Here is a 121,752-nt window from a genome sequence, read left to right as displayed (position 1 = left end):
GCTTAACCAGACAAACTGTGTTGCTGCCCTTTGTTTGCAGCAAGTCTCCGCATACTGTTGTGGTCAGTTAGTGTGCACCCAAGCATTGTATTTACTACCCCTCTATTGCTGTATACAATAGGCAATCCTATTAACAGCAAAATGTCAGGCAGTACTAAAGGGAGAGGAAAAGGTTCTGAATGTGAAATTAGCAGAGTGCAGTTAGGTTCTGGAGGCCAAAATGGTGGAAGGGCTGCAGAATCCAGGGGCAGGACACATCTACCATTGTTTCTAGTGATGGTCGGAATTCTGAATTTATTGGAATTCAGACTTTTCCAACTTTCACAAAATCTAACTTTTTACATTTCAGGCAATTGGAAGATTGGAAATGTTGGTTAGAAAGAGATACAATTGCTGGAAATGTCTGGTGGACCAGTGAGACCAGTGAGAAAATGTCAAAATGATGGTCCTGGCCACTGTTGGCAAGCAGGGGTCTGTTTTTGGTCAAATGAGAATAGTCCTAAATGTTTTTGGCCCCGTTCTTTTTTAGGAAAACAAAATTTCAGAGGAACTTTTTATGGATAGACACTTGCTGTCCCCAGAAGGCCTATTAAAGGGTTCAGTTTTAAAAAATAAGTGTGGACCCATGCTGTTTTTTTTAATTTATTATTGTTGTGTTTTCTTGGCCTTTATCCAATTCAGCAAAGGTAGACCTGCCATTTTTTTCTAACTTTATGTTGCTCAGCAGCCAGCAGGGGGAGCAGCTACTGTACAATATACAATGTGCAAGAGCAAAAATAAAGCTCGGAATTCCGTCATTTTTGAGTTTCAAGTTTCATCTTGGAAGCTGAAAATTCCGAGCTGGAATTTGTGGAATGGATTTCCACAAGTGATCACCCCTACCTATACAATGTTGTTAAATATCTATGCAAACACAGGAGCTATATCTGTGCTTTGAAATCTGTTGATGGATGATGTTGGTTAATTTAGGCCTTATACTGCTTAATAAAACACAGGTATCTCAGCCATAAGTTCTTAAAAAGCTTTTTTTCAAAGTTAAAAATTGAACAAATTTAATTGGTGCTGTATGTAAGCCAAGCAAATTGCAATGGATCAGGAGTGATAAAAATCTTAATTTCCCAACATACAGGTTTAAGACACCCCTGGAGCATAGTATTTAAAGGATTTGTGTATTTTATTGTTGCCTTAGCATAAAAAAGCTATTTCCTTGCCAATCCTTTTTTTTTTTTTGTTTTGCATTGTTAAATGTCCCCTATAGTAAGAATAGTTTGATGATTACCCTTACAAATAAGGAGAATATAATACCAGAGTTTACCTTCCATAGATTATGGTTGGGTTTAAGTGTGTAAGTGTTTAATTTGCAAATGTTTGCTGGGCACAAGAAACATAACCCATGACTAGAGAAAGGGCAATAATAAAACTGAACTCTAGTTAACAATTAACAATACATCACCTTCTCTTACACAACATCCCAATGTAAACCACTTCATTTATTTGCAATAAAAATTAGTACTTAAATCCTAACTTTTTATCCTGATGATTAGCCACCCATCCTTGCAAAGTGAATTGTCAGCACAATCGCATAGCTAAGTGGTAGTTTTCTTGCCAATTGATAATTCACTTTTGATAACTGAACTACCTAATCTTTTTTAGTGAATCAACCCTCTATGTATCCAAAATATTTCCATTTGAAGCAGAAGTCTACCTTCATCACCTCCCCAATAGAGTTCTGATATGTGGTCAACTACCATTTCTCAAGGGAACATGTTTAGGATTAAAAAAGGGAATCACCACCAGTTTGCCCGGGTTGGTAAGCTCCATCAGGTGGTAGTTCACAAGCACCTAACTTTTGTTTCCCCTATGAAACTTCAATGAATTTATAAATTGATGAAATCATGTAAATGTTTCATTAACCCCCCCACCCCCCAAAAAAAAAGATCCAACATCCTTGGCCTGTCCTGTCACTCTAAATTGAGTGACAGGACAGGCCAACTGCACAGAAATGTTGCTTTCCATCATGCAATACCAATAAATAAGTGGACAATAGGCAATGTGCAATACATAACAATCAATCAAAATGAATTTATGAATTATCTGAGCTTAGTATATTGATCTTTGTACTGCTATATATAAAGAGCTGATCGAATTGGCATGCAAAGAGCAATGCTGATCCGAAAGTTTTTTTTCTTTGGATATACAGTATTTTACTTTCACTACTTTTACTTTTCTGTCTTAAAAGTCAGCCTATACATTACTAATCAAAATACATACTTTTTCACCCATTTTTTGTTCCATTACTTTGCATCAAAATCCCCTGAAGAGATTCTTCTATATATTTAATGGAATCATTCTCACACATCCTTGTTAAGGATTTGAACTTCCTCTGCAATGAATGGAGAAAACGGTTACGTATCATACTTTCCAGATGTGTTACAAAGCGTACTGATGATGGCACATGGAAAGAATTCCTTGAATTAAGTGATACTCCTAGAGCGCACACTCTGTGTATACTTGTCAATTTCTTTGTCTTCAAACAAAACGACTTACACATCTGCCTAACTTTCATTGCCATATATATGAAATCTCCGTAAATGTTACATTGTCACAGGCAGATCATTTTAGTGATAACAAAGATAACACTGTAAACGTGTATAATTTATACTTGTCTTTTGTAAGTGATCTCATGTTTGTAAAATAAAAGGTGTTAAGTCCATAGAAGTCTATTGCCAGTCCATGAACTGTTTGATGTCATTGTGATATATAATGTGGGACAAAAATATGTGCTTGTTAACTGAGCAAATGATTTTTTAGAATGAACTGAGAAATTTCAAATTAATTGATGTAGACATAGACTGTTATGTCCATAGTCAAAGTATATATTGTGCAGGTAAAGTAAGGCAGTCATGCAATTTGGGAGCTTCCATTGCTTTTTATTCTATTTCAGTGGCTATCATATTCCACACAGGTCAGAATCTCTGACAACACTTAATGCATGCTTGTTCAGGATCAGTGAATATGAAGTGATGCCTTAGAAAAAATATGATTTCTATTGAACTATAGAGGCGATTTTATGATATGTTAAATGGACAGAACACAGGGAACAAGCTTTAATGTCCTGGCCCCCAAGCTGCCATGCCAGGATAGCAGCACACATCACAACACACCAATGGTCTACTATTATTTTATATAGAAGATATGTATGTGTCTATGAATCTTTGTGTGTTTATAGTGGTATTGGTAATATATCTGTATAGACAAACTGTATGTCATGTATAATAATATTACTATCATTGCTGGTATATTACTATATCCCTCAGGCTAAACAGAGGCAAGCATGTCATATAGTACAGAATTCGATTATACCCTATGGCTGGAAAAAGGGCCTAGGTGGAAGGGGTGGAGAATATAAACCTAATGGGTTTGATTAATTAAGGAGAAGATAGACTAGCACTGCGTAATATGCTGGTGCTATATAAATCCTATTTATTATTAATAATAATAATAATAATAATAACAATAATAATAGATCATCATAGGAATACCTGGGCAGTCCAGCAAACCTGGAATGAATCTAGTCTAGGATTAAAAATATTTGACAACCAATATTTTTTTGCTGAATCACCCAGGTTCTCCTGTGATAGCCAATCTTTTCCAGTCTTGGAGAGCTATAATAAATCAGGCCCACTGTGTATAATGAAATATGGTGACCCTTTTTTTAATTTTTTTTTGTCTGAATGATTTTACTATCTCGATTGATTTTTTTCGTTCATGATTTTTTCTGTTTATTTTGCCACCTGACTGAGTGCTGTAAATAGGGATCGGGGACAAAGAGCCACTAATTTCTGAACATGTCTGGGTTCATTCACACCAATGAGAAGATGAATGAATATTAGACTTAGATTCATCAATCACCTGTCTGAAATTTTAGGCACAAAAACTGTTAATAAATCTTGAGGTTGGGAAAAAGGAAACCATGTGGGGGTTGTACAAGAAGCTCTCTGTTCACACACCTGCCCTGAACACATTTATAGATTTTATTTTCTTCTTAATCTTTATTTTTTTACCACATTGTGATGTATTGTAATTCATGTACATTATGAAGATGAATTGGATACCATCCCAAATTAATGCCACTACAGTATCATTGGTGTACCACATTGGTTTGCAATACCGTATATGTAAGAAAGGCATTGCAGCTCTGAGTGCACAGTGAAAACCCCTGGCTCAAGGGTGAATGTAATTATTCATTTCAATGGGCTGCACTAAGGAGGGTGGGAACATTCCTTAATGTAAACGCCAACAATAAACTATGAGCTCAGTTTAATCTGCTAAATTTACCATTAAATTGTTTTCAAAACCCTTTATTTCTGCAAGTGTGTTATAAAAATGGCTGCAAACAGTTTTTGTTTTGCCGATGGCAAAATATTACAGAGCAACACCAATAATAAATACCAGATCACCATGTTTGCTTGTTTTCATGCCCATTCTGATGTGTAACATACCAGTCATTGAGAACAGACAATGCTCTATGTTTATTTATTGAACTTTCATCTAATGATGTTAGGGTTCACACTAGGAGTAAGGTGAGAGGGCAGCTTGATGGCTTCAATATGGCAAACACCAGTGATAGATGTAAGGAGATCCCACTGAGATTCCAAAGGCATGGCCCCTGAGGTGAAGTATTTCCTGAGTCTGACAGGTCCAGCTGAAATACATATATGCTGCCTCCTGGAATGTCAACTATGTAAGGAACTGCATCAGCATACTTATCATCAGTGAACTCACAGGAAGAGATAAACTATGGCCGGGCCACACTGTTAGATTTTCAGATACCGGGAAGCTTAGGAGGTTGGCATCACAAAAATTGATATCCCTCTACTATTAGCCATGGTCTGCCCATATTTAGCAATATCGGTTAGAACATAGATAGATGATGTGATGATATGATAGATTTCATTAACTGTACCATTAAATGATCTTTAAATGATGATTGTGCTTCCAAAACAAAGCAGGTTTTCAAAACACAATACTTTTCAGCAGATCTCCTATTTTTCTTCTCTTTTATATGCTTTAGATTTTGGTCTTTACACTATAATTTAGAATCTGCAATAAGTGACTTATTGAGTTTTTTTTAGAAAACTCTGATCTGTAGAAATTTTCACACACAGCCATCACTAGGGATTTACAGGGAACAGTCTGAATAAGGCAAAATATCCAAAGAAAAGTAGTTATTTGGGTAAAATGCCTGGCTGATGCCTGAGGTCAGTGGAGAATGGCCAGACTGGTTTGAGCTGATAGAATGGCAACAGTAACTCAAATACCACAACAACCGAGATATACAGGTGAGCATCTCCGCACGACATGGTAAACTTGAAGGAGATGGCTACGGTAGCAAGTCCACACCGGGCACCACTTCTTTCTTCTACAAACAGACACATAAGGCAACAATTCAAATTCAATAAAATGGTTTAAATAAGATTTCAAAAAGGCATGAGCTGTTGAGTCTCAAGTTCTGCTGTGACTTTCCAATGGTAGGGTCAAAATTTGGCATCAAATGAAAGTAAGATCCATCCTGCCTTGTATTAGCATGTCAAACTAGTGGTAGTGTAATGGTTTGGGTCCTTAGTACCTAATAAGCAATGATTAAATGCCACAATCTACCTTAGAAATATTATTGATCATGTCCATCCCTTTTATGACAGCAGTGCACCGATCTCCTAATAGCTACTTTTAGCAAGCAAAGTGCCATGTTATGAAGCTCAAATCATTCAAAACTGGTTTCTTGACAATGAGTTCACTGTACTCAACAGAAAGCAGATCTGAATCCCAGATTTAGAATTTAATATTATTACACAGTATTTACATAGAGCCCTCATATTATGCAGCGCTGTACAAAGTCCATAGTCATGTCACTAGCTGTCCCTCAAAGGAGCTCACAATCTAATATCCCTACCGTAGTTATGTCTTTAATACAGTCTAAGGTCAGTTTTGGGGGGTAGCCAATTGACCTAACTGCATGTTTTTAGAATATGGGAGGAAACCCACGCAAACACAGGGGGAACATGCAAACTCCATGCAGAAAGTGTGCTGCCCATGTGTGGTGGAATGGGAGATTTGCTTCATGGATGTTAAGCTGACAAATCTGCAGCAATGCTATCTTCTCAATATGAAGCAAAATCCCTGAGGAATGTTTCCAATATGATGAATCTATGCTACAAAGAATTACAGCAGTCATTAAGGCAAATGGGGATCCAGTATGGTCCTATCAAATAAAGCATCCAGTGTGTATATGTTATTATTCAACTCCACTTGTTTCAAATACCAGATTCACTTTTTGGCTAGTGGGTGTTGGAAACAAATGTTATTTAAACCAGTTTCCTTATGGACCTTTCTTTTAAACATAAATTAAAAACATAAATTATTTTATTCACCTCATCTTTTAAGCAAAGTTCCATTTCCACCAGGACAATGGTTCCAGATGTGTGATTTTCCCATGCAGTTCTCTAATCATTCTCACAGTCTGTTCTATTCCCTCTTGTCTGTACAAAATACAAGTTATTTCAATCAAAATGGCCGAGAGAAGAGAGTTTCATAGACGCCAATAACTATTTGTTTCTAAATATTAAGATAACATCTTGGCTTGGATCATATTTTTTTCTCTTTTTTATTATATTCCCATACTTACAGAAAAAAGCATAACATGTCACAAAAGCAAAACATCCTATTAGAGTGTGTGTGAAGCATCATTTCACAACAAACTGTTTAAAGCATATCTCCATCCTTTTTAATTATGTAATATACAACAAAATAATGACATTTCAAAGAACATGTCAAATTAAAAAATGCAGTGCAAAACAGTATACTGCACACAGGGTACTACTCAAATACCATCATGAGGATTTCACTGACCTGGTCCAATACAAATTAAATGCAGCAAAACAACACCCATTACCGTACCCTATATAGGCTCTTATAGGTTTCTGGTTTCAGGTAAGAGAATAAAACCAGCAAATTTGGTTACCTGGAGTGACTTTCCTGTAATTCTAAAAAAATCTGTTATGTGTACCACACCATGTAATTAGGATTGAGCAAGAATTTGAGTTTTTATTCCCTAGTAAGTAATAATGTCAAGTTGGCAGATTTCCATGATATTTTGCCATATTGGAGAAATGAAAGTGCGTCAATGAAGAATAAAAATATAAGATTGAACTTTTGTAGTGTGTAAGGGTGCAATGGGCTTTATTTGGATCTTGACAGAAAAGCTCTAATAAACCATCTAGGACCTGTTCTTGGGCCAAGAATGGAGTATGACATTTTGCAACAAAATCATTTTACCAAATGATCTAGTTATCCCTACCTATAATTATGTTTTCATTTTAATCAGTCTGCATCTGAAAATCAAGTAGTAGCAAATTAACAATTTATTTAATCCTGTATCTAATCTGCAGAGATATTTGGCCAAACCTCAAATATTTTACAGTCTCACAATAACAGCATTTTTATAGATCTCTGTGGAAAGGTTATAACTTTCACATGACAAATAGTACGACTCTGTACATAGAAAATGTGATTTTGTTTAGATATTGGAGAGCAAATTTAGGGTTACATCATGAGAAGGTCCAATAGCTAGAGGGCTAAGTACTCCGCTATATTTGGTCCCTCCCATATTTTGCTAGCCCAAATCAGTCTGGCCATTTTCCTCCAAATTTCTGCTGCTCACTAGAGGTTTTCCCTGTAAACCTCATTCTCTGTAAACCCTAGAGATGGTCGTGTGTGAAAATCGTTGCATTTTTTGGGTAGTCAGTACTTCCACTCCTCATATTCTTAGCTTTTGTAATGGTTTTGATTGTAAGCAATATTGAACACCTGTTTTAACCAGTTATTTCTACATAACTTGTTTAAGCAGAGCAGTCACCATTGAGCTGGTTTTGCCTGTGCAGCTTCTAGAAAATGCACAGTTGTCAGTTGTACAAAGTATTCAGTGGTAACTGAAGGCTAACCTAATCTATGTTGGAATAAGAACTTTCACCAGTAAAATATTTATATATTACTTTTAACCAAAGTGTGAATGGCACTGGTGTCTAGCTTTTTCTGTTATGGGTTGCAGATTAAGAAACTGCCATTTAGGTACTACGAGGGGATGCCGAGAAGCTCCTGGCGTTGCCCTTTTCCAGATGAAATAGAAAAATAAGTGTGGGGGCATATGACAGCCTAATATCTTAGTATGTAACTGTGCAAATATAAGGTCTTTGCGATTCTTAAAACTGTTTTTTCTTTTAGTGAGAAGCTGTGATGACAGAGGCACAAGCAAGTTTCATGTCATTGGAGTTACGGGCTGTCATGAAGTTTTTGTTTCTCCAGGGAAAGTCAGCAAAGGACATTCACACTCAGATGTCACAAACACTGGGGGAGAAGTGTCCTTCCTACAGCACTGTCAAAACCTGGATATCTTGTTTCAAGACTGGGCATTTCACCGTTGAAGATGAGCGCCGCAGTGGGCGCCCCCCAGCCTCAACTGCTCGGCAACCTGCAATGCTGTCCATGAGCTGATTATTCAAAAAAAGATAGCCCTGATACTTGACATCTCACGGGTGCATTTTGGGTTTGTTACCACCACTATCCTATACATCCGCAAGCTTTCAGCAAAGTGGGTGCCAAAATGTTTGAACAGTAATCAGAAGAAGGAACGAGGTAAAGCATCCAAAGCCGTTTTGGACCATTTTGAAGCTGCACAGGACTTTTTGGCTAGATTAGTGACTGAGGATGAAACCTGGCTCCACATCTATGATCCTAAAACCAAGGGACAGTCAAAGGAATGGCGTCAAAGTGGGTCCCCACAACCAAAGAATTTCCGAACCCAGAAATCAGCCAAATAAGTAATAGCGTCTGTTTTCGGGGACAAAGACGGTATTCTGTCGGTGGACTACCTATATCAGGGCTCTAGTAATACTGGACAGTATTCTGCTAACCTCCTGGACCAGCTGGAGCAGGCAATTAAGATGAAACACAGTGGAAAGTTGATAAAAGGGATGCTTTTTTCGCAGGACAATGCATCTGTGCAAATGTCCAACGTTGTGGCTGCCAAATTGATCACCCTGAGTTACCAATTGGTTCACCATCCCCCCTACTCACCTGACCTGACCCCTGCGGACTATTATCTGTTTCCAAATTTAAAAAAACACCTGAAGGGGCAAAGTTTTGAGGACATTTCTGACGTTAAAGATGCTCCTGAGAGCTGGTTTGCGGCCCAACCAAAGGACTTTTTTTTGAACGGTCTAGAAAAGCTGCAACTACGCTGTACCAAGTGCATCAGTATCAGGGGGGAATATGTTGAATAAATGTGTTATTTCATAACTCTGGCTCTCTTCTTTCTGGGCAAAGCCAGGAACTTCTCAGCACCCCCTTGTATTTAGAACACCCTTTTTGTGTGGATACACCGACTGTAGGATTTAATTATTTTTTCATTTGGGATATGATAAAACCAGATTTGAAGTTCAGTACATGGGAAGGATGGATGTTTCTGTTATGGTTTATAAATTCTTCAAGATCGAGATTCCTTCATTTCAAACTGTCAAAGAGCAGTGTGCATATCTGATTTGCAGACAGTTTAAATGAGATTCAGACTTTTCAAGGTTGGCTGAATTTAGATTGTTGCAGTGGTAAAATATTCTGATTGATCGATTTAGTATTTTTAGATGTAAATAATGTCATTATTTTATTAGATTACATACTGCACACTATTTATTAAATCATTACAAGGGAATTATTTACAGATTAGTAGGTAAAAAGTTTGCCCCAGTAATAAATGTAAAAGATAAGTACTAGGAAAGCTGTGTGCCAGGCTACTTACCATAGCACAAACAAGGTATCTAAGTAAAACAGAAAAAAAACATTTTGGCTAGGGACTAAATCTCATTTATGTTACTGTTAGCCTTCAGGCTGATAAAGGGGGTAGCCTAACCTCTGCAATGATCCTTGCAGCTTTGTTACCGGCTTCAGTAAGCATCCTCAGGGGTAAACCATTTGAAATGCATAAAGTCATATTGCCAGTGATGGATGTTAACTTTTGATTGCCTTATATATAGGAAACAACTGAAAGCAAGATTGGCAGTTTAATTTTTTTAGGTTTATATGAAGGTTCGAGAAGAAGTATTTATTGTGGAATGCATGTCACCCAAATATCTTACAGGAACAGTAGGTATTTACTAATGGAATGCCTGGAATACCTCAAAAATACCTTGCTAATGGATTACGTATAGATTGGTATATATTTGGAATATATGTTTTATGTAGAGATAATAGTCTGCATATATTTCTCTCCAGTTTCACTGAAGTTGGAGTTTCTTGCGTGAGAATATTAGTCAGCTGGAATCAGGCATTATTCTCCTGTTCAATGTCTATTCAAAATAGCATAGCGATGCCTAGCTCCATGGTGTTGTACAAGCCCCAGCAAGCAGTGGTATTGCTATAGACATATAGGCCTTTATGGAGGATTTAGACCTGGGCAAAACCCAAACTTCTCTCCTTCAATCTACAACTATCCAGCTCATCTACTCACAGCTTATACTTCTCTGTGACAGACCCTCATTGACCAAACCCCTAGGGGCAGGCATCCCCCCCAGTGAAAGGTCCCTCATTGGCAGACACCCTCAGGGAGAGATTTCTTGATCCCTTAATGACAGACACTCCAGTGATAGACCCCTCAATGAAAGATCCCCCATCCTTTGTGACAGACCGCCACCCAAGTCAGTTACTAAAGTCTGCTTTCCCTCCTTCTTAGCAGTTGGCTAATTGATGGAGAAGACATGACACAGAAAATGGAGCAGGAAAACGGCGGCATCAGCAGGACAGCGGATGAAGGGGTATTTTTACTAATTTGTATATATGTCATAAAACAGAGTTTATGCATGCCTGTATTTTGTTTTTGAATGTGTTGTTTTGGAGCGAGAGATGAACTTGAGAAAACCATATTTGCTCTCATATGGTCATACAATTAGCAACTGGCTCTTGTACTTCTTCAAAAGTTTGCCTTCAACTTGAGGTAAGTTACAGGCAGCTTGTTACATGGAATTTATCACATTTTTACCTTAAATTAGTTCCTTGAAGTATAAAAAGGTACTGTAGGCTTGGACTGCAGTTTACCCTCAACTATTTAAATCAGGGGCCAGCAAACTTTGGCCGCTAGGCCAGATACGGCCTAGCCGGTAGTTCGTTCTGGCCTAACGCCCCCTGGCTGATCCGGCCTAATGCCGGCCAGGGGTGCGTTAGGAACTACCGGAGCCGCCTCCTTGCTGTTGCTTCCCTATTTACTGAGGCCGGCGTTGATACTTCTCCTGGCGTGGTAAATAGGGACGGCTCCCTGAAGGGAAATCCCTCTCCTCCGCAATGCATTTGGAGGACACGGATTTCAATTCAGGGGGCATTCCCTGGTGGTAGGCAGAGCCATTACAGCGGGAGTCTAGTATGCTCTAGTGTCTGGCCTAGTAAGCTCCCGCCCACCCCTGAAATGGCCCTGTGGCCATAAAAGTTTGCCGAGCCCTGATCTAAATAGTTAGAAGGTGGACATACTACAAATAGATCATTCAGCTCCATTCCCCTAAGAGGCTACAATACAGGACAAATAAGTAAATGGAGGTTGGCTGAATGAAACAGTAGTTCAGCAAATGAGAAGATTGACACTGGAAAGGTAATTTCTCAGCAGATTTCAGGAGCAATTGATCTTCAATAGAGAGATCCTGAAATAGTGTTTAGCAAAAGAGGTATGTATGATATATATATATATTTTTTTTTTTTTAATACTGCAAATGCACTAGTGTGATCCTTCTGAAACCAGATCTAGGTAAGGATTTGCAAACAGTTTGACAATATCCTTGAAATGCAGATACATGCATGTTAGTTAACCAAAGCAAACTTAATTTTTCTCTACAAAACTGGATTTTCACAACTAGCACTCAACAAAAATCAAAATCTTAATCTATTCTTTTTTTTTTTTTTTTTTTTTTTTTTTTTTTTATAACATCTGTTTTACTTGCAGTTCAGATTGTGCTTTATGTAGGCATTCTATACAGGCAGTAATACAAAACGAGAAAAACAAGTTCTGTAAACAGTATTAACATCTGGAAGTGATTTCATAAAAGTAGTTAGGATGGTGCCTTAAGGAGCACATGTTAAAAACAGAGCTTGTTTATTTAGGATAGATTTTCTTTCATCAAAAGCCAACACAAAGCAGTTGATGAGTGTGAAAAGTCAGAAATATATTACAATATTGTATTGGTCTCATTCTGCACAAGTCAACACACACACACACAAATACTAGTTCGCTTTGCATTATTGTTATTAAAACAGTATTAATATAGCGCCAACATATTACGCAGTGCTTTAATCATGTATACAGATTTCTCCACAGTACATAGTAAATAACATATTGACACGCAAAACAAAAGTAAAAACACAACTATGCTTTTATTTGTTAATTCCTTGCTTACAACATAAACACTAGATCAAAACTTTGTTAAAAAAAATGGACAATAAGACACATTTTTGTAAGTGCTACAAATCATTTTAAAAATTAAGCTAAAATATAAATTAATTTTAAATGAAAGACTACTTTGCAACAGTTGCAAATAATAGAAAGGTGACAATCTTTGACAATTTCTTTATACTACTAGACAACATTTTCCACCTTCAAATAGCTTTCACCTAAGGCAATATACTCTTAAATATAGTTCTTCATTAAGGCCAAAGCACTGAAATACAACTTTGTGTATATAAAAGAGCAAATAGTAATATAATTTAAAGAACATATTTGAACTGGCCATAGTTCCATTTTGTGGCAAGATATGTTCCTTCAAACTGGTATTCTCTCCAGAAATCCCAAACTGAAATCCCAAACTGAAAAAGACTTTGGCAAGGCATACCAAGCCTAAAATGGCAGACAAAGAACCATGGAATGAACTCTACATCTCAGCAAAATCAAATATCTCAAATGTTTTACAAACATGGATCTTTTACTTATGTGTTTGGTAATAGTCGATAGCTCTTTTACATTTACAATGTACAATGATTTACAAGGCTAAAGTTTGGGTTTACTGGTCCAATCAAACAAGCATGTGCTTAAAAGCATGAAACCAAAACGAGGAGTGACAAAAAAATATGCTCAGAATCAGAATAGTGCTCAGAATAGTGCTCAGAATCACTGAAATGAGGTTTTCCTTGAGAACATTATATGTTACCAAAAAAAATGCATCACAGCTGATAATACAAACCATCAAAAACAAAGTTGGAATGGTTGTTTCTTTGCCCTATATTTGGTTTCAATAAATTAGCCACTGTGTTTGTCTTACATTTAAACATTAATACTGCATATGCATAATCTGTGCAAAGTTCCATAAAATCTTGTGTGTGTGAAATGTTCAACACAAGCCTGTTAGGGTAGCTTGAAGTTAACAGAACAATAATTAAAGAGACAATTCATAAAAAAAAAAAAGAGGAAATAAAAAAAAAAAAAAAAAAAAAAAAAAAAAAGGAGGGTTACATTTTTGTTTTTATTGTGTACTTTTCACTTTTTGTCTTTATTTTACTAGCAAAGAAATTGATGGGGCGTTTCCCAAGTTTTAGACTGTTACAGTTGCCATTGGACTTATGTCAGGTCTCAACTGAACTTTCAGTCCTTCCAATGGTTGGCATCAGACCTAACCCGGTGTATGATCAATGCACAGAACTATGGTAACTGCAGGTCTAAAAAGAAGCTTAGATGGCACCGTCCTCAGTAGATAGGAGGGTCTAGTTCTGCTTTAAGCTTTATTTAGCTAAGAAATTGCATTACTTTTGCAGACTTGTAACAGTTATGTCAAAATTGTTCCCTTACTGCATATTCTGTGCCAGTGGTCTCGAGCTGAAGTTGCAATCAAATTGCTGAAAGTAAAATTAAAAAAAAAATTCAATAAACTTTAAATAACTTTCATTGCTCAAAACTTTAAATCATAAGCTAGTACATTTTTTGTTCTTACCTCTTCTTACAACTTAAAAGGGGAGGGTAGTTACAACTAAAGCCTATAAAAAGAAAAAGTTAACCAAATGTTTCAAATTAAACCCACTAGGTGTAAAACTAGTCCAGCTGTAACCTCCGCTTTGATTTTTAAAAGGGAGGAGGAATGCACTTAATTGTCTCACATTCTTCAATGGTTACTGATATAAAATTCCCCAATTTGTACTTGCTTCAGACACTATGAAATCCTAAAAAACGACAGGGTTTTCCCAATAAATTAGAAAAGACAATCTAATTAAAAAGGTAACTGGTCCAGACCTATTATTACAACATTTTTTTGATAGGATAGCATATTTTGCAAAGCTTTAGGATGAAAAATATTAACTACAGAGCGGCTCTTGCATTGCTCACTGATAAATGTCAGGTCTATATAAACTACTCTTATACTTTTACAAGGCTTAAGACAAAACAGACGCCTTTTGAGCTATTTGATAGGGGACACTTATAAGACCAAAAGTGCTTTATAAAATAAAACACACTGCATAAAATATGCACTTTGAAAAGGAATATGTTAAAAAGTCTTTTGGTGTTAGTTTTATAGGCACTCTCATTTTGTTTTACAACAGTAATCACCAGCATCACATTTTGTACTGAATTGCTCCTGAAATTATGAGTTGCCTTATTTTAGAATGTAATTAGTTATACTACTGGTCTGAAAAATATAACTCTGTTTAAGAAGGCTGTGAATTATAAACCCTGCTTTTTAGTTACTAATTTATGGCCATAAATAGCCAAAGATAAAAGCAGCTACATTTACTTCTTTGGTCCAGCAATGTTTCTTTGAATAGATCAGCCATTTAGATAGCAAACATTAACCACTTGCCTAAATATATCCTAAGCTATAATGACTACCCTCAGGAGCAATACCTTTTTTCAGTATTTGCTACAAGTATTCAAAATACAATCAGTTCATAGATCAACTCTATTCATCTACATACCAAGCTGTTCTTTTGCTCCCTTTAACCTTCTATCAGCCCTCAAACAACTTTCTTGGAACATTCTTTATGATAAGCAATGTTATTCGTATTTTCATTCCACTAGTTGATAATACTGAAAGCACATCTAAATCCTTCCCAGAAATGTAATTTATTGGCACTTACCAGATCAGTGCATTAGCTTTTTATTTTAGTAGACTTTTACTTTCATGTTCACCTAGTGATTGCACCAATAAAGTACTGCCAGTCCAAATGTGACAATGCTTCACTACACTTATCAAGGGTGGTTTAGTTTTGTCACCCTAATTTTAAACTAGGAAAGCCGATAGCATTATTTAAGACTTCAGTACAGGATTCCATGTAAGAACTATTCAATAACCTTTGTAAGATTAGCCCCCCTCCCCCTCCCTGTTGGACTTTCAGTTTTGGGTACAGAATGCCAACAATTTGTGTACTTTGTGCATATATTATATACTATATATACCGACACCAAGAGGTTGGCAGCTGGGGGTGTCAAGCCCATTGTTGTACAAAAGAATTGTCAATTACAATTGTCTATTGTCAATTACTTCCTAAAGTTATAATAAAAAGGATGTAAACTATACAAGCAAGATGCTTCATGATGTTATATATAGATCATAATTGACTTATTGTTACAGATGACCTATGTGAATTAATAAATGTATAAAGAACGTCAACCACATGTTATAGGGTGGGAGGGAAAAGACGTGGATGAAGATACAAAAGTATTAACAATTTCTATTAAAGAAAATCCATTATTTTCAGGCTTGTGTTAAGCTCCTGTGACATTAGCTTTTTCTGAATAGTTAGTGGTTTAATTTTCCATTATTGCTTGAATAGGGAGACCTTCCATCTAATTAACCAAAAACAGGGCAACTTAACATGAGATCCCCTTTGGATCCATTTAGTGGTACACTACATACAGAAAAACAAACCAGCTGTGTCTCCTCATTCAGAGTTAAACCTCCAATTAAGAACTTAAAACAACAATCCTTAATTGCAGATTTTCAGACCATCCCTTTCTTCTGCCTAGATCTTCTGTAGATGAACTCCTGAGCAACAGAAGTGTCTAATACACGTTCCACTCTTTTACGTACGTAAAAAAAAAATGTTGGATGCTGTACACTGTATAGTATGCACCTTTCTTCTCCAATAGTCACTTAGGAGGAAACTTTAACCCTCATTTCAACTTTGATTCAATCAGTGTGCATGATTTATGAGTTGCAGCTTGTGAAATACATTATAAGATTACAAACTGGGGGTATAAGAGGACATTCAACAGAGCTTGCAAAACAAAAGTAAACTGAAAACCAGCTCTGTAATACATACTTTTTAAATAAACACATGGGATATATTTCATAGGAAAATGTAACCTAAAAATGGTAGTCATTAAACGGATTCTGCTTCTAGAGGTTCCAACACACAAGTTCCATGGTAGACTAGTGCGGAGTTGTGCCAATAACGACTACGTTGCTCTGTTATGCTGTATGTGTTGGAAGTGTTGGTTGGGGCAAAAAAAATTGCAATACATTTCTGCATCAATGTGCATTTTCTTGTTTTATCAAACAAAGATACCCGTTGACCTGCCAGAAATACTCAGCAACTAAGTCTTGTTGTAAAATGACGATGTCTGCTCTGCCCAATATTCTTTTGTTAAACTACTTAAACACACCTTTTCTTTGATCTTCAGAACATAAGAACTAATCAGTTGTAGCAGTACCTAAAAGAAAAAAAAAGCTTCAAATAATAGAGGAAATAGGCACCAGAAACAGGAGGCCTCTAAAGTTCTGATTTCTTCAACAGATATTTTTGCACTTTGAATGATCCTTTTAACAAACTAAAAGGGAGTCAATACGAGAAGTTCACTACATACACTTGGAGAAAAGTGACAATGTGTAGAGAACAGTTTCAGGCCCATAATGAATTTATACCAAGTGTAGGTTAGAACAAATTCCCAGCAAAATTTGGGAATAGAAAAATAAAATGTCAAGTTCCTAATTTTCTTCAACCTTTGTTAAATATATCACAAGTAAAAATGGCCACATATATCGAAATTTCAGGATCACAATTTCGGTAGAGTTTTTTTTTGACCTTTTATAAACAGGACACAATAATAAAAGCTAATGTCTTCTATTAAACTCACAGTTGTGCATACCATCAATGTTTATATGTTTCAAAGTCCCATTTAATTCTAATTTTGCCTTCAAAAGTACGGACAACAAATATTAAACACATTAGGAATAAAATAATGTTTAATCTTTTTTTCCCTTTTGCATAACAAATAATGCCAATAAATTGTAACCTGATGCAAACACTAAGATAATAATTGTAACCAGACTAGGGCATGTTAGACAAAGTAGAAGGTTAACTGTGCTACTGAAACCATGTTTTAAATATTCTTTTTTTATTTTTTACTTCTCAGAGAAGGCCTAAATACTAACACAGGTGCCACTCGCCATTATACAACCTTAGGGTTGCCATTCAATGAATAGATACATAATAACAAACAGTACCATTTGTTTACATTCCTTAGAGTTAGTGCATATTAAAGTGTTCCTCACTGTATTCAATTTTAATGTAACACTTCGAAGACCCATTCAAGCATATCCAGGAAGGCAATGTAAAGAACAATGGTGATGTAAGCAATGAATGTCTCATGGAAAACAATTTATAGTGGTAACGTTAGTAATCCACTTTTTGCACATTATGGCTGCTCATTTCTCTTTTCAGTGCCTTACTGAATATACTATATGCAAAAATATTATTCTCATGTTGCTCCAAACTTAAAAAAAAAAAAAAAAAAAAAAAAAAAAAAAAAACAGTGATGACATAAACAGGGGATGTCAAACTTTGGCTACTGCAGAGTTCATTTAGAAGGCTGCAATACTAAATCCAATACAGAGGTATCAGGTAAAAGTAAAGGAGGTGTTGCCAGCACTTTAGCAATTTCAAATGAAAATATGTAGGCAGGCAAGCAATTTGTTGCTTAGGGCAAGACCTCCAATTTGGTAAAGCACGCTATTCAGTCAGCAACAATGTTTTATAAATAGTATGTTACATAGTTTTTATTCCTTTTATAATGTGTTAGCCATATCTCATTTTAACACTATGTATTTTACTGGCCATTTTTCAGACATTAATCTTTGTCTACTGACATAAAGTGGTTATAAAAAAAAAAAACACCCCGAATATAGCTTATAATCCAATTTTAGTGTACACTTTGTATTTGTTTCTGCAGATAGGAATGTGTTTCACAAGTATTCATTGTATAAATATGTAGTTTATTAGGTTTCCCTTGATCAAATAACAAGCTTATTTAGCAGTTTTTGCCTGCACGCTTAAATTATGTTTGCTTTAAATCATTTTAAACACAAAAGGTTAAGGTGAAATATAAAATATGAATGAGTGAACAGGAGAACTTGTTTTTACAGAAAACATGGACATACTATGTCTATTGTGCATTAAGGGGTTCTTACTCTCCTGTTCTCAATCTCCTTGACAATGTTTGTACATTGCAGTAAACAGTTTTGACATTCAGTGAACTCTCACGTGTGGAGAAGATAAGTCAGCTCGACAAGGCCAATCACAATGGGCAAAGACCGTAAGCCCGGAAGATGATTGGGCAAGGATGCCAAACCAGTAGAGTTTACAGTAAAGACAACATGTTGCCTAACGCAAGATATATACATCTGCTTTAAAAAAATGAATACTAAATATTTTATCTACTCTACTGAAATAAAAGGGTTGTGCCAACAAAGGGTCCCCATCCAAAAGACAATCTTGTCAGCATTTCAGTTTTGAAGCCAAGTATATTTGCCAACACGTTGTTTTTACTGACCCTTTGCCTCAGTTGCCCAAGAGTTGATTTGGGTGGGTTTAATAGATAAAATGTTTTTATTTTACATCTTATTTGTAACAGTCCCATGCTTCTAGTGAGATTCTTGTGTTCATGAGTTGAAATTTGATGAAGGCAACCAGGAGTTGGTCTGTTGGAAGTGGAAATCTGTTAACAATTCAACAATGTGTCTCAATAATTAAAAATTTTGTTTCAGGAATGTTTTCAAGTATAAAATGTAAAAGACAATGTATGATGTCCTAGTAAATTTCAACAGTCATATTAAAAAGGATCTAATGCTAGCCCTTCTCCAAAACATACAGTGGGAATAGCTGTGTGATTTACCAAGATCTAAGACCAGTTATTTATAATCTAGAATACAAAACTTCAGCATTACACTTCTTTGTTACTGAATTGAGTAAACTTTATTTTCACTGTACAATCAGGGTTTTATGTGTGAACAGACCCCTTAGTATAACAAAAACTTTGATTGGGACTGAAAGAAACTGGCAGTCCACCATTAGATGTTTAGGATGCTGTGCAACATGCTTGGAAAATTAGAACACTTGGTAGACTTTAAACATCCTCCTCAATCAGCCACTAGATCTAAAGGTGTACTAAATAATGTGATCTGTGCACACCTTTACCTTTAGGTGCATTGTATCACATCATGCTCATCATACAGAATATGATCGGGGCAAAACCCAAGCACAAGGGCTGAGTTTTCTTTTACATCCAGCACACATGTGAACCTAGGGCTTTGACTCTTAGTGAGCACAATCTGTGCCGACAACTACACTGCCCATAGTTTCACGACTATTTCTGTTATCATGACAGTTTCATGTGTTAGTTAAAGAATGGCTATAAAAAAACATGGCAACAACAGAGCAAATAATTATATGCAGTGCCTAGTTAAACACATTTCTAATGTGCTATTGTGTAGCTTATAGGTATTCTTTAACTTTTACAACAACCAATAAAACTGCCACATTAATTAATAACTGAACACTGAATACTAAAACACATCATTGATCAATATTACACCGTTGATGGCATATGCCCATGTTTGTTTTCTTGTTAGACTCCAACATCAATACTGCTGCTTGGCATCCATATGGTCCTTATGGTTAAACAAACTTAGCTGTTATCAAGTCTTGTTGAACATGAGCCCACATACTGCCAATGGTACACATTACAAAATAACCTTTGCTACTTGTTATCCCTTTATTGGTCTACAGGCTTTGTGCATTTCTTTGAAATCATACAAATGCCTCATCTAAAAAAAAAAAAAAAAAATTATATATATTTATAAAATAAAAACTTCATGTAACGGAGAGACTACACACAAAACTAGCACAATGCTTCAGTTTATATTAGAAAAATATCTTTTTTTTTTTCCTTTAAGGCAGTGCAGCTATACAAATGTTACCAAACCACTCAAAAACACTGTCCATCACAGGCATGCTGATGGGCTACAAAATGTATGTTTGTTTGAATGGAATATATAAAAAAAATAAAAAAGTTTTGAAAGTGGCAAGTTCATAAGGATGCTTTATGTACGTGAACCAATGTTTATTCTAGGATTATAAATTCATGTGTTAAACAGGGTTTAGTAACACTGGAATTGCCTGTTAGTGTCCAGGAATAGTAATGTGGTTGCCAGCCCAATTCCTCGCATGATGCCAACACGGCAGCATAAAGCAGTTAGGCATGTGCTCCAATTTGGCCTAGGCATATGTATTTTCTGACCTGCCCCTGCTTAGTTCAAACAACAGAATGGTCATTGCTGTGAACACCAGCTAAGATGGTGTGGTTGAGCGAAGAGGCTGAGCGGTCAGACCCCTCCTGAGGACCATTTGCATTTTCCGTTCGCTGGCAGCACAAAATTTGTTTGAAGGTAGCACTCATTTCCTTGTCTCGATAGGAGTAGATGATGGGGTTCATAGCAGAGTTGAATTCAGCCAGAAGTAAGAAGAACTTCTCATAGTCTAGGATGTTGCACTGTGGACAACACACATCAAGTAGCAACAAAACCAGGCCTGGTGTCCAACAGATAATAAAAGCTCCTGGAAAAAAAAAAGGGAACATGATTCAAACGTAAATACAATATCTAAATGAGAATTAGTCCTATAGTTAGAAGATAAATAGAGGATAATTTGAGGCATAGATATTTAGGTTGGAATAGAACGATAATGAAAATACTTCAAATGAAACACCGGGCAGACAGCAAACTACGTAATTTAAATAGGCAAATAATTTGCAATTTTGGCAGTGCACACAACTAGTCAGGAAGTTGATTTCGCTACCGACGGGTTCATTACTACTGCTTCCTGGGTCAGTGACCTACTTCCTGGACAGAGCTGATAATGCAGATGTCCAATAGAAGACAAAAGTTAAATGTAGTGAAATAGGAAGCCAAACTGCTGATCCAGGAATAGAGGTCACCTGGCCAGCTGTGCAGTGATCTGCAGAGACCTGTAAATACAAAATGGATTTACAAATTCATTGTTAGTTAAACAATAAACTTCAAATATTATGTAGCTACTTGTCTATTGGATGGATTTACAGAAACTAGTTGGGCTAGTCATTTACGGACAGACCCATAAGTGTGTAGCCACTTAAGTATAACTCGAAAAACAAGACCGTAATGAGGTCAGCCTCAGATTTTTCACATTCAAAGGCCAATGGGCAAAAGCTGCATTTATATTTCCCTCCTGATTAATTTCCTTTGAGGTTTTGAATTTTCCATGGCTTTTTGCTCTTTACATAAATCACTGCTTTATCTTAGCATTGGTATTGGGGTATGTGGACCTTAAAAAGGCTTTTGTATAGAATATAGTAAAATAGGTATACTGCTTCTCATTTCATTCATGTTGTCTAAAAGTTCTAATGTCTAGGTACTGTGGGTCCGCTGTGCTTTGCACCAGTTTCAGTAAGGAGTACTATTCAAACCTAGCCTACTGGTTTGATCTACAGCAACATGGCCATTTTTAGGGACAAGCTGTGAGCATCTGAACATTAAGCAGCACCTTGTGTCAAACAAGGAAAACAGCCAGTCTGGATCATTTTCAAGGAAAGCTACAGTAAAAAAGGGAGACTCATAGATGTGAAATATAAAAAAAAGTTTCTTGTAAATACCATTTCCTAAGTTTCTCTGGCTAAGAAGAATTTGACAGCTGAAAACTTCCCCTCAAGTCACCCCATGTAATAGAAAATAATAGAGAGCGTGGGTCTTGAATGCACCGATTAATAAAACATTTCATTTAGCACTATACAAGAAATGAATAGGTTCGCTAAGCATTGGTCATAAAGGTTTTAAAAACTTTTTGTGTATAGTTTGTCATGTTCTAGGTAAAAAGGGAATTCATATGAGCATTACATAAGTAGGCTTTCCTCTAATCCACTCTGAGGTCTATCCAGTTTACAAATAAAAAAAAATATTTAAACAGGTTGATAATTGAAAATCCAGCCATCGATAATCGGGATCCTTCAGTTTCCCGGCATGAATTTCGGATCACATTTTCAATACAGGGACTGCAGTACACTGTTTGGCCACTAATGTTTTGGCACTGTTCTGCAGAAACACTTGCTTGCTAAACTAAACACACGCTAAGACATCCCTGCTGCCTGCTCCCTGGAACTGTGCCAGATGTCAGCGGTGCTGGGAGAGAAAGGCTGGCCTTCTGGAATTTTCAAAAATCCGACACTCCTCAGGTCATGAGGTTGCTGGATTTTTGAATGTCAACCTGTATATATTTTTCTCTTGTAAAGTCAAAAACTATATACCTGTTAGACCCAGATTGTGTCTACTTTGTCTAAGATGCAAGTTATATCATTATGTGCAGAGATGTTTTTTTTTGCAAATAGCAAAAAGAGGCACTTCATTATTTTAGAATATATTTACAAAACTAGAATATAAAACTTATTGAACAAAACAGACATGTTCCCTATGCAGTCAGTTTTACCTTCTACAGGATCTAGACATAAGACGAAATCCACACAGGGCAAAGCAAGAATATTTGATATTTTCCCCTACACTTTTTAATTGTAAAACTGCGTTTTGCAAAGGGGTCTCCATTATTATAAGCATACCTTAAATATTTACACCAAATTTAGGAAAAAAAAAAAAAAAGTTTGAATTTTAAAAGAAAAATGTTTAATTTTTATAGTTTCCATTTATTTCCTCAAATTTAACTGCTAGCTGAAATCCACACTTTAACGGCAGCAAACTAGTGACCTAAGCTGCATAGGCTGGAGGTTTTAGAACATATTTTTCCATTCATTAAAGAAAAGGCCTTTTTTTTTGAGAATTTGATGTGATTTGATAAAACTGCCATGTGCTCTTTTAAGTCTTTTTAAATGTACATTCCTAGGATAAGTAATCTCATTATCCAATTACATTTTAACCGATCACTGAATATCAGTTCTTGTATTAGACAGGAAAACTTTACCTTAGGAAGGAAAACATGGCAATCAACTATCAGGAATGTTAAATATCTGTACAAATGTGTGAAATAATCCAGGCTACAACTATCAATATGCAAACACTTGTTTTACATTATTCACACAGCATAAAGGTTTGTATGTTTATCTGGGCATGTGAATCATATCTGAAATATGCTGGCTTCGTCTCCTTTAGTGGTTGTAAAAAAAAAAAAATCCTCAGGATCTCCAGCATAGAGTGTACGTGAGGATACGACACACGAGCCGCTGGAAGCAGACCCTACTTGGCAGAAAACATAGTTGGGATGAAAGGGTTTAGGCAGAATAAGTTTGGCATTGCTGAATGAATATTTTGTGTCTTAAGATACGTAGGTAGACTTACTGAGTTTGCGTCTGGCAGCTGAAAGCTCTCATAAAATCCCCATGTGTCTTGTTCAAAGAGCCCGTCAAGCCACCGTGGGCTGTGTAGTGGCTACAAGGTTAGCACACTATTCCCATCGGATAACTATCTGCATAGAGTCTTGCCCTCCCTGGGTTCTCCACTTTCCTCCCACGGCCCAAAAACCAGGTTAGCTGGCAAATGATTATATTGGCTCCACATTGTTTTACTGTATAAATAGTGCAAGGACTGTAGATTATATACTGTACTTCTCTGGGGAAATGAGAAGAGAATGGATGCAGGCTCTAATGTTATCCCCTACAATGCAAGGTCCAGGCCATAGCACTGGACAACAGAAGAGAGAAAGGGCAAGTACGTGAAAAAAAGTCAGTGTCCTCTTTATTGATTTCCTAGACAAAATTGGGGGTAGCCCGACCCCTAAGGGAATTTTTTTTTTGTTTTTTTAATTCATAGAGTTTAGCTTTAAAGCATAAAAAAGCTATCATCTATGGTAGCCTTTCACACATCAAACATTGGCATCCATCTATGAAGGATAAGAAGCTCTATTTTAATGGCCCCGGCGGATATTACAGGTATGATGTAATACATGGACGCCTAATGGAAACTGAAAACAGCTGAAGTGGGAAGACATTTCCTTCCTGTGCTGAGCAATCATTTCCAGAAATGTATCAGGACACAGACTATACAAAATATCAGACATAGTGACAGGATCACTAATAGTGTCCAGGATATGTTACATTATATACATGCTAGTTATTATTCATTCCTATTTGCAGCTGTGTTAGAAATCTATATAGGCTGAAAATATTAAAAGGATGTTTGGGTAAAAGCAACATTTATCATTTCAATTTAAATATTTTAAAATTACTGCTTTATTATTACTGTGGGAGAGACAAAATCCTCTAATTAAAATAAAATCAATGTTTTATTGATACTGAAAAATGCTCTACTTTATTTGAACTTTAAATATACCAATTATTGCTTACGTTCAGGAATACCAATTTTTTTACTCCTTATACCCTTGGGCATATGGTGTGAGTTTGACACTTTAAAGATTGTTTCATTGTATACTGCTGAGCTGTAACTACAGATCAAATAGCAAAACCTTAAGTTGGATAGCACACACATACACACACCTAAATAATTCAGCTAAAAGGCTAAAGAAGTTTATTACTGCTCGAAACTGGTGTAAGTGGTTAATTTTGGCTGCCAATATTAGGAGGGGATGCTGTACAGACATACTAGTGATCGGCTGTGTTCAGCAATAACTGACCAGACTACATCACGATCACTTCGTTTTCCCAAATAATCATCATTAGCAGCACAAATCTAACATACAGATAGTTGGAATCTGCAGAAACAGTTAATAAGGGTAAGATCATAGCATGTGCTAATGGCCAGTGTTAAATATTTGAAAAAAAAAATAAAATTTATATATATATATATATATATATATATATATATATATTTTTTTTTTTTTCTTTTACAAATAATAAAAAAATAAAAAAAGAATCTAGATTAGGGAAAGCAAAATAAAGAAAATAAAACTAACCTAAACACACTACCTTATATAGTACATCAGAATCCCACCTTTTCAAAGACAAAACAAGAGTTTTTTGGAATCATGGGGCCCTCCCATGTATAAATTTTTTCCTTTGCTTTCACCACTTAGCAGCAGAAGCCCAAAGAACTACCGCATACTTCTGGGTATGAAAAAGCATGCGACTCGCTCCCTATGAACAATGCCAAGGTTGGATAGGCAGTCCATAGTCCTGCCTTAAAGATACAAATTCTGCAACAGAACACATAAAAGTGGGGGGGGGGGGGGAGAAGGTACATATGTGAGGAAAACCATGGTTTTAACTTGCATGTGCAAAGCACATGTTTATTGTACGATGATTAAAGTTTATGCCCTTTTTCCAGATAGCTATATACGGTATGTATACATGGAAGTCACCGACAGCCACAAGAATCTTATAGCTCTCAGAGTGTCTTTGGAGTGGACTTATTTTACTGTGAGGGCAATAGAACCTGGTAATGACCCTTCTCAGCTTGTGATTGGACATTCCAACTCCCTCATCCCTGTATTTTTTCATTTAAGAAGTAATTATATGTAATGCAGAATACAACTAAATCTGTTGTAGTTACAGTAGAGATTCACATTATCCATCATAAGCAGTAATTACTGCTGCAGAAGTATTCTGGTAAAACAAAAACAAGCAAACATAGCTTCATACAGTAAAATCCTGAATGTGGAGTGACAGAAGTCAAAACAGTTGTTTATGTCAGGAAGGAGACATACATGACCCATCAATCTGATAACCCATCTCAGAAGTGCCTTTTGTTATCTCTCTGGTGACTGTATGGCCATTCTGGCAGATTAAGAAAAAAAAAAAAGATGTTTTACTAAGGAAACGTCATATTTATCGTCTAGAACTACCAAAATTGACAATCCTTATCTAAAAGACATTTTAGTACAAATACCAAAAAAACAGAAGTCAAAAATAGTTAAACAGTAAACAGTGTTTTGTTGCGGCAACGTGGCCTTAATACATACAGGATACACGTTTCCTGCAAAATCATTAGGAAATCAAGTTAAGAGACCAAGTTTAAGTAGACAATAGAGCAATAGTAATTAATGGATCAGCAGTGAAGTACTATTCCATAAAACAACGTGACCAGAGGAGCTCTTTGAGATTGAGGGCAGGGTCCTCTCCTCCTGTATCACTGTCTGTATTAGTCTGTCATTTGCAATCCCTATTGAAAAGGCGTTGCTCTATACTGTATCACTCACACCCTATTATATAGACTATCCAATATTGCCAGCTTGTACTTTAATATATAAAAGAATTCTATTTAAATATATCTGAAATGTGTAGCACATCATCAAAACTTCATTGCATTTTGAATCAGAATTCTTTAAAAACATTACAAACAAATTTCCATCCTTCGCATGTCCTTGTGTGACCATCAGGTGTGTCATTAAAATGTATCTAGACCTTAATGTTTTTGGGATCTTGTATGAAATACAGATTTTTTCCCCCCGTCTGTGCCCTATTAAGAAGATTTTGGTTTACTTTTTCCTGTATGCATCATCGGAAGAGGGAGGAAATCCCAGATGTCACTGGAACTATTAGAATATTTTCCCTCCAATCCCACTTTAGCGACAACAATATTGTGGACACTTACAAATTTTTTTTTTTTTTTTTTTTATCTAGGCAAAAGATTATGGCTTTAATGTTTTGGGCGTTTGGTACATAAGATAGTGTAACATGCTGAAAGGTATATCTTAATGTATGGCTTTTTGTTTAAGCTTTTGTTCTCCCTTTTTTTTCACTTGGTGATGCAAAGTTCATGTCCTTGGATAGTTACATTCAGCCACTGTTGAAGGCAATAGAAGTGGCTGGCTGCTCAATAGAGAAGTAACCCGTTGCGTTTACCAATCACTACCACAATCCACCGCAATGGCATTGCCTGCACAAAGTGGTTCCTAACTGCTCTAAATAAATAATAAATATACATATAAATAGGATAAATGGGAGCAGCTGGGACAGTGGGCAAGCCCCTCACTGGTCAACTGCATGTCGGAAATCAGCCCTAGAATCATTCTTGAATTCCAAAAATCGGAAATGAAATGACTTTCTCTTGTGGCCGTGATAGTTTAAATGTAACCTCTAGGTAATTTAAATAAGATTAGAATTGATAGTAGTAGGTACGTTAATGCAATTTATATTTGCATAAGGTACTGTGGGTCAGTATCCATGTAGTAAATAAACAGACTTTTGTACAGACACATACTACTGTATCACATTAAAGGCCAAGACATTCCATCATGGGGAACTCTAATCCTCTGGAACCCATGTCAATACTGTAAAATACAACACTTTACTTCATATCTATTCATTTCTTTCTTGTGATGTACATACCAAGGTCAAATCCTAATGGGAGACTTCTTTCACTCAGACGCACAAGGATTTAGTACTAGACATTTCCATCCATATTTCATCTAACCTGTAACTTAAGATTCAGCAATGTTTCCAAATGGAAAAGGGGGGATCCCTAGAGTTTCCATCCAGCAGTTCTCATGAAAGGTTCTTTACAAGAACAAACACCAAGGAATTCAGAGAGAAATCTTATAGAATATATTCCCTTCACGGGTATTAAGATCAGAGAAGCAAAAAAAATACTTCTTATGTCAGTGTTTTCCCATCTTAACGTAATCTGCTACCCAACTTTCCACTTTTGTAAAGACATCTGAATGAACAGAAAGCAAATGTGTTGTGTTGAAACAGCAAAACACAATCCACCTACTGTGTTTTACTACAAATGTTTGCTTTAAAAGGTGATTCATTTACAGTAGTCCTAGCAAAATAAAGTTACTTCCAGCTCTAAGAAACAGTTTGTTCAAAGTTCATTGCATGGGAACAACAAGCAGAAATGGACCCCTGGGGCCTGCAGTCTATGCGAGATAGCATTCTTTGCACTAGTGGAGCTTTTATTGGTAGTGATAAGCAATTCAAATTGAAGAGCACATGAGAAAAGCTTTTGGCTGTGCAGGATATATGGGTATTTAAAAATTTAAGTAGTTTTGGCTAAAGATTGTTGACAGGATTATGCTTCAGGAATACCAGACCTATTGGGGTACATTACAGACCACTTACCTCTAACCACTAATTCAGCAATTTTAAATATGACAACACTAGATGCTGCTCATCTTTGACAACCATTAACGAGTGGGATAGGGTGCTTTTACGGCCACTTTTAACTGATGCTTCAAGGCACCGTGAAGTCTAGTTATGATCCTAATTATCAGTATCTTAAAACAAATCATTTTACCAGTAGAGGAGAAATATGTAGAGTCGATATTTAGTTACATTTAGTTTAAATTGCAAGCTCAACTTATTTATGTTTGACATTAATAGCTATTAAGTGTATTTTGGTATTCCCTAAACCCAAGATAGATTGTTGATGAAAAAATGTATATAGTGGGCTCCAGGACCACTCAAATATTCACAAAAATGTGAACAGTGACTGTGGCATCTACAATAAAAAACACTGTATTGAGTTCATATGGGAAGATCTGGGAGAGAGATTAGTAGGACAGGCCAAATATTTTATTTTGACTACAAAGCAGGGTTCCTAAGCCTTTTTTATCTGGGGGTCAAAATGCATATTTTCCAATACCTAGAAAACCAAACCCATGCAGTGCACATACTGGCAAATGGTGGGAATTTCATTGTGCACTTATGATATAGTCCTTGTACCCACATGACAAGTTTAAACTACTTTTCAGAGGTCAGGAGTAAGTAATGTTTGATGCTCAAGCATTAGGAGCTCATAACACACAAAGTATAGGTGTCAGGAGTAAGCAATGCACAGAGCATCCCTATCTGACCCTTCTTCCAGCACTCATGTATATTCATTTGACGTCTGATGTCACTGCAGGAGACTTGCCAGACCCAGATTCCAGCAGCCAAAACCCAACTAGGTCTTTGACTGTCCAAAGTGCGGTCAATCAGTTCCCTAATTTCACGTGAAAAGAAAGGGAGGAGCTGTCAGCGAATGTGTGAATGTTATCAGAGGACTCAGAGCAGCAGTGCCTTGCTGTAAAGAGCACCTTCAACAGGTGCTGCAGAGGCACCAAACTGCTTTATTAGCCCAACTAGTCCATCACTGGCACGTGAGAAATAGCAAAAGGCAAATACAATGGACCTGATTGGGTTTGCTGGATCATCCAGACTCACTGATGAAAGTGTACCATCTCCAGCCTTGGAGAGCATTAATAAATCAGACCAAATGACTAATTGGGTCCCAAGCAAATTGGCTACATTCCGGTCCATGAGCAATGTGTTGGATTTAACTATAAACAAAATACTGAAAATAAGTATTTGCAGCTTTTGGGTTGTTTGTGAGAAGTATATATTTGTTTTCTGTAAACAGTTAAAAGTGAAATATTTTTCTTTTACCACACAGGGTTGCATTGTAGATTCTACACAGTGGGACAGAGGCAGCACAAGGAGGCACAGCGTAGTGTTTGTATCTGCATCATCCCAAAAAAATTCTAATACAGGATTTAAAAACTATATTCATCTGTTACAAATATGGTTGTGCTAGCAAATCAGAGTTGTTCTTTAAGCAGTCTTATGTCAGTCTTGGAACAGCTAAATAGATGACGCCTGGTGCCTAATCCCGGTTTCTCTGCTAGTTATCTCACGCACCAGTACAACAATCCTCCCAGTGAATAATCATTCTCTTCTGACATCTGAACAAAGGATGACATATAATAGTTTTTTTTTTCCCTCATCCATGACTGAATGCAAAATAAGCAGACAATACTATGTATTTACAGAAAACTTTGCAAAGAAAAGAAAAGCATTGACTTAAATACACTTTTCTCTCCATGGGATGTCCTATCAGTTTAAAAGATAAGCAGACTTCAAAGCGGAAGCAACTGTATGCAGCTCAAGTAGCTAAAGAAATCTATAGTGGCAGGAATGTAGCCAGTATTCTCTTAATATGAACCCTTACAGATTATGGTTTATAAGTCATAGAGAAAGCTTTAAAATAAGCCATCCCTGACCTCTCTAGCCGCATGTACTGTGAAGTAATCTATCCTTACAACAAAAAAATCTGAACTTGGGTTCAAGTTGATTTCTAGCAGTACACCACATTAAAAAAACTGTTTTTTAATTGTTAAAACTGCTAGACTGACAGGCTGCTGTTGTAAACTTAGAATATGTAAATGAGGGCATGTACTGTGCAATTGTTGAGTGGGAGCATAGGGCAGCATACAGCTATTTTACATCAGTTTGGCTATTAGTACAGGTAAACTGATAAGAGATCCCTTTGGGAAGCATGATTTATTTATATGTCAATACTACACATATAATTTACCCTTAAATTTGAAAAGAAATCTTGATGCCAGGGTTAAAAGAGGGACATTTGAGGAAGAATACTGGATAGAAGCAGTAGGTTACAACAGAGGAACAATTTGGAGCAATGTTGTGGTCATTAGGGGGTCCTGTATTAGATCCTACTGATCAGCCTACATAACATTACTTTTTTGCTCTTAGTTTAGTAAAGATTACTCCATACTGTGCTGTCCCTCCTCAACCAGGAAGGTGATGACTGATGCACTTTAAAATGCTTGAGGTCTTTCTAGGACAGAAGATATCCTTCCAGAACCCCTGCTGATTATTTTGAGCCTGGAACATTTCAGTAGTAATCGGTTTTGGGTTTAGCAATTACAGGAGATCAATAAATGTATTTAGTTCCAATTCTCCTATGTTTTTTATCCTGATCATACACTGTAAAACACTAACAACTACATATGGTTATATACATTACAAATGATTCTGATCTGAAAAAAAAGTATATATCTGTACAATTCCATTCTACATTTCATCGCCCCTGGTCTGCTCTCTGGATGTTCTAGTTTACCAAACCCCCATTCTGTCTTTGATGCATTCCTTTTTTGCCACCATAAATGGGCCAGTAGGTGTAAACTGGGGTAGGGGGTGCTCCTACAAAACTAGAAGTGTCTGAGCTTTGGCTGACCATAATGATTGGTATAGGTAGATAGAAGACCTGAATACTGCTACCTGAGCCACTGTCAGAGAATTGAACCTTTAGAGTATCAATCACAGTTTGAATATATACTTTTTTTTTATCATGTGCATTCATTTTAGGAAAAGTTATTTTGGAAACATAAAAAGGCACTCACCTAATACAATGACAACAGTTTTCAGAAGACTCATCATTGTGTCACGGTTTCTCCTAGGTCCAGAACTGTGTCTTGACATTCTCATAGTCCTTTGTCGAACATACACAAATATATGTGCATAGAGAACAACCATCACCACAAATGTAACCAGGTTGAAAATGGCCCAGAACACCAAGTAGGAATCGCTGTAGAGTGGAGCCATGTTGGAGCAGTGCTCAAGATCACAGATACAATTCCATCCAACGCTGGGTATTGCTCCCATCACAATAGCCATGGTCCAGATTACCACAATGACAACGACCACTCTTCTGTTGCTCATCCGGGTGTGCAGTTGCATTCTGAATACTGTAATGTGTCTTTCTATGGCAATCGCCAGCAAATTGGCTACAGAAGCTGTCAAGCTAGTGTCGATCAGACCCTGCCGAAGCAGCCAAGTGCTCACAGTTAATCTTCTAGTGTTAGGACCCGTGTTAAACATTAAGTAAAAATAAGCTAGTCCTGCAAAAAAGTCTGCAGCAGCCAAATTCGCCATTAGATAATAAATAGGAAAGTGAAATCTGCGGTTGACGTAAATAGCCACCATAACCAGTAAATTGGCTAACATGATGAATATACATACAGTGATACCAAGTCCCATCACAAGTTTGTTGACAGTATGCCATTCTGTGGCTAAAGGTTTTCCACTCCGGTTATAGAAAAAGGCTATGGTTTCATTGTAGTAACACTGGTGTTCACTCACTGAAGAAGTCTGGTTAAAAAAAAAGAAAGAAAGATACTGTAAGTAAACATCTTAGCTAACCAGAACATAACATCTACATTTAAAAGGATACACAGATGCAGTATTACACCTAGATCTAGGATCTAAAATCTCCCACTGTTTTGTCACCAAACATCTAAAGAATCTGACAATCTGAGGATGCCCAGAATAAGGACTGGAGTTGGCTAGATTGCAAAACCTATTTCTTTAGGCACATTTAAAGAGAATGTAAACTTTTTCTTTTATTAAAAATGTAACACATGTTACAATCTCTTATTTCTTAACTGCTTTCTGCATCTCCATTGGAGAGATTCATTCTCCTTCTTTTGATGGCCACTGTCACTGAAATGTCTTGTAACAGAATTGTGTTTTGAACAGTATAACATTGTATGGGTATAAAAAGCTTCTAGAAGAAAGAAAACTATATAAAAACAAACATCATGTTCATATCACCACTATATACTAATGACCTCATTGATGTAAATGCCCACAAAACATTGTTCCTCTGTAACAAATAGGCAGAAAAAATAATTGAAATACAATTAGTAAAATGGGTATTTAACTTACATTTTTAGATATTACACTTTCTATCTTTGTAAAATTACCATTCAGATCTGGCGTTTTTAATATTTTGAAAAGCCAGGCAAAAATTTTAAACTCCCTATATTTTGTAATGGGACCGAATTAGGAGATCCATGTTCTGGAACCTTTTATTCCATTTGGTCCAGTAATAATGTTCATATCCCATATATATCATGCTAATACTTAGTATACTACCTGTAACATTTATGTAATTGTGATTTCATTTTTGATGACAAAAAAAATGCCTGATTTTCAGCATTAGAAAGTTTTATAAGTACCTCCCAAATTTTTTTAACTGCAGCTCAGTGACTATATATTAGGTATTATGGCCATCAGATTATTATAAACTCATGTTAACTATAAAAATTCTATTATAAGAAAGCATTTATAAAATGTCTTTTATTGGCAATATGATAGTTTATTATGTTCTTTGTTAGTGACTACAGAATAGAAATATGCATGCTTAGTTTTTTTTCAGGTTTGTGATCTTGTTAACTGTACGCAGCAAACAGATGAACATTCTAATTCAGCTTTAAATGCCCTTTGTGATCAAACAAAATCCATGGGGCATGCTAAAAAAAAGTCCTTGTAATGAAAGGCTAACAGGCAGAAAATACACTAACTATACATGCAGAAACTAAAAATACACAGACAAGGAAGGTAAAAACCAGGAAACATTTATTTATGTAGCCACAAACCTTCCAAAAAGAAGAAATAAAAAAAGTACTGAGGTTTTTATTTTTAACTCCTTTCAGGCAGAGTCTTTTATCTATATTTAATGTATTTAATGACTGGGTCAAACTAGTAAGTTGCTGCATAGTAAAAATGTGTTATGTGCAGTAGTATATGAATGACAATGCTGTGTGTTGTATGGTCTTTTATTTTAAAAAGGAAGTACAGGCTGGCCTAGCATTTAATAAAACCTCCTTAATGCCAAAATAGTTATCCTACATGCCCTTGTCCCAAAATATTGATATACACACACACACATATATACACACACACACACATATATACACACACACACACACATATACACACAACAATGCTAGGATAGCCCATAATAAGAAATATAGCATAATATATATTTCTTAAAATTCTTCTTCTTCTTCTTAAAATTCTGTTTCTAAAATAACAAATGCAGATAGACGCTTGCTACGTAGTGTAGCTCAACACATGGTTACTACAATGCACTGATGTGAATAAAGCTACGTACACACGTCAGATTTTTATCGCCCGATAATCGGCATCGGCCAATTATCGGGCGAAAATCTGCCATGTGTACAGTCGGTGTCGTCCATCGTCCGGACGACCGACCTGCCGGATCCACGGACGATGGACGACAGCCGATCCTAATGAAAGGGAAGGGGAGAGCGTGCAGCAGGGTGCCGCTCCGTCGCTCTCCCCCTCCCCTCTCCATAGAGCATGAACGGTGCTGTATGTACAGCACCGTTCATGCATCGTGCACTCCCTTGTCGTTGGAAAGGATCGTGAAAGATCCTTTCCAACGACAAAAATTGGAAGTGTGTACGCAGCTTAAGACTGCAGGTATAAAGCCTAACTGAAAGTAAGATTTTACCATATGTATACAATGTTTAATTTAAAAACAACACACTTACATGTAAAAGGAACAAAACTACAGAATATTAAACACGTGTAGATTCTAGGGCATGGTCAGTTAAAGTACCTAAACAAAAGGATAATATAATGCCGCCTACTAGCGAACATAAGTTTTCATTTTTCGGCAAGTACAGAAAAAGAAAACCCTTGCTCTTGTCAGCAATGTACCGTCCTTGTCACTTCCTGTGAATTTAAACACAAACACCTTTATCTTTGTTGGGTAAACTACTAGTCTCATTAGGTCACTATGTAATGGAAATGAACAAAGTCAGGCCTGTATGACATCCAGTCTGTAAGACAATGATGGCTCTCTCCACATATTACAATAGGGGGAAAAAAATGAACGCCATAAAAGAAAAGGAGTGGTAATTGCAGAACTTGTAGGTGACAAAAAACATTAAAAGAAGAAAACTAATTCAGCTACCACAGCAATATATGACATTTCTGTTTTGGGGATCATTACACACAAGTCGGATGTTTTAGTGTTTTGAAGATGTTGGCAAGCTAATAAACATTATTTAAAATATCTCTCTGAAATTCCATCAGCAAGACCTTTATTCTTAGGTCTAATTCCTAGGTTGTTTTCCTGGAGCTACAACTCTACCTATAAATATTTAATTTTAACTTGGGATATTGAATGAAACAGAGAAATACCACGAACACCTCCAAAGTAGGGAAAATGGACTACAGTAGAGTTTAAAGGTTCCCATATGGTAACAGTCATGGGTAGTAAATATGGACATAGCCTTTAATAATTGTTATTTTGACCTACAGAAATACTACTGGGGCTTCCTCTGTATTACTCAGCTACTGATCTTTCTCCTTTACTACACACCCCGTGGTTTGGGGGGTGGCTGAACCTACTGTGCTAACTTCAAAGTCTGTCGAGCCCAGCATGTCTGCTATAAGACCTTTAGTCAAAAAGTAAACAAGAGACAACTTGGGTTTTCTTCTCTCTGCATAATCTGAAAGACATTTCCAGGCCCCTTTAATAAATTCCTGATCAAGCAAATTGTAGGACAGTACAGGATCATCTAAAAAGCACATCCAGGAGAAAACAGATGTCTACCATTATTTAAGGAAACACCTGGCTTTTGTGAAAACATCCTGGAATCTAAAGAACACCAGTTTGCCCATTTTAAATTCTATTGTAATGACCAGTTTCACTTAGGTATAAAAATCAACAGCTAAACCATAAATACCAAGCCCCAATGGACAATATGGAAGATCAAAGAGTGCAAGAAAAAAAAGTCTTACAATTTATTTCTAGGGGAAATGCACACATTTTTAAGAGTACACTATGCATCAGTATACATATTATTAGCATTAAATAAAAAAGGCTATAGCATACTATATACATTTTAATATTTACTTTATACTAGCCAGTATGAGACAACCTGCTACTGATATATCTAAGATATTAGATAATATATTATTTTTTTTAACATTATGGCCATGCTCATTAACTGCTTAAAACACATGGAGTTCATAAATGTAATGCTGGCCATACACAGGTCAGGTTTCCTGCTCAGCCTATTATTTCATTAAATAGCCAATACTTTACAAATAATTTATGGATTGGATTGATCGTGGTTGTTTTCAACACAGAATTGAAAAAAACCTTGGCCGTTTACTTTGTTGGTCAAGTATCTGGTTTTTGAGACTTTTTTTTTTTTTACTTAGGTTACATTTTGGAGGTCATGTGATGAATTGCCAACATTTATATCTAATATCAATTAACTTAATTGATCAAAGTAAAGTCAATTTGTGTAAGGCTACCCTAATCAGGCAGTTGTTTCTTTTGATTGAGCTATTAAAGCTCTGTATACATATACATGCTTTGGCAAGGATTCTGTATACTTTTAAGCACATGCAATAGTACGCTATACTGAAAATATACAACTAAAACAAAAAGTCATTAAACAGATGTCCTGGGCTGACAAGTAAATAACATAGGTGTCCACTTATCTGCATCCAGGTCTCCAAGTCTGTTTGGTTATCTTTAGGTCTTTGATGTTTACTGTACTTTTTAGTTATATTACTTAATGATTGACAAAGATAGCTCAAAATTCCCATTTAGATAGTGAGATCTAATACAAGATCTTTGTTCCTTTTGTCTTCCTGTTTAGCACTGTTAACAATGAATGTATGCTTACAGTAAATTACACTGAAAAGCAAAACACAGGCCAAATTCTCTTTTACAGTCTTGTTTTAAATATAATGTCTACAACCTTTACAAATGGATATTTTAACATTTTCTCACCAGTGAAAAAAACCTCTGCGTATTAATGTTTCCATGTTATTCTAAGAATGGATTACTCAAGTATACTACAGAATTTTTATTTTAGAATTGAAGTAAACCTGAGCTTTGTCCATGCACAGCAAACAGGATTGCCTAAATATCCCATTTCCAGCAACACATACTCAAACTTTCTTTGGCAAAAGCCACTCTATATAAGCTTTTAATAGGTAATGGTATTTCACAAAAGCGTATGGAAACTTCCTCTTTGAAAGCACTTGTATTTGGCAATTGACCCAATGTAATTGCAAATATAGCCAAATAAAGAATATATTAAAAAAAAATGTGTTAAAATATATGTTTTTAGAGCTTTATATGGTGATTAAAAATAGCATATCTCAATACATTAAAACATGTCTATTAAATATGTAATAGTTTAGTTTTATTTACCAATTTGTCAGCCCATTTTAACTAGCCCTTAAACTTAATCAAACCTGAAAAGCTTCAACCCCCTCCCCCCCTATCTCCAATTGTATGTTTTTTTGTTGCATCTGGCCCCTCAACTGTTTATTTTCACTGGCCCCAAATTAGGTCTGGAACTTACTGTGCAGTGACTATTCCTTGATTTGTAAAGGGCTGTACTTTTATAGTGTGATAATGATAGGATTATGTCTCTAAAGTTTATGTGGAGTTACTGCGGACAAAGTCAAAACTAAAGTAGATTTAGGGTTGGGGGATTTATATACCAGAAGAGGTCACCAATGTTCAATTTCTGAGAGTAACGATCTCCTATGTAATAACATTATCTTACCCCTTTAGCATTGCTTTAGGAAAAAAAAAAACAAAAAAAAAACACCCTTCTTTTAGTTTTATTTATTCTCTGTCTTTACTCTAAGGCTAAATCTAGCTTTCATAAACATCTAAAGTGATGTTTGCAGTCAGCTATGATTCCTTTTAATACCCCAGTAATAAATATACATGTGGTATTCATCAACTGTTGACTTTGTAATAGACTCTTCATAAACACAGGAGGACAGAGCCAGAGAGACCCTGAAAGCTCAATTACAAAACCATCTTGTATGTCACTCTAGGCTGTGTTCAAGACTCTTTCCTGTAGTTTGCAATCACAGCAGCCCCATGTATAGATTGCACTGAAACTGTAACTAAAACAGCCATTGAGATGATATTACTACAATTCCGTTATCAGTCATTACAGGCTCCAAAACGTATAATACAATTCACTCCATGGGGTCTGCTACTCTGTACAATCAGGAGATTAAAGAAAGCCTTAACTCCCAAAATTTTTGAAAACTAAAATATACAAGTAAGCTGCAGAGGGTTATAGACAATAGTTTACAACTTTGTTGGTATATTGTGCATCTTTGTGTCCCAATGTTCAGCTAAAACACACTTAATATTTACATAATGTTCACAGAAAAGAACTAAGGCTGTCTAGGTCTCTTTCTAGGCCAGGGGTCGGCAACCTTTACTATCAAAGGAGCCATTTTGCCCCCTCTTCCACCAAAGAAAAATAGTCTGGAGCCGCAAAACATAACACAGCTTATAAACTTTTAGTTTATATTCTTTTATAAGAATAAAAAGAATAAAAGAATAAGTTTTATTTTTTTTTAATTTTACCTGTTACAACAGAATACCACAAACTGAAGTGCAATGTGCATGTGTAGGCCTACTTTGAAATAAATTAAACACTGAACTATGCCCCTAGAAGCCTCCAGCTTCTAACGTATCATCCCGTTACGTTAGATGGAGGCTTCTAACATAACAGGGTAGATTTTTTTGATGGTGGAGTATTTTATGTTCTGATTTTAGGGGGTGTTAGCCACAGGTGTCCCTCATTTGCAACTCTAATTTTGTTCGCCTGTTCCCCCTCGTTCCAGAGAAATTGTGGTTCAGGACTAGATGCCTCCAGAAATGTGTAACAGGGTGGATTTTCTTAATGGGCAGAGATCTTTATGTTCTGACGATGTCCTAATAATGAAATTTTAGGGGGTATTATCTACAGATGTCCCCAACTTTCACCTACATTTTGGGTTTTGTACATTCCCCCTTTCCAGAGGAATTGGGGTTCAAAGTAGGGAAGGGGACAGGGTAGAAATGTCATACTACACTACTTTTGTAACAGGTAGGTATAAATTTGGGGTTTGCACCTCCTTGGTATGTAAGTCGCACCGGGGGTCCATAATTTGTATGTTTAATTTCTGGCATCTAGACACACTTATTTTTAAAACAGCAACCCTGATGTTCAATTTTCACTATTTTTTTTTACTCATTACCCTTATATTTGAAAAGTGGTTAAAGGTTGGAAAATTAAATTTGAAATTTGGGGTACTTCTAGCTATGAAGGTCCTCTGTGTACCCTAAACATTTCAGGCTCATATGACATACTGTTAAGGAGATATAGGGGTTTTGTACTGGGAGAAATGTAAGGCTGCAGAACATGACATGCTGCTTTCATACATAAACACAGCTGTGAAACCTTCCTACCAATGACGTCATCGTACGCAGCCATTTGTACAAACCCCCTGGGTAGATTTATTTCACAGGTAGAATCCCCCACCTCTGCAGTGTCTATTCGAGGAAGAGATCTCCCGTTGGCGGCTGAAGGAAGCCACAACAAGGAGACTGAAGAGCCGCAGGTTGCCAAACCCTGGTCTAGGCAGCAAGATCATGAACTAGGTTGGTCACAGTTTATGATGAAATTTTACTTTAGTTTTAAAAGATGCTGCTATTTTCTGAAAACTGAAAATATATATTATATTAAAAGTGGATATGGTTTTTTTACTAAAATACCATTATATACTTTAACCCTCTGTTGCACTTATGTAAATTTGCCCATCCACATACCAAGACAGAGAAGGATTTCAAGGTACATGTACATGTGTGTAACTCCTTCTCTCTCCTAACTAAACAAGCATTTAGGCCTGCAGCGTGGAGAGCAGGCACTGCATGTACTGAAAAAGTGGGGCTGGAATGTTGCATTATTGCAACAGTTTAAAAGTTATTTCTCTTTACTGTAAAATTACACTTCTGAAATAGATAAATGTTGATTTTGTAAACACCACCTCTATGAGGCTACCTACACACATGTAATTATTGTAGTTGGAAAATAAACGAATAATGACCAATCGTTTGATAATTGTTAACAAGAAAAGTGCACAAAGACAGGCCAGCGAGGCCAATGAACGAGGAATGACGCTGGAAACGAACGACTGTCCTGGTGGATCTGTTTGGACGACAATCATTCACAATCTATTGTGTGTACGATCATTCAGTGATGGTGGATTGTTCTGCGGTACACGTCACTTCTTGCATCGTTCAAAGGATTATATCTAGTGTGTGTACATTATTGGTGGATTTGAATGAATATAATCCACCAATAATGTACACACATATACAAAGTAATCGTGAATAATCGTTGATGTGTCGTTAGTTGTTCGTTTCCCAACGACAATTATTGCACGTGTGTACCTAGCCCAAGAGATTCATATTATTCTGTAAGTAAAAGTTTTTTATTTTATGCTATCTAAGAAATATGGAGCTTAAAGTAAAATTGTCCCATAACCACAAAACTCAATAAATATTGAAAAACAAAATACCATTATTCATGTTTACCTCCAGTGAAAACTTTGTGGATCCAGAGATATAAGCAGCTGAAATTATAGGCAAATCTTTCTCCAGTAACTTTAGCTGCTTATGTAAGAATACTGGGAAGGCTGTTAGATTGTTTGGGACAAACAGCTTTTATTAAGAGACATTCATTTGTTCTGAAAACACTTAAAGCATTTCTTTGCCATGGAGGCCAGCATGCGGCTTTGCTGTAGTAATGTTTAGTTTTAGTTTTGGACAGGAATATGTTTAGGCAATTAAAATAGCAGAAAACTCTTCGAAGCATTTTCAAGAACTCAGAAAAAAAACTAAAGGGCAAGTTTACACAATAACAAACAATTGTTCTTGATAAGTTTGGAGCAACAAAACTATTTTATACGAATGTCTTACGTGGCTTCTTCGAGTGCCAGATGGGAATGTGTGGGGGAGACGAAAAGCCAATGATAAAGCTAAAAGCAATGAAGTCTGTTAGTAAATAAACAGTTTTTCAGGGATGTCAAATCTGAGCAGGAGAGCTTATAGTAACAGACAAGAAGGGGATGTAAGCATTTACCACCAGCAGAGTATCCCCCCTCCCTAAGACCAGAGGGGGAAAAAAAAAAAAAACTTTAGGTCTGGATCTTGTCAAAAATTCCAAGTAATGTGCCCTTAACCATTTGAAGATGTAAGACAGAGAAAAACCAATGACTACATTGTTCATGATTGCAACATAATAATTATAGCCAGTGAACTCCTAATAAAGAGAAATTACAAAATATAAAATAGATGGTTTATTATTGCTCAGATAGGTGCTGGATGCAGGAAATATTCTAGACCTTGTGTTCTCTAGAACTCATGGGGGTATATGTTAATATGTAGGCAACACCTAAACATTACACTCAACATTTGGCCTGGTGACGCAAGCTAGGGCTTGCTGCCCTGGACCTGAGTTGCTCGAAAGTACAAGATCTTAATGAAAACCTATTAAAGAGAGACAATCATTTAGGTTTCTGATTTCAGATGGCAGTACCTTGTTAAAAAAACCTGATTGGAAATATTGCAATGAAGGATGCTGTCCTGCCAACCCATTTTATTACTACAAGAACAGAATAGTGTCAGCTTTCAATCATTTGGACATGGAATAGATGAGACTAGTCAACTTGTCATAGCCCAGACAAAGGAAAGCGATCAGCTCTTGCACAGTCTATTTTTGGATTGTCATGGATTGTAGACATGGTTATATATCATTTTAAAAAGTATTTTATTTGGGTACACTTATCAAATTATATTTAATAGACAAGTCAAGAACTTGGCACAAAAAACAGAAAGTTTTTTTGGTTGGAAAGTTGACTTATCTACCATCTTGGTGGAAAGATTCCTGCACATGATTTTTTTTTTAGTTACTCACCAGTCACAACAACAAATTTAAACATGATGAAACATCCAGTCTGGCCATAGGAAGACTAGTTGCCCTCTCAAAAAAATACCCAAAGTATAGCAGCACATAGAGCACAGATATGAAGGTCTAGCCAAATCATCATAAAAAGGAGGAGAAACATTCCTGCAGCACAAACCGCAAGAAGTCCCCAGGCGGGGAGGTGAGGTGAGGAACAGAAAAAGAAGTAGGAAGGCAATTCCAACTTGTAGGCAACTTTCAAAAAACTAATAAAAGTAATTATTTAATCCACCCCTTCCTGTGCAAAGGTTACCTGCTTGTATAGTCTAGGTGTTTGGAATATAATGAAGTATTTCATTATTCCACTCTATAACAGGCTTCATCACCCATCTAATGTGTGGCCAGTCTCACCAAGCATCTCCTTTTCACAGGGCTCCTGGTCTTTTCGATATCGCCATGCATAAGGAAGGCCATCAGAAGTAGGGTAGCGATCTGGAATGCGTATTTGTTTTTCTCTATTCCTTACCTCTAGACCAGAGGTGTCAAACTCAAATACACAGAGGGCCAAAGTTAAAAACTTAAACAAAGTCATGGGCAAACCTTGAAATTTATTGAAAAAATTGATGAAAATATTTCCTTACCATTAGATATAAACCCTTTTCATATGGAAACAAAGAGGTTTTGCTTCACATTCACTCCAGAACAAGCATATAATAGAGAAAGAGGCATATATATATTTTTTTTTTTTTTTTTTTTAGGAAAAAATCTAATGCCGCTTTTTCTATTTGTAGCCTTGCGAGTTAAATTTCAATGGTAACCTTTTTGCACAGGCTAACAATAATAATATTCTTCTAGGAAAATCCAACCATTCAAGTCCATGCCTTGGAGTAGCAAGGAAAAATACAGCTAAGGGGGAGTGCTGGAAATGCCAGGCACGGCCAATGCAGAGCTAAATCTTATAAGTGGCCCGCCACTGAATCTCCCTCTTTATTGAATAGCGCCGCTACTAAAATTCCCAGCATTATCTGTGTCTATAAAACAGTCCATTGTGGGGCCACGCATAGGCAGAGAGCCTGCTGGTCTATAGACGCAAGTGATACTGGGAATTGTAGTAGCAGCGCTATTTCAATGCAGGGGGGTGGGCCAGCTGCAGTTCAGATTTAGGATTCATTTGGGGGCCAAAAAAAGGATGTCGGGGGCTAGATTTGGCCCCCGGGCCAGAGTTTGACACCCCCTGCTCTAGACTAAAAAAGCAGTTACCTTTTATGGGGGGAGGCAGTTATATAGTAACTTGTGCCACTAATTGGAAATAAGTTTTAAGATTTAGACCGGATATTTTTATGGCTGCAGATTAATGTGGTTTTAAGATAATTAAAACTTAACAAATCAAAGAACAAATATATATTTGTAGCCCCTTCACTAGAAATAGGGACAACACTGGATTTCAGAGGTCCTGTGAAATGTATTTGCTTTCATCCTAAAAAGCTTACATGTTTTTCTATTTATGACCCTGACTGCTTATTGAATTTATTCAACATATAAACCTCATTATATGAAAAAACTGCTATATGGCAATTGCACAATACAGTGTTCCACATAAAATGCAGTGACTCTAGAAACGATAATATGTAATTGTATTATTAATATATTTATTGTATGTAAAGTGAAAAGGTGAAAGAATATTTTGCAATATAGACCAATCAATGCTGCTCTCTCCTTGCACAGGCTGACTGGTCTTGTATCCTCCCTCATCTATATTATACATAATGTAATATTTGGTGGGTGGGCCTGCTGGGTCCCTCCTATGGCTTTGTCTGAGCAATGTATGGCATGGTGATGTCATCATTGCCATGTCATAGATGGGTTTGCAAAGGTAATGTGTGCACACAGTGTGCAAAGATTTATATTCTATATTATATTTATATTCTTTTGTGGCTATTGAAGAATAACTGCTTGGAGGTCAGTTTAACAATAAAATTGGGACATTTGACATTTTCTAATATATCACTAATAATATTTGACTATTAAATGAAGCTCTGCATAATGACTGCACTTCCTGCACTGTTTTCATATTCTTGTTCAGTTATCCTCCAAGTGTTCCTTCACACTAGTCCTATTTATTGGATCTTCTGCAGAAATATATATTTGTATGACTGGAACATATGACATATATGAATTCCTATAATTGCAGAAAGAGTGAATAGCCCTAGCTGCAGGTAATATTAAGAACTAAAATAAAATTATTTTTCATCACTAACTGAATACTAAATTGTAGCCAGTGCCATAACTGTAAAGTATTAATCGGTATTAATGGTGATTGTTTTATTATATTTAAAATTTACCTAGAAAAGCCCAATATAAAACTTGTGTTTGTGTATACAATGCTCACGTCACCTTTAGTTTGTTTCTGCTTCCTAGTCAAAAAGAAAGCAAAAAAAAGCATGCTCATGCACGAATGGAGCTATGTGGTTTATCTTGAATATGTACAAAACAAAATAAACGAAAAGCCTCACACACTTCATCCTTGATTACTAGGAGGTTTTGTTACCTTTTCCAGAAAACATTTCTTTGCAATTGTTTGCAGCAGAATGAATATAGGAGCTAAGCTTTTGTCTGTGTGTGACTTGTGAAAAATAACCCTTACCGTACAAGACAAGGAAGGTCACATGGGCCTTGACTCATAAAAAGGTGACCATATGATGAGCAGGTCTAATCTGTACAAATTTGATGTTCTACAATGCATTGAACAGAAACAAGAAACTGATTGTTAGGGGGGGGACTATGGTAGATGAATGCATACAGTGCATGCTGCATATTGCCTACCTTCCACCGTACTGCCTGACCAATCTCTTCAGACACTGGCTACAATGGTTAAAACAAAATCAGTAGTACAAATCTCACCAAGTGTACCACACATACTAAAGCTAAGTACACACATCAGATGATTCTCACCCTAGACCAGGGGAGTCAAAATTTGGCCCGCTGGGCACATCTGGCCCGCAACGTCCTGTTTTTTGGCCATTTCCTAAATATGAATTGCAGCTGGCCCGCCACCGCATTGAAATAGCGCTGCTACTACAATTCCCGGCATCACTTGCGTCTATAGACCAGCAGCCTCTCTGCCTATGGGTGGCCCCGCATTGGACTGTTTTATAGACGTAGGGAATTGTTGTAGCGGTGCTATTTCAGTGAAGAGGGAGTTTCAGACACTCATAACATTAAGTATAGTAGCAGTGCTATAACAATTTCAAGTTTGGCCCACAACTTTGTCTATTTTTAATTTTGGCCCACTGCGTTTTGAGTTTGACACCCCTGCCCTAGACGAACAGATATGCTCATCTGGGGTGACAATCTGAGGGGCACAGCCATCCACCAATGATCATGAACGATCCTTGTGCACTCCTATGGAGGGGGTCACAGCAGGGTGCTGCTTCCTTATCCTTCCCCCTCACCTCTCCTGGGCTGGGTGTACAGCACTCATTCCTTCATTTATCACTGGAAAAAAATCATTAAAGATTTTGTTGACAAAAACCATCTGACATTTGTACAAGTTTACATATGTAAACCTTTATATATATAAACCTTCATATAGATATAGAGTCTGATTATACAGCTTTCTTTTTCACCTTCCTCTATTATGCTGCACTATTGATAGGCCCTACAATATCAGAAAAGTTCCCTGTATTTGCAAGTTTTCGGTTTGCTTTACCCAATTGAGTCTATAAGTCAACTAAACTGCATAATGCCTGGACAACGATGGTGCTGCTCTTTTTAAAGATTAAAATACAAGGCAGTAGTACTCGTTCATTCTAGTGTTGATGTAAATTATCACAAAAGATTGTTTCCAGTAACAGAAACCTATGTATGTGGTTTCACACAACACATGCATGCAATACCATTCAATATATATGTTGCTAGATTTACTTTTTGAAATATACAATTACCAGAATGTTAAAGGATGTATTACAATAGAGAATGATACTTAAAACTATTGGTTAGATGTTTAAGTTAGGTATATCACTGTTATTTATTATCAGGGCTACATCATGAAAAAAATTACAAACTCAGTTTATGTAATGGCAACTTCTAAAGTGTGTAAAAAATTCTATAGTGTGTAGTCACAAGAAAGTGACCTAAGAGACTTTGTTTAGTCTACTACAACCACAGCCATTAACATAGGAAGGAATAAAACCCAAGAAGGAAACAAAACTGCCTTGTACCCATTAACACAAATGATTTATTTGCATATCATGTGCATTGTGTTGAATACAATGGCCATCACATCATTCTCCTAAAAGTACCAGTAACTGGTAAATGTGAACTAGATCAGGCTAGGAAATTCAATTCACAGGACACTTGAATAAATGTAACATCTTAACTATAAGCAGACAAAAGAAAAGGCGTTTAAATGACTCTGCAATCTTCACCTATTATCAAATGGAGAGGAATGTTTGATTTAACACCAGCTACAGAAAAGGTTGTAACAGTTAAATGATACTTTAGAAGGCTGCAAGGAAAACAAGGAACAAATTGAAACAGAAATCTTATTTAATCATTTTAGAACTTCTTATCTCTTATAAGCTAGATATGAGCCAATTCAGTTTACCTATGGGCCAATATTTTGGGACAAACAATGTTTTCCCTTGGTTGTATAGTCTTCCAGTATTTATTATTTAAATTACAAATGTGAAAAGTTTTTGGTGCTTACATTTTTAGAGGAAAAAATGTGCAGATTTATCTCCCAAGACTGGACATGATAGACTACCATAGGTGAAACAGCTGACCTGGTATGGATCTGGTCCAGGATTGAAAACATTTTCCACATATAACAAATAATTTTTTTAGAAATCCATTCCACGTTTGCTAGATCAACCAAATTCTTCCATAATACAAGGTTACAGGTACTTTTTGTTAGACAATATTCCATCTTCTCCTAACTGTGCTCCCATGTGTTGTCACAAGTGTTCACTAAGGCTACGTACACAAGTGCGTGCAAAAATTGTCAGTGGAAAGGATCTCTCATGATCCTTTCCAACAGCAACGACTGCACTAGGCATGAATGAGTGCTGTCCATAAAGTGGTGTTCTGCTCTATGGAGAGGTGAGGAGGAGAACGACGGAGCGGGACCCCTTCACGTTCATTACGATTGTTCCTCGTCTATGGATCCATCAGGACAGTAAACACTGTACACACGCCAGATTCTCATTCGATGTCAGCCCTGAGCCGATTATCAGAACCATCTGACGTGTGTACTTAGCCAAAGACTAAGTAGTTGTTTCAACACACAACATGGGCATGGACCACTGTTATGATAAGGGATCAAAGTTTAATATTTAGTTAAGGCAGTATTTTTGAGAACTCAGTAATCTCACACAGTTCAGCACACCTTTATTTGGGATTAAAATGTCTATGATATAGCCTCTCTTTTAACTAGTTTAGGTTCATTTGTTTTAGCTTCCTAAATGCGGGAGGTAACACGTGGGTGGCCAATTTGTAAAGTAATGAAAAGACAGACAAGTCAGAGGTCATGTTTTGAACTTGATGGCTAAATCCTTCTGCATGCCACAGTCCTACAAACATCACTGGAGCTTTATGTACAAGCAGAAGACTTCACACAATGCTTCCTTACCTCCTCAAAACAAAACAAGACTTCTCAGTATTTGGAATTTTTCTAGGAAATCCAACACAAACATCAGCAGTTAGCATAGCTAAAGTGATTTAGCTGTGTAACCGTTTTTAAGAATTATCATTGGTCACAATGACAAGAAGGACGTAAGGTCTTTATAGAAAACTTATACTAAAATTATTGTAGAAGATGCCACTGCTGACCTCCTTCTGAAATGTTTGTTGTCTGGCTATTATGCTGATCTAAAGACTAAATCAATTAAATTTAGTCTTAGAACAATTAGAATAAATCACAGCCCTGTACAAGAATGCAAATGACAAAAATCTAGGTAAAGCTCCTAATTGGAGCGCATATTCAAAGCTACTGGATCAGCATGGCAGCCAGATAGTAATATTTTTAAAAAGGAAGGTCATCAGTGACAGCTTTTATATTACACTTCCATATTAGTGTATTTTATTATTAGTTTCTAGGAAATCTACAAAAGACATACTACATACCACAAACTGTTTAAGAAAACAATTAGAAAAACGTGAAGCCTCACAGTGCTACCACATTGGTCACTTATTCAGTGTTCTCCAATGACAACCATTTTACCTTCAATTGTTATCTGCAATAGCAACAGTCCTTTCACCATTATATATATATATATTTTCCCCGAAAATAGTACAGGGTCCTATAATAATTTTACCTCCGAAAATCACATTAGGGTTTATTTTCAGGGGATGACTTATTTTTCTCATGTACAAAGATCTACAGCATGCCCACATATATGAACACACATATAGCAATGTGGGGGCACTATATTATATGGGAAATGCATTCTCCCTATTGTGCCCCACATATATAGTGCCCCCAAAGAATACAAAGCACCATTTGCCCCCTAACATTTACAATATTTCCCCAAAAATCATTGGTGTCAGTGGGATCAGCATTTGGTTAAAAAAAAAGTTCTCACCACTACTAATACTGTACTCTGATTCCGGGTACCAGGTGACTGCACTCTCCGAAGTCTGCTGCAATGGCTGCTCTGTTGCACAAAGAAGCTGCTGATAGGGCTTATTTTCATGGTGGGGCTTACATTTCCCCCTTGCTTGATTAGCAATCTAGGGTTTATTTTCAGTATAGGTCTTTTTTTCGGGGAAACACAGTATATATATATATATATATATATATATATATATATATATATATATATATAATATATATATATATAGGCAAGTATAGGACTTCATAGAGAGGTAATGTTCCCTGCCTAAAATGACCAGCTGTACACACAACGCTTGTGTGAAAATGGACTACAGAGAAGAATCTAAGTGTTTTTTTATTGAATACAAAAAATAAGCTTAACCAAACAAAGGAACAAATGAGCCGAGCAAGCAGAAACTTACACTGCCCATAGACACTGGAGAGATCTAATGCAAAGGTGTGCACAGCTCTTGACACCCTAATTTTACCAGCCAGCCAACCATAACGTACAGTCACTACAACAACGTAGCCTATGAAGAAGATTATTACAGATACCACCTATGGTAAACATGAGCAACAAGTAAAGGTTTTCTAACTTATACAGTCACCATTTTCCCCAAGAAGGTTTGTTACATGGTGTCTCCAGTTGCCCAATCAAGCCACAGGAACCAAAATCTGGTGCTACTAACCTGTGTCTATAGGTATCTTTATGCTAACATCTGACCTCATACCTTGCAATCTGATCAAACAATGTTCTTTAGATGTACCATCAGTTTTGTGAAGTATTCTCCCCAGAAATGTTTTTAATCTAGTTGCGAGGAATCTGTAGGCGAGTAGTGGCCACTGTATTGTGACCCAACTTTTTTAATAACCACTCAAAAACAGCCGGGTGGTGCAACCAACTAAAAATGGTTGGGGAGAATACTGATGTGGTACAAATACCTACCTGACTAGATATAACTTGAGTGTATTATTTAAGCAAGGCTTCTGTTAAATGTGGGTTGAAATAAAGAGATTAAATATTTAGATTACAAGGTGTGTAGTCAGGGTATTGGAAAAAGTAAAATAATAGAAATTTAAAGAATGATTTCTGAAACTATGTACTTTGCAACATTTTAGAAATCTTTTCTACAAATGTATCATGACTGCTTGAACACATGATGCGGTCATGGCATGACCTACCAAATGCAATAAAGTCCTCCATGTTTGGAAATCATTGTATCCAAACATGGATACAATGATTATGTAACAAATACATTTCCAAAACCACACCCTTACTAAAAGCATAAAAGTTACCTGTGACTGGGACATCATGCCAATGGGCTGGGTAACAAATTCAGATAATGTAGCCATTTTTGATTAGTAGACGTCAACTTGTTTCAAACAGATCCAGCTTCAGTCAAATCACTGTCATACTGGCGAGGAAATCTGCAAAACATAAAATACAACACATTATGTGGTGCTCTGCTTTGTAAAAGTGATATACTTATTTTATGTACCAAGATAAATATCATATGGACTGAAACAGAAAAAAAAAAGTTTCAAATGCAATATAAAAGCTATGTTATAGGAGGACCACATCAAATCCTCTTGGTCTTATTCATTCAATTTCACAAGAATGGTGACATTGCTTTCATTTAACATTTCACCGTAGGTTGAAATGCCATTGTTGCTATCTAAGCAGATGGAACAAACGGCTTCCTATAGCCACACATTAGAATACAGTAGCAATTAATCTTTCTCACTTGAAGCCATTTGTGACAATGCAATTAGAGGGATCACTAATACATGTTACTTTTGTAGTTTACACAATAGTTAGCCATTTGTTCCAAGTCTTTGACAATCACTGTTTAAAGCTACGTACACATGTGCAATAATTGCCGTTAGAAAACGAACGACTAACGACAGATCAACGATTACTTTGAACGATCGTATTGTGCACAATTCTGTACATGCTGTAACGATACGATCGTTCAAATATAATCCACCAATAATGTACACACGCTAGATACGATCGTTTGATTGATGCAGGAAGTGACAAGTTAAGGAGAAAGTGTACTGCGAGACCATCCACGATCACTAAACGACCGTACACACAATAGATTGCAAACAATCATCGCCCAATGCGATCCGCCAGGACAGTCGTTCGTTTCCAGCAACAATCCTCGTTCATCGGAGTCGTTGTGCACTTTATTTGTTAGCGATTATCAGACGAACGGTCGTTAGTTTCCAACGATACTTATTGCACGTGTGTACGCAGCTTAACAATTATTGGATAATGAGAGAGCTTGTGAAATCCCTTTTCTAGCAAGTATGTATGAAGCCAAATTCTGCTCTATATATGTTTTATATGGAGTAGAATTGGGTTTAACCTGTCATTTTTCTGTTTTGCTGTGGAATAATCTTCCTGTTTGAAGAGGATACAACATGAAGAAGCAATCTACAAAATAAGTTGTCATTGGAGTCTCGACTGGAAGAGCTACCCTTCATTCCAAATCTGGGGACTAAAAATAAAAGGGGTTTTCTTCAGTCCCAATCAAAGGATCACCAGGACACAGAGTTACTCTGATAAAATGTGAAAAGTATTTAGATGCCTCTGAGTATGTATATAATATGACCACATCCCCAATTAGAAACAAGAACAAAAAACAGACAGACAAAAGACAGCAATAAAAACCTGATAGAGGTTCTAATGCTTGCTTACTACATGCAGAAGAAAATGTACTTACCTATCAGACCAACTATGAAACCAAAGTAATAAAGGACTGACCCAAGAACAATCTATATTTCAGTTTTGGTAAACACTGGAAAGGTAGTCTGGGTTCTGACAAGTGATATTTTACCAATTTCCTCCTACACATACTGTCAAATTCTAAGTGCCCCGGAGTGGTAAAGGGGTGTTTGCCAATACCTAGAAGAGTTCCTTGCTTCAATTCTTTTTATATTAAAACTACTTGTAAAAGCGGCTTGCAAGTGTCTAGAAAAATGGCACCAATTCCTATCTTTGGAGGTGGCACACTGACCCTGGATGCTACCTGTGGCATTCCAAAGGAAATACACAAGGCAACAGAAATCTGCAGAGGACATGTTTGATTGGCATATAAAATAGCAAATATCCTATTGGGATAAGAGATTCCAAGGGTTGTCAGATTACAGGGATAGAAGACTGGGTTGGACTGGTCCTTTGTTGCATATCATTGCTGATCTCCTGCAGCTTCCTTTATAGATGTATGTAATGTTTAGATTATTTTGAATATGTTAAAATGTTTTATGATATTAGAGACTGGTTTTATACTAATTTAACACCCACCAAATAATGTGTCCTTCTTGTAAGAATGTCGGACATTTGCGTGGACATTTAAACTACAACTTTCAATTCCAGTTTAATTAGTGTGTAAATGCCATGATAATAAGTCAGTTTTTTTATATAGTAACCATGAAAGTAACTAGCCCGGGTGGAGTATTAGAGAAAGTCGGGGTAAGGGAAGACAAGGCAGGTGCACAGAACACAAAGATGGCTTCCATGAGTCCTGTCCACACACATTCCTGATCCCTGGAACTGTGAAAACACATATAGGGGGCCCTTTAAGCACTCCATGAGATCACTTCCTAGAATGCACAGCCTATATTTTTGTGTGGCAAGCTCTAAATTTGAACATCTAAAAAAAGTATATTAAACGTTGCATGAATCCAGCCAAAAACACATATTGGAAAGTCCATAAAATCCACAAAGATATTTTCTAGTTCCAAAAGGAATATTACTAAACACAAAACTGCTCAGCATTTTCCATTTTGGAACTAACCTGATCCTCATCACTTGGTTAATGTTATTTGAGCATATCTGGTGCACTTTCCCTGAATCATAAATGAGGGATATAGAAATAGAAACATGAAAACAGTTATGTTTCTGATAAACCCACTGTAGTCAGTGCAAATCACTGATTGCCACTTAAATTGATTCCATCATGAGGACACCTTTGCCTTACCTGTTGACTCCTTACATATACTTGGCACTTGTCACAGTCCCTGACTTTGCTTCTGCTCAAGTTTGGATGGTCCCCATGCACAATATAAATAAAATATTAAGTCCAAATGCCAGAGTGGAACTTGACAAAAATGAAGTGAATGCCACTCTAAAACTTTCTTTTGAAAATGCTCATTGCCTGGCTTTAAATTACCTTCCAATGCAAATAATGTGATCAGAAATAAGAACAAAGTAATAAACTGGATGGAGTGATACTTTAGCAGCAGACATAATGCACACACAATAAAAATATACACACACATTGTATTTTCCCTAGATTTTTTTTAAGTTGGAGGCGGGTGGTGACCCTGTATTGTCTACTTTTCAGTAACCACCCCCACAGTCACTGAAAGTTGCACCCAGCTAAAACAAGGGCTAGGGGGAACACACACACACACACACACATATATATATATATATTTATTGGTGAAATGACTGTTGCTATTGCAGATAACAATTGAAGGTAAAATGGTTGTCATTGGTGAACACTGAATAAGTGACCAATGTGGTAGCACTGTGAGGCTTCACACTTTTTCTAATTGTTTGCTTAAACAGTTTGTGGTATGTCTTTTGTAGATTTCCTAGAAACTAATAATAATATACACTAATATGAAAATGTAATATAAAAGCTGTCATTGATGACCTCCCTTTTTCAAATATTACTATCTGGCTGCCATGCTGATCCAGTAGCTTTGAATATGCGCTACAATTAGGAGCTTTTGTCTAGATTTTTATATATATATATATATATTTAATTCTAGATATATATATATTTAATTACACACACATTACTGTAGGTTGTAGTGCTGACTAAAGTCTGGGTACAAAAACTGGTTTAGTTTGTAAAAGTTTCAGGTAGACCATAATCATTCACCAGCATGAGGATATACATTACAGCAAATTGTTTCTGCAAAGCACACTAATTGTCCACGTCACTGCTCCTGTTTTTACACTGGAATTGGCCACCCACTGCACTAATTCCACTCACTTGACAGGAGCAGACTAAATCCAGAAGTAGACTAAATGTCTACTTAGTATTCTTCAATTCACAGCTGTTTCCTTCCCTCTGATGCATGTTGTCTTCATTACTCATGTAATAACACATTTATAATATTACAGTCTCAATTCTCTATGCATTACTAGCTGGTATTTACACATGAACTTATATTTTCAGCAGCAATAACAGAACCGAAGGGTTAATATACACAAGTGGAGCCACTGCCAATTTTGTGCTTAGCTGATCCATCCAACTAATATCCTGATCAGAAATCAGTTAGAAGCCTCCAAACACTGCACACGTGTGCACTATTCTGCCCTGCTGATCATTCTTCTCACATAGAAAGTGTAACTGACTAATTGTACTTTATCACACAAGACAATTTGTGTGCACAAGAACACACTACTTGTTCTGAGATGACGGCATTGCTCCCACATACATACAGTACTTGGTGTTGTCACCTTAGGATAGGAAGTGTTACTGTCTGGATCACCAGGTGAAAAGTAAAAAACAAAACAAAAACTAAAAGGTATGTTATGCCACAATATATTTCACTTATTGAAGCAGCTTCTGCGATCATCCAAAATCTATTGTCAGATACAGATGATCTGCAGTTCACCGTCATCAAGCAGGTTTTGCATCCTATAGTATAAGAATACAACACAACATACATCAAATAAAGAAAAAAGAAAGCTCACCAACACCAGCCTGAACCACACCATTACTGGGAAGAATTGAACCAGAGAAGCAGAAATGTTTATGTAGCCAGCCTCAAGAGTTGAACTCCTGGGAACCAATATGGGTCACCAAAAACAAATCCCAACTATTTCCCCCTTCTAGACATATGTTCATTTCCTGATATCATCTTCTGTTCATATCTCTGTTGCCCTTTGCTATCTTATCTTATGTCTGTTCTATGTACCAATGCTATACCATTGGAGAGCAATATTGATCTGTGTCTGCTTCTCAAACACTGGAGGACAGGTCTTACCTATTATCTCTGATTACCACTTGTTAGTTCCCACCATTGCCATTATCCAGTAACCTCGGAAGACGCATTCCATACCAGCCCACATCCAAGTTTCAAACATGCCTATAAATAGGTAATTATAATGTAGAGTAAAAAATAGTCCTGACCTTTACACAAGTTGTTTAGCACAAGTGCATATTACAGGCACCGCACACACCTTACTTGCCAGACAGTTTTTTGTGCTCTTAAAGCAGCTATGCATCTAAGCACAAGCCCTGCTACACCCACCCAGTGTATAGCAAGCAGCTGTCTCCATCAGCACCCTGCACAATAGTGTGACCATGAGATCCTTCTTCCCACAGACATCAATGGGATGGGGTGGTCTGAACAAACACTGCAAGGATTCCCTCTAATCGGATTATTCCACCGTAATCCAATCTAGTCTCACAGGCTGATCCCCTAAATGTGTGTTAATCTGAAAAAACACACAAAGACACCCAGATTTTCATTTCTCTGAACTTGAAAAATTTAGCCAGTTCTGTTAAATGCATTGGAGGCAACTAGAAAGGTGAACCAGTTGGTTTTATATTGCCTTTGCATATTCAGATATTTTTGTTGCATGTGACAAATATTTATTGCATTGGAATTCTCTAACTTTATTCCAGATTCTGCTCTGATGTTATTTTCCTGCACATGTATCAATCTATAGAAGTCACGTTTTAGATTGAATGATGAAAAGCAGCTTTGCCAGAACTAATTTTAATGCAGAGATTGCAAATCAGTTTGTTATTCTTGGTATATGAGCCATTGAATGCACATGTGCAAATTGTGTGCCCTAAAATGATAAGACTTTGTAATGTGAGGAGGATATCTTCATTAAATTGCATATACTAGCAGATGGGAGAAGTACACAGGACCAGCTAACTTTCTCTTTAACAGTGACTAGCAAACTTTTCTTTTTACAAAAGAAAAAATTAAAGTGGCAATAAACAAATAACAGCAAACAAACAAAAACATTAAACACAACTAAAGGAAACAAAAAAATCCATCTTCCAAAACAATCACAAAAAAGTTTTGAAAAGCAAATTGTGCCTAAAAAGTAGTTGTTTTTTTTTTAAGGGTTGCATCAACAGATCCCCAACAATCCTAGACCCGAGTAGTAACTAATGGTCAGAACTGACCACAGGAATCACATGTAACACCAATCCTGCAAATAATTCCATAGATGCATCATTTATACTAAAACTTACCAGACACAAGTCAAGGCAATGATGGATATAGAGCTGTGTAATCCAAGGCATGGTATAGGTTTAGTATGTCCAGTGTACATGAGATCTGTGTGTCAGTCCTAGAACAGCAGCATCCTATCACCCATACAGAGCAAACACTGCATGACCCTGCACACAGCCTGCCTGTATCTGACTACTCACACTGCATGCTAGGGCAGGGGCGTGGCTCTAGGCGAGCCCCCACTCTGATGACCAATGAGGAGAAGAGCTGCCAGCACGGGGCGTGTCCAAGTGTATAGACTCCTACATAGTATAAAGAGGTGAGAGCAGCTCAGGGATCAGCTGTGATCTGCAGCTCAGGGTGAGCTCATCACTGGGGAACAGCTCAATCCCTACTCACAAATGAAATATATATCTTTATATATATATATATATATATATATATATATATATAAATATATGTATGTGTGTGTATATATATATTAATATATATGTGTGTGTATGTATGTATAAATATATATATGTATTTGTATGTGTGTGTATATATATGTATGTAGGGATTGGCACTGCAGCACACTATATTGTGTTACCATGTGTTCTTCTTCTTGAATCATGGAAAGGTGGCTGGCTACACCCTAAACCCAAGGTTACATTGGAACAGATTTAGGAATTGTGGCTATAAAAGAATAAAAGACATTTAGGAAGGTAGAGGCTGACTCAGCCCATCAGGCTCCAGCTATTACTAAAATATCACTCCATTAAATTTAGAACCTGAATACAGAACTGAACATACTGCCCAAAACTTAGCAAAGTCAAAAACTGGTCAAAGTTTTTTTTTGGTCTGCTGAAACTTTTCAGATAGGGAGTGTGTACACTTCTTATTTAAAATAGGGGGTGTGCATATGTGCAATTAATTTTTTAAATACATTTATATTTTGGATATACTTCAGGACTGGAGATAGTTTGCCTAGGCACTCCCCATGCCCGCTAAAGTGCAAAGTCTTACAAATACCTGTTGATTTTGCCTCCACCTAATGCAGCTTCCTGTGATGGCGTGCAAAAAATGTTGCACAGCTGCTGAATTTAGTTGTCACTCTCATGTAGGCTGTGTCTGATTACACTACAAGGAGAATAGCTGTTAGAATTGTCACTGTTAATTCCCCAGTCTGTGGCGTGTCAATCAGTACTTGGTTACACTCAGCCACTGCCTTCTGGATTGGCTGCATTGTCTCTGTTACTGAAACCTTCCCACTGTGAGCTGCAATGACTGGTAGGGCTGTCAGTGAGACATAAATGAAGAAGGATTTTGCTCAGTCAGGGAAAATAAATGAGGTTTTTGGTTTAATTTATAGGGCCCGTGCAATGCATAGTACCTGGAAAGGCTGGAGCCTTTAATTGGACTTTGTACATAACTCCATTGTGGTGCCTTAGGAAAGAGCCCCATGCAGCAGTCTGGCCAGTACTACTAGTTCCAACAACTGTGACACAGACTATACAGCTACTTGTCCATCAGAATAACATTTTCTTCAATGTAAACATCTAAAATGTTTGTCTATATTAGCAATTTGTTTGTGGAACCCATTGAAATCATGCATCGATCAGACAATAATAGACAATCCTTGTTAAAACGGACATTAAGCAATGAAATAGGCAACTCTGTGCACTTACAAATGTTTGCACTGGATTTAATCAGAAACCATACAAATCAATATATTCTAATTGAATCCAATGTAAAACAATGTGTACATTTTGTAAGACTATGTAGTGTTTGTTTTTATATCTGGATAAATATATTAGAATTTAAAATCAGGTGCAGATTTCCTCTAAAGTATTATTTTACAAAAGACCAGACATGGTTCAGGTCCATAGAATGTGACTAGACTACGAAGCAATCCGTCTTGCAGTGAGACATAAATGAAGAGGTTATTTCTAGGTGTGAAAATGAGTAAGTAGGCATGCAGTCTTATTTTAACATTGTAAGAAGTACACAGGAAAGGAACACTAAATATACAGCAATATTTAGAGTTTAGAAAGCAATAAGTGTAAAAACCAGTGTTGTAAATGGAATATCCAATGTATCATTAACACTGTTTGTTGTATGTTTTATTTATGAAGGGTTTCACTCTTTTTTATAGAGTGTGAATGACATCATATGTGTTTGCTGCAAGTTTGGCACCTAGTAACCATGAGACCTTACATCAACTTGTGAAAAGTGAGAAAAGGAGTTTGTTAAATGATAAATCCAAGGACACTTTTTTAATTACAAATGAGTAATAGCTTAAGAAAATAATTGAGCCATATAATGTATAGTCACCAAGGGTTGTGGTGTTGGATCGCAGGGTTTCCAGGGGCAGAAGACAACCACCCACATACATCACAATCACATTGCTAACTCACTTCCAAGTTTAAGAAAAAGGTTTTACTGTTCTGCCCTTGTAGGTCCTGATTGTTACTGTCCCATCAAAGTTTATTTTTCCTGGTGGAATAGTGTATTGAGTGCCTAAAATCGAACTATCCATTAACTAGTTTGTAGCTAGCCAAAAAGAAGAACAGTACACGACTCTTTCAGTTTTGGCTGTTCTAGGGTGATATTTCCATTGGCCAGTTGACTAGTGTGCCAGGTGGTTTATGAGCAGCACAAGACAATTGGCCCAAGGTGGCAGAAAGGTAAAATCTAGCCCCAGGTAGAGTTGTAGTAAATGGGTGGGTATAGAAAATTTTTGATTTTTGAAGATCTGGGTTTTCTTTTTTGGTTAATGAGAGTTACTACAAACTTAAGTTTACACAAACCATGTTTGGTTTCACTTGCTCCTAACCCAGCAGGTTATGATCCAGCATCAGAGCTTACCAGCTGGTAAAGATACATGATTTTATTGTAATGTATTGCTTATTTGTGCTTTTTAAAGCTATAAACTGAACTGCTGAATTTTAGAGAAGAATTATTTTATTATAGCATGTTACGTGTTTATTATATTTAAACATATCACACACATTGTTGAAGGTAGAGATGCATTGTTTTAGTATGTTGTATTGTTTCTTTATGTTTTTTTATATCACATAAACTGTTGAAGGAAATATCAGTGATGACAATTCTAGTGTCTCTTTCTAATTTGTTAATGTAAGATGTAATTCTCCTGCTTCTTACTCATTCACACTTCTCATTACTTAAAAATATACAGACTTAGTTACTAAAAGGTTCCAAGATATATGAAACGTTCAGATTTTCTCTAAGGCCATTCGATTGACAGCATTTTAAACCCGTTAAGTTTGGAGACAAAATGATCACACACAGAGGTAAGATGGAAACGTTAACAACAAACAAAAACTGTAATCTTTTATAACATCTGGTAACGAATCAGATGAAATCGGCCACTTGGACCACCCACGCTGTGTCTGGCTCCAGTTAAGCGAAGTTTGGTATTGAAACAGATTCACTGGGATCTTATATAATGTGGTTGGAGTCATTAGATAAAGTTAACAGAATTTTGCTGTGTCAGTTACTTTTATTTATTTTTTCGGGTGTTGTCTTTTTTCCACAGCTGTTCTGATTGCATTAATTCCAAAAAATGATGTAAGAAAACCAAAATCAAGCATCAAGTTAATAACTTAAAAAAACAGTTTACTGTTGCATACACGGGTTAAATAATTATTTATTTTAGGTTTTAAATATTATGTTTGGGGCTGTAACTGTAAAATGTTGTTGGAAAAAGATTTGACTTGCTGAGAACAGTATTTTAAAGAGCTTGATGTGGTAAACGGGGTCTAAAATAGATAGTAAAGCATCGGATTGCCCATGTGTGAAAGCACCTATTCGGCTTGCTCCTACTTTCTGCTCATTTAAAAGAGCACTCAAAACCTATTTTTTCAAATTTGCCTATTCATCTTCTTCTGTCATTTGAAACCCTCACATTTCTCACCACTACTTGTCTCCCATCCTATTGTGTTTTACTTCTCCCCAAGATTGTAAGCTCTTCGGGTCAGGGTCCTCTCTTCCTGTGTCACTGTCTGTATTTATCTGTCATTTGCAACCACTATTTAATGTACAGCGCTGCATAATATGTTGGCGCTATATAAATCCTGTTTATTAATAATAATAATAAAAATAACATGGGATGAGAAATACCACCTACTGGTCTGTAAAGGTGTGCTCTGAAAAACTACAATAAAGCAAACAGCTCAGGATAAAAACAAAGCTTTGATAATCTGTGTGAAAGAGTAGTATAAAATGGCAAGATACAAGGATCCAATTATACCATATGAGGACTGAATTTTACAAGAATGTTTAAATGAGGATGTCATTTGGTTTCCCATTCATACACAGTGTTCTCCCCAGTCCCTTTTAGCTGGGTGCAACACCCGGCAATTTTCAGCAACCACTCGGCTGTTTTTGGATAGTTACTGATAAGTTCGGTCACAATTCAGGGGCTTTCACCCATCTACAATTTCTTCCCACCCAAAAATTTCTTCCCAAAAAAACTGGGTTAAGCACTGCATACATATTCTTGTGATGTGAATAAAGTTTTCTCTTGATCTTGGAAATACAAGCTTGCTGATTATGGCATAGGCTCACCATTAAGGTATATTTCTATATTAATTAGCACTGCAGCTAGTCACCATTGCAAAAGGTGGGGCATTACCAACAATACAACTCACACCATTACAGCTAAAAATGAGCAGACCAAAAAATTATAATGTTAAAACTTTTTGGGGGATACGGAATATAAGAAATTAAAACAACTTTTTTTCTTCCATTTGAGATATTTATGTTCACTTCTTGTCCACCAAGCATAGTAGGTAGTCAAAGGGCAAGCGACGTAAATTCCTTTTGTAGACAATTGTCAACCAAACAAGTTTTCTTACTGAAGGATTCCCCTCTATTCTTGATGGCAACACAAAAATTTCTCCTTGCTTTTGAACCCGGTGCACACCAGAAAAAATACAAACCAGGTACACCGAGCACCACAAATACTGGCAGAGGATTTCACCTTTTATCACTCAAAACTAAAGGAAAGTTTTGACTTTATATACACTTTAACATTTCTTTCTATCCTCTGTATTGGATGTTGAAGTAACCAGGTCTTTATTTTACAGTATACATCGATTTTAATGTTAGTTGAGTCAACCAGCATTTTTAAAACATTCTCTTTTTATGGGAAGTTTAACTGTTAAGAGCAAACAGTAGTTGGTAGACCTAACAGCTGTTAACAATATTTTAACTAGCTATGTTTAATCTTTTACGACTGTCACCATTTATCTCACCCCAGCTTATTTTCCCAGGATAGGGCTGGAATGTTGTACAGAACCTTTTTTGTTTGGAGACAAGCTCACCTCTTCAGGAAATGTGCTTTTAGTAAATCACGTTTTCAACAAGTTGGCTATGGAATGGTGTGGATTGATTGTTTTCAGTTACCCTTAACTTAATGCGTGAACCAAATCTACATTGAAACACTCATTTCACACACTAAATTAGAATATTTTTTTTTTTAGCTTTCACTTTTCCACAAAGAATATCACAAAAGCACAGTGTGGAAACTTTTCTGTCAAAAATCTCTGTAGACGGTCATTTCAATAACCTTTGCAAGTGAAAGAAAAAGGTTTTTTCCCCCAGAATGCTTGGTTTCATTGTTTCAGATCTCAAAGCTCAGTTCATGATCTGGATGTTAACTAAGAAGTCTGAATGTGGTAGGCTAACACATATCTAAGTTGTTCACACCCAGACACAAAAGTAAAGGATTCTAACAAACTTTTCAAAGGCCACATCAAAGTATTTCTCAGTTCAAGCTAAAAAGAATTCAAGACAAATCCAGACAAATAAAATGGTGCACCAGTGACAAAGAACTTCGTCAAAGTTAGAAGCAAATCAACATCTACAGGACAAATCCTCTGCCACTATGCTGTCTTTACAAATTAAAATCATCTGCCAATGTTCCTTCATGGACACACAAAATATTCTATAATGTGCATTGTTAATGTTTGGCCTTTGAGTATCAAAAATAGAACTTGTGAAATTGTTTTTGTTTCCCAGAAAAAAGTTTTATGTGGTACACATGTACTCATTTATGTTGAAGCAGTAATGACCTTGTGGTTAAAATGGTTGCATTTTCACAGAATCTTCCTTCCTCCTTTTCAGTTAGTTTCTTGATGTACACTTAAACTGAGTGTTAAAAAAATAGTTATTTCATTAAAAAGAATATCCATCACAGTGTAGTAGACATTAGGGGATCTATGATCATTTTCATCCAAGATTCACCCATTTTAACTACCACTTACACATCTCTAATGCTGGATTCATTTGGAAAATATTTAAATCAACTTTTACCATCATTCACATTATTCATCATGTAAAAGATGTGTAAATTCCGGGTAAAAGTTTGGTGAATCTTGTAGGAAAACATTTATAAATAGACCCCTAAGAGTTTCTAGTAGCTAATGTAATAAAAATAACTACTGAGTTAAATATAAGGCAACAGTTGTGTATCATATTTTATGTTTTTCTAAGTCCAGCCTAACTAAATTACCCCACAGTGCCTGCAGCTACAGAGGTCAGTGAGGATTTTTTTCTTTAAACCTTTATTACTGCCTGCTAAAGAATCACTGTAATACTGGCCATGCAGAAAAAAATTTAGGAAATCTACAATCAGCCTCAACCTGTCTACCTTAAATTTTTCTTTGCAGTTCCTACAGCCTACACCAAAACTGAATGTGTAAACAACCCAGGGGAGTGGAGACATCACTCCCTGAGTCATTGTAAAGTGCTCAGGCCTAGCGAATGACTGCAAAGATGGAGACTCGTCACAGGTGAACAGGTCACATGTCAGATGCCATCACCTTTTCTCTGCAAGGCAAAGTGGCATTGGGCTTGATTTATTAAAGCTCTCCAAGACCGGAGAGGATACACCTTCATCAGTAAACCTGTGTGATCCACCTGATATAGATCAGGTCCATGATTGAAAACAAATATCAAATTACTTTTAGGAAATTGATTCCAGGTTTGCTGGATCACCCAGGTTCACGGATGAAAGTGTATCTTCTCCAGCCTTGGAGAGCTTTAATTAATCAGGCCCATTGTCTCTGCAGTGTCTCTTTAGGATGTTGCTATAGGAAAATAATAATACTTTAATGCCCCCATAGACTGGACATAAGTGAACCTGAACAGAAAGAGGAGAAGGGTTATAACCTCTGTCATGTTTATATTGGTATATGTGTCCCTATTTTGTCTTCCAGCGATGTTTTGCAGAAATGTTTTCTTTTTACTTCCACATTGTCATTGGGACAGGAAGTGACCAGAAATCCCCATAAGCAGACACATAGTATTCTCTGTATAAACTTTTTTTATGCAGTGGACAGAGAAGTAGCTGGGTGGTTAAAAAAGTATTATAAAATTGAAGTATAATATATACAAAGTAATAAAACATTTTACCTAATATATAAATATGAATAACACGTATAAAAATCCTCTTTAGAATATGGGTAATGAACAATATAAAACAAAACACAAATCAAGCTGGAGACAACTTACCAGCTGTGTGACAGTCAGACTGCTGACAACCTGTGGACATGATGTGTTAGACAAGCGGGCACCATAGGCACTGATAGAAGTCCTTTTATAAGTTACTGACACCTACATTTGATGTTCCCCATATCTTATCTTACCTTGTTCCCAGCCCCCACACCAAGCACACAACACCATTACTGCTCACTCCAACAACATTAAAGTAATAAAAAAGTCAGTGGACAGATCTGGTCAAATACACAATTGTGTGTAGCAGTTAAGCATAGACAGCTTCTCTGGGGCTTTAAGGTGTCCTGCTTATTGGCTTGCAAGCATTCCTGGCAGTGGAATGTGACCGGGGCTCATAGGCAGAACACTGGAAATAAATTGCTGGGGAGTACAGCAGATAGTGGCTGTAGAGATATAGCTTTTTGGGATAAGAGAGATACCAATCAGCATAGGAAATCTTACTACTTGAATTTGTATAGTAAGCAAGTCAGCTTAAAATTGAAAAGTGTGTCCTATATATGACCCATAGTGACACCCTGTAATCATTTTGTTCTGGGTATGACCAAACCTATTTCCACATTTAAAAACAGAAGAAGACAGAAATATTCTGTCAGCTACCCTATGTCATATTTATTTTTTGAAAAGTTAACCGTAGAGAGATGAAAGCACACACGGATGACTTTAATATCTATTCATAACACACTGCCAATACGGGATGGCATTGAAAATTCCTCACACCTTCAAGAAAATGATGGGAACTATAGAAAACACAGAATATCAAAACTGTAGACTAAGGCTATGTATACACGTGCCATGGTTCCCATTCGATAATGGCCTCAGGGCTGATACTAGACAAGAATCTGGCATGTGTATAGTGCTCGTCATTCATCGTCCTGGCAGATCCAAGGAAAATAAATGATTGTAATGCAAGTGAAGAGGACAGAGCGCAGTTTCCCCCCCTTCCCACTCCATAGAGCAGAACGCTGCTCTATGTACATCGCTCGTTCATGCATTGACAGTCATTTGTCGTTGGAAAGGATCGTGAAAGATCCTTTCCAATGACAATTTTTGCACGTGTGTACTTAAACTGTATCCACAGTCATGTTCAATCTGCTCTACATACTGCCCATGCACATGTTTAGGTATTATTATAGTGCCATATGGCTTTATGTCTGAGAGCTAACAAGTACTCCCAGGTGTCTGATGTGTATCATTTAGACGGTGGAAAATCTCTGTCACTGCTCTCTGTCAAACGCTTCCTTTTCTCTGTGGAACAATTAAAGCCCAACTAAACCCAAATCTGTACCATGCAAATTGTCAAAGCAAACATGTTTATTAGTGTAAATGTATTGTTTTATCTTTAGAAATGAACACATTTAGGAAACCCATTGTGTAGCTGTTCACTTGTCTGACGTCTCCTGCCTTTTAATTTCCTGTTAACTGATTGTGGTCATCCATTCCAACTACATACTTCTTGTAGTTTATACAATTAAGTCCTGCCTCCTCATTTTGACAAATGATTCCACTATCAATGCAAAGATGCAAACAAATGTAGTCTGACATCTCTTCTTGCTATGTTTCATGCCACTTGGTTACATAGGATTGACCCTCTCTTGGGCTGAATTCAGAAATGATATATACTGGGATGTTGTGCAGTGTGTAAGCTTATTTGGGCCATAAACCCGGTATTCTGTCATACACTTTGCTTCACTACACTGTTTATCTTCCCTTATCAAGCTGACTGCTATTGCATTTTACTTTGCTCAATGTTTGGTTTAGTTGGGCTTTATGTATTCCTCTGCCTCCGTGTGCTGCACCCAAACTTTGGAAGACTCAGGGAAGAAGGATAGCAGTTAGGTAACTGAAAGGAGCATATGTAGATGTCTTAACATACATTTGCCTCTCTAAAGAAGTCTGCCTGACTGTTTTAACTATGCATTTGCAGCCACATCACTAATAGACTTCTTCCATTGTTTGCAAAACATCTGGAATAAATGAAGTAGTAGAACAACAAACCAAACAAGCTACGGTTGTAATAGTTCCTGCAAGTCAGACTGCATAGTTTGCTCTGAAGCAATTCTCCCAGGCAGTTCTAAAAGGCCAACAGTCTGTGTTGTAGGTCTCAGAATTGTGTATTTCCATGCCTTAACCAAGGAAATGGGTGGCATAGTCCAAGCTTCTGCCCTGGATCTCTAGTTGGATCCTTTCGTCTGTCTTTGGAAACGGTTCTTCTTTAAAATATTCCCTTTTTGCATAAAAGTGTCTTCATATAGCAGGGACAAAACTTTTGACTTCTTTTCTAATGTTTATTTGTAGGCACAGTTCCCATGTGCAAGGACAGGAGTGTATTATGTGCCACTTTTGTACTCTACTACATGAGGTCTGAACATGGGAAGATGATTGATTTTTTTCAATATAGTTTAGTAATATAATGTCAGCTTCTCACAATGTGCATTAGAACCTGAAGCAAGTCAGATACTGATAGTCATCCATCATAATTTAGCCCCTTCCTCCCCTGCAAAACTGTCCCTGGCCCACTCCTTTTATAGATTGACCCCTTGTACCAGCAATGATCTGCCTGTATTGCAAAGACATTGTGATGTAACTGGATCTAAAATCAGTATGTAAAGAATTAGGAAAGGTTTTAGTTGGGATTTATATTTATAGGATTTAATTATATTGTATTTTTATTGATAAAAAGGCACCGCTTACAGAGTAGCTTTGATTCTGCCATCTCATGGCTTTTTCTTATTGCATTTGTTTGCATTTGTATCAGCAGGACTGCATGTTGCAAATGAAAAGTATTGCATCTGTAATGAATCCCAGTTGTTTATAGCTTTAATGTATAAAAACCATAAGAAGAAATACATCCATTGTAAACCACAATGGTGAACTTTTAACTGCTTCAAGTTGGCAAATCAGTCAATTATTGTAATCATTCTGGAAGTCACGTTGTGTCAAGTAAGCAGAAACGTGTTCCAAATTTCCACTAGTGGAATGAATTGTGTGTATTCAATACTGTTCTGTAAAAGAAAAGGGAATTCTTTCCAGCTTAGAGAAACTCATCAACACAACATAAAAGCATCATGTCTTTTCTCACCGATTCTGTGCAGAAGCTGTGCTACAGACAGGAAAATACATGTTTTGTATTTCTCTTCATTATTTAGGTTTGAATTTGATACGTATTTGAAACTTCTATAACTGACTTCCATTCAGTATTGATTTGTTGGTGTATGTTACTGTTTAGGATTTTTGGATTATGTTTAAGCAAGTAAAAAAAAGTGTTAAAGTGTTGGTAGGTCAGTGGTCAGCAGTGCTACATTGAAACACTGGGACCCACAATGTAAATCCCAAGTTAAACATTCAGTTACAATGCAATAAGTACAATACTGGTGTATCACAACAGAAGGTGTTACAATCTTACATTTTTTAAAGCACATTTTGAAAAGTCTGTTCCATGCCAGTATGCTTTACCGTTTTTTTCTAGGGAGAAGTAGTGATCTTATTGCAGAAATCTGACACTCCCTCTGCAAAACCAGAACTCTTTAATGGGAAGAAGAAACTTTTCTGATTGCAGAGCTATAGGTCTGACTCAATAGGCATGTCAGACCTTAACATTATGACCACAGTCAACAGAACAACTTTGCACACATTTTGATTTGATGTGTCTAAAATATATTTAGCTGATTTAAACTTCAAATTTAATAAGGCATTATTTCAGCTCAGGCACTTATCTCTGCTTTGGTTGGCAATTTCCCTTTCACAAATATAGGTAATCAACATGTGCAATAATCTAGGTATAGCCTGGTTTTAATAAACCTTAAAGCGCAACTAAAAAAAAGAAACATACTTACCATTATTTCTGCAGATCCTTTGATCCCTGTGGAGGTTTACTGGATTGGGTCCCATGCTGTCCCGTTATCTGTCTTCCTGCAGGTCCAGAGGATGATTGGATGGTCTAGTTCAGTGTTTCTTAAAACATGAGGGAACCCTTGAAGAAACTTTCAGGTCTTCAGGGAACCCCTGCTATAATTACTATATCACCAGCTCACAGTACATTAGCATGGTGGTAAGTAGGAAAAATCTTACATTGCTGGCCAGTGGGAAGAATGTCACTCTTATGAACCTATGCATTTTAAACTTTTAAAAGTACATTTTTTCCTGAAAGCACTTTTATTAATGAAGAAATCCTCTTTTGTTCCCCTGTTGTTTAACTTTATTAGTGTATATGTTATACCAGACTTTCTCGGACTTCAAAGTTAAGCATCACCATTCTTCCTGGCCACTAAGAATGTTTGCTAGGAATGTCTTATTGAAGTTACCAGGTTCTAGCTTAAAGTCTGTATGAAGAAGTGATAATATACTATAATTTATTATTATTAATATTATACAGTATTTATATAGCGCCATCAAATTATGCAGCGCTGTACAAAGTCCATAGTCATGTCACTAACTGTCCCTCAAAGGAGCTCACAATCTAATGTCCCTACTATATGTCATTAATGTAGTCTAAGGTCAATTTAGGGGGAAGACAATTAACCTAACTGCATGTTTTTGGGATGTGGGAGGAAACCGGAGTACCCGGAGAAAACCCACGCAGACACGGGGAGAACCTGCAAACTCCATGCAGATAGTGTCCTGGCTGGGATTCGAACCTAGGACCTAGCGCTGCAAAGCATGGGCAGCATGGTGGCTCAGGAGTTAGCACTCCGGCCTTTGCAGCGCTAGGTCCCAGGTTCGATTCCCCAGCCAGGACATTATCTGCATGGAGTTTGCAGGTTCTCCCCGTGTCTGCGTGGGTTTCCTCCGGGTACTCTGGTTTCCTCCCACATCCCAAAAACATGCAGTTAGGTTAATTGGCTTCCCCCTAACAATTGGCCTTAGACTACATTAATCACATATGACTATGGTAGGGACATTAGATTGTGAGCTCCTTTGAGGGACAGTTAGTGACATGACTATGGACTTTGTACAGCGCTGCGTAATATGATGGCGCTATATAAATACTGTTTAATAATAATATAAAAATAATAATATGATAGAACTGGGAAAAAAACATGAGCTGCTTTGCTGACCTGCTAAGAAAATAAGTTGTCTCACTCTCTCTGGCTTCAGTAATGAAAGACTCTAATGCAGAACAAACATGTAGAATTTAAAGTCAGAACACTTGACTTAACTGCATACTTACACTTATGGGTCAATGTCTTAGCATGTATTGATGACACTAAAGAAGGATGATGCCCAAAAACTCAGGTAAAAGAGAAAGATTTCCCTAAACCCACCTACTGACACCTTCCCCTACCAATTCAGCAATTTGCCTTTTGGATCCCAATACTTCCTGATAAGAAGGGTGCACATGACCTTTTCTGGGTGTTTTGCTAAAGCCTGAGCAGCCAATAGTCTAACCCGAACTCCATCACATTAAGGTCATTAACCATGTATAAGCACTGACACCCAACTTACATAATAGATTTATCCCTTGTGCAGATGAACACAGTGTGAAGGTGGTGTGAAGAAGGTAAGTATCAGTGGGTTGGGGGGTCTATATTAGAATACCATAAGTAAGCGAAGTGACAAAATTATCTTTAAATTAAAAAAAATCTATTCACCCTCTGACAGATACATTTTTTTCTACCTGTACTTGAAGTTTGTCATAAATAAACATGTGTAACTTTTTCCTATTAGTCTTCTTTTAAAGAAAATACTACAATGCGCTATACGTGCATTTCAGTGCAATAATACCTATGAGGACGCAATGTACGACTTTACATTCCAATATGCAGTGGGGGGGATTCGATAAAAAAAAAGCAGATTTCTATGTAATCGTGTCAACTATAATAATTCACTTTGATGAAAATACAGTTTAGTACGGGATTCTGAATGAGCCATAAAAGGCACATATTAATTTGATGAAGTGGGATTCACTAGATTCCTTTCCCAAGAAGAATTTTTCACCCGGTCTAGAGCTGCTATTAGAGCATTCTTTTGTTTTCTTTTTTTTAGTGGGAGCTGTTTGAACACCTAAGCAAACATTTTGACTGAAACATGTTAAATGTAATACAAGCAGAATACTCACAAAACATTGGAGGGAGATAAAATTAGAACTAGTTACTGATTGGGTAAAAAGTCTAAATACACATACATGTACATCTGAACATATCCCAATTTAGAAAAAAAACTAGATTGAAGTAATGGCAAATTCCTCCGTAAATATTTTCTAATTTGAGTGGGCACCAATGGGTTACACTCTAGCAATCCACAATTAATATGACTATAGTGTATTTTTTAATTGTTTTGGCAGTTCAATATGATTAGCCCTATTTAATGTACAGTGCTGCGTAAAATGTTGGCGCTATAAAAATGCTGTTTATTAATATAATTATTATTATTATTATTAATAATAATAATAATAATAATAACTAGGCATTCTGTCAGGAATCACTTGGCCTAATTTATTAAAGCTCTCCAAGGCTGGAGAGAATACATTTTCATCAGTGAAGTTGGGTGATTCAGCAAACCTGGAATGGATCTGGTCCAGGATTGAAAACATTTGCTAACAAACAGCAAATGACATAAGAAAACAATTCCAGGTTTGCTGGATTACCCAGCTTCACTGTTAAAAAGTATACTCTCCAGCCTTGGAGAGCTTTAATAAATCAGGCCCAATCTGAGGAGAGTTTAAGTGTACCTACAACCCAAGCCACTCGTTTTTAGTTTAATTAGAATAAGAAAGGGTACAGCTTCTGTCAGTTAATTTTCTTTGCTCCTTGGGTGATTTTGAAATTTTACATCATTTCCTGTCCCAGACACACAACAAAAAAAACAGAGAAAATCCATAAATAAGCAGAGAGTTCCCATCTAATAAACTGGCCAATAAGAAATTTTATTAACTCTAATCATCAGAAAAAAAGATGATTTGGCTATGTGTACAAGAAATCTGTGATTGTTTGCTAGCAAGTGTGCAAAGGTAACATTGGGTGAGGATAACCTTTAGAAATACACCCTAATGTTTTAGGGAGTTGGAAAGTATAATACTACACCACTAAAGGGGCATGTTACAAGTTTTATATCAGTACTGCTCACCTTCATGTCCCTGATCAGATGGTTTAAATTCCCATTCCGTTCACAACTTGTATGCCTCCTCCTTCTCGTGACTCTACTGGGCTAGGATCCAACTCAGGTCTATGAAGGATCTTCAACACTTCTCAGGAGGAAGAAGCTGTCTGGCGAGTCCTGGAAATATACAAGAATTAGAATCCTTGAAATAGAACACATTCCAGAAATTTATAAAGCTGAATAATGCGGAACAAAACAGTGGCACAGCTTACCAACTAAGGCTTACTATGGTTAATAAAACTGTAACTCTAACATAAAGGAAATTTTTCTCAATCAGTGTAAAATCATTTGTTTTTGAAGCCCAAAATCCCGTCACCCCCCCAATACATGATGCATACAATACATAAATAAAGGTCTTACATGACAATCTTGCTAGTCAAAAGTCAGGCAGTAACATAAAATATTTTGCACTATTTAGGAGGTCTGATAACCATAACGTACTTGCATGCCCTAATTTGTCATGTATTCTGTCTAATAAAACTGCATATGCTTAGCTTTAATTGTATTTGTAATGAAAAATGTACTGTTACTACTGTAGGCATGTACCAAATTGTAAAAATGTATGAGAGTAAAACAAATGTTTTGGTGCCAATAATTGCATGTCCCACTCTCTTTTACAAAGCACTATATTTAAAAATACAAATAAAAAATGGCCAACATCTTAAAAGTATGAAATTACTTAAAACTCAAAATATGTACATAAGCACTATATTTTCCTTCTAAGGAATTCCATACAAAGTTTTTTAAAGCAAGCTTCCTCTGTCATGGCAAAGCAGGCATACTATGTTACCCGCTAAAACCTAGCAGCACTACCAGGGCCACCACCAGAAGTTTTTGGTTTCCCATACTAGGTACACTTCCTGGGCCCCCATCCCCCATGTCTAAAAGTTTCAGCATTGCAAAAGTCAAACTCTTTTGATTGAAGACGGGTACAGATGTGCCCCCTGTCCACCCCTCATTATGCGGCCTTAAACTTTAACTCATTCTGTCTACTGCTCCAGCAATTCTGAAAAGCTTAGGCATTTGCACATACCCCTGATCTTTCACAAAATAGTGCCCTTTTTACCAGTACCAAGCATTGTCATGTAGAAGGTGGAAGTACTCTATGATACATTTTAACTTTATGTATTTATATATGGTTTTATATTGAAGCAGCGGATCAGGAGTTAATGTGCTTGCTAAATATTTTTAGCGTACCTGTTTTTTGTAAATAGGCCATTTTTGGTCCAACAGTATCTGTTGAATCCAGAATCTCCCATCTCCTATTTATTACAATAGAGCTTTGTTGTATTTTTATCATACATAACGGAAAATGTGGTAGATGCTTTCAGACGTTTGTTGCTCTGATTCTAGTTTTATAGTGGAAACTGAAAAACTCACATGTATCTACATAGTGCTATATTTTAACCATGGCCTTCACCCTTTTCAAACAAAGTGTTTTTTAGGGGAACCTAACATTTATACTGAACTTCTGCCTACTTTTCTAACTTTGGAAGCAAGGAGTTTTTAGTGCAGTGATGTAGAAACACGAGAACAGCTCCATGAGTCGTACACTGATTATACAATCCACATACCGCTCTCTACTACTTCCAGCAGTATAACTAAGACAAGCTGACATGCGAGATGATGAGACCAGGCCATCTGCTAAGCACTATTATCTCAGATGGATAGCTATAATATATATTTAATCATATGGTGGATTTTGTTCTCAAACACAAAGCCAGCGTTCTTGATTGCAACCTGTGGCAAACATTCTCAAATGTTTCCTGCACTTTCATAAAGGCATAAATACTATCAGACCCACTACATATGGAATGAAAACAGGAAAAGCTAATTGTTTCAAGACCAGGGCTATTAGTTGTTGAATAAAAAACTATTACTTTCCGTTCTTTGTTCTGATTACACAATGAACATGGATGGGAGGATAGGCAGAGGAAGTATTCATTGAAATGTGTACTACAATGATTAGGGGGAATGAATTACACAAAGTAAGCTTCCTAAGACTACATAGAGCTGATTTTAACAAATAGAATGAATGAACTTTGTTTAATAAAAGGGAGTGTGTGTTTTTTTTAAACTAACACTACAAGTATAAGACAGTATTTTGATATTAGGAAGTGATTTAACCACTGAAGAATTGTTTCACCCACCCCACAAAAAATGCACATAGGGACGCCATGGCTATGTCTGCAGCTCTGTGATCGATTTCTACCTACAACAAAGACTACATGCAATATGTATATATTCTAATTGCTTATGTAACCCTGGGGTCTCTAGTTGATGGTCATGATTTAAATGGCTGGCAGGTTGACCAGGCCCAAAGGCAGCAGTTCTTAAACAATCACAGCCCCCAATAATTCTTCAGTATGTCTGACTCGCAACATCTTCATCACTACCAGCCCTATTAGATTTTACCTTATGCATCATTATTAGATTTTAGTATATTAGGAATCCTGCTTTTTTAAATTATTCCAGTCTCATACAACCTTAATTTGGTCCCCATACCTCAAAGGGGTATGGAATACCCCCAAATAAGTGTCCATGCTCTAGGGTGTTTTTCATGATCGTGGCAGGAACATTAGATTAAAGGCAGCTACAGGGCTGACAACTGATGTGAATGATCCATATACTCTATAATTTACGTCTGTGATAGAAAATCAAAATCAAGGGTTAACAATAGGTTAATAAATATTAAAATGCAACCAGAAGGGAAAACACTGCCACCCCACCCCCCCTACAAAAAATGGTAGAGATTTAAAGAGTAGATGATGTCTGAAAAAAATAATCAGATGCATGCATCAGTTTTCTATTGAGTTCTAGAATGACAGCCGCTAAAATCTGGTTGCCAAGATTAACATTTTCATTTTCATTCCAGTTATTGTGATTCAGATTCCAAAAGTGTAACAGTAACAGGGTCTCAGTAAAAACGTGCAAAATATTCATGCAGTCTTATGAAACCATTAAAGGAAACATATACCCAAAAATATACAGGGGCTGACATAGGGTCCTCTTTCTATAAGTATACATTGCCAGACTGTCTCTGGCTTCATAAGTAAGAAGAAAGAATATTCAGCTTGTCATGGATGACCTCCCCTTCAAATAATACTAATTGCCTGGCTGCCATTCTGATCCAACAACTTCAGCACTTTGTGAGCCACTAACTCAGAAAGTATGCAGGTCAGAAGATCTCACTTTGGTTTGACTTCATTGACCTATTTGTCAATGTCCACAACTAAAGCCACTGGATCAGCATGACAACAAAGAAACTTCTCTTTAAAAAAAGAAAATGCAGTATCCATGTTTGTGTTCTTTGTATTCTATTCTATGTATAGTTCTATGTATATATTTTTTTCTGTCAAGGTAAGTAGGAAAGCCATTGACAACCTTCTCTTCTTATTATATTTTTGGTACTTTGAGTATGGTTGCTGCTGTTGGTTGGTTGAATAGGTTGAGGGTTAGTGTTTAAGCTTGGCTTTGCATTGTCTGAATGACTATTCCAGAATGGGAAAATCTGAACTATTCAGCTACATAGTCCTAGCAGGGACCTAACCAAATTCATTAGATGACCATGACAGCAAGAATTTTGGACAGCAATGGTCACCTCTTTTTGCTCTTCAATAAAGTTTGGCTTTTTGTGAAAGATAGTAACTTACATAAACGATGACTTTTCATTCTGATTAACAAATACTATTAATCATTAGTATAAAGTTCCTTTTTTCAAAATCAGACTAACGTTTAGGTAATCATTTCTTTTTTTAAATTCTAAAAAAGGACATTTTCACATGCAACAGCATTTCCTGTTGGCAATCACAATTAAATAGCGTTTTCTTTTTATTGATCTTCTGGGATGGCGTCACATAGAAATGCCTTGGTTTATCACAAATCTTATGAGGATGTTCTGGTAAATCACAGACTGTCAGATCTGAATTTTGCTGTCACAGTTAAAATATGTTGCTGATGTAAGAAATGTTAATGAAACATCTACAGAAAAAAACACACTCCTCATCAAACTGTTATAATAAACAATGAAACATAGCAAATGACACATAGCTGGATAGCTGAGATAAACATATGAATAGGAAGCCACAGATGATACTCTGACCATTACTGTATTCAGTAAGTATAATTGTATAGGGCAAGGAGCAATGTGAGCAATGGGTCTGATTTATTAAAACTCTCCAAGACTGGAGAAGACAGACTATCATGGGTGAACATAGGTGATCCAGCAAACCTGGAATGGATTTCTTAAAATAATTTGCTATTAATTGGCAAATGCTTACAATCTTGGACTAGATCCATTCTGGGTTTGTGGATGAAAGTGTATCTTCTCCAGCCTTGGAAAGCTTTAATAAATCTGTCCCAATGAGTAAAACCCAGCATCTTCTGCCACCTTCTTCTGGTACTCTGTATCCTTTTGAATACACATACCGGTAGTAGCGTTTTGTATCCTGTTAACCATTGATCAATGAAGAACATTTTGACGGTACCTTTTCTTGGATAACCGAGGTTGTGGTGCAGTAAACGCACCACAACCTCACCATCAGTGTGAAGACTAAAGCTTTGTATGGGTGCAGTACAGAGTTTGCCCGAGCCCTTGTGTGCTCCTAATGGACCGACAATAATACATTGTTTTATTGTATTTTTCAATCTAATTTATATATAAGTCATACGAACACAATTTCTTCCAAAAAAACAATATTATATTAGATAATGAGAAAGGCAACCTCCAAAAGCATTCACCATTGCAGCCTCCTCCATAGACTTGAATTGGAACTGCTTGAAAAACAACAAATAAACCGCTTTGTTAAGCTTTGTTTCCAAATACCACCAGAACCCCTAAAAAAGCCTAACGCTTACCACCTGTTAGGGCCCCTAGGTGCCCTGCAGTGGCCAATAGGCATCTGGTAGGAGTAAACTCTATTGTTTTTAGTGGTATTGCCATATGGTATGTGTTTGCTAGTTCAAGTACAGAAAATGTGTTTAATGATTGGTAAAATAATCTGTAAAAGGGTCTATCTAAGAAAAATAATAAATAATATGTTTAATATTAACAAAATAAACTAAAAATAGCACATATCAGTGGCAAAAACTATTTAGATAGAAAGAATGGTAGATGTACTGATGTCCTGCAGGGCATCTGACAGCACTTGTAACCTAATTTCAGCAAAGGCATAATGCATGCTGTTACTGCTAACTTCTCCTCTAGAGAATGCTAGTTGCCTGGCTGTTGTGACATGTTCCAGGTCAGTGGTCCATATTAAAGCCATGACAGCAATGACAGGTTTACTGTACCCCCCAGACCTCCAATATTCGGCCTAATTAATCGGCACCATGCTAACACCTGGAGTCAAGGGAATGAAAAAGTGAATCTCTCTATCTGGCCTGTCATATCCCATTTAAGAAAACTACAATATAAAATGTGCACTTTGCTAAACAACTGCTGTTTTTCTTGGTCTAGTGAGAGTTTTGCTGTGGTATAGCTTGAGGTGTGTGGTTCATACAGTCTCATGCATTTTGAGTCTGGAGAGGGATCTAAGGAGTTTTATGAAAACACTGAAGCTAATGTGGAGAGAAATCTGTCAGAATAGAGGCAAAGCTTATGTCAGAAGCTAAAACAATGTTGAATTGTAACCACATTCCCATCCAGGACATGCATTTTGTTCAGGAATGTACCATTGTGAGATGCAGTGAATGATAGGAATATAATACTTGATTGTCACCAGCTGCAGTCAGGTTTGCATATCTCCACAGGAAGATGTTATCGCAAAAATTCTATAAAATGTCTATACCCCCAAGCAGCCCACATGTACACCAACCTGTGTTCTTCACCATGTATCCCTCAGTAATCTATGAAGTTTTTACATTCCATAGGTCTAGCATATAATAATGATCCTAAACATACTGGTATTGCTGCACACTGCAACACCTGATAGTTTAGATGTTTACCTTATTAAGATTACAATGTGCTGCAGAAAGGTGTTACAGAAATGTGCTATAAAGTTAAAGGAAATAGAATATTCTGCTCACCGAAAACCAAAAATCCAAGTGTAAGGTTTTCAATTAGAGGCTTGTTCACAATGGTATTTGATGAAAGTCATTGCAGCATAACACGACATGAAAAAGGAACCACTGATCGCTACACACAAGAGCCAAACCAAAGAAAAACAAAAGTTGTGGTATTTTTCATGCTGGTGGCTTGTACACGTTTCACCTTGACCTGCCCAGGAAGCCTTGGGAAAAATCCATATAGGAAAAGTTGACTTAAGCTTTGAATTGTAACAACCAAACAAAATGTACTTGGACTATTATTTTCCCATACCACAAAGTATGGTAGTGCATTACCGCGCGTTGTGGTGCACTTCAGTACTGCTACACCAGGGATGTGCACCTTTAGTGGGTATGGGATGGTGCCTTACTATACAAGAACATTATGCACTACTACTGTGAAGCAGAATTGCAAGGAGGATTCGAGTTAAAGTTACAGAGATGGTTGGTTTAGGGTTACAAGCATGGTTAGTGGTAAATTACAGTTACAGCGTGTAGAGGAGTCAGTAGTATGAAGCCAGGCTTAGATAGTACTTGGCAGCATTTTTCGTTCAAGAGAGGGTAAAGGTAATGGTTATGTGCAGATTTAACGCCCTTTATTTGGGATCAAGGTTTGGAGTGTCTTAGAAGTAGGCCAAACACGCCATCATTTTGCCAAGTCAGAAATTGTACGTCGCTCTGAAGAAGGATTCTTTGCGAGTTAAAAACTGGGATAGAGCCTAAGGCCAGGTGTGCCAAATCTGAGTGCCACTGGGTGACCACTAGTGTAAGAACCATAGTTCAAAAGGTGGGTTTAGAAGTGTTTGACGAAGGCCTACAAATCAAGGAAACTGGTGTGAGCCTAGTGCTGTCCCTTTCACATGGATGGATGTGAGTTAAGATAATTTTAGGTGCAAGATGAAGCCTGAAGCTATAGTACAATTGCTAGCAACTCTTGTATCCTGATATAGTGCTGTGAACTTTATTTTGTTTCTTAAAATAAATACAATATTTAACCTTTCTTTTTTTAAGGCCAGTTGAGTATGATTGTTTGTCAGCTGATTGAACCTCATCTATTGAGATAATTTTCCCTCAGCATTTTCCAAGAGTTACTGAAAAGATTATTGTAAGTGAGATTTAGGATAGGCCATTGCTCTTTGAAGGATAAACTCTAAGCTAAACTGCTTGGGCTAATGTTGGAAATATAAAGAGCTGTAGAATGTTGCAAGCTGTTCATTGAAATAGTTCCATTCAGCTGTTTCCAAACATATTAAGTCTTTCAGCATTTAATAGTTTATAAATATGGCACATAATTATTTCAGAAACACATTTAGGTCCCAAAACAAATATGTTTACATAACCTAATTATGACATATCGGTCCTAGCTCGCTCCGTTGTTTATATGGGACACCTGTTCTCCTGTTTGATATCTTCTGTATGGTGTGGGAGGCTGGATGACAGTTTCTTTTTAATGACAGTGGGATTGCTTTAATCCAAGTTTAAATTTTATAATTGTAAATTCGTGATCTTGATATTTATTTTATGAAGAAGAAAACATACATGTTATGTAGTATAAATATCTGCCTAATATATTTACCAACATATATTTGAAATATTTACGTATGTAACTTTCTGTTGATGAACTCACCAGGCCCAGAGATGGACCACAAGAAGTCTCGAGATACATAAGAATAGTATGTAATCCAATGTAATCCAATATGCCACCCCTCCCTATTCATTTGAGATCTATCCCAATCCCTGGACATGAGATGAGATAATCCAAAATAATAAGGAACAGACGGGAAGGGGTGGAGATCCTGTTCATGTGCACACCTCTGATTTGTATATATTATATTTATGTCATTCCCATTAGATATACATGTGTAATGGTATATCTAAAGGAATTGTAAATTATTCTAAAACATGTAATTGTCCTCTTACATGCAAGTCCATAATTTTTCAGGGAACTTGAGCTTTAGCTATAAATTTTGCGCACATTCTAATCATCTATTCATTTTTAATGGTATAGGATGGCTAACATTATCCATGTAGGATTGGCCCTCTGTCTTGTTCCAGGAGGGCTCAATCATTTAATGGTATTTTTCTAGCCATGCCAATTAAGTACAAAAATATGTTGTATATAACTAGGGAAGAGGTTTGGGCTTACTTTAGGTTCAACTCAAATTTTGTGTGTTTGAGGTTCAGCCACAGAACAGTATATACCCCCATGGAAGTGTCCAGCTTCTCATTCCTATTAGCCCTAAAAAAAGACTACAACCAATTGGCAAGGTTGTCTCCCATGGACTTAAATGGGGCCTAGTGAACGTTAAGAGGTCACATCAAAACCTTTCCCGAATTAAACCTAGACAGTTTCACTTATCCCTATATATGACATATGTAACACAGGCTGTAATAAACTGTCTGACTGATTTTTGGAGCCAACGTACAGTATAAGTGGACCAAAAGTGTTTTATAATTCTCTTTTTTTTTGTAATCATGGCATGCTGAAGGAAAAATAAAAACGATGTAAAAAATAAGTGAAAACAGCTGGAAACTAGAGTGCTTTGTCAACTTTTTGGCATTCCATGAAAAAGCAAATCTATTTGGCGTAATTTAATTTAAAACTGTTTTAAGTTAACTGTCCAAGTGAAAAAGAATTTGCTGGAATAACTATTGTAACATGTTAATGAGTTTTCATATGGGATAGAATACATTTTTATAAGTATACTTAAAGAGTATCTTAACCCAAACTAAGAATGTAATATTATGCAGGTTATCTGTCCTTACATTAGGTAGTTTTGTTCATTTTCTCTTTTTTTGGCTATTTTGTTAATGGAGCACTGAAATGTTATCAGCATTGCAGGTTATTTTATTTTTTTAAAGTGCACGATCATTCATCTGAATGAAATAGACATCTGGCAAAGGGAAGATGTTTCTAGTCCTGATCAGGAGCAGAGCATAGGATGCTTGATTTTCCCCCATAGGTACTGTAAGTGTTGTAACCCTAGGATTGAGATCAAGCTGGAAAAACAGGTGATAAAAAGGAAACTGATGTTAGTCAAATTTAACTACTGTTAAGATGAAATATACTACATATTTTTTTTTTTGGATTTAGATATACCCTAACTTATCATGCACTCAACTTATCATGACTACATGTCCAGGCAAAAGTTTTTTGGGATAGAGTTGGGGCACTTAGGACTCTCTGTCAAATTTCATTGCAGTCTTCGCTCCTCCTTATAGTTGTACTAGTGACTAGTGATTTCACCAAGAAAAACAATCCAAAAGTTTAGAGTTGCCCCCATAACAAGAGGCTAAAGGGTATTGTCCAATAGGGAAACCTGTGCCATGGAAATTATGTTGGAGGGAAATTCTTCTAACTTTGAGAAATTACTTTGGTATAGGAAAATAGGGGGATTTACCCCAATGGCACATAGACAGCAAAAAAATTACCTGCCAGGGGTTTTAACAATTTTCCTAAAAATGTTGCATCACAACTATAATGTTCCAGCAGAATTTTTTATTCGCAGTGCATCTCAACGCACTAAAACACAGTTGTGAAGTAGCAGTTCTTCTCCTATGTCTTTATTGTGCGGCCTGAATATGGCTATACTGAGGCTGTTTAAATATATTCCTGGAATTACAGTATGGTATGTGATTGCTATTCATTCATGTATTGGCAAAGCCTTACACAAGCTACTGAATTCCCACATTTGTGTCTGTTACTACCTCTCTGGTATATAGCACCAAGGTGTGAACGCAGATAATAAATTGGGAAAACCCTAACAGAGGAAGTACAAAAGGTCAACCTATTGTTTTATTATACGCATCAATCAGCTTCTAAATTTCTAAATAGGAAATCAGTTATGGAGAACATTTTAGTGTATCCTAATGCTATTAAGTTGTACGGCTGAAAAACTACAGGCAACTTTTCAAACCTTACTCTAATAGCTTAGATAAATATTTGTAGATGTGAAATATGTGTGTATGAAAAATCAATAAATTAATAGGATGCCAACTTCAACAAAATTAAAGGTAATAAGTATGAAAGGTGGCAAACATTATTCCTACATTATCACATTCCTATCAGAATTTTTATTGTTATTAATTATTTATATAGCGCCAACATAATACACAGCGCTGTAATATTTATATTTTCAAAATACTGGTAAATAAACTGTTCACAAACCTGGGTAGTTCAAGTTAAAATGATTAGTGGATGATAAAGAGATAAAGGTTTCTAACATTATATGCAGATCTCTGACATCAAGCCTTTTAATGCTAGAGTAACTCTTTAATCTGATGGATACCCTTAATGACCAATACTGAGGCTCTGTCTCTCCACAGGTTATGGTGAATGAATATTTTCAGACTAGGGCAGGAAATATAATATAGACATCTAAAGGACATTCCTAAATTTGCAAGCAAAGCCCACCTATTGCAAGCCACTCAATGTTTATGAATAGGCAAATCACTAACTCACTGGTTAGGGACTTCTTTGGCGAGTACCAACCATGGGGCAAACTGATGTTCTGCATTAGGATGTAATATAGATGGTAACATGGGAGTTCTTAGTGGGGGTGCCACAGCTAATTTGCAAATGTGGAGGTGAGAGGTGGGGGGGTTGTAGAGGTGCAAAAGAGAAGTAACAAGAAAAGGAGGAGTTGCAGGTGGAGCAGTGAACAATGGTGGAGAGAGGGTTGCAGGATTTTGCAGAGATGATCAGTGGTAAAGGAGAAATTGCAAGGGTAGTAGGGGTGATCAGTGGTAGAAGGGAGATTGTAGAGGTATTTAGTGGTGTCGGGGCTTTCAGGGTAGGAGAGGTGAGCAGTGATAAATGGGATGCAAGGGGAACATGGGTGATTAGTTAGGTAGGGGGGTTTGCAGAAGTGAACAGTGGAGGAGGTGAACAGTGATGGAGGGAGGGGGTAGGAGGTGAACAGTGATGGAGGGGGTTTGTAGGGGGTAGCATTCTCCTAATGTTTGTCAGAAAAAAAAATCAAAACCAGCCCAGATCAAAACCTCTGAAAATAAATACCAAGAACCAATGAATAGTAGACCCAAAGACAAAAAGAAAAAGCAAACGCTAGTATTCATGTATAATATGTTTTTGTTTTTACCTTTAGATATATTTCAACTATATCTATGAGTATGCCTCACTAATTGAAAAACTGTGTGTTTTTTTCATTTTTTAAAACGTGCCATTCCAAGGTTTAAACAAACGTTTTTGTGTATACTTCAAGGGGGGGATTTTAAATCAGAGCCCTGTGGTTTTTTTTTATATATGCCTCCGTTCAGCAAACCATTATAGAGAGGAAGTACAAAACCTACTTACAATGGGAACAAAAGTCTAACATTTTATAAAGCACTTAAATGTTTAATAGCCAATAAATAGCCAAATCAAGGATTTCAGCTAGCATTCTAATTAATCTCAGGGCTACACTCAGAAAGCTTAGCATGAAGTCACTCAAGTATAGAATAGTTTAGCTTTGTAAGAAAAAAATATGCTCTTTTATGACCTTGTTTGCAGTACGTAGTGTCCCAGTGAGATGATTAGCTGAGAGAGCTCAAACATGACGTATAAAAGTCTTCCAAATGCCTGGATGAGGACATTACTTATGGGCAAATGTTGGATTGTTGACAAGAGGCATTGCGGGGTCTGTGCATTAGTCTGGGGAAAATAGTATTTAAGGACAATTAACAAGAAGATGTAGTTAAGAAATCTTACAGTGATTTAGGAGGAGGACTAACTGACGCCATGAAATCTGGAAAAAATGACAGACTGGAAGAGATTGTGATAATGGTGATTGACCAATAAGTTATGGAAATTTTCATAAGGGTCAGTAGTACTTTCTATGCCATATCCCTCTAAGCATATATCAACACTTTCAGAGGGACTGTGAACTTGTAAGCTGGAAACTTGTAAGTAATGTTTAGTTAGTGTGCCTTGGTGATGAGAACTGTACATGTCATCAATTGTTAAACTCTGTGGAAGTTATGTAACTTGCATTTCCTCCTTTCTAATAACAAGTACGTTGTCTAATTACAAAAGCCCCTAGAATAGTACAATATAAATATATATTTCGCCTTGACAGTTACTTTTGCCTGGCTTTTACTTTGGCTATAGAGTTACTAAATATCAAATATTTAAATATCAATAGGGTAAAAAATTATACAATGGATGACCAAAACTGCCAACAAACATTTTAAGCACTTCAGCTCTCATACCGTAAATAAAACAGAAGAGTTTATAAATAATAACAAGTCTTGAAAAAAAGTGAAGTTATGTTGACCCTCAAATCAAATTTGCTTTGTTTGTTAGTATTGGACACTGATATATGGAATCATTAACAAAATGATTTGGCGCTCCTTTCTTTATCTAATTTATTTTCCTTGATTTACCATAAACTCACAATATTGTTCATAGCAGAATATTGTAGAAAGTAATGCAGTCCTCTGTTTCTTGATGTCCTAAACAATACCAACTTGATTACAATGTCATTCTGACCAGAAACTGCATGTACTCCTGAGTATGCTTTGATAATAAATTTAGATATGGTAAAGCAATCATTCACTGAGAACAAAGTAAGCAAAAATGAAATTCAACATGTTTCTCCAATCTTTTCTGTCCTGTTTTTTAACCTGATCTACCACCAGAACCCTGTAAAAAAAGTAACCAAAAAAATTACTTTTCACTTAGGGGTAGTTAGGCTCACCTAGTAGTACATTTAACATTTAATGTACTGTTGTTGTCTTTTTTTTTTCTATGTGCTGCATTTTTGCAAGAGAATATCACCAAAAAGTCTCCTAAAAAAGAAATATGAATTTCTTTAATTTTAATAAAGACAGTTATTGCCAAACAGTCAGGTCCAAAGCAGAAATGAAATAAATGCTATGGTCAATTGGGAATGCACAGCTGTGGTAGATGGTTAAAAATGGACAATTATAGGGGGGTTGATTGTACAAAAGTATCACACCCTTAGATGACTTCATCTGACATACATATCCACTATTCAGTTTAAATAAGTCAGAGCCCATGAGGTTTAGTGGGAAATAAAAGGTATTATAATTTTAATACAATGAACAAAATAACACCAATCTAATAAACTGCTTTACTCCATGAACAGGCACTAAATCCAAGAATGACTGCTACTCTGTGAAATGATAACCTCCTCATATTTAAGGATAACAATATGGTCAGTCAAATAATGCCAGCACAAAATTCTCTACAATATTCTCGTATGTACTTGGAATGTATATATCGTAATACAAATATTTTTGTAAACTTTAGCCTGGATATAAATAGGTTCTCCTTACAACATTTTTGGTTACTTACATAAATTGAAAGATAAGAGATGAGCTGATGCTATTTGTGTCATTTATGTAGTGTTGGTGACTCACGCTTTATGAAAATATAACTTTTTGCTATAATTAGCAGTACTCCCTTAAAACACATCTTGGCCAAAATGTTCAGTTTTGTCTCCATCCAAGTTATGATTTATTTAAACTTTCTTGAGTATCCGGTACAACAAGTATTAAGTTGACTTCCCCTAGGATATGTACTTTAGATGATATCTTGAAGATACCTACATCCTACCCATTTCCAATAGGAAGCATCAGACTCGAGAAACATTTCCTGTTGCTGTTATCTTCCCACTATAAACTGTGTTCTTTTTTTTGTATGTGGTCAGTTATTGTACCAGCAGTGGGTGCTGCTGTTTTTCTGTACACCCTGGGGTTACGTTTTGCAGTTGGAAATTTACAAGTGAATTTTGGACTTATTATCATGTCCACATCATCATATTTAGTTAATGCACTACATATCTAAAGTCAAGAAATGTTTAGTTTAAAAGTGTGTGTGTAAGGTTTACAACTCCACCATTTTTTGTGCTGCGTCCTTGCTAAGGACATTGACCCTGTTTATTTTATCCTGCTAAAAACTGCCACTGGGACATAAAGACTTGTATTTGAAAACCATACTGTTTGCCACTCTGAGCTGCCCCTCTTTAACTACTACATTATCGACTGCAGTGTTTAACAACTGGGAGGAAAAGCAAACACATGGCCAATCACCATAATCCACTGCAGTTAAACAAAATGGTTGCCAACTGAATGGGAGTGATTTAGTTAATGATTGTGCATAGAATTTTCTCATTTTATTTTTTTCATATGATACTTGTAAAGATTTTCTTTCAATGTACAGAGACCTCCAGTTATGCCTGTAGAACATGACCCCCTATCCTATTTAATACAAATTGGTTTTGCTATTACATACAATGTGCATTGATACCTATGTAATTGATAAATGTAACCAAGCATTACCAATTTAAAGTTCTCAAAAGCATCATAAAACAGGTACTTGGAACTAGTGTTGGTGTTCGAATTCAGGTTGTCCTTATATTCGACCCGAAAAAGGCTGTTCAAATTCGGGTAGACCCAACCCAAAAAAAACGAGTTTCGAAGGTAAAAATTTGGATAAAATTTGGATAAAACAGTGTTAAAGAAAGTGTTAAAAAAATTAATGTTAAAATAATTTATTGAGTGTCTGTGTTTATTCGACTATTTTTTTTTTTTTCCTAAATCCTACAATGACATATTTCTAACTCTGTAACACACTTTCCAGCACAGTTATATTATAATACATTTGTTACATTTTTCTTTTATCCATAGTGTATCTGTGCAGAGTCTGCAATTAACCTGTAGTGCCCCAAGGCTGCAATCATTGAGAAGAGTGTGCAATCCCTGGGACACTACAGGTTAATTAACCTGTAGTGCCCCGGGGATGGTAGTGGAACTGCAGAGTTCATCTGCAGCTCAGTTCCAACGGTCACATGACCATGGGAACTTTGCTGTCACAGCTGTGACTGCAGGTGATCCCCGGGGCACTAGAGGTTGAATAGGGACAAATTTCCCTATTCATCACATCTAGTGCCCTGTGTTCTTGGATAGAGAAACTCTTTCCAAGAACACATACAACTAGTAAAGGGCTGCAAGAGCAACCTGATTGCTCTTGCAGCCCTTAATAATCCCTAAAAAAAAATTAATTCTCCCACCATTGATTTCAATGGTGTTCAAATTCAGCATTCGATCACCCGAATAAAATCTCACTCTTCGATCGAATAGCTGTCGAATTGAATAGTGAGATATTCGACCAACACTACTTGGCACTGATCATCTTAGCACCTCTGCCTTTTCAATAAGTGATTGGTAATGGTTATCGAGGCATAAAGTTTGTTACATGTGTTAAGGGCACATTAACCTTAAAGTTCCACAGATTGATAATGCATCTCTCAAGAACACCATATTTTTATGTGATGGTTGACTTTTTTATTACTAATGTTAGAACATGTGAGAACTAGCGAGAGGATACAAAAAAAAGAGGCTCAAGACTAACACTACATTTTATTATTCCTTATTACCACTCTTTAAAGAAAACAGTTGGTTATGTATAAGGCTCTGAAAGAATTCCGGCATCAGCATACCTAGGCTTGGATTTACCGTCATAAAAGCTGGAGTAGTCAACTCAAATCCTCTAAAAACTAAATCTGAATGGAGGATAAAATTGGATTTCTAGCTAATGAAACTCAACTCTGGAATGTTAGGGGTAAATAGGCAGCCAGCCAATTCTTTGAACTACATTTAATATGTTAACAGGATATTCAGTTTCCATTGATGGGTGTTATGAGAATTAAAGTATAACTATAATGAATAAGGTGAGTATAAGTAAGGTCTAAGGGGTGCAGGTTCTCATGTTAATATACCATGTATTGCCTCTCTGTTGACATTATTTAAAGCTAAACTCTATCCCGGCTCAAAAAATGTAAATATAGTGCCCTCAACTAGCGATTGTGGTAGATATCTTAGAGAGAGGAATATTTGCCTAGTGCCCCATTAGTGTTTGCCACACCTCGGGTTCCTATCCCCTGTTCATCAGTGCTGGAATGTGAGGAGGCCCTTAATGGTATTACATTCAATGCCCGAAATAAGAGGGGCAACAATGCCAATGCCACAAGAGGACAGTGACTAAAAGCAACCAGTTGTCACAACTGGTTTTTGCCAGCCAGAAAATTGATGTTAAACTAGTATTCTATAACTACGAATTATGTTTATACTAACTTTACTGAGTTAAAAGCAAAACTTTTTGGAACTACAAGTAGCAACAACCACAAGCAATTTAAGTTACCTAAAAACAACAATTATCAGTAGGTGCCAATATATAGAAAGGTGTTTTCCACTTTTTTTATGGTAAACTGAGCCCACTGCCACCCATCTTTTGAGCTCCTCTGTTGAGTCAATTAGGCTAAGTACCACATTAAAAAACCAATTGTGAACATTTTAAATGCTAGATGGCTCTTTTTAGAACAATATATTTTAATATCCTTTGAATGTGAGTGTTCTTGGTAAAGCAGTAACAAATAACAATGAATACCAAATGTGCTTTTATAATAAATTGTTCTTTTCTTTAAAAAGATTATACCACTGGGCATTCTCATTGGAAAAAGTTAAAACCCAGCACTCATTATTGCTTGCTTAATATTTTGTCTAGTATTACCTAAGCTTATGAGATTGGCTAGAATGGCTAGCAATACTTTGGATTACATCATGGGAAGTTGTGTGAGCTTATACTTGAAATGGCAGTACAAATTTTCACATGTAAATTCTAGCCAAGAAAAATGAATATTCATAGTGTGTAATGAAATTACAAATGAAAGCCAAATCATTATGTGAAAGCCAAATCATAAAGAGCTGCATGTGTAGTCTGGGTTTTGGGAATAGTATTAGATGCTGTTAAAAGGTAAGCCACTCAGTAAGTGCATGGTGTGGCAAATTTGAGGTATAAATGTGATCTTTTTTCTCCATTGTGAAATATATTATTTACACCTTGGTTCAATCTCTCAACAAGCCTGTGGTTACTTCCTAAGGGTGTGGTTTTATGATACTGAGAGATTTGGGTAGAATAAAAACAGTTTCTAGATCCACATGCTGCCTGGTAGCCAGACCTCATTCATTATCCCCAGCTGTCCATTGGCCTTTATGTATGTGACCTGACTGATCCTTAGGACTTTCTTGTACTCTCTTGCAATGGGAACCTGTTGTTAGGTAAAAAAGACTGACTACTGACAGAACACTAAAAAGGTACAAGAGCTGCCTGTTGTTTTAGGGAACATAATGGGAGCACCTTGTTTTTCAAGAACTGTCATGAGATAGATTAGGCTAAATCCAGACTAGCAGTTAAAACCCGGCCCAAGGATGTTGCCAATAGGTGCCAGAAAGCAGTTACAGATTGTAACCACTGTTTTTTTCATGCTTAAAGCTGAAAGTAGTGCTTTTTTTAACTTTATATTGTATCATTAATTTCTGTCACCTGTAAAAGCGGTTGGAGCAGTTAACTGCTCTTGGACACTGCATGTAGCATCTGCGGATTTGTACAACAACGCGACTGTAAGCAAAGGCCTGTAAAAAAAATAATGTTAATCATTACCATTTTTAGAAAGGTATAAAATGCAGATGACCACTGTAGTACCTCTTGATAAAAATGTACCAGTTACTTTTTACCACTTACATTCCTAAATTCCGCACCCTTTGGAAGGTTGCATATTTTATGTGATAGAACATTGAATCACAGTGGATTTATTTGTTGCTTACGCCAGCAGTGTTTGTTTTGGGAACCATATTGCCATAAGCAAACTCACTTAATAAGGCTTATCAATTAAAGCCTGAACCCCCAAAAGATTAATAATATTACCACACATCTAATTTGTGATGGAATGTGTTGCACACTGCAAAAACAGTTTCTGCACATTCTCAGACTCACAGGGTTTCAAACTTCCCAGGTATGTTTATCTGTTAGCACATACCAGCCATATTAGTAAAATGGAAAGAGAATTCTATGCCAGCAGACATTATTTGCTTAGTCCTCATAAATCATTTTATTCCTTCTACCCCTCCATCCCCACATACCTTAAAGTGTATCTAAGCCACAACAACAACTTCTCTTCTTACTGCCTTTATCCTTTTTTTTAGTTTTTTGAGTTGTTTTGATCCAGTTCTGTCCTGTACATTCTGCAGTCCTATCACAAGCAGTGTTATCAGCCCTGTACCTTTCTATTATGTGGCCTTGGGGAGAGGAGGAAATGTTTTGTAGTCCCAATAAACTTTCTGCCCTTGGGTGACAATGCGACCCCTTTATAGTTTAGTGTCCTGAGTGTTTGGGCATTGCCATTCCTGTAAAAGTATATTATATTATAGTATGATCAGCATAGTAAAATAAATGCAAAAAACCTGAATAAAGAAAATGCATGCAGCTACCACTTCCAAAGCTAAACTTCAGTAAAACATAGTTTTGTTCATGACATTAGATACATTTAGGACTACTTTCATCCATCCCTGCATATAGCATGCTATAAATTTACAATTTACATTTTTGGTCTTTCTAAATGTTGTTTTACAGAATTCTTAGATCTAAGAGCTGCGTAGAGATGGACATGTTCCAATCATAGGAAAGTTTATTGGCAGTGCTTCATGAGTTAATATACATAATTAGGCATCCAAAGAATCATGTTTGTGCCTATGAATGAAGAAGTAGGGCAAAGCAGACAGACACCTCCTAGAGCCATGTTATCTCTGGGGATAATGATTAGATCAAGTTTTTTATGTCTGCTATTCCTAATCAACTGATATTACCGTCTGATCCCAACAAAATTGAGTGCATCAGACAATTAAAAAATAATATGGACAACTTTTCACTTTATTTAATTTTTTGTAGGCTGTGTACATAATATGTGTAATCTCTTGATCTTAGGCACCCGCCTTCTCTGCAAATTGCTTCCTTATAATCTTGGCATTCGTTTTAAGTAAATAATTCTGCAACTGCAACTGATTTCTTTTACCAACACAGATCTCTAAAGACAAGAAAGTATTTAAATGAACCTGTCAAATATTGATACTTTATACCTCTGAGTGATTCATAGCTGAGCTGCTTCAGCTACTGCTTGCATGCAAACCAAGGTATGCTTCCAATCATTCAGTAGTACTCTAATGCCCAGACTAGAGCTCTACTACATGCATTTATTATGAGAGAATATAATCTGTTTGATCAAAGCCGCTAGGAAAAAAAAATAGGCCATAGCCAAGGAAGATCCAGTTTTTTATGTAAATATTTCTCTCACTTCATTTCTGAAATGCTAACAGAAAGCTACTTGGGTGGCTGTTTTTCTGGTTCGGGTGCCAGCAGTAGGGATATTTAATATGTAATATTAAAGCAGACCTATCACCACATTTTCAACATTATATAAATGAATGGCTATCCCCTTTTTTTTAATAGAATGTTTTGTTTGATATCATATCCCAGGAGGCTGTGGACTACTACTGTGCATGGCCGATGTACGGCATGGGGCTTGCCTTTAATATAATAAAAAGTGCTGAGATCAAAACTTTTTTTTGTTACATTTACATTAAGACATGTCACTTTATCTCACATCTGGACATTGTGAGTTTGGGTAATGTGAAGGAGAACCCGGAAAAAGAAGAACGAACATGCTCATTTTTCCTTTCAGCACCAGAAAAAAGAGGATAGCCGAAACAGTGTGGAACATACTAGGCTGTTTGTGGAGGTATTGAGGGCTTTTCACCTGTAAAGGTAAGTGAAAGGTAAGCCTTCCCACTTGTCAGCAATGCGGGGGGCATTATTTCTACTGATCACCACACTAATGTACTGTGAGTTGTGGATATAATAATTATAGCAGAATTGAAAATCTCAGGGTTTTCCCCATGTTAAAAAGGTTGAGAAACACTGATATAGAGCCTAATAGAAGGACCGTGAGTAATCAGAAATCTGACACTAGCAGAAAGAGACTTTGGGCAGCAATTTCTATTGATAAAAATGGCGTTCAAAGCCTGTAAGTATTTGGTTAAATAGCCACTATATTCCTTACAGGGAAAACTTTAAATCAAGATATGGTTTTAGGAAATGAGTTACTTTAAATGCAGATTTTAAAATGATACAATTCCAGCCTGCATCTGGCATTAATTTTTTAGAGTTTATATGTATAAATAACTTTATAAAGTAATGTAACATAATACCACTTCAAATAAAAAATTACAAACACTTCTACTTGTCAGCTGAGAATAACCAAACTAAAAAAGGCATTAATGTTTTCAGAGTCTTGCTTCAAGGGAAGGTTATATTACTATTATTTTTTAAAAAGAGTCCATAAAAACGGTCAACTTGATGTAAATGCTATCATATGTTCTAATTTTTATATTATAATAAATATTTGTGTTCATGTATTTGCTGAGATTTCTTATTACATATTAGGCTGTTCTTTACATGGTGGTAGTGATTTAGTGCTCTTTGACAAAAGTGGATGAGTCATTAAAAAGAATGCGCCCCTGCGTGGCTGGTCTCAATATTTGTTAAGGAAGGTGGTCATATGAGATTCAGATACAGAGCTCCCTTAAGTGGTTTATCTATAAATCTCCATAACATACACAATGTAAAATTATGGAAGAGCAAGCTAGTAAAAATGAGAAGGCGTACTAAAAATGGCTCAAGGGTAAACAGGCAAAAAGAACTATATACGCTCACAGAAAATACAGTATATTTTTCATAGAATCCAGTGTGCCCTAGAGCTTTAACTCAATGTGCTATCAAGTCACCCCCATTAAGAACATTTTTACTGTACTTGATGACTTAAATTGCTATAATTGAGCATGACGGTGTTTAGAATTCCACAGGGGATTTTCACCCTCTGGTTTCACGGTCTGCTCATTTCCTGCAAATCCATTGTAAGAAGTAAGGTTTTGCATAATGCTGCAAAAGAATAATGCTTTACCATATTAATACATGCAATGTTACAGTTAATTATATACATGTATCAGTATCTAAGTAGTATAGATGGTAATGGATCTAGTGTGGTTAATTGGTAAATATCATTTATTATGAATTACACAGTGCTGCCCATTGTATTGGCTCAAGATACACCAAAATCGGTGCATGATAGTGCTTGTCAAATGGATACTTTCTTGGAACTTTTTACTGAAACATGTAATTTAATGTAAATTGTTGTAAGTTATCAGTCATTTAATATGACATATCACAGGTGGTATTGTTTGGTCAAAACTACTTGCCTTGGGAGATTTTATATTTTGTGACTATACATCCCAACTGAATCAACAATAACATAAGTACCTCCATTCTTATTCTCCTTAAGGATTAGACTAGCTAAACAAATGCAAAGTTTTCTTCAAAGTTCATCTTTCATGGTTTAGGTATGTACCAAACTGTCAAATCCTGAGACCTCTGAATCCGAGAATGCTTTATTAAGCATTTTTCAACAACCACCTATAGTTGCTTCTACATTATGGAGAAGTATTAGTAAATAACAGAGATGTGAGAATTGGCAGAAGTTGCTTGTTGGAGTTCTCAGTGCCTTTGTAATGCTGTACAAAATTACATGGAGCACCACAGGCTATATACGTGCTAGAAAAACTCCAGTGAAAAAGCAAAAACCAAGAATATAAAATATTTGCAGATTTGCCACCAATGCCAGTCCATTCACTGCTGGACTGAATTTGAAACATAGAAATGTGTATGTTGTACCCACAACAGCCAAAAGGGAAATGCTACAGAAAAGCTTCTGATTCTGCATGAAGCCAGAAACAGAATAATTATGTTACCTTCCCAACAGGACATTCAGAAGTAGGATAAGCATTGGAAAATGACTCTAACATTTGTTTTACTGAAATACATGTTTGGTATGCAGTTAATTGCTAAAAGCACCAACTTGGTGGATAACTCTTACTTTCAAACTGAAGCAATAAAATATAGAGACATTCCTTTCCTTGTGTTATTTGTGCAGGGTTAATCTAAAAGCGTACCAAAAGTGCATTAATGGTATGTGCTTGTAAATTTGGTATATCCCATGTAATATAAACATTTCAAAATGTAGTTATTTTTAGTTGTTAGCTTACAATTGATGTTTCAGTTCTCACTATAGGGAAAATTATTATGCTTAGCTAATATGGTCCGAATGTATAAAAAATGTAAATTCTTCTTAAGAATCTTTTTTTTTTACATCCCAATATATATATATATATATATATATATATATATATATATATATATATATATATATACTATGTTGTTAACTTTCAGTAGATGTACTGTTTCCAGGAACATGATGATATATATAAAGGAATTAAACCTGGCAACTGGCTGTCTTATTGTTATCTACTTTTCTGGGTTTTGTCAAGGTTTCATTCAGAGTCTGACACATGAGCACATGTCTGCATTTCCTGGTTGTAATCAATATACTGTAGACAATGTAAAATCTCTTCACTTTGGTTAAAAATAAAATCCTATTAATCAGTGCTGATGCATTATCCTCTTTGTTTTTCCAAAATTAATTAACTGCATCTGAAGGTTTGTCTTACTTCTTTGAGGTGCCACACAATGTTTGCTCTTTATTTCTTTTCACATTGCAAATCTGTAGGTCTGCTGACTCACTCAAAACATTCACGCTCTGTGTGGCTGATATCCTATCTTATTATTTCATTAAGCAAGAAGCAGATTAATAACTCTTAGTTATAGAGAGCTCCCTTGTACTGCTAACCTTTAAATTTCTACTGAACTGGTGAACTACAATAAGTTACATTTTTGTCACTTAGAATTTCTTTGCTTCAATACTCATCTGGTATTCCTCCTAAATAGGGTAAAAAAGCAACGTGTATCATAATGGAAAACTTTGCAGTCTTCAAAAACTGAAATCTGAGTCTTTTTTTGCTGATAGACCTAGCATTATAGTAATATATCAGATCACATCTATGTTTACATATACCTGCAAATGCCCTGATCTTCTGGTTTTATCTGTGCCCTCAAAGCTTAAGTATTGGCAGGGCCAAATGTTAACTGATGACACTACCATGTGATCAACCTGCCCCATTATCATGTTAATACCAACAAAAACCTATACTTGAAACTCTCCTGGGGATATATAGAACCCCATACAAGAGCCAAGAAAACATACATTGTCAATTAGTGCTACATATACCACCTTCAGTGGGAATCTTCTAGTGTTCTCATCAACTTTAGGATTCATTCATCAATATAAAACAGAGCAGAAGAGGACATTTTATAGTCATTTAAAACCACATGGTCTGGAAATCCATACAGCTTGGGGGTACTGGGAATAAATGCACACATTCCAGGGTATTTGAACTACTTGGACACATAGTTTGAGGTATTTAAACTTGGTGATACCTACATTAATAAAGTTGAAGAACACCACTAGTCTTCAGTAAATATTTACTGTTAGAAAGTTCAGCATTCTTAGGAAACCTAGAGTCATTAGAGTCACAAACTATAGGAAATGTTTATTTTGTAAAATAAAGATGTTTTTACTAATATTTTCCAAGGTATTATATCTGTATACATGTATGCAACCTTTAAATAAAGTATAAAATAAAAATAATCCAGACTTATTTTAGTTTTCCATATGGCTTACCTAACCACTGAAAAGTCTCCTATTAAATAAATGAGTGATATATATATATGTATATATATGTATGTATATATGTATATATATATATATATATATATATATATATATATATATATATATATCTCAAATGATGCACCCTTTGTATCCCCAAAGACCATTAAACTCATGGAAAACACTCCTATTATTTCTTGCCTTGACTACTGTCTCATTCTCCTATCTGGTATTCAACAAACAATATTCTCACACCAACAAACTATCATGATCCACTCTTAAGAATCGGATCGCTTGTCTGAATATGCTTTCTCCTACCTTCAACACATTTATTAAAGCCGACAAAGCCCACCTTCTCAAATCCGTCTACCCATCTTCCCCTCTCTCTTAACCATAACTAATTCCAAATCCCCTACCTAGTGTATACGTGGCTCCTGAGGTCTTAGATTGAAAGCTAAATTGGGCCTCTACTCTTGTGTCATCGTTTGCAGGTTGCAATTTGCAGCCCCTTTTTATTGTACAGCGCTGAGTAATATGTTGGCATTTTATAAATATAAAATAAAATTAACAATTATATATAATTAAACCTATGAAAAGCCAGTAGCCAGGATATCATTATGTTATCCATTGCCCTAAGGCTAGGCTTTTGCAAAATGGCTGTGCTTTAATCCCGAAATTGGTGAATAATTTCACATAGTTGATGCAGGATTTGTTGCTTAGACAGTTAGGATGCTCTGATTTTTCTCTTTAATACTTTGGGAGTAACTACTTCTTGACTTCTATGGAAAACGTACAAACTTGCGAAGTTGGAGGAATCTGGTTTGTAAGTGTCATTTATTTACATGAGTCAGCCAATACTGAAACCCAAGTTCACTACACAAAAATGCCTCCTGTAGGGAAGCATGTATATTTAAAACACATCAATTAGAAAACTCTACCAGGTTCTCCACTTCTCTGTAACTCATACCTATGTTTTTGTCTTTCTTTCCTTGTTAAGCAAGATACTAGCCTAGATTGGCCATCCAAATTCATTGACAATGCTGATTCCTGGTGCAGGTACCACTAACTACAGACAAGCTCTAATGGTCATCTTGACCTGCGATCACTTTTAGGACTTCTGAAACTAACCTCTGAACAGCCAAATGGAAGCACCTATGCAGAAAGTGACATGGACACCGGAAAAGAGACCATAACTCCAATACATAAGGAGAAAACTTGCTACTCGGGTTTCACATGGTCAAAGATTTAGGTACGCAAAAAAGACATTTTTTTTTTATCTTTTATGACAGTGATTACTTGGGAGCCAGAGGCTGTACTATTTACAGCAAAATTAACTGTAAACTATAGGTTTAGCTGTAAGTGCAATAGGCTTGTGAATGAAACTGCAAGAACACAATACAAAAACTTTCCATGCGATTGTATATCAGCATTCAGTATGAGAGAACTATTGATGCCGACCTACCATTGGACTTTATATTTTTACAGGTATTTGGTCATCACCCTGATAAAGCTTTACCCTTTCTTTCTCCCCAAACATCAGTGGAATGTTTGTTCAGATATCATTCAGGATCAGGGTCTTTCTTTACAGTGTTCCCCAAAGATGAAATCATTATGTAAATCCTGGCACCTATGCACTAATCGCCTTATTCTTGGCATTTTTGGTACACATCTTAACACAGCTCTACTGTCCTCGTTCTGCCTTTCAATCCAGCCAGTGTAAAAATCAGTTACAGAACTAAATTGCCCTGCTGCTTCTTTTCCTGTAATCTAGCATATGTAAAAAATTTTCATTGCCTAAAGATTTTGTTTTCGATAAAATGTATTTTTTTACATTATGTGGTTGCTGTGCATTATGATACACTTGCTAATATTCAATATACAATGAATAGTTTAGAACAGCGGTCGCCAACCAGTGATCCACGGCTCTGGTCGGTATGCCACCCAGCAGGGTTAGGAGTAAAAAATTAAATTAGTGGTCGGTGACGTCTAAAAGCTTGGTGACCATATCTCTGTATGTTTCTTCATAGGTATACATACATTTCATTTAAGTATTCAAGCAGCTCTAATACCATTAAAATATATCATACATAGTATAAACAAAAGATTCTCCCAAACAATGGTGCTCAGTGTAAGATGGGGACATAACTTGTTTGGGAGTGTCCTTCATAACAAGGTTCCTTCAGGTGGAATGGTTGAAACCTGTCTGGAAAGCAATACAGAAACCTTCTCCAATAACATTTTATAATTACATGTTGTACGTGTGGCTCCTAAGTTGCTTTCTGTGTCTCAACCTACATAATTTCTCTTTTATTTTGTGGCTTCAGGATATCATTTCAATTAAAATGTAAACATATATTTTTAGCATGTATTATGGAAATTGTGCACTTCAATGTTTGAATTGTTTCTTATATGTACCACTTTTTTACTAATGACCCTCCATTGTCAGTCATTTTAACTACAGATACTTACTGATAGATCTTTTGAATATGTTTATTATTTGCTAAGAAATAAATTATCCCTTAGTTATAAGTACTCTATTACCCTCTGAATCAAACTGTTTGTATTAGATACTGCGCTGCTTAATATATTGGTGCTATATAAATACTGTTTATTACTATTATTAATAATAATAATAATAATAATAAAAACAATAGACATACCACTGAAAGTGTATCATTACATTCTACAGCTAAGTCCTTAATTATTCTTTTTATGTCTGTTATCGATATTATGGGAAAGTTCAAATTTTTTCTCAACATCAATGTTTAATGGTTGTGAATCAAATCTATATTTTTCTATTAAGAAATGTGAATGATCACAGTGTCTTTAAATTAAAATTTTAACTAAAACTTTAACAGCATTTTTAAAGAAGCTCTCATTCACCTTTGAAGCTATAGGCATTGTGGATGAATAAATCTTTTTAAGTGGGCAACAAGTTGGTTGCTTCCACTGGTCCCCTTTAGTCACTTTATCCTATGGTGTAGGGGGCTGCAAATAAAACCAGAGTATAGGAGGGTTGGATCAGTGTTTTGAGGAAAATATATATCTTCAACAATGATCATTGTCTGTCTATTTTCACTGCTCACCTCCTTCTGAATTGTCTAGTCTAAAAATGTCCATTTCTTACCTCAATACTTGGCCTGAAAAAGCTTGCTGTTGGTAACTGCAGAGGAAAATATGATTGTCATGCCTGCTCTAAATTAGTAACTAGGAAAGTGTTAAGGCTTTTAGGCCACCATAATAGCTTGGCAAGCAGTATTTTCAAGAGTAGAGAATTGTAATAGCAACCTTCCTATTTTTTACTTCCCTAATTTTCCTTTAAATTCTGTGCAAGCTTTGCAGCTTTTTGGAATAATCATTTCAGTGTTTACACATACCAAAGTACCAGCTGATCCTACCTTCACGCATATTTAAATAAAAGACTCAGGAAACCCTGATTACACTACTGATTAGTCTAAAAATGCTCTTCAACCCTATGACGCAGGTTCTTGAGATGCTTTGAGTTTTGGCTGGACACCCGTGGCTTAATAGCTGGATGAATATTACAGTTCAAATATGAAACTACCCACTCAGAGATCATGTCTATATCACCACACAGAAAAGCTATAGAAGGATTTTTCACTACTGCAAAGCGGATATAAGTATTCTGAATGTGTATATACCTGTGTATATGTGTATATACCTGACTGTCGCTATAATCATGACTGTTCGCAATATGAACCATGACTGGTAATGCATACTACTAAGCACTGCCCAGAGTAAGTTGTTTACAGTAAAATGAACAGAAACCAATGAAATGGGTAAATGACAAAGTTGTAAACCAGAAACCTAACATTGTCCTCTTTCCTTGAATTGTAGAACTATATAAAGACCTAAATCAATATTTACCTGCCTTTATAAACACATAATTGCAAGACATAAGGCCCTAAAAGAGATTTTGTATAGGCAACAACTACAGTGGGTCTATTTATAAACCAGTAATTATGACATTCAAAAAAATATTCCTTGTTGAAGAATTTTCCAGGTCCATGTGTTTTATTAGCAGTAATGGATTCTCCACCAAGTAATTTCAGTGAATGTCAGATTCACTGCTTTATAAATAAGTGGTACATCAATGTAACCAAGTGGTACATAATTTCCTTCTACATGAATTCAGTTGGCTGCTTGTAAAGCTAGGTACAAACGTGCAATGGTTCTCGTCTGATAATTGGCTCAGGGCTGATTTTGTACGAGAACCTTGCATTTGTACAGGGCTCGTCGTCCATCGTCCGAACAAATCCACGAACGATGGACGGTGAATGATCGTATGATCGTAATGGTAGTACGAATGATCGTAATGGAAGTGAAGGGGAGAGAGAGCAGCGAGGTGCCGCTATGTTCTCCCCCTCCCCTCTCCATAGGGCAGAACAGTGCTGTATGTACAGCACTCATTCATGCATCGTCCAGTCGTTGGAAAGGATCAGGAAAGATCCTTTCCAACAACAATTATTGCACGTGTGTACATAGCCTAACAGTGATCACCATACTGACAATATGCATAAACTATATTTTCTAATAAGATTGGAGGGCAAACCAGGTAGCGTGTAATTGTCCAACACAACTCCCCAGGCAACATTTAAACGTAAGTGTAGTTGTTGTTTTAAGATTGAAACCATGCATTAAAATTATATTTACAGCATCATGTTTTATTTAAAACCTCTAAACCTTTCACTAGCTAACTTGATTTTAATTATTAAAGAGAAAAATAAATACAATGGGTTACAGAGTAAATAACACTGAATGAAATTGCATTTTAAAAATTAATGATGCTTTCACTTTTAGCAGAACTGAAACCAATATTGAAGAAAATGTTAACACTAGAGAGATCAGCTGGGTAACCATGAACAAAGAACTGAATGAATACATCGTTAGGGAATCAGAGGAAAGAATGTTGATCGATTTAAAACTTTAATTTTTAAATTAAAAAAATTAAATAAATTTAAAACATAAAATGGGGAATGGATAGAGCTTTTGTTGGGTTCCTGTCCCTGGTGGTAATAAATCTGTCTACTTGGAATAAACTACAACAAAACACTTTTTAGTAAAATGGGGAACGTTTAGATCCTCTTTCAGATTGTTGGTACCTAATTTCACTAAAGTCATTGCACTAATTTCTTAACCTGCAATACTCTACCCCTTCTACTTTATTGTGGCATTATCTTATTCATTCTCCTAATGTGGTTGTTGCATCCATGAATAAACTTACCCTCAACACTGCTGCCAAGTAAGATGCCTCCTTCCCTAATTTCACATCTAATGTTCATGCCAAACAATTTTTGCTAACAAGGAAACTTGTATCGTCATAAGCACAACCAGGAACATAGCTATTTCAGAAATGGTTTCTCAGAATATATGTGAATAGTATAGGAAAGGAAGAGAAGAAAAGCCAGGGTATTTGCTGGCAATTAAAACAAATGTGGGACAAAATTTATTTAATTGTTTTAATTCATTTAGGGAAACTATGTCTAGTTAATATGTCAAAAAGGAACCCCCATGTCTCTTGACCTAAATTGTTTGTATTTGAAACACTTATTATTTTATGTTATGCACATTCCTAACTAAGGAATGAATTTGTAAACTTTTTTCAATACATTACCACAATTAGCATTAGCTATTAGCATTAGCATACCCTGGCTTTCCTTCTCTTCCTTTCTTATACCATTCGCATTGATTTATATTAGGGTATGTGGCCCCACCTGATTGACAGAATCTAAAGAGCATTTTTCTCATTGTTATTCACATTCTCAGAATATAAAAATCCTAGTTACTATATAGAATACAATTGTAAAGACATCTGGTAAATCTGAATGAAATAAGGAAACACATGTTATCAGTACAGAGGAACCACTTATCTAGTGCTAGTTGTGAACATGCCAGAAGCTACAAAATATTCCCAGCTATAAGAAGTTTGTGACTACTTGACCTTAACCTTTGAGGGAAAATCTAAAAGATGTCATTGTCTGTAGTAGGACCTGGGTCTGCAAAGGATAAGGAAGAGGAGTGAAAGTGTATGAGCAGCAGGTCAAGCTTTGATGCTGGAAACCAGGAAATGCTTTTAAAATGCATACCACTGCACGGTAAAGGATGAATTGAAACATTCTACTGTAGCTATACTAATAGCTTTTAATTTCAAAAAAGTTAAAGTATATGTGTGTATATATATATATATATATATATATATATATATATATATAGAATGCTTTAGGGCAGTGGTCGCCAACCTTTTGCAAGTTGCGGACCACTAAATGCATGGACTCCGGACTGCGCATGCACGGGGAGCCATGTGTCACTCAAAGGGGAAAAACTATCCCAGAGTGATGTCTTGATGACAGAACGCGGCACAGACCAGCAATGGGAGAGTGGGCGGATTGTGTCCAGAGACACAATCTGCCCACTTCCCTGAGCTTGCAATGTCTCCGGGAGATGTGCTCTGGCCGGTGCACCCCCTCAAGTAGGGTCCTTCCTTTGATCCTGTTTGTGGGCGCACCAGCCAGAGCCAGGAACAATGTCTCCCGAATGCATTGCAGGCTCAGGGCTCAAACCTGTGATGGGAGAGTGGGCGGGTTCTGGCATCATGACGTCACTCTGGGGGAAGTTTCTTCCACTTTGAGTGACAGTTCGGAGTTTATAAATTAAGTGGTCCTTGAACCAAGAAAATATTTTTTTGACTAAACATTTTATCCAGCCTCCAAATGATTCCATTTGTTATTCAGAAAAGCTAATATGAAAAAACGTAAATGTAGAAAAAAACACTTTTTTGAGTGAGGGCATGACAGGGGTGTGTCATTTGCCTACAGTAAAAAATAATAAAGTATATTGCTAAGATTATTTGGTTGTATAGTTCTAAAACTCAAAAAGAAAATGCACAAAATCTGCAAATTCAATTTTTTTATGTAGACTATACTTACAATGCAAGAAATTAGTAACAATAGAGAGGGTGACTAAATTGTTCACATACTTTTTGATGTTTTCTTTTCCAACTTTTGTATAAAGTGACTTTTATTTAAATCCTGTTTCATTCAAGCTCTTGCATTGTATTATAGCACAGACCATATTCAGAGCTCACATCCTGGTTCATTCATCATCCAAGCACAAATCAAACATTGTGAGCGTCAAAGCAAATAGAATAAAAAGCTGCAAGAATTAAAAATGGCAAGTAGATGGCACCATTAGCAACACACTGGTGACTGGTCTCCTGACAGTTCTGCACACATCTGGAAGGAGGTTAAGTTGGAGTGGGAAGTAGACAACCACTACAAAGCTCAGGCAATGAACGTGTGGTGAAGCATGAGGCTACCTCTATTCAAACTGAACAGAAATGCAAATAAGATTGTTCAAGATGCAGCACACAGACACATCAAAGACCAACACTACATCAAAGTCAACACAATTAAATCATTAGGCTTTATATGACTGTTGAGATAGCTCTCATTTGTTCCAGGTTTACTCAACTCTCTCCTTAAGCATCCCATAAACAAGCTATATTTATATATGCCATTGTTTAGGCTGAAGGTAATCTAAAAGACTACAGAAATATCTCACATCTCTTATGGGGGTCTTAAAAACCTGGAGGACTTCAAAGAGCAGCTGATCTTCTTTTAAATATTTGTCATCCAGGTATAGAAGATTTTTCAATTATGTAGTGCAAAGAGCAATGATGGACTGATGGCAAAAAGTACCATATTCATTTCTCTATGTTGTTCCTATTATGGCGAGATTGTCAAGCTTTTCAGACCCAGAAAGAGAAGCAACATAAAACATTGATGATTATTTCGTCTAAACATGGCCAAATTCAGAGTGGAGTTTGTCCTGGAGAACAGATCTTATTTTGTCTGATTTCTATCTTGGTTGGAAGTATGATGATTACATTATATGTGTATACTGTACAGTTAGATAATAAAGCCTTGCCTTCAGTCATTATTTAACTTAAGGTAAGGCTTCCTTCGCTTACATCTAGTGGTGGGCATGTAAAATCCATATTTTTCAGATTTCCTTTGCACATGGCTTTGTATTCAAAATAAACACATCTTTTTTTTTTTTTTTTTTTTTACTAAGCAAAGTAAAAGGTCCCTTTACAAAGTGAACATTCACTATACTAAGTGAACAGCCTCGACTCCACTATATCAACTCCACTGAGTAAAGCAGAGCAGAGATGTACAAAGTACCATGGCAAACAATTGCATCTCATTCATCTTGCTGGATTAATACAATAAAGGCTCTAAAGGGTTGCTACTCATTATTGAACTTTAAGCCATTATCATTCCTTCTACCTTAACAAACAAGCCCATATGTTAATAATAAATCAATTGGCTTTTGCTGAAAGGGGCTGAAGAGTAAGAACAGCGCACGTGAATCATTGCATAGCCCCCCACAGTATACAAAGAATCTATTTCTAAAAATATTTAAATTTTTAAAAGTTAAATATTTTTTGTGTAGGGGTAGTAATAAAAACGCTTGCTTTGCTTCTCTAATCTGCTTTAAAAATGTGTAACATCCTCACTTTTATACCTACAGCTATGATAAATTAGGATTGTAATAGGATTCCATACATTTAAAGAGACATGTGCAGTGGAGCCAGGCATTCATGAACTGCTTTCTAGCTAGACGGTTCTATGAGCACTTTTAGGCTTTAGGCAGTTTCTAAAACTTGTCTAATTAAAGCAATTAATAAAGAAAACAAATGATTTGTTCACTGCAGGGACTATAATGACACTTCTCTAATCAGAAGTCACTATTATCTTGACATAAAGGCTTTAACTTTTTAAACACTTTGTACATAGCAGTAAATACTGTTACAATAATGAAATAAATATTACTAATTGTTATAAAATCAGTCACTTGGCTTTGTTAGCATAAATATCAATAGTGAAATATGCTACCAAAAGCAATTAAAGCTTTGGATAAGTGTTAAACAGATAAAATGAGTTAAAGGGAAATCATGTTACTGTCAATGTCAGCAAAACTCAAATGAACAAACTTATTTATAGTGGTTATTGTTAAACATGAAGCATTGACTTGTGGACCAGTAAAACGTTAATGACTTTACCTGTTCTAAGTCTCCGCTTGGTGATCCACGTAGCAAAAATTCAACCACAGGAGTCAAGCCAGAAAATAAAAGCCACAGTAAGACTTTTTGCCTCTTCTCCAAATCCTTCCAGACACACTGTCTCCTTTTCTCAAGTGAGTCCCAATGTCGTCACATTGAAATAAATCCACAAACTACTTGAAGCATCTTTGCATAGTAAGAACTAGAGATGGTCAGGGGTAGAAGAAATGAATAGGAATGCCTAGATTCTTTAAATTCTGTATCAGGAGGAAAAACTTTTGCCAAGTCTACAAAAAGAGACAGGGTTAAGTTGAAGGATAAAGTAAGAATCTATACCTGATGCCTTTTTGTTTTTCTTTTTTTATTTTAGTGAAAAATTTAGATTGTACTCCAAGTTCTGGAAGAACTGTGCTGCCAGCTCCAGAGCTGGGATTAGGAGTGTGGTCTCCTAGCACAGAGACTGCCTGTACTGTAATGTCTGGGTGTGTAAAATCAATGTGCAGAATGCCTCTCACTGCTACCTAAGTCACTCCCACAGGCTGCAAGCTTTCCTACTCCCAAGCTCTGCCTCCAACTCCTGAAACTCTTATGAATGAACAGCCTCTTGACATTTGTCATCACTGGCCCAAGGGCTATTTAAATAGAGGCGCACTTTAAAAACAACACAGATTGCCTCCAAGAACCACACTGATGGCTACAATTTCAATACAAGTGTGCTATATCCATTTGTCTAAGTGTACACTATTACTACTATTGACTAAGAGTAAATGGTCCATGATTTATTCAGCATAATCAATGCAATCTGTAATAAACGGTGACAGCTATAAGAAAAATGTCTTGCTAAAATTTTAGAACAGGTAAAAAAATCACTTTCACTTGTGTGACACATGTTAAGCAGAATACAAAAGATCTGTGAAATGTATGTAAGTTGGGTAGTTTCCTGTTTTCTGGATCTCACCTAACTTTCCTGTTATCTAAACATCACGCCTAAATAACACAAAATTGCATACTTTAAAAATACTATAGGTAACAGCATTGATACTTTTAACCAATAGCAACCATACTTCAGGTATTTAGTATGAAGTATGTTACAATTAAAAGAAGAAGCTGTTCTTGCAAGAGAAGATAGTCTTGTAAAATAGCTGACTATGTCTAAAAGGCCATGAAATGAAGCTCTGCTTAAGCACTAGTAATTTTTTAGAAGTGAATAATTCATTTGGAGTATAATAAAGTCAACATTCACAGAGGGGAATGGTTTGTCCACAGTGAACTGACTTATGCCATAGCTTTTTATACTATTTGGTCCAAAGATCTGACGTCAATAAAACGGTGTGAAAAAGTGCTAAACATAAAAAAGAACACAGCCATTGACTGGATTGCATATATTCAATTAATTTGTACAGAGTACCTTAGCCAGCAGCCATGCCAAATTGTTAGAGGAAAGGCCCTGATTGTGGAAGGAGATGAAAGGTTGTTCAAAAAATGAAAGAACAATGCTGGTCATATAATTCTACAGCAATGGATATAAATTTCATTGCGGAACTGTGCTTCATCTAGTCTTAGTTAGCAGAATTCATATGGCAACAACAGGTTGGCAATTGCAACTTAATCGAAGCATTAGGCCTGATTTATCAAAGCTCTCCAAGATACTATCATGGGTGAACCTGGGTGATCTAGCAAACCTGGAATAGATTTCTTATCTTTTGCTATTAGGTGGATCTGGTCCAGTCTTGGAAAGCCTAATAAACCAGGCCCATTGCTGGAAGCAATCAAGGATTTTTAGCATGCCAAGTTTTTTTAATTAAAGTTTTGAGTTTTAAGTGAGCCCTAGATAACACTAAAGAACAATTTGTGTTCCTGCATTGCCACATTCTTCCTAACTACCTAACTGTAGGGGTTGTATGTGAACTTTTGCCTGTCATGATCTCTCTAGAGGTTAGGTCCAGATGGATAAAATGTACAATGTATAAAACTGCTCAGTTTGTATTCAATATGTGATTTATTTATTGGATCCACTTCCTTTCCAGCACCCTTCCCATTGTTTGCTTAAATGTCAACTGGAAAACACTCATCTCTGGAGTCTAATTTGTGTATGTACAAGCCCAAAGAAAGTAAGGCAGCAAGAATTGCTGAACTCTATGAGGAATAATTTGCATCATTTTGTATTTTGTATATTGCATTAAATATAACTGTAGAGAACTTTTTAGAGGCAGGCACCTAAATATAAACAGGTTCAGCCCAGTACCCATCCAGATGAACTAGTCCTTATGAATAAATTATAAATGCTACACTGTAATTGCACCCTAGTAGACAATGCAATATTTACTCCAATTTGCAGCAAAAACCCCACTGCACACAACTCATGAAACCATACCATAAAAAACTCACCTTGGTCATCCCATCCATGGCTTACTAGGGGGAACTTTAGTTTATTCTTCCTGGACTCAGACATAAGTAGGAATAGTTGTCTGCCCAGCATTTATGTGGAATCAGGGGAGAAGATCAATGCTTAAGAACAATCACCTACCCAACTACACATACATGAAGTTTAATGTGAGACATTCTGATAGCATTCTGTTCTTACAAATCCCTAATTCAGGCTGAAATGTAGAAACATATGTGTGGGCACTACACATTATAGAAGACCGATACTATTATACCTAACCTGAGCCTATCAAAATGTGGTAAGATGAGATGAAGCATTTAAAATGTATTAGATATTATTATAGAGATATAGAGATTATTGTATCATAAACTATGTGTAAATCTTAGAATGAGTGTAAGCATTCATGATTTCTTATAGATAGCTGATATTTTCCTTAGGTAGGCAATGGCAGGCAATAGTTGAGCCAACATAAACTTCTACATTCAATGAGGCTAAGGGAAATCACCAGTTTTATTTATCTGTTTTGTAAACTAACACAAAATGATAGTCACCAATGAAAAAAATACCTATATCTAACTACAGAGGAAAGAGCAAAAGTTGAAGGCAAGGCAACAAGCCAGAGAAACTAATCAAAGCACAATCCAAATGTCAAGGATCAGTGACGGGTCATCTTGTTTGTGCTTTGCATCACTGCATAAAGCTGCTGTTTTATCCAGGTATCTGTTGATCTAAGGAATGCATCTGTTATAGTTCTGCATTCAGCGTAGTACCTTATAAGGAACATGGAGGTACAATATTAAAATAAATTCTTATTATATTTATTGCTTTAGGTCAATTGGAGCTGTTTTGAAACTTAAAATGAAGTCTATTTTTAGTGCAATCATTTTTTAAGAAAGATTTTCAAGTAAGCAAAAGAGTAACATAAGAGATGAGATATGAACAGCAAATAGCATGGTCATACAGAGGGAAATACAAAAGTCCAGGAACAAACCGTAGCGTCTAAAATTTTTGACCACATTCAATTATATGATTTAGAGGAGAAAGAGATTGTTTAAAAAAAAAAGGTACAAGAGAGCTAGGAGAGTAGGTAAAAAGAAGATTGATGAATAGTCCACCATTTAGACATAAATGTGTTCATTTTGCCATAACTTTGGAAGCAAATTGAAAGACTCCTGGATTTAGCTTGGGCTAAGTGGCTAGGTACTAGTAGCTCTTTATAGTTAGTTATGACTCCTATGGCATTTTGGGAAGTTGCCTGTATGTAACAAAAATGTTATACATTAAATTCAGGATCATAGCCAGGTTACCAAAAGCCAGGCAGGCATTTTAAGAGAGCCATATAAGTGTACTATGTAACCAGGACAATAAGTAGAAACTGGTCCATCACTGGTAGTAGTATGTAACATATGTAAATTATTGCAGGTGCTTAACTTTTGCCTTAGAGTTCATAAACTTGAAAGTGATGGTTGTACAGGTTTCTCTCTTGGACTGAAATAGCTTATTTGGATTTTGAAGCACTGTGAACTTCTTAAGATGCCCAACATCATCTAGCTCTACTCTCTTTAGCCCTGTGTTCTGCCCTCCCATTGTATTAATAGCCATATTAGTGCATTTGCAACAGCACATTTTAGAACTCTCAATGATACTTTCCTTGCCAGTTACATTTTCAGAACAGGCTATCAGGATGGCTAACCTCCTTCTTTTGTTGTCTAAGCACTACTCAAAACTTTATGTATCAAGAAGATGGGTAGTAAAACATTGTAATGAACCTGATAACTTTGTATCAATCTGCCCTCAGCTTCATTGGTATTTAGTCCCCTCCTTTATAAGTCTTGACCCATACTGATGTCAAATAGACATCCAATTTCTGTTGCTGGAAACAATGTTTTGTGACCTTATATATTTAAAACAAAAGCACTGCAAATAAGGGCTAGTAAATGTTTGAAAGAAGATACATTGACATGTATGACCATGGTCATAAGAAATGCCATCTTCATTACCATAACAAATACTTTTTTTGTATTTTTAACTGAAAGGAAACTGAGGGTCCTAAATGAGGGAGACACTAAAGTTTACTGTATGAGCCACACTGTAGGTTGCATTTTTCACTGCAGCCTTCAGAAATATTTAACTTTGTGTTATGTTTTATAAATTGTAACAACCACATACCATTACAAGCTCATCTGCCATTTATCTTTATTAGCAGCCAAATGCCAATGTGTACATCAGATACTCACCTCCCGTTGACCCATAGAGTAAACATACCATACTTCCTTAAATCGCAGTTGTGTTCATGGCAGTGATTACATTCACAAAAATATTACAACACACTACTGGACACTTCACAGCTCAGTTAATTTGCCCATGTCTACTTAATATCCTTAGTTACCTTTGCACTTAAAGAATAGACAAAAACCCTTACCCTCTCAATGTGAAAAAGTTTGCAGCACCAGTGTCCGGCAACCATTATGTTCATGCAATGTAATCCTATGTGTGAAGCTGCAAGGGTGATAAAGCAAAATGCAGAGTTTGGATCTGATGATAAAACTTCACCTGACTGGCTGAAGAGGTGATTCGGGGCAGACATGCAATACAGCATGAAAAAGCTCACTAAAACAATGGAAAATAACATTTTTAGTGTTGAGCGAACCCAAACTGTAATGTTCGGGTTTGTACCGAACTTTACAATTTTGGGTACCTGAACCCGAACTTTGAGCCGAAGTTCAGCCGAACCCAGCGAACCCGAACTTCCAGGTGTTCGCTCACCCCTAAACATTATTCATTTTGCTGTGAGTTGCTTGTGAATCTGCAGAATCTTTATTCAATCTGTAAATTCTACTTAGCAAACTGCTTTTTTACTGGGCTTGGAAGATTCAATTTCAGAAATTGCTTGTAACAGCTTCTGCAGTAACTGAGACATTATAACTGGTTTGTGTCAGTATGAATAAACATGAACAACAATTATTTTACCAAAAGGTATATAGGCTGACTTACTAATGTTTGTTAACCATGCACGAAAATTTTGTTCTAATCTCGTACGTCACTGGTCTGATGAAGCTCAAAGATGAATATTTTGTATGTCAGCAGTGTGATAACCCATGCTTTGTTTGTATGTACAAGTCAGCCATGACCAGATGCAGTCAATGCTTTGTACATGTAAAAACACACACTATTCTCTGACAATTGGAAAACAAGTAAATATGTTGTAATGATAATATTCAAAGGAATTTTGTTACCAAATTGCACAACAGTGATTTCATACATCATATGACTATTTCTAGGGCAGCTGGAGAAATTTAGCATAGTTTTTAGTTTTTCCCTGCTGACTTTTTTGCTAATAGAGCTAATTTACAAAGTTCAGCACTATGAAAATAAAAGTAAATGTATTTTTTCTGAATTTACCACACTACCATGATGAAACATGCAGTTTACAATAACTGGAATCATTTTTGCATACTCAGTTTAACATGTGATATGTTTTGGTTAATCTGGGGTTCATTTTAACATTGTAGATTTCACTTTAACTATCACTGTGATAAAACAACATTTTGGGTGTTATTTTTAACATATTTGCAGTGGGTATTTTTAACATTTTTGGTAGCAGAAAGGTTGGAGTCAGTGCCTTTTTTTTACCTTCACCACATGTTTATGGGTAAAGGATTCAGCATATAAGGAATATCTGGTGTATGCATATCAATGCATCCACAAAAAAGTAGCGTATCAATTTTTGTTTTAGTATAACATCATATGAAATATTAGGTTAATTGAAATCTACATTTCTTTATAACCAGAGAAGAAAACTTCCTAAACACACTTTATTAAATGTTTGGCATCTAATAATTGACTTACACTACAAGCCAATTATTGGGTGCCTTTTATTTGGGTTGGTGATATAGATTATCCATTTGGAGGAGGAAAAAGTAACATTTTGCTTCTAGGAACCATGGTACAGCTTCACAGCAACCAGAAACAACCACAAGCAAGCTTGTGCACAATATATATCCCAAGCACTCCCATTAGTTTTATTAGGAGCAGTTGGGAACTAGGTTTAGTTTGCAGCAAACTGCTGCAATTTATTGCAAGACAGAATGGGCCTGATTTATTGAAGCTCTCCAAGGCTGAAGAGGATACACTTTCATCAGTGAAGCTGGGTGATCCAGCAAACCTGGAATTGATTTTTGCTAATTGCTAGGAAATGTTTTAAATTCCTATACCAGTTCCATTCCATGTTTCCTTGATATACTGATGAAAGTGTATTGTCTACAGTCTTGGAGAGCTTTAATAAATCAGGGTAAACACCTTAATAAAAAAATTATAAAAGTAATTTTCTGTTTTTAATTGCATTTTAAGCAGATTTTACGATTCTGGTTGTTAACGGAATGCCAAAAGATGAAATTTAACATGTAATTTATTTGCTATCTAAAAAAAGTCTAATTTTGCAGGATATTTATTATTATTAAACAGGATTTATATAGCGCCAACATATTACGCAGCGCAAATGACAGACGAATAAAGACAGTGACACAGGAGGAGAGGACCCTGCCCCGAAGAGCTTACAATCTAGGAGGTGGGGGAATTAACACACAATAGGAGCTTTGTGACTGCCTTTACGCAACAACTACATACTGTACAATATATATGAATTAAATGGCAAAATAAAGGTTGACCCTAATGTGCAAAATCATAATGTGTAGTAAAAAATGCACATTGTAAAAATTGAACAGTCCGCATAATTTTTCATTTCCTTTTGCAACCTTAGTGAAGTGAGAAAACCTCAGTTTTCTGTATGGTCTATTTATTTATTTATGTAAATAATCCTACCCCTCATATTAACCAATTTTGATCAGTTAAAACCCAACTATAGACAAAGCTATTTTTTAACTTTCAGAGTAAGATAGGCATTTAATTGCAGACTTTGTCCCCTCAGTTCCTGTAAGGACAATTACCACACAAAATTTACTGCTAACAGGCCAAACATAAATAAACAATGCCCTAACTGTGGTCTGTATTTTAAGGACTCATGAATATAAAACTGTCTAGTCAAGGTACTATTTATTTTGTTTCATTGTTTGCCTACATGATTGGACTAAATGAACATAAGGGTATGTTATAATTAATAAACTATTTTTATAAAGCTAAAACATATTACTCAGCGGATGCAAATGACAGACAAACAATTACACATGAGAAGGAGAAGTCCCTGACCAAAAGAGCTTATAATCTAAGAGGTGGGGAGAGTAGTACACAATAGGAGAGGGGAAATAGAATGGGGGCTAATTGGTGATAGGTAAGTGGGACAAGAACTGTGGAGGAATTTGAAAACAAAGCACAGGAACTTGAATTTGATTCTCAGGATTTCAGTAAACATATTCAATAGGCTAAGTCTGTTGGCCCATTCACCCTTCTGAATTGCAGCACTAGATCCAAATGCACTTGTACTTTGTGTGTAGTGAAAATGGTTATTGCGTTGTTCTCTAAGTCAACGGTCACCAACCGGTGGACCAGAGGTCCGTGAAAACATTTTAGTGGTCTGAAGAAAAGTTACTCCCACCATTACTATTGCACATCCACATGCGGTTACCCTCACACAGTCCCCTTAGCTGACACACTGACCTACATTCTGCTTACCCATTCATTCACTTCTCCATTTCCCTCCTCATTTTTCTTCTCATTCATCATCATAATTTTTCCGTCCCTCTATCCCTTCCATTCATTCTTCATTTCAACACCCTCTTCATCAATACTTTGTCCATCATACTACTTCTTCCATATTTATTCCTCACACATCCTACATTTCTTCTCCCCATCACTATTGATCTTATCCCCAAGCCAATTCCTTCATTAGGAATCCCTCTTTTTTTGCCCCGCGGACTTGCAGGAGACAGGAGCACCGGCTCTGGCCAGTGCGCCCCCCAGCAGGGTTCTACACCTGACCCCGCTGATCATGTCATAGCAATGCTGACCTCTCTCTCCATCAACCACCACCCTTAATAATGTAAAACCATTAGATTCTTCCTGTAAGACAGCATAACCTCTCATTGTCCTTTCTTATGTCCTTTGTTTCTTTATGTCCCATGTCCTTTCTTTCTTCTTGTGGTAGCTCTAACAGGCATTTTTAGTAACACGGGAGAGAAATAAAAAGCTTTTTACTCCACTGCCCCTTATACTTTTGTAGCAAAGGAAGTTGTGTGGGAAGAAATGGGTGGGCGGTGTTTCCATCCTGTCTCCAGTATGATGGCAATGTTCACAGAACATCTTTAAGATAATCTGTCGCTTTGCCTATTTAGGGAAAAGAACAAATCCACACCCGCTGATTCTCACCTTCTTTCCCTTCACCCACCACCTCCATTGCTCTGCCAGGTGCTTCTGGTTGCATGTAAACTCCTCCTTTTTTTTTCTCTCTGTGAAAGTCATTAGCACTGTGTAAGTTCCAACACCATGCAACACAGAAAATACACATGTTCTAAACTCCTGTCTGTGATAGAACATGAAATGCAAGAGAACCTGTCACTGTGGGCCTGATTTAATAAAGCTCTCCAAGCCTGGACAAGATAGGCTATTATGGGAGAACCAGGGTGATCAAGCAAACCTGGAATGGATCTGTTCCAGGAATGAATACATTTGCCACCTAATAGCAAGCGATAAGAAATCTATCGGCTATCTTCTCCAGGCTTGCAGAGCTTTATTAAATCAGGTCTATTGTCATCAACAAGGTCCAATCATCTCAACAAGTCTGTTTAGACATGTATAAAAAGTAAAAGAAGTTTAGACAGGTAAATGTTGCTTTAAAATCGGAGAAAGAAAGTTTACAATCTCTGTAAAAACATTGCAGAGGAGAAAATGCTGCAAATACAGGGCACAGAACATGTAGGAATAATAATACTTGTCCACAATGCCGGCTTTAGTAAATGCCCACTGTTTTTAGATGAACACTGAATATTTTGTCTGTTTGTAGGCTTATGTTTGTACACCGTTTTCTATTTTCACTTGTTGGGCAGCAAACATCTCCCTCTGTCTATTATTATTTCTGCAGACAACTTGTTCCAATACGCCTTCATACTTCCAGTATAACTAGGACCAAAGCAGAAATTTCTTCACATTTTACTTTGAAATTTAGTTTTTGAAAAAAAACACAGGATGTGTGCAGTTTGTAGGCTGCTTCTCATTATTGCAATTATGTTAATTACAACAGCAAAGTAACACAATGTTTTCTGGAAAAGATTGTATTTCATTTGTAACATTTTCATTATTAAATGCAAACTGATTTGAAAGATGTATTTTCAGACAACGATAAGTGTATTATGTAAGCCTAGCTTTACTGATTTCGATCTGTAAATCCCCATTTATTTATCTTTTTTACCTATAACATTTAAATTATTTTTAACAAGATAAAGTGAATTCATTTCTAGAACCCCCATTGTATGCACACATCCTTTGGTAAAAACATATTAGGTGTTAATCTAGCCATCCCTCTTTTTGTGGTAAAGGCAGCCCTTTTAGTAATGTATACTGTTATAATATAATACATATAATATATATGTTAATGCTATCATTGGGGAAACCACACTATTTTATATTTACTACTAAAACAAATTAATAAATAAAAAGCATTTATTTTTGTCCAATGTCCATGTGAAAAACAAAGCACATATCATGGTAAATGTTAAGGTATTTTTATATTTAAAAACCAAACATTAAATCTCCATTTACAATAGTGATAAACAAATAACTTCTATATACTACTAAGTAATTTAACTTAATTTGACTACATTGTGCCACAAACAAATGACACATACGATTGGCATGGTGTATTTAATCACATAATTAACATTAATGGTAATGCCAGTTGGCCAAGTGGAAAAAATAAGTTTTACCCCTGGATTTACTACCACTTTAAATCCAATAAATGAGAATCAGGTGTTCTAGATTAAATGCCAATAATAAAAACCTCCTTGGGGAGTATGGTGGTGGAACCTGTCTTATTTAAACCTTAGATATTGAGTGTCTGGTGTTCTTTATCCTACTGATGTGTGTGTAGCATAATGCCGAGATCAAACAAGCTCTCTAGGGCTCTCAGAAAATACACCGTGGATGCCTAAGGCTTTGGGAGGGATTTAAAAAGATGGACAAATTATTTAAAATGAATCAATCCGTTGTAAGGAAAATAATCTTCAACTAGTATATAGCAAAGACTAGGCTTTCAGGGATAATGTGCCATGAACTGATAAATTTAAAAGTTAAAAACTGGGAATCATAGTGGTGAAAATGTATGGTTTAGGGTTGCCTTGCTGTTTCATGGTCTTGACAGCTTACAGTCAAAGTGTTCTTAATTAGAATTTGAGCCCATCTGTCCAAAAGTTAAAGTTAAACCAGAAATGGACCTTTCAGCATAATAATGGACTAAAATACATTACCAAAGCCCCCAAGGATTGGCTCCTAAAGTAGAAATGGAGAGTTATGAACTGGTCTAGTGAAAGGCTTAATTTCAATCCCAGTGAAGTATTGTGTGTGTGTGTTGGGGGGGAGGGGGTTAAAAGATTTAGCGAATATTTTTTAGATTTCTAGATATATAGCATATTAAACACACTATAATTCTTTTCAAAAGAAAGAGGGGATGGATGAAAGTGAATGAGGATGATCACAGAGAATCGAAAAGTGAACAACGATCAAAGAGGAAGAACCAGATATTAGAAAAGTAAAGGATGGATGTAGAGAAAAGTTATACAAAGGGAAGGGGTCCTGGATAGAAATGATCGAAAATGACAGAGAGAGGATAATAAATAAAAATTAAGGAAAGGAGCAAAGGCCATGATGAAAAAGGACAATACTTGAGATGAGGGGATAGATAGGGATAGAAAGTGGCCATAAATGTGAGTGAATGAAGATGACCACAGAAAAGGGATACAGCATGGATGAAAGTGGACATAGCAGAGGAAAATTAGAGGACACCAGACATGGGGCCTGATTTATTCACCCGGAAAGGATTTCTTCAAATTAATTTGTTATTCGCTATGTTTGCAATGCTAATGTTTTGAACCCTGGACCAGATCCATTCCAGGTTTGCTGGATTATCCAGCTTCACTGATAAAAGTGTGTCCTCTACAGCCTTGGAGAGCTTTATTAAATCAGGCCCATTGATGCAGGGTAAGAATAATGATCAGATGGAGTCAGTATTTACTGACAAATGGAGCAGAATCATCAAGGTTTAAAGTGCCAAATTTTGAAACCCACAGAAACTAATAAAAACTCATCTTTCAGTAATCTGACCCTAGTAAATGGAATTCTGTTTGGTGGCTGTTACAGTTTTATATCTATAATCTTTGCTTTATTGAATAAATCATAAAGTTCAGTATGGCATTGTGTACATTTTACCTGAATTTCTAAGACAGACATTGGACAAGTCATAATATCTTGTATTTACTCCTAATATCAGCTGTCTGTTCTTTACACTTCTAATACACTTTATTAAAACCTTCTATACTTTTCCCGTTGTGAACTGTACTGAGAGTGGGAAACTAAATGCTGGAGCTCTAATCTCATCCACGTGTGTCGGTTTTAAAAAAAAAAATTATAAACATTGCTTTTACAAGAAATTGATCTGTTGTTCCAGTATTACAGAAAATCCCAGACACTTCTCTGAAACTTGTGGAGAAGAAAACGTTAAACCTCCCTCTATGGGGTCTCCTAATATCAGGAAATCTGAGAAAAATATATAAATAATGAAACACAGGAAATAAGGTTTTAATTAGCAAGACGTCCAGACATCTTCCTTGAAAATAAAAAGTAGAACCTTTTCCTTAACCTTCTAGATGTGTCTAACACAGTGACAGATGACCTTAATCACTCCAGATGTTGTTGAAATCAGTTTCCCAGAATCCGCAGCTATGATGTTTTCTACCCATGTATAAATAATTTCTCATAGAAAGTTCAGAAAAGTCCTGTCTAGGGTTTTTTTTACTTCCCAGGTATTTTTCATATACTTTCTGGAGTTTCTGATCCACCCTAGGAATGGCATCTTTGCCTGGTTGCAATTGAATTCAGCCAGGTGAGTTCCTTTAAAAGAGCGGATCATGATTAGGCACACTGCTCTGTACCATTGAGAGTACACAGTGAGGAAGAGTATGATAAAGCTAAAGGTTTTTAAAGTGGAAAACTGAATCTTACCTTGGATGTCAAACAACACACTGTATCAGTATTTATTTAACAAATATAAAGCCATTAAAGAGAAGCCATGTGTGAAAAACTAAGTACACCCCAAGATTTTTTAGTTTGTTAAACCACCTTTAGCAGTCCTCACCTTAAGTAAAAATGTTCTTCATGGCTTTACTAGTCTCTCACATCATTAATTTACAATGCTTAACTTCATTGAGTTTTGAGGTCATTCAATTAAGCACGGTCGAAGCATTTTATCAAAGTGAGGTCTGGACTTTGACTAGGTCAATGCAACACCTTTATTCTTTTGGTTTTCTGGTGCAGTTGAAATCATTCTCCTGTTGCATGACCCTCTGGGACATCTACTACTGGGAAAACTGGTAAATGTTTTGAATGTTTTTTTACTTGTGAACACTTATTCACTGTAGTATGATGGGCTTTAAATTGTTTGAAAATGGCCTCATAACTCTTTCTGAGCCTAATGGGCTGAAACAATTGCTTCTCTAGGAAAAGGTCACATTTGTTAATGATAAATGAATCAAGTGCACCTAGCTGCTACTTACCATTTTGTTTCCGATGGAAGTAGTAAAGATGTATTTACATTTTTACATATTGTTTCTGTATTTTGACTTTGCTTCATGGCACAGTGTACATGTTCATGTGATATGTTCCGGCCTTAAACCCTAGAATTGTAATGACTGTATATATTTCATGGAATAAATGTTGCATTGGTCAATGGTCCAATTACAATTTACCTGTTTCATTTTACCTAATTACTTTATGGTGATATTTTCTCTCACAGTTTAGCTAGGTACACACTTGCAATAATTATCATTAGAAAATAAACGGCTAACGATTATGCACGATTATTTTGAATGATCGTATTGCGCACAATTCTGTACATAGTGTAACAATACGATCGTTCAAATATAATCCACTAATATTGTAAACACGCTAGATAGGATCGTTTGAATGATGTAGGAAGTGACATGTAAAGGAGAAAGTGTATGGCAGAAACTTCCACGGTCATGGAACGACCACACAATAGATAGTGAACGATTGTCGCTCAATCAGATACGCCAGGACGGTCGTTCGTTTCCAGCAACAATCCTCGTTCATCGGCGTTGTTGTTCACTTTTTTTGTTAACGATTATCGGACGATCGATCATTAGTCGTTCGTTTCCAACGATAGTTATTGCAAGTGTGTACGCAGCTTTTCTGTTTCATTTTCTAAATGTTGGATACAGTCAGGTTATTGAAGGTGTGTGTAATAGTAAGCTGGGATAGAACATGCTTATTAGGCAATGCAAACTAATTTAAGAAGCAGCTAAAATACACTTGTCAAACATAACTTATCTATTGTTGATCTTAGTTAATTGAACATAAATTAGTTTAATGGATTTCTGCTTTATACATTGTTTTTACATAGCTAATACACCAACATTTTTACTATATTCTAATTTTTTACACGCATTTTGTCAGTCAGCTTGTGGTTGTGAAACACTTTATTGGATGACTGTGGAATATACCTTTTAAACCTAAGAAATAGCCTGCTTCTAATATCTTTTCATTAAATACCATACATAAAATGTCGCCCACAGAGCAATTAGTAAATGCTATTGGTTTACTCTGGGAGAGCATGACATTTTACATCAAGGGCTGAAAGTACAGTTTAGTATTCACAATACTGCCTCTGATGTGGAAGAGTTTGAACTCTTCTTTGAATTCAAGTGTCCCCAGACGCCACACACATTGTTAGCTGAAGAGCCTAGGGATTCACATCTGGACGAGACAGAAGGAAAACAAGAAAGGAAAAAAGGTTTACTTGAACTTGTGGGAATAAGACAATTTGTAGGAAAGTCCCATTTGCTTAACGTAATGTTGAGAGGCTCTGCTGCTGAGGAAGCCAGTCAATACAAAAGAAAGACGTAGAAGAAACGCTCAGCACAGTGAATACATAATAGCTTCTTAATGAGACCCATGTGGAGAAAACTAATGGAAAAAGAGGCAACGTACTGAAGTCTTAATAAGAACAAGATTTCATGGTCTTTATATTGACTCTGAGTTCTCTTTTATCCAGTCTGTACATTAGACCACATTTCATTCTCCTTTCAGTAGCAGAAACCAAAGCACAAACATTGTAATTATTTAATAGTAATACATATTGTGTATATATTTATATATATATTTATTTTCTTTTGTTTCACGATACAACAATAGAAACAACATACGTGAGAAAGCAGCACTAAGTAATATTTCATGTAAAATTTACAACTATACTGAACAGAGAAGGAAAAGAAAATAAGATACAAAGGAAGGAAACCTGCCACTCCAGTTTTTGCACTTGAAATTCTGTTCAGTTATAAAAATATCCAAAACAGATTTTGCATTTTAAAGGCCAAAAAGAAGGATCTCCTTGCTATAAATGTCTTTCATTTTTACAAATAGAATTATTTTTTTTTCATCTCTTAAAAAAAAGAGACTCAAACATTTAGCAAATTTAGACCCTAACAAGAAATAGTGCGAGGTTGGTGTACAGCTTATTAAGAGACTTAACTGGTTACTCACATAATTATTTCTAAAACAAATGGTGGCTAAATGGAAATTACCTAAATTTTAAAAATAAACAAAAACATAGTAAGAGTTGGTTTTAGAAAGTATGACTATACTTAGAAGTACAGCAGGTTTGTCTGAGGTGCGGGTTTCAAAGAGCATCTGATCCTTTCTATAGCCTTAATACTGCAAGGTATCTCCCAGTTGTGAAACTCAGATTTATCCTGACAACTGAACTTGTTGGCGAGATGGCTGGAGGCTAACAAGATCTTAATACTGCAGGGAAGAAGAGGAGCAAGAGAACAAGTTAAGTCAAACACAGATCATTGAAAAAGTAAGTATCTAACAGGGTAAGGTCATCTGGCAGGCAACGATCAATAACAGTAAGCAAAGTACTGAATTATTAAGTCAGAGAACTAAAGCATTTGGAGAAAAAGCCAAAGGTTCAACAACAATATCTGCAGTTTAAGAAACAATCTATGAAGCAAAGATAAGCACTCATTAAATTATCAGCTAGGTCTCTCACAGCAGATATCAGGATGGGAACACGGTAACAAGAATTAGCTATGACTTTTGAAGAGAGCCAGCCATATACAGAATGGACTTTAGTTGTTCTCTTCTACTCTGTATTTTCATTATGAAAGCTTTGTCCAGAATTACAAGCACAAATTCTTACATGTACATAAATACATATGCAGCCATTTTGCTATAGGGCAGCTTACAGGTTGGGCAACTCCAAAATTGGTCAAAAGGATAGCCCAACATTTGTAATCTTTTAGAACCTCATGCAGCTATCTGATAAGCTCTATTGCATTTTTAAAGCAAACAAAGGTATAATGTAACAGTTTAAAGAATTTCTCTCCTAGGACACACTTTTTATGCATGACAAAACCCATCAATACTCAATGTTCCTGTTCTCTTGTAGATGCCACCATTTTCTTCCTTCTTCTCTTCCTCATTTCAATCATTGGTCATCTTGATTGGGTGGGTTGGGATGATGTATTTTATTCACTTGTTCCTGGAACTCGCATAGGAAGCCGGTATTTCCAGGTGTCCCTGGCAGAAAATGCTGAGCCAGCTGGACAGCAGATAGGCAGGTAAGAATAGTTATCACAGAAGGGACATAATAATATGATTATAATGGAAGATCCTGGGTGGTCCAACATACCTAGAATAGATTTCTTAGAAATAATTTATTAGTTGGCAAATGTTTTATTTCATTCCAAGTTTGCTAGAATGCTAGTCTATCTTCTCGAGCCTTGGAGAGACTTATTAAATCTGACCCTTCGTGTCTTAATTGGACCCTGTCAGCTTGCCAAAGATCAGACCCAAAGACATTTTACAAAATATGTTGAATAAATATTGCACACCTATGATGTATGTACTTTTTTTTAGTAATTGCTATATTAAACTAAAACTGTTATTGCTTTCCATACTAATACTTGATGCTACTGCTACCCAATGATGCCAATACAAAACAAACAAAAAATATATGTTTTTTGTCTTTTCCTGTCTACATGTCCAATCTGTGCAGTGTAACACCCCATAAATTACAATACAGGTACAGGTAAGCTGGAGATAAAAAAAACTTATCGATATAACACTTCACCTACATTACTATCATCAAGGTACAATTTACTTTGGATGAATAGGTCAGTCAGGCAAATTGGTGGCTGAGCAAGTATTCAGAAATCTGGATCATTAGGGGATTTTATTGATTTTTCTAATGTTTAGTAACACTTTATTACCATTGAGGTTCACAAAAATGATGTTTGTTCAAAATATGTTCCCAAGGATAACAATTTCTAAATTCAAGTATATATACATGAATGCATTTTTTGTTTTTACCTAGAAACCAAACTCTTAACATAAATGTTGGAAAACCAGCCCACAGCAAGCAGAAAGAATTAATTTAGCATTAAACTACCAGGGAAGGATTGAGTATCAGAGAGACAAATCTTGGACAGTGTCACTGGTGCTGAGAAATAAAGAAGCCTATTCATTTAACCACCTGAGCGTTACACTGAGGTCTAGATTTCTGTACCAAAAGTGATCCACTGTTTTTCATGAAATTTTTTTTTTTAAATTGTAGACCTGTAACTTACAGAAATATGTCCGAACAGGGGTTCTAGTAGATAATATGAATATAAAAAATGTATTTACTTTTATTTTATTTTTTTTTTATTTTTTGTATTGGATTGGATAAGGAGTTTGTATTCAATCCAATACAAAATGAGCGTTTGAATTTACCAGTTATGTACTTTGTATTAATTTTATATTATTTTTTTTTTATTGGATTGGATACGCAAGTTTGTATCCAATCAAATACAAAATATAAATTTGAATTTCCAAGTTATTTACTTTTATTTTATTTTTTTTTATTTTTTGTATTGGATTGGATACGGGAGTTTGTATTCAATCCAATACAAAATGACAGTTTGAATTTACTAGTTATATACTTTGTAATTTTTTGAGTTATTTTGTATTGGATTGAATACAGGAGTTTGTATTCAATCCAATACAAAATGTTTGAATGAGTTTCAATTTGAATTTCCCGCACACGCGCCGACGTCATCACGCACGCAGGGAGGAGCCGTTCGTTTTTTTTTTCTCCGCCGGACGGCTTCTCGTTTCAGAGATCATCCGGCGCTGGAAGAAGAAGGACGTGGACAATCAGCGGGACCAGGTAAGAAGCCGGGCGGCATCTTGTGTTCCGCCGGCCGGCCGGCGGAACACAAGATGCCAGCCGGCGGAACACAAGATGCCGGCCGGCTTCTTACCGGTCCCGCTGGCACCCGACGAAGGACACCCGACGCTGGAGAGGGAGATCGGCGGACGACGATCGACGGAGGACGACGCTGGAACACGAACACGACGCTGGATGAGCACAGCGGGACCAGGTAAGTAAGGATGGGAAAAAACTCGGGGTTAACCATCCTAGCCATTTTTTTTTGCCCGTACGAAGGTCGGGCTTAACGGCTAGGAGGTTAAAATATTCGTGTTTACAAACAAAATAATGTTTGGAGTTCTTAGAGTTCGAGGTAATACTTTAACATTGAATTTTAAAAAAGTTTTTATAATTTGTCAATTAAAATATGCGTCACTTCCACATCTATAACCCTCGCCTTTACCTACAGACGGCTTCTTGAGTGTGCGACCCCCGCGGTAAGCTAATGAATACATACCAAAACAGAAAAATCTCAGAAGAAAATAGAGAGTTTAATTCCGCATGGACAGATTCCTTTGCCTTCACTGCCAACGACGCTGGCTTACCTGTGTACTTGATATGTGGCGAGAAGTTAGCAAACAACAAAAAATGTAACATTGAAAGGCATTTTCAAAACAAGCACTCAACAAGTACCCAACTGAAGATGGGCGAAAGAGCGATTTCAGACTTACTATGGAAAGTTGAGCAGAGCAAACATACTTTCAAGAAGTGCATCAATTCTCCAAACTCAACTACAACTGCTAGTTTTCTGGCAGCTCATGAAATCGTAAGGAGGGGGAAGCCGTTCACAGACAGAGAATACATGAAAGAATTGTTCATAAAAATATCAGAGCATCTATTCTCCGAATTCAAAAACAAACAGGAAATTATTCAGGAAATTCAAGAAATGCCTCTCTGCAAGGACCATCAAGGACAGGATCATTAAAATGGCAACAAACAACACCAGTAAGCAAATTGTTGACATCAATTCAGCTCAAGCATATTCAACTGCCTGTGATGGGTCAAGTGATGTAAACAATATTGAGCAGACAGCACTGTTTTGCAGATATTTGAACTCTGATGGGTCGCAGGAAGAACTGATTGAACTCGTACAGCTAAAGGGCCAAGCGCGAGGACGGGACATTTGTGAGGCTGTTTTGAGTTGTCTAAAAGCCAAAGGAATAAACACCACTCACCTGGTGTCAGTGTCTACTGATGGTGCACCCAGGATGAGAGGAGCACTGAAGGACTTTGTGAATTTACTTGCTGGATCGAGAGCTGATGACGTTTCACTGCATCTTGCACCAAGAAGCACTGTGC

General features: G+C 36.4%; 1 protein-coding gene across 3 annotated transcripts; it reads right to left on the bottom strand.

Annotated features, from left to right (window-relative positions):
* Nucleotides 1–12,443: 12,443 nt before the first annotated feature.
* On the bottom strand, nucleotides 12,444–103,108 carry LPAR1 (lysophosphatidic acid receptor 1). 3 transcript variants are annotated; one of them, XM_072404436.1, is made up of 6 exons: nucleotides 102,635–103,108; nucleotides 87,423–87,511; nucleotides 70,001–70,150; nucleotides 49,493–49,624; nucleotides 31,405–32,152; nucleotides 12,444–20,904 (listed from the first exon to the last, which is right to left on the bottom strand). In XM_072404436.1, exons 4-6 carry the CDS (start codon nucleotides 49,547–49,549, stop codon nucleotides 20,603–20,605), a joined length of 1,107 nt encoding a protein of 368 aa, XP_072260537.1. In that variant the 5' UTR covers nucleotides 49,550–49,624; nucleotides 70,001–70,150; nucleotides 87,423–87,511; nucleotides 102,635–103,108; the 3' UTR covers nucleotides 12,444–20,602. The 3 variants fall into 3 exon arrangements, with proteins under 3 accessions (XP_072260537.1, XP_072260536.1, XP_072260538.1); XM_072404435.1 differs by lacking the exon at nucleotides 87,423–87,511; XM_072404437.1 differs by lacking the exons at nucleotides 70,001–70,150; nucleotides 87,423–87,511; nucleotides 102,635–103,108 and adding an exon at nucleotides 55,438–55,586.
* Between the last annotated feature and the right edge of the window lie 18,644 nt (nucleotides 103,109–121,752).

The sequence above is a fragment of the Pyxicephalus adspersus genome, chromosome 3, assembly GCF_032062135.1.
Source record: "Pyxicephalus adspersus chromosome 3, UCB_Pads_2.0, whole genome shotgun sequence".
In the NCBI taxonomy this organism is placed as follows: domain Eukaryota; kingdom Metazoa; phylum Chordata; class Amphibia; order Anura; family Pyxicephalidae; genus Pyxicephalus; species Pyxicephalus adspersus.
The sequence above is the reverse complement of the archived record's forward strand: the minus strand, read 5'-3'. Positions and strand labels throughout refer to the sequence as shown.

What these genes read in the sequence shown, in the direction of transcription:
- LPAR1 (XM_072404436.1), bottom strand. Translation starts at nt 49,549, where the DNA reads ATGGCTACATTATCTGAATTTGTTACCCAGCCCATTGGCATGATGTCC. An exon ending in GCATGATGTCCCAGTCACAG is followed by an intron (nt 32,153 to 49,492) that starts GTAACTTTTATG and finishes TTTTTTAACCAG; the next exon opens with ACTTCTTCAGTGAGTGAACA. An exon ending in AACTGTTGTCATTGTATTAG is followed by an intron (nt 20,905 to 31,404) that starts GTGAGTGCCTTT and finishes TTTTTTTTCCAG; the next exon opens with GAGCTTTTATTATCTGTTGG.